Source organism: Ranitomeya imitator, chromosome 4, assembly GCF_032444005.1.
Source record: "Ranitomeya imitator isolate aRanImi1 chromosome 4, aRanImi1.pri, whole genome shotgun sequence".
NCBI classification, from domain to species: domain Eukaryota; kingdom Metazoa; phylum Chordata; class Amphibia; order Anura; family Dendrobatidae; genus Ranitomeya; species Ranitomeya imitator.
In genome coordinates, this window is record NC_091285.1 from 324,315,162 (window position 1) to 324,459,340 (window position 144,179).

Sequence of the window (144,179 nt, forward strand, 5' to 3'; positions counted from 1 at the left end):
CGTGTCTGTGCTATACACTACGTGTCTGGGCAATATACTACGTGGCTGCTATATCTACGGTGTTGGCTGTGCTATATACTATGTGGGCTGTGTTATAAACTACGTGGCTGTGCTATCTACTGCGTGGGCTGTGTTATATACTACGTGGGCTGTGTTATATAATACATCGCTGTGCTATATACTACGTGGCTGCTATATACTACGTGGCTGTGCTATCTACTGCGTGGGCTGTGCTATATACTACGTGGGCTGTGCTATATACTACCTCGCTGTGCTATATACTATGTGGCTGTGCTATATACTATGCGGCCGGCCGCGACCAATCAGCGATATTGCAGCGGGATTTAAACACCACTTCGTAAATAAAGTACTTACATATTCTAGAATACCCGATGCATTAGAATCGGGCCACCATCTAGGAGATATATAATAGCAAGACCGATGTTTATGAATGAACGTTTAATTTAATAATAAAAAAAAAAGGATTAGAAAATCGGATGATAAACAATGGTTAAACATAGAAGAAGCAATGTCTCCTCTCCCTTTGCGTTCCATTCTACTTGGACAAAACAAAGATCTGTCCTCATACAAAATAACAAATGTACACACAATAGCCACAGTTAAAATTTGGGAGAAACTAGGCATGTCCTTAGCCCCACCCCTATCTCCACTGACTAAAATCTCAGATCTCTTAGACTCACTTCCCAGTACCGCTATGCACATACCAATAGAACAGTTGTTTAACCCCTTCCCGACCTGTGACACAGCGTATGCGTCATGAAAGTCGGTGCCAATCCGACCTGTGACGCATATGCTGTGTCACAGAAAGATCGCGTCCCTGCAGATCCGGTGAAAGGGTTAACTCCCATTTCACCCGATCTGCAGGGACAGGGGGAGTGGTAGTTTAGCCCAGGGGGGGTGGCTTCACCCCCCCGTGGCTACGATCGCTCTGATTGCCTGTTGAAAGTGAAACTGCCAATCAGAGCGATTTGTAATATTTCACCTAAAAAACTGAAATATCATGGCTGCAATATCATCGGCCATGGCTGGAAACACTAATGTGCCCCCACCCCACCGATCGCCCCCCCAGCCCCCCGATCTGTGGTCCGCTCCCCTCCGTCCTGTGCTCCGCTCCCCCGTCCTCCTGTGTGCTCCCCCCGTGCTCCAATCACACCCCCGTGCTCCAATCAAACCCCCCCGCACTCCGATCACCCCCCCGCACAGCGATCCCCCCCCGTGCTCCGATCCACCCCCCCCGCACAGCGATCCCCCCCGTGCTGCAATCCACCCCCCGCGTGTTCCGATTCACCCCCCACCCCTGTGCTCCGATCCACCCCCCCCCATGCTCCGACGCCCCCCCCTCGCGCCCTGATCTCCCCCCCCCCACCCCTTATACTTACCCGGCCTCCCGGGGTCCGTCCGTCTTCTCCCCGGGCGCCGCCATCTTCCAAAATGGCGGGCGCATGTGCAGTGCGCCCGCCGAATCTGCCGGCCGGCAGATTCGTTCCAAAGTGAGTTTTGATCACTGAGATATAACCTGTCTCAGTGATCAAAATAAAAAAAAATAGTAAATGACCCCCCCCCCCCCTTTGTCACCCCCATAGGTAGGGACAATAAAAAAAAATAAAGAATTTTTTTTTTTCACTAATGTTGGGGTAAGAACTAGGGTTAGGGGTAGGGTTAGTTAGGGTTAGGGTTAGGGTTCGGGATGTGCACACGTATTCTGGTCCTCTGCGGATTTTTCCGCAGAGGATTTGATAAATCCGCAGGGCTAAACCGCTGTGGATTTATCGCGGATTTACCGCGGTTTTTCTGCGCATTTCACTGCAGTTTTACAACTGCGATTTTCTATTGGAGCAGTTGTAAAACCGCTGCGGAATCCGCAGAAAGAAGTGACATGCTGCGGAATGTAAACCGCTGCGTTTCCGTGCAGTTTTTCTGCAGCAAGTGTACAGCGATTTTTGTTTTCCATAGGTTTACATTCAACTGTAAACTCATGGGAAACTGCTGCGGATCCGCAGCGTTTTCCGCAGCGTGTGCACATACCTTTAGAATTAGGCTATGTGCACACGGTGCGGATTTGGCTGCGGATCCGCAGCAGTGTTCCATCAGGTTTACAGTACCATGTAAACATATGGAAAACCAAATCCGCTGTGCCCATGGTGCGGGAAACGCTGCGTTGTATTTTCCGCAGCATGTCAATTCTTTGTGCGGATTCCGCAGCGTTTTACACCTGTTCCTCAATAGGAATCCACAGGTGAAATCCGCACAAAAAACACTGGCAATCCGCGGTAAATCCGCAGGTAAAACGCAGTGCCTTTTACCCGCGGATTTTTCAAAAATGGTGCTGAAAAATCTCATACGAATCCGCAACGTTGGCACATAGCCTTAGGGTTAGGGTTGGGTTGAATTAGGGTTGTGGTTAGGGTTAGGGGTGTGTTGGGGTTAGGGTTGTGGTTAGGGGTGTGTTGGGGTTAGGGTTGTGATTAGGGTTATGGCTTCAGTTGGGATTAGAGTTAGGGGTGTGTTGGGGTTAGTGTTGGAGTTAGAATTGAGGGGTTTCCACTGTTTAGGCACATCAGGGGGTCTCCAAACGCAACATGGCGCCACCATTGATTCCAGCCAATCTTGTATTCAAAAAGTCAAATGGTGCTCCCTCACTTCCGAGCCCCGACGTGTGCCCAAACAGTGGTTTACCCCCACATATGGGGTACCAGCACACTCAGGACAAACTGCGCAACAATTACTGGGGTCCAATTTCTCCTGTTACCCTTGTGAAAATAAAAAAATGCTTGCTAAAACATCATTTTTGAGGAAAGAAAAATGATTTTTTATTTTCACGGCTCTGCGTTGTAAACGTCTGTGAAGCACTTGGGGGTTCAAAGTGCTCACCACATATCTAGATAAGTTCCTTTGGGGGTCTAGTTTCCAAAATGGGGTCACTTGTGGGGGGTTTCTACTGTTTAGCCACATCAGGGGCTCTGCAAACGCAATGTGACGCCCGCAGAGCATTCCATCAAAGTCTGCATTCCAAAACGTCACTACTTCACTTCCGAGCCCCAGCATGTGCCTAAACAGTGGTTTACCCCCACATATGGGGTATCAGCGTACTCAGGAGAAACTGGACAACAACTATTGGGGTTAAATTTCTCCTGTTACCCTTGGGAAAATAAAAAATTGCGGGCTAAAAAATCATTTTTGAGAAAAGAAATTTTTATTTTTATTTTCATGGCTCTGCGTTATAAACTTCTGTGAAGCACTTGAGGATTCAAAGTGCTCACCACACATCTAGATTAGTTCCTTTGGGGGTCTAGTTTCCAAAATGGGGTCATTTGTGGGGGATCTCCAATGTTTAGGCACACAGGGGTTCTCCAAACGTGACATGGTGTCCGCTAATGATTGGAGCTAATTTTCCATTTAAAAAGCCAAATGGCGTGCCTTCCCTTCTGAGCCCTGCCGTGCGCCCAAACAGTGGTTTACCCCCACATATGGGGTATCTGCGTACTCAGGACAAACTGGACAACAACATTTGTGGTCCAATTTCTCCTATTACCATTGGCAAAATAGGAAATTTCAGGCTAAAAAATTATTTTTGAGAAAAGAAAAATTATTTTTTATTTTCATGGCTCTGCATTATAAACTTCTGTGAAGCACCTGGGGGTTTAAAGTGCTCAGTATGCATCTAGATAAGTTCCTTGGGGGGTCTAGTTTCCAAAATGGGGTCACTTGTGGGGGAGCTCCAATGCATAGGCACACAGGGCTCTCCAAACGCGACATGGTGTCCGCTAACGATGGAGATAATTTTTCATTCAAAAAGTCAAATGGCGCTCCTTCCCTTCCGAGCCTTACCATGTGCCCAAACAGTGGTTTACCCCCACATGTGAGGTATCGGTGTACTCAGGAGAAATTGCCCAACAAATTTTAGGATCCATTTTATCCTTTTGTCCATGTGAAAATGAAAAAATTGAGGCTAAAAGACTTTTTTTGTGAAAAAAAAAGTACTTTTTCATTTTTACGGATCAATTTGTGAAGCACCTGGGGGTTTAAAGGGCTCACTATGCATCTAGATAAGTTCCTTGGGGCGTCTAGTTTCCAAAATGGGGTCACTTATGGGGGAGCTCCAATTTTTAGGCACACGGGTGCTCTCCAAACGTGACATGGTGTCCGCTAAAGAGTGCAGCCAATTATTCACTCAAAAAGTCAAATGGCGCTCCTTCCCTTCCAAGCCCTGCCGTGCGCCCAAACAGTGGTTTACCCCCACATATGAGGTATCAGCGTACTCAGGACAAATTGGACAACAACTTTCGTTGTTCAGTTTCTCCTTTTACCATTGGGAAAATAAAAAAATTGTTGCTGAAAAATCATTTTTGTGACTAAAAAGTTAAATGTTCATTTTTTCCTTCCATGTTGCTTCTGCTGCTGTGAAGCACCTGAAGGGTTAATAAACTTCTTGAATGTGGTTTTGTGCACCTTGAGGGGTGCAGTTTTTAGAATGGTGTCACTTTTGGGTATTTTCAGCCATATAGACCCCTCAAACGGACTTCAAATGTGAGGTGGTCCCTAAAAAAAATGGTTTTGTAAATTTCGTTGTAAAAATGAGAAATCGCTGGTCAAATTTTAACCCTTATAACTTCCTAGCAAAAAAAAATTTTGTTTCCAAAATTGTGCTGATGTAAAGTAGACATGTGGGAAACGTTATTTATTAACTATTTTGTGTCACATAACTCTCTGGTTTAACAGAATAAAAATTCAAAATGTGAAAATTGCGAAATTTTCAAAATTTTCGCCAAATTTCCGTTTTTATCACAAATAAACACAGAATTTATTGACCTAAATTTACCACTAACACGAAGCCCAATATGTCACGAAAAAACAATCTCAGAACCGCTAGGATCCATTGAAGCGTTCCTGAGTTATTACCTCATAAAGGGACACTGGTCAGAATTGCAAAAAACGGCAAGGTCTTTAAGGTCAAAATAGGCTGGGTCATGAAGGGGTTAAGGATGGAGTACTACTATGCTTACAAGATTTAAACAAAATACCTGGACTCTCGGGTCTAACGTTCTTGCAACATGGCAAACTCTCCTATCTTTTTCACCAAAAGTACCGGTTGATTGACACTAATAGATCTCTAACCCCCTTTGAAATCTTATGTGCAAGAGCGAAAACCCCTACCCGAACCCTTTCAATAATATATCAATCATTAATTAGTATTGATACACCATTGAAACGTGCTTATTTGGCTTGTTGGGAAAAAGACATAGGTACCTCCTTCTCTGAAACACAAACTAAATATATATATATAGAAACTCGCATGGTCCATCTACATGTGTGCGGATTCAGGAAAATTCGTATAAAATTATCTCCAGATGGTATATAACACCCAAACTCACCCAGAGATGGCACTGCAATATAAATACCAACTGTTGGAGATGTGAAGTAGCGGATGGTTCCTACATACACGTGGTGGTCCTGCTCGCAACTTACTCCAATTTGGAGTGAGATTAACTCTATTATATATAAGGTTTTGGGAAAACAGACAACTCTGAAACCGGAAAATGTCCTTTTAAATCTTCCTCTTTGGCCAAATGAAAAGAACGTCTCCAAAATGGCTCAATTCATTATAGCGGCTGGGAAATCTTTAATTCCGTCATATTGGAATACTAAGAACATACCCACCTCCAGCCAGCTTTACTCCAAAATTGAGCAATTGTTCCACATAGAAGAATTAGCTGCAAGAGTGAATCATACCACTGATAAGTTCTATAACACTTGGATTTCATGGATCCAATTCAGAACCCAAAATACTTTTTACTTTGCAATAGCATAATAAACCATTCAATCCTCAAGGTGTCATCCTAATCCACCCCCCACCTCCTCCCCCCCCCTTTCTTACCTCTATCTCTCTCTGTTCCCCCCTATACCTTCTCATCTCTCTAAATCTATAAAGTTACTCCCGTATTAACAATTTTGAACGAGTTGTTAGACTCATTTTCTTTAAAAGTATATGGACTTATTAGTGTCAGTTGGCCTGAGTTTATATCGCTAACTTGTCACATGTTCTTTTGCACTTTGATATGCTCATTCGTAGTTCTTGATGCTCCACTTTTCTGTAATTATTAAAACTTCAATAAAAAGAAAATTGAAAGAAATAATAAAAAAAAAAAAAAAAAAATGGGGAAAATAATGGCTTTGGCTACCGCGCAATTTCTCTACCAGAGGGGGAAAGCCGACAGCTGGGGGCCAATATTTGTAGCCTGGCAAGGGGGTAATACCCATGGCCCCGCCCAGGCTATGAATATCAGCTCGCAGCTGTCTGCGTAGCCTTTACTGGCTATTAAAATAGGGGGACCCACCAAAAAAATGACGTGGGGCCCTCCTATAATTTATAGCCAGAAAGGCTATGCAGACAGCTGTGGGCTGATATTCATAGCCTAGAGAGGGGCCATGGATATTGCCCCCCCCTACAAATACCAGCCCACAGCCGCCCGAGAAATGGTGCATCTGTAAGATGCGCCAATTCCAGCACTTAGCCCCTCTCTTCCCACTCCCGTGTAGCGGTGGGATATGGGGTAATAAGGGGTTAATGTCACCTTGCTATTGTAAGGTGACATTAAGCCTGGTTAATAATGCAGAGGCGTTAATAATGCAGAGGCGTCAATAAGACGCCTATCCATTATTAATCCTAAAATAGTGAAAGAGTTAAAAAAGAAATAAAGACACAGCCAGAAAAGAAATATTGTATTATTCTTAATTTCACCATACTTACCATACTCGATTGCCTACAAAAAACGTAAAATAATAAACCGTATACTCCCTGTCCGATGCAGTCCAATTAATAACGAGTGTCCCACGACGATCTCCCCTATAGAACAGTGACATCGGGTGATGTCACTGCTCTATAGGACCTCCAGTGACACACTGACAGGAGAAAATGGCTCCTGCAGTGCATCACTGAAAGGTTACTGTAGTTCACTGGTCTCACTTTATGGCAATTGCTGCGTGGGAACTTTCTCACACAGCAATGCCAAAAGTGAGACTAGGGACTATTTTCTCACAGGGGCGTAGGAATACATTGTGAGGAATACATTGTGGAAGGATACCATCCATCATTGTATTCCTGGAGCCCCTGGAGAGCGTTCGCATCAGCTGATGCTTCTGCTCTCCACAGGAGATCGTCATGGGACACTCGTTTTAATTGGATTTCTGCGGATCAGGGAGTATAGTGTTTTTTTATTATTTTAATATTTTTTTACAGGTGACACTGGCTACGGGAATCAAAGTGACAAGTGATGGTATGTACTCTATTTTTAATGTACTGTATGTCTATATGTATGTTGTATGTGCTGTATGGATATGTTGCATGTTGTATGGTGCATGTTGCATGGTGCATGTCGTATGGTGCATGTTGCCGCATGTCGTCGCATGTTGCATGCCACCTGTCACCACATGTCGCATGTTGTTGCATGTCACCTGTTGTTGTATGTCGCATGTTGGATGTCACATGTTGCATGTTGTCGCATGTTGTATGTGCACACAGTGTAGACGAGTTCAGCTCTGCTACATCTGGATGCCTGACATCTAGATGTAGCAGAGCCGGTAGATGATCGCCAGAAATAACTCTCCAACGATCACCTACACTACAGCGTTCTCACGAACAGCTGATCAGCTGTTTGCGAGAACCAGACTAGTGACTGGAGATAAGTCCCGGTCACGTGCATGGCAGTTCTCGCAATAACATAAGTTATCGCGAGAACTGCAGTGGACGAGGGACTTCCGACGGCGGGACAGGAGAGCCGGCAGACATGCGTAGTAAGCTGCTTGTACGCAGTTTCTACGCATGTGACTAATCATTAGATGCGATTTTATCGCATCTAATGATAGTCTATGGTAAATATACGGCGCAGCGAGGGAGCATCGCCGCTTTGTAAACAAACATCCTGAGTTCTGAAAAGACATGCCGCATGTCCGTTTACGCTGGTTTTTGCAGTGCAGAAACGCTGCAGATCCGCAATTGATTTACAGTTCAATGTAAATCAATGAGAAAAAAAAAATGCTGTGCACACTTTACGGAAAATCCGCTGCGGAAACGCTGCGGTTTAAAAGAAGTAGCATGTCACTTCTTTTTTGTGAATCTGCAGCGTTTTTATACCCATTCCATTATAGAAAACCGCAGGGGTAAAAAACGCAGCAAATCCTCAAGAAAACCGCAGCAAAAAAGCACAAAAAACGCTGCGGAACCGCACAAAAAACGCGACAAATCCGCATGTGCATTTTCTGCCAGGAGAGGCAGAATCCGCACCAGAAATTCCTAAGCCTAATCCGCAAAGTGTGCACATATTTTTACACCAAAAAAAAATAGAGTACATATATCACCAGTTTAAAAAATATATAAATTTTATTAAACATATATTCTAATGACATATAACGCAAGAGTACATGAAGGAACAACAACTGAGCACTCAAAGGGAGGAGCACTGCCCCATTAGTCAGACTTGGCATAGCATATATCCATGTATATTAAGCAGCTCCATTGCTGCGGTGCCTACACATTCATATGAGGAAAAATCAGACTTGCATCAAAGGTACACGTGTTAAGAGCACCACCCAGTTCTAAAGCGCATATATGTCACATCCCCTTTGAGAAAGCCATCAAAACGCGAAACGCGCGTCAGGGGTCATAGGGCGGACCACTGTACCTCCTCGACTTACAATGGGTAAGCATGAATGCCAGTGACATATATGAGCTTTAGAACTGGGTGGTGCTCTTAACACATGTGTACCTTTGATGCAAGTCTGATTTTTCCTCATATGAATGTGTAGGCACCAGCAGCAATGGAGCTGCTTTATATACATGGATATATGCTATGCCAAGTCTGACTAATGGGGCAGTGCTCCTCCCTTTGAGTGCTCAGTTGTTGTTCCTTCATGTACTCTTGCGTTATACGTCATTAGAATATATGTTTAATAAAATTTATATATTTTTTAAACTGGTGATATATGTACTCTATTTTTTTGGTGTAAAAATAGCTGTTTGGAGTATTTCACCTGGCGATATGCCAATTGAATATAAGGGAAAGGTCCTTATAACAATATACCTTTGGCCCTAATGAATATGAAGTGCTGGATTATTTTTGTGTGTATAAAGTGTGCACATAGCCTAACACTGGCATACAGGAAGAAAGCAGCTTCACTACTACCTGGGAGTCAAGAGACATACTTACACAAAAGGGGGAAGATATGGGACATTTAATAAACACATGAACGTGTTTAATTGAACATACATACACTGAAGATGGTATTAAATACAAACGTATCCATAAAACAGATACTTAGATGTATACCGATAGCATGTTAGCGGGATCTCCATTATTAAAGGGTTTATCAGGTTCCTGGTGTTTTTACAAAGCAAGAGTAGTGCTGCAGACTATACTTTTCTTCCATAAAAACATAGGTATGAGTTATGCAGCAGCATGAGCAGCGCATAGAGAAAGTATTCTCAACTTACTGCATCTACCTTACTTTATACTGATCTGGCCAGATTTGGTTCTGAAAGCAAAGTGTCGAAAATTTCGTAACAGGTTTGTTCTCTGCCTCCATTACAAGAATGGTATGATTTTATGCAGCAGTCCATCCAGGGATGTTCACCTAAAATCAAAAAGGTATAAATAAGACATCATATATTACCAACAGCAACCTTAGAAGCAAACACAACAACAGGCAAATTTCTGACAAGTACATCAAGGTAAACATTTTACATTTTCAAAGCAACTGAGTAATGAAGGTAAAAGGACAATATGCATCTTATGTTTTGCCACTATGCACATCTGAACTAAACCTGCAATATCAGCATGTGATATTTGTTGAATAAAATACTTACTAATTTGTTGTGTTGATGGACACAATTCACTCATGATGTTGTGAAGTTTTTCTTGAAGATCTCCATCCAAAAGTATCTCAGAGGGAGAGATCTGAAAGAATTGTTCCTATGATTGCACAAGAAAGATAAAAACAAATATTTAGTAGCTAAAAACACAAGACCAATACCATCTTCATGCTAGATCACATTTAAAGGGAACCGGTCAGGCTCCTAAAGCCTCAGAAACTGCCCAAGTACTATTTAGAATATGAATATTGCTTTCTAAAAAATGCGTGATAACAAGGCAATAACACTAAGTACAAGTTTTATTAGAATTGGGGGGTTTCCAAACGCGACATGGTGCCCGCCATAGATTCAAGACAATTTTGCGTTCAAAAAGTCAATCAGCGCTCCCTTCCTTCTGAGCCCTGCCATGTGAGAGTGACTTTCCCCCACATATGGGGTACTGGCATACTCAGAAGAAATTGCACAGCAAATTTTGTGGTCCATTTTCTCCTGATATCTTTGTGAAAATAAAAGTTTGATTCCAAATTAAATTATTGTGAAAAAAGTAAAAATGTAATTTTTTTCCTTCCACATTGCTTTCATTCTTGTGAAGCACCTGAAGGGTTAATAAACTTCTTGAATGTGGTTTTGTGCACCTTGAGGGGTGCAGTTTTTAGAATGGTGTCACTTTGGGGCATTTTCTGTTATATTAACCCCCAAACTCACTTCAAATGTGAGGTGGTCCCTAAAAAATAAATAATGGTTTTGTAAAGTTTGTTGGGAAAATGAGAAATCGCTTGTCAACTTTTAACCCTTATAAGTTCTAACAAAATAAAATAATGTTTGCAAAATTGTGAATTAGACAAGTCGGAAATGTTATTTATTAACTATTTTGTGTGATATGACTGATTTAGGGGCACAAGAATTAAAAGTTTGATAATTGCAAAATTTTCAAAATTTTTGCCAAATTTCCATTTTTTTTTTCCATAAATAAACGCAAGTCTTATTGAAGAAATTTTACCACTATCATAAAGTACAATATGTAACGAAAAAATCAGTGGGATCCGTTGAAGCATTCCAGAGTTATAACCTCATAAAGTGACAGTGGTCAGAATTGGAAAAATTGTCACAAAAGAGGAATAGGGTACACCTCCATTAAGTAATATACATGTCAATATATGTACCAGGGTGACACACCGTGCCTGGAAATACAACATGAACAAAAAGCAAGAAAGACCAGACACATGAGGGGTGTGCACACCTGTTTCAATACTCAGGCCGAGAAAACAATGAAAAAATACATGGCTTTATTTGAACACTAGGACACACAAATCCATAAACAACAAAAAAGGGTGACTATCAGATTTTAGAACCGTGTATTGAACCAACAGTAGGCAAATAACAGTTAATAGTAAGCTATGACAGGATCACAAAATAGCATCTAGCAATCACCATGAGGATAGATAATAACAGATAATACATAGCAACTATAATCAAATGTCAAGCTGCCCTGTTCATGTAGACAATATGCAATATGTCCCAGTCAACCCCTATAGCAATTGAAACAGGTGTGCACAAACCTCATGTGTCTGGTCTTTCTAGAAATGTAAAAATTGGCTGGGTCATCAAGTACCAAATTGGCTCTGTCACTAAGGGGTTAAAAAATAAAGAAAGTCATACTCACGGCATGCCGCCACAAATAAGCATTTAGAGATCCAGTTTCATCTTCAAGAGTGAGCGTCATAACAAAAAGATGTGAAAAGACTTCAATGCCCAAAGCTAAATCCAACGCAGGAGAATGCATGAGAAAAAATAAAGCCGAAATATAGGGTATTTAAGCCAATATACCATGCCACATTAAGTAAACACCTATTAAATAAATACAACTGTGTAATTTTTCTTTATTAAAAGGGACAGACCATTTTTAAATGCAATAGGCCCCCTTGTAAAATTAAAAAAAATGTTATACTCCCCTCCCGCACAGGCGCCGTTTCAACGATGTCGGTACTGGGTGATCGTATGATTGATATGACATGTGACTGTTGCAGCTGATCATCAGGTGACGAAAGGCTGTAGTGCTCACATAGCACTACCATGTCATCTGGAGCAGCCATAGCTGGAATGGTGCTGGAGTGGGAGATATAATATACTCCGGATTATAGGATGCACCCCAAATTTTGAGGAGAAAAATAGGATTTTTTTTTTCTTTTAATAAAATGGTTGTGCTTCTTATAATCCATCTTATTGCTTACTGGGGTGGTGGCTGCGGTGACGCAGGGTCCCAAGGTCACTGGTGGAGGAGGCAAGAGTGGGGTAATGCTGCAGGCCGCAGGCTGGGATGAGGGAGTGTTCAGATGTGCAGAGTGGCGCAGCGGGTGTCCGGTGCTGCTTCATGTGTCCAATGCTGCTGGCCATTTTCCCGGAGCCCACAGCATAACAAAACCATGAAACTGCGAGGCTCTGGCCTTTCACAAAATGTCAGCAGGGCCCCAGCACCAACGGAGACCCCTGCAGCAGCACCGGAGAAACCCGCAGCGCCAGACTCCCGAAGCAGCACCGGACACCCCCTCATCCCAGCCTGCAGTAACGGTACCGGTAAGGTATATCTGCATTATAAGATGCACCCCCATTTTCCCCCAAATTTGGGGGGGGAAAGTGTGTCTTATAATCCGAAAACGGATATATATAGATAGATATATATTATTATTTTTATTTTACATGGGGGCGAAGGTTGGGCTGCAGCATTTAAAAAGGAGTTATGCAAGTAGTGGTTGCGGACTTATGGAGTTGGCAGAAGGAGCTAAAAATCTAAGATGACAATAATGAAAATATATAGTCCCAAAAGTTGCCATTATGGGTTCAGATCAACCGCACCTTGCAACACAATCGCACTGTACAAATGGGTTGCTTTTGCAACTGGAGCAAGCACCATCCATCTTGCCATTGATTCTGACAATTTTCAGTCTCTGTTGTCGAAAAACATCCCCACAGCACGATACTGCCACCACGTTTCACTGCGGGGATGGTGTTCTTGGTGTGATGAGCTGTGCTGGTTTGACGACAGACATAGCCTTTACCTTGGTGGCCAAAAAGTTACATTTTGGTCTCAACTAACCACATCACCTTCCTCCAAACATTTGGGGGGGGGGGGCTCCCACATGTCTTTTGAAAAACTCAAAACGAGCTTTACAATTTTTGTATGTAAGTAACGACTGTGTTCTGTGCACTCTTTCGTAAAGGCTACCCTTATGGAGTGTACAGCTTATTGAGGTCTTATGGACAGATACTCCAGTCTCTGCTTGGGAACTCTGCAGCTCCTTCAGCATTACCTTTGGTCTCTGTGCTGCCTCTTTGATTAGTGTCCTCCTTGCCCTGGTTGAAAGTTTTGGTGGGTGGCACTCTCTTGGTAGGTTTGTTTTGGTACAATATCCTTTGCGTTTGATGATAATGGATTTGATGGTGCCCCAGGTGATCATCAGTGATTGTAATATTTATTTATTTATTTTAATCCAACCCTGACTTGTACTTCTCAACAACTTTGTCCCTGACTTGTTTGAAGAACTCTTTGGTCTTCATGGTGTTGTTTGCTTAGTGGTGCCTCTTGCTTTTTGGTGTTTCAGCCTCTGTGGCCTTTCAGAAAGGTTGTGTATATATAGTAACAGACCATGTGAGAATTAGATTGCACATAGGTGGACTTCCTTTCCTTTTATGTGGTTAAGTGCTTGCACCAGAAATTTTTAAGGGCTTCATAGGAAAAGAGGTTAATACTTATGCACATGCCAAATTTTTAGCCATTTGATCCCATAAATTGAATTTTTGCCTATATTTTTCTCACTTCACTTCGTCAACTTAGACTATTTGGTGCTGATGAATGACACATGATTCGACATACAAAAATATATACGGTAAACACATGTGGTAATGTAACAAAATAGGTAAAAAGCAAAAGGGGGAATGTTAGCACTAAATAGATTTAATGAAGAAGTGCAATCGTAACCCGGGATGCACAGTGAAGAGATGTAAAACTGCAGCTAATGTGAACAATGGCGGAGAATGCAGTGAACGATTGCTAGCTCGCACTGAGTTACTAGTCACTCAGTGAGCAGCACATGAAGTAGTGTCACTCGCACACAGTAATGAAGCGGATGCTCTGCTATAGAGCTGTGTCAGTCGCACACAGTAACGAAAGATATGACGCTAGACACGATCCCTGTTAACTTCACAGAGGATCGATGCCCACTAACGGAGCAGGTAGCAGCAGTGGTCAGACAGTCAGTAACTGCACTCAAACAACTCCTCCTATGCCAGCCCTGAATCCATACAAAAAACTTCTCTCTGGAGGTGCCGGAATTCTAACGGCTAACAGCTGACCCTGAGCACATGCGGACACAGACCACACTGTTGCAAAGTACATTCACACATGAAATTAGATTGATACTAATGCACCGGTGTGCGCCTCCGAGAACCTTTTATACGTACAGCTTAAAGGCCAGTTGACCTTGCCCATGGACCAATCCGGAGCTGCCACATCACTAGAGCAGCTGACGAGTATGCTCAGTGGGGTGATTTGTGGACTTAGTCTCCAGAGTGTTAGCTCGTCGCTGACTACCACTGGTTACATAAGCTTGGCTGAAGAGCCAGCAATAACCAAACGAATAGCACGAGCCTGAACAAGACCAACGCATATGCTCAGCAGCACCTGCAGCGGTCAAAGCAGAATGGGAGACCGCAGATGCAGGCAAGGCTTGGGATCTACCATGTGCAGTGGTAGAATCCCGGCACCTAACATTACTCCCCCAGCTAGCATCCCCCCCGGCATGTTCACCAAGCTCGAATGGAGCAATAAGCTGGAGAGCACGAATGTGCTCCAAAGATTCCCAGGTCCTATCCTCTGGCCCATGACCCTTCCAGTCCACCCCAAAAAAATTTTTTACCACGCACCTTGGACACGACAATGGCATTAACTTCAAAGTCATCAGAGGATGTGCCCAAACTCCTAGCAGGAGTCCCATAAGACTGAGACATATATACGGGCTTTAACAAAGACATGGAAGATGTATGTAATGTTCATATGTGGTGGAAGGCTGAGACGATATACTACAGGATTCACCAGATTGGGGGGAGCAAATTTAGTGGACTCTACTCTCAGCTTAATGTTCCAAGCTGACAGCCACAATAAATCGCCAGGGGCAAAGCCCGGAGAAGGACAACGACATGTGTCGGCGGAGACCCTCATTCTCTCTTTGGAAACCTTTATGGCTTCCTGCGTGTGATCCCAGATGTCACAAGCCTCCACTGCCCATTCCACCACCCTATGGTCCGAAGATGAGCTGGGCATGGGCACGGGTACACGCGGATGCTGACCGAAGTTTAATAGAAATGGCGTCTGACCCGTAGAGTCAGAGACGGCATTATTAAGAGCAAACTCTGTCCAAGGCAGCAAAGACGACCAGTCGTCATGCCTGGCAGACACAAAATGTCGTAAGAATGTGATCAGAGCCTGGTTGGCCCTCTCCACCAGCTCATTCGTCTCGGAATGGTATGCAGAGAAGAGATTACGCTCAATACTAAGCAGCTAACAAAGCTCTCTCCAGAACCGAGACGCGAACTGGGGACCACAGTCACTGACAATCTTGTCAGGCATCCATTGAAGGCGGAAAATATGTTTCATAAATAATACCGCCAAGGCCCGCGCAGATGGCACGTGCGGAAGAGGGACCAGATGAACCATCTTGGAGAAATGGTCGGTGACCACCCAAATATTCCTGTTGCAGGAGTTAGGTAGATCCACAATAAAATCCATTCCAACCATCTCCCAGTGCCTATCTGTAATGGGAAGGAGATGCAGCAAGCCTGTGGGGGTCTCTGCCTAGAAGGCCAATTTCTGGCACACGAGACACAAGCTTGAACTTAGTCCATTACATCACGCGCCATCCGAGGCCACCAATAAGACCTCACCAGAAGCGCAGAGGTCCTCTTTGCGCCAAAATGCCCACCCAGCTTGGAAGTGTGTGACCAAAAGAGTACCTCTGGCTGCAAGTTAGATGGTACATAGGATTTGCCCGGAGGCACCACCGTTCAGAGACTCTCCGTACGGACAATTAGCCGAGGCTCATCTCCCTCTTCGGATGACACTACAGAGCGTGACAGGGCATCAGCAAGTAAATTCTTCTCCCCAGAGAAAAAATGGATAGTGAAGTTAAATCTGGAGAAGAATAAGGACCACCTGGCCTAGCAAGAATATAGAGCAGATTCTTGTGATCTGTGAAGATCAAGAAGGTGTCTCCATTCCGAGAAGGCCAATTTTATGGCCAATAATTCCCTGTCCCTGTGAGAAGGTCTTATATAAAAAGAAAGAGCGATGTTTCCAACCTTGCGTATCCTTTTGGTACAGGACTGCTCCTGCACCGACGGAAGTGGCATCCACTTCTGGGATAAAGGGCTTATCCACAGCGGGCCGATGTAGCACTGGCGCCCTACCTAAGTGGGACTTTAATGGAAGTGCAGGCCTTAGAAACCTCCTCGGACTACTACTTAGGGTTAGCTCCCTTCTCGGTGAGGGCTACCAATGGAGCTGCTAGGGTAGAAAAGTGGGGAATGAACTGGCGGTAATAGTTGATAAATTCCATGAAGCACTGCACTGTTTTAAGGGAATATGGTTCCTGCCAATTCATCACCGATTCTAGCTCGGCAGAGTCCACTGCCAAGCCCTGGGTGGAAATAATATACCCTAGAAACAGTAGGGACTCCTGCTCAAACGCACACTTTTTTAATTTGGCGTAAAGGGAATTGGCACGTAAGAGCTCGAAGACCCTACAGACATCTTTTCGGTGAGTGCCAGGGGAATGGATAAGGATGTCATCCAGATACACCACTACAGAAGTGGATAACAGCTCCCAAAAGATGTCGTTAACGAAATACTGGAAGACTGCGGGAGCATTACAGAGACCAAACGGCATCACTAAGTACCCATAATGACCATCCCGAGTATTAAATGCAGTCTTACATTCGTCCCCTTCTCGTATGCAAATTAAATTATAGGCCTCACGTAGATCTAATTTAGTGAAAATCCTAGCACCCCTTAGCCTATCGAAGAGCTCAGAGATGAGTGGCAAAGGGTATTTATTTTTGATGGTAATGGCATTCAAACCCCTATAGTCTATGCAAGGACGAAGTTCTCCGCTCTTCTTCTGGACAAAGAACCCAGCCCCCGCAGGAGACACTGACTTCCTAATAAACCCTCTCACCAGGTTCTCCCTGATATATTTCAATATAGCCTCAGTCTCCGGGAGAGACAACGGGTAAGCACGCCCTCGAAGAGGCTCTGCCCCCGGAATGAGGTCAATATGGAAATCATAGAGACAATGGGGTGGAAGAGTCTCCGCAGCCTTTTTCAACAAGACGTCTGCATATTGCCAATAGTGCTTAGGAAGAGCAGTTATGTCTGAAGGGATCTCAGACAACCCAAGCTCTACAAGCAGCCTAAGGCACTGTGCCTCGCATGACCTACTCCATCCCAATATGCTCCCACTTGTCCAATCTATATGAGGTGAATGACGGCGCAACCAGGGTATGCCCAACAGTACCTCATCTATGCCCTCAGAAAGCACCATAAACGAGATCTTCTCCTGATGCTCAGGGGGCACCTTAAGGGTAAGGGGTATCGGCTGATGTGTTATTTGATTGGGGAGTGCGGACCCATTAACTACGCGAACGGTGACAGGGCTATAGAGCCGGACCAAAGTAATGGTGTGCCGCAAAACAAAGGCAGAAGACACAAAATGGCCCTCAGCTCCAGAATCCACAGAGGCCTCTGCAGAGAGGGTAGTTAGCCCATAGGATAAGGATACCTTAAAGGTTATCTTAGAGGACATATCTGCCGTTTCTAAAGAACCTCCCCTGACAGCCACCGGACGTGGTTGTCTCTCAGAACGTCTGGGACACTTATTAATGTAGTGTCCAGCCTGCCTGCAAACAAAACAGGTCGGTTGGACGCGCACTGGACATGATTTAGATTTCGGCCCAGATACCCCCATGGACTCCACAGGCTCGCTAGTATAAGCCGGAGATTCCAAAGGATTGGAAAAATTAGGAGCTAACCGAGTCCTTTGCCTACACTTAGCTCGCTCCTATCTTCATTTGGCATGCCGAAGATCAATGTGAGTGGACACCATAATTAAGTTCTCCAGTTTGATAAGTATCTCCCTAGTGGCCAGTGCATCTTTTACATGGTCAGCTAGGCCCCTCCAAATTACGGGGGATAAGGACCTTATCCGACCACTCCAGCTCGGTTGGTAAGGTCCGACACTGGATGGCGAACTGGCTGACCAAGGAAGAGCCTTGAGTCAACCCCAAGAGTTGGAGCGTGGTGTCAGGAGTCACTAGGGGACCCAGAAAGACCTGTTTCAGAGCGACCAGAGAACGAGAACCCCATGAATCAGCTGGCCATTATGCTCCCACAGCGGCATATCCCACTCCAATCGCCCTGCCCGTCAATAGTGATATTACAAATCCCACTTTGGCCCCTTCAGATGGGAAATGTGAGGCACACTGGTTCACGAATCCACTGCAAGCCTATCATCCGAGAACTTATCGGGGGGGGGGGGGGGGCACGTGAGAAAGACGGGAAAGGTGTTGTTGCAGTGACCCTGGTAGCAGCCTCACTGGCTGCTCGTGCCGCAATCAAAGTCAAATCTACTGCTGAAGTTGTCCGCTCAAGAACGAACCTGCCCTCCAGCTGCTGGATGTACCGCTGTAGTTGCTGCTCATCCGCCATTGCAAGCCAGACCCTGGCGCTAGTATACTGTTAGGGTTGGTGGACTGCACTAAATAGATTTAATGAGGAAGTGCAATCGCAACCCGGAGTTCACCGTGCAGAGACGTAAAACTGCAGCTAATGTGAACAATGGCTGAGAATGCAGTGAACGATTGCTAGCTCGCACTGAGTTACAAGTCACTCAGTGATCAGCACGCGTGGTGTCACTCGCACACAGTAACAAAGCTGATGCTCAGCAGTAGAGCTGTGTCACTTGCACACAGTAACGAAAAATGACGCTAGACACGATCCCTGTTAACTTCACAGAGGATCGAAGCCCACCAACGAGCAGGTAACAGCAGTGGTCAGACAATCAGTAACTGCACTCAAACAACTCTCTAGAGGTACCAGAATTTTAGTGGCTGTACGCCAGCCCTGAATCCATACGAACAAACTCCTCTCTGGAGGTGTCGGAATTCTATCGGCTAACAGCTGACCCTGAGCACATGTGGACACAGACCACACCGTTGCAAAGTACATGCACACATGAAACTAGATTGATACTAGCGCAATGGCGTGCGCCTCTGAGAACCTTTTATACAGTATGTACAGCTTAAGTCCAGTCAGATTGGACCTTGGCCGTGGACCAATCCGGAGCTGCCACATCACTAGAGCAGCTGAAGAGCGACCATCAATGAGACATCGCCACATGACAAGCATGCTCAGTGGGGTGATTTGTGGATTTAGTCTCCAGAGTGTTCGCTCGTCGCTGACTAAAGCTGGTTACCATATGCTTGGCTGAAGAGCCAGCAGTAACCAGACGAATAGCACGAGTCTGAGCAAGACGCTGGGACCGACGTTTATGCTCAGCAGCACCAGCAGCGGTCAAAGCAGAATTGGAGACCACAGATGCAGGCAAGGCTTGGGATCTACCCTGTGCAGCGGGAGAATTCCAGAGCCTAACAGGGGGTGAATGCTTTTGTAAGCCACTGTATATTGTAGTTGAATCCACAGGCCATACGTACCCATTGACAAAGCAAGTTTATTTTTTTGCAGAACAATTGGAGATATAAATGAAATATTCATTTTGCCATATAATTTACAGAAAAATTGGAAATAAAAGCACCTTCCAGTGTGTGCGCACAACCGCTAAGGAGTTAAGTGCATCTTTTGAAATCATTTCTTCAAGAAGGTTCATAACAATAGACCATTGGCTGAACAATGTGTATTGGTTTCTACAAGTAGGCCTCTATTTAGACACATATGGACTGTGATTTCTGGACTGACTGTGGGTTTCCTGACTAAACTAGGAGGATCATAGACCTGCGGACAGTGTGGGAACTGCGATTAACACACAGACCATGAAACTCGAGCACCTGAATTCCACATGTGTCAAGATAAATAGGGTACTGCAGCTAGACTGGCTCAGTGGCCAAAAAATAAACTCTATATCCGCAGGGGTCTGATGGGGAATAGGAGGCGTAAAATATTCAAGAGCATTAGCGGTAGAACAAAATCCTTGTAAAACTTTTATTGGTCAGAAAGTAAACAACTGAGAAGTGCATTTAGTGTAAGAGAATATGTGATGAGAGTGCCAGCGACATCCAGCCAACGCTGTGTTTTATGCATTATTAAATGGGTTCTCTGGGATTTAACAAGCAACCTTAGTAGAATTGAGGACAGGATGTACGGTTTGTAAGGCGTGTTGTGCAGTCCCCAAGAGCAGAGTTGAGGGGGCCCTGGCTGCAGACTATGCTGCTTGGTTACTTACATGGCATCAGGACAGGTGATGCAGATTGGAATAAATAAACTTGGTGATACCCGGGGAAGCAGCCCCTAAAAGTGTTACACTTCGTATTATACTAAGTGCTACAAGCTTCTTTCACATAAATGAGAGTTTCTCTGGTCACTAGATTAAATAATTTGTGGTTGGCTATGCAGTAGACAGTAATACATTAATGGTAAACTGAATTTTTTATCTGCATTTTCCTATTTTGAATTTCATCATGACTCAAATAAAAATAATTTCTGACTTGTTTACCTTTGGCTATTTCTTTAGCATCCCATCCTCCTTCTGGCGATAGGGATTTTAGCTCCTCTAAAGACCTGATGTTAGAACACGTGATGCACCTATAAGGGGAAAAGACGCACTTGGCAAAGACTGACAAAGTAATATTACAACACAATTCTTTCTTCAACGATCAGTAATAGACTGAGTGCAAATTAATATATACACAAACAAGCAGTTTTCATCATCAAGATCAACCTACCCATACAGCCACTTGTTTCCTTGAATAATAAATGGAGCCGTGAGATCTACTTCCAAGTGCTCTTCCTTTGATTTCACAGGTATTATAGTGTTAAAATGCCTTGACAGTTTACAGAGCTCCTTGTAAGATCCACCTAGAACAAGCACAAGGATAGTCTGTATGTAAATGCCAGATGTATATAGTTCCTAAAGAGAACCTGTCACTTTCCGTTTTTTTCTTCGAAATATAGCCATGGCGGTCACAAATAGACAATTGATCCTGTCATTCTGAGCTGTCCAGATTCGGCTAGCAAACTCCAACGTTAGTACAGGAAAAAAAATAACGTGCTAAAAATGTTTAGATTAAAGCAATTAGTTTGCTGTGTCTTAAAGGAAATGTGAACTACTGGACAAGCCGAACTTAATTAATTTAGGACCCTAATTAAACTAAAAACAGTGTGAAAAACAAGCCCTCATACGGCTATGTGGAAGCTATGGCTCTTGAAAGAAGGGATGCAGAAAACGCAAAACCAGAAAAGCGCTAGGAGGGGATGGGGTTAAAAAGTAACTAAACTTTTTATTTATTTTTTTTTGTGAATTATTTGTCAGCTTTTGCAAAGTTCAATCTTTGTAATGTACCCCACTACCTTATCTGTCAAACTGAATGGTGAAAAGGCTGTTTCGCCTGCCTAGTTCATGCCCTTGTGGTAGCTGTTTTGAACTACAGGTTGAGCAAATATCCATAACCCAATGTCCTCTTCCCCCATGCTCAAACAGGGAGAGCATTTGTATACAAAGCCTGTGCATGGGGAGCAAGGAACTATAGATATCGGATAGATCTGCAGTTCAAAACAGCTTCTCCAATTGCATAATGATTGCAGGACTAATGGCCTAAAAGCCGTGCTGCTGGATAAAAATTAAGGATGAAGAAAGCTAAGGACCCAGGAGAAAAGAGGTTTTATTTGTCTATGCGTTTCGAAGTAGGACTCTGATATGGCGCTCCTTCCCTTCTGAGCTTTGCACTGTACCTGAAAAGAATTTTTTGACCACATATGGGGTGTTGTGCTCAGGAGTAATTGCGTTAGCAAATTGTGTGGTCCATTTTCTCCAATTAGCCCTCTTGAAAATTAAAATTGGGGCTAAAACAACAATTTAGTGGAAAAAAGCCCAATATTATACAATTCTATAATGCTCACTAAACCCCTATACAAATTCTTCAAGAAATGTAGCTTCCAAAATGGGGACACTTGTGGAGATTTCTGCCGTTTTGAAACCTTGGCGGCTCTCCAAAATCTACATGGTGTCCACAATCTATTCCAGACAACTTTGCACTCCTAAAAATCAAATAGCGCTCCTTCCCTGCGTCCAAACATGACTTTCTGAGCACATATACAGTATTGGCGTACACAGAAAAAATTGCACAAGAAAAACTACGTGGTCCATTTTGTTCTGTTACTGTTGTGAAAATGAAAAATGTGGGGCTAAAATGACATTTTGGGGAATTTTTTTATTTTTACGGTCCAATGTTTTCAAATTCTGTATTGCACCTGGAAATTCCTTGAGGGATGTAGTGTCCAAAATTGAGTCACTTGTAGAGGGTCTCCCCTGTTTAGGCCAAGGATATGAAACTCAAATACACAGAAGTCCACGATCGAAAGCTTTTACAAAGTTGCGTTCCAACCTTGATGTTTAGTAAAAATAACGTCTACGATTGATAATATTTTTCCTTATCATCAAATATAACGATTAACTTTGTTAAATGGAAACAGACTTAAAAAGGTTGTCTTATGAACAAAGTACATTTTAATTATTCAAGAAAAGAGGAGGGGGGAGAGGGAAGGTTAGGAGCTTGACACGCTGAGACATGCATCTGTAAACCGTTGCAAATAAATATAGCTGGTGGGTGCAGTACCTGCTGGTGATTTCAGCTGAAGTAGAAGAAAGGAAAGGGGAATATCCAGCACGTCCATCCAGTGTAAGTAAAATATCCAAGATTTATTGAAACATTTTAAAAAACAATATTAAAAAAAGAGAGAGACTCTCTCTCTTTTTTAATATTGTTTTTTAAAATGTTTCAATAAATTTGGGATATTTTACTTACACTGGATGGACGTGCTGGATATTCCCTTTTTCTTTCTTCTACATTTTAAGTAATAGATCTTTGAATAAAATATTGGAATAATGACCCCAAGAAATTAGGACTATTCACAACTTGAACAGTTTTAGGCGCTCCCTCAAAACACATCTGTTCAAAATGGCCTATCACGTTCCCTAATCAAAGTCATTTTATGTGGGTGTATGTGTAGCCCATTCACCATCTAAGGCTAGGGTCACATTGCGTTAGTGCAATCCGTTTAGCGCTAGCGCTAGCGGATTGCGCTAACGCAGTGTTTTCTATGGGGCTGCGGTCGGGGTCACGGTAACGTCCCCGCTCTCGCAGATCCCCGATCTGCGAGAGCGGGGAACGGACCGCGGGCGCGCCTCGGACGCTGCAAGCAGCGTCCGCGGCGCGCCAGGAATCACCGGCGCGTCGCTAGCGCGTGCCGAACATGGCACGCGCTAGTGAAGCGCGTTCCCATTAGCGTGAATGGGCGCGTTAACGGCCGCGTTGCACGGCGTTAATTTCGCCGTGCAACGCTGTCCGTTTAACGCGGTCCCATAACGCAATGGGAACCCAGCCTAAGAATAACCCTCCATCAAACTTCACCGCACCCAACAGCACCACAAATACTGGCTGGTGACCAGCTCATACGGCCTTTATCCCCCACTCCCTGAAGATGGCTGGACCATCACTGTAAATACACACCTGTACTTGTATCTCCCTCAACTCCTGCGCACTGCAGTACTTTGCTCTGCCCTCAACAGTGCAGATAAAGTACTCCTGCGCCGGAGACGCAGCGTGAAGACAAGAAGAGGACGTCATCGTAAGAAGATAAGAGGTGCTGGACCCGTATCGCGACGCCCATCGGACCAGAACCACAGTGGGACCGCCCCTGGGTGAGTATAATTTAACCTGTTTTTCTTACCTTTCAGGTTACATCGGGGGCTTATCTACAGTTGAGTGCCAAGTTTGTTTCTTATATAACTTCTTTTTTATGTATTTTTTTTATATGGTGAAAAAAAATCCAAAGTTTGTTAAATAAAAAAAGCATAATTTTCCCAAGACCCGTAGCCTCTCCGTTTTTCGTGATCTGGGGCTGGGTTAGGACTTCTTTTTTGCGTACAGAGCTGTCGTTTTTAATTATACCATTTTGGTGTAGATACGATCTTTTGATCGTCTGTTAATGCATTTTAACCCCTTTCTGCCATTGGATGGAATAGTATGTCCGATGGCAGAATCCCCCCTGCTTTTATGTGAGCTTCGGTGGTGAGCCCGCATCAAAGCCGGGACATGTCAGCTGTTTTGACAACTCTGACAGCGGCATTTAACAAGCGCTCACGGCCATCCGGCCAGAAATGAGCGCACTGTTGACCCCTGTCACATGATGGGGGGGTCATCGGTGCATCGGCATAACAACCAGAGGTCTCCTGCAGACATCTATGGTTGTCGATGCCGGATTAATATGAACGCCACCCTGTGGTCGGTGCTCATAGCAATGCTGTACTTCTACTACATAGGAGCGATCTGAGCATCACCTCTATGTAGCAGAGGCAATAGAGTTGTGGCAGCTTCTAGCCTTGGAGGCTATTGAAGGATGCCAAAATAAAAAAAAAATGTTTTTAAAAATATGAAAAAAATAAAAAAACAAATATAAAAAGAATTAATCACCCCCCTTTCACCCCATCTACTATATAATTGTCTAAGGGTCACTTCCGTCTGTCTGTCTGTCTTTCTTTCTGTCACGGATATTCATTGGTCGCGGCCTCTGTCTGTCATGGAATCCAAGTCACTGATTGGTCGTGGGCGTTTTGCCACGACCAATCAGCGACAGGCGCAGTCCGGCGGCAACATGTCCTCTCCTTCCTCCGCGCAGTCAGTGCCCGCTCCGTACTCCCCTCCAGTCAGCGCTCACACAGGGTTAATGGCAGCGCTAATGGACCGCGTTATACCGTGGTGTAACGCACTCCATTAATGCTGCTATTAACCCTGTGTGACCAACTTTTTTACTATTGATGCTGCATATGCAACATCAATAGTAAAAATATCTAATGTTAAAAATAATAAAAAAAAATATATATATATCATATACTCACCTTCCGGCGCCTTGTCTGCTCCTCGCGACGCTCCGGTAACCGGTCCATGCATTGCGATCTCGCGAGATGATGACGTAGCGGTCTCGTGAGACCACTACGTCATCATCTCGCGAGACCGCAATGCGCTCTTGAGACCGGAGCACGCAAGGAGCGTCGGTAAACGCTTCCTGGATCCAGGGGCCAAAGGAGGGTGAGTATATAACTATTTTTTATTTTAATTCTTTTTTATTTTTTAAAAGGGATATGATGCCCACATTGCTATATACTACGCGGGCTGGGCAATGTACTACGCGCGCTGGGCAATGTACTACGCGCGCTGGGCAATGTACTACGCGGGCTGGGCAATGTACTACGCGGGCTGGGCAATGTACTACGCGGGCTGGGCAATGTACTACGCGGGCTGGGCAATGTACTACGCGGGCTGGGCAATGTACTACGCGGGCTGGGCAATGTACTACGTGGCTGGGCAATATACTACGTGGCTGGGCAATATACTACGTGGCTGGGCAATATACTACGTGGCTGGGCAATATACTACCTGGCTGGGCAATATACTACCTGACTGGGCAATATACTACGTGGCTGTGCAATATACTACGTGGCTGGGCTATATACTACGTGGTTGGGCAATATACTACGTGGCTGGGCTATATACTACGTGGTTGGGCAATATACTACATGACTGGGCAATATACTACGTGGCTGGGCAATATACTACGTGGCTGGTCAATATACTACGTGACTGGGCAATATACTACGTGGCTGGGCAATATACTACGTGGCTGGGCAATATACTACGTGGCTGGGCAATATACTACGTGGCTGGGCAATATACTACGTGGTTGGGCAATATACTACATGAGATGTGCAATATACTACGTGGCTGGGCAATATACTACGTGACTGGGCAATATACTACGTGGTTGGGCAATATACTACGTGGCTGGGCAATATACTACGTGACTGGGCAATATACTACGTGGCTGGGCAATATACTACGTGGTTGGGCAATATACTACGTGGCTGGGCAATATACTTCGTGGCTGGGCAATATACTACGTGACTGGGCAATATACTACGTGGTTGGGCAATATACTACGTGGCTGGGCAATATACTACATGGGCTGTGCAATATACTACGTGGACATGCATATTCTAGAATGCGTTAGAATCAGGCCACCATCTAGTTCAAAATAAAACAATAATGAAAAAAAAAAAAAAAAAAATCAAACCTACACATTTTTGGTATCGCCGTGTTCAGAATCACGTAATCTATCAATAAAAAAAGGATTAACCTGATTGCTAAAGGGTGTAGTGAGAAAAAAAAAGTCAAAACGCCAATTACGTTTTTTTGGTCGCCGAGACATTGAATTAAAATGCAATAACGGGCGATCAAAAGAACGTATCTGTACCAAAATGGTCCCCACAGATCCATTGCTGCGATGCAGTGGCCTCTGGAAAAATGGCCGCCGGGGGCGGCACATGCTCAGATTCAGATCTTGGCAACAAGATCTTGGAACGAGATCTGAATCTGAGCATGCGCCTCCCCGGTGGCCATTTTCCCGGAGACACCGCATCGCAGCAATGGATCTGTGGGGGCCTCCGGACTTTCAGAAAATGCCGGCAGATCACCCCCGCACCACCAAGCGCCACAGAGCGCGACCGCCGCACCAGCCTGGGAAGGGAGGCTGCATCGCCCTGCAGCGTCGGACCGGGACCACCGCCACAGTATTTTGTAAGTATGTTGCGACTATAAGACGCACCCCCTATTTTCCCAAAAAAAATTTGGGGAAAAAAGTTTGTCTTAAAGTCCGGAAAATAAGGTATATGATATAATCCCAGTTATGCAAAGAATGCGCAAAGCTGATTTAGAGAATAATATAACAAAATATTGGCAGTGGCACTATACAGAATATACAACAATCTATTAAAGGCTTATACAATATACGTATGAAACATATAATATCCACAAATGTATACGCCTTATAAACAGCCAGCCAAAGCGAAAATCTGTATAGTGTGTTCATTCAGCATTAAATAAATAATGGTCCACAGTCATAGTAGAGGGGGCTAAATAAAATAAAGAATGTATGCTATAGCTCTACTCATAGTATTGAACCATCCATCCGATCATATCCAATCTGAAGCAGGAAATACTGCTAGGAGAAAGGAAATTCACCAAATACAGGCCATGGTACAGGTTATCCCAAACACCCCAGCTTCATCAGGGAAAAGCTGCGGCGGCGATACGCGTGGGGCCTTCTTCCCACACCCTCTCCTTGCCATTTGCCGTCCATTCATGTGATACGGATCTGCAGCATTACTCTAGCCTTTTTTTGGCCTCTTGGCTCCCAGGAATTATACCTCAGATTCAGCTGAGTATCCTTTTGGCACATGCCACCTTTATTTCCTGCAGGGGAGCTTCGATAGGGTCTCTCTAGGCTTCTTTCTGGACATTTTATATGTTACCAACTGAGAGATAGGTTCTTTCTTCATACCACACTCTGGGGTAGTTGATTACTTATAGGGGGTGTAGGGCTTTCATGCATGCCTCCCCCGGTTTTGAGCATTACTTTGATCTCCCAGCGATTTGTGGTGTTGATATCATTGTAATTATTATGTTTATTTAGGCCTGTCTATATATATATATGTATATTTGCTGCAGTTCTATCAGGATGTATTAGGGTGTTATACACAGTTTGTATTTTTAAGTGTTTTTATGTGCTTTTTTGTGGTGTTTAATAAAATGTGTTGTTAATTTTCTACATCCTACGGTTGTGCAGGCCTCGTTTAGTCCATTCTTTTCTCTTCTTTTTGGTTATATATATTAGTGGACTTGGCACTGCACCCGTCTTATTTCATAACATACAGCAGGAGTGCACCCTTAATTTATAATTTAGACAGGCGTAGGGAATCAAAAAAAATTAATGGGAGTACTTCTTTAAGCGTTAAAATATGATTTTTCAGGTAAGCCAAAAAAAATGGTATCCCTCCTATATACTTTGGTCTTTTTTGACAGACAAGAATGTACTAGCAGTGAATAGGGAATATTACTACTTTCTAACATAACTTTCAGTTCTATTTCACAATTTCTGCTCCTAGTGAATACAGTAATTATTCAATGTAACCTACTTAACTGGTTATCATTATCATTTCATATAGTACAGTCAAACAAATCGTTAATTCCAGTAATTCTATAAACTAAAAGAAGGCTCTGTTCAGTAAAGTTACCGGAATTTAAGACTGGTAATTTATGCTCAAGAAAACTGAATAAAAAGTTCCAAAAAGAAAAATAAATGAAATCAGTTAATTATCCTTTTGTAGGAATCAACACTTTTGTAAAGCCAACTAACAGAATAGAATTTTTACATGTGATTATGCTGCCACCCAGTGGCTACTATTGTGAACTACAGGCTACGCTTTCAATACTTGATTCTTACCTTCGACCATGATTAGAGAATCTTCTGGACTTTGTAGAATATCACATTTCTTTACAAAATGAATAGCTACAGCCCGGTCATCAAGATTTCCCATTTTCCATGATGCTGACTGATACCAAGGCGTACTTGGAGTATTTGTGTTTGGACTTCCATTAAAGCGATCTTCAAAAATGTTGTTTAGGCTGTGTTCATCAGGAGCATCCAGCCTAAAAATGAGGAGATGCAATAGAGGGAACTTATGCTAACAAACAGCAAAAAATAATAATCAGAAAATGAACAGAATTAATGTGGAGTTTCACAATAACTAAAACAGAGAATGAACTATACATGTTCATTTTGTTTTGTTTTTTCTTAAAGTTCCTCTAACCAATTAAGTATATTTTTCTATTTCTTCTATTTTACTATGCACATTGTATAATTATTATATTTTAGTACTTAAAGAGGTTTTTCAGGACTTTTTTTTCTGATGGGGCGTGACTGCTGCAGTTAGCCATTGGCTATCAATCAGCATGACAATGGCAGTCACAACCTATCAACAGAGCAGAGCGGAAGAGAAGGCGCTGCTCTGACGTGATATCAATGCAATAAAAGACAAATATGGTATAGTATATTGCCCAGCCACATAGTATATTGCCCAGTCACGTAGTATATTGTCCAGCACAGAGCCACGTAGTATAGAGACTTAAAAAAAAAAATAAACCTATAGCCCGTTAAAGTCCTGCTATACTACTCACCGTCCGCCACCTTTCCCGCTCCTTGCCACGTTCCTGGGACCACTCCATTGCAAGTGGCAGCTTGCAGTCCCAGGGCTGGTGTGAGCAGGACCTATGATGACGTCGCAGTCACATGACCGTGACGTCACGGCAGGTCCTTGTCGCACACCAGCCCTGGGACGGGACCGGAAGCTGCCGCTTGCAATGGAGCGGTCCCGGGAGCGTGGAGAGGAACGAGAAAGGCGACGGAGGGTGAGTATAGCAGGTTTTTTGTTTTGTTTTTTCATTATTTTTAACATGACCTATTTTTACTATTGATGCTGCATAGGCAGCATCAATAGTAAATAGTTGGGGACACACAGGGTTAATAGCAGCGGTAACGGAACGCGTTACACCGCGGGCCGTTACCGCTGCCATTAACCCTGTGTGAGCGGTGGGGATTACGGAGCGGGCGCCGGGCAGTGAGTGCAGGGGAGTAGGGGAGGGACTAATCGGACTGTGCCCATCGCTGATTGGTCGTGGCAGCCATCACAGGAAGCTGCCGAGACCAATCAGCAAACGAATAACCGTGACAGAAGGACAGACAGACAGACGGAAGTACCCCTTAGACAATTATGTATATAGATAAAAGAAATCCAAACCTACATGGCCGTGTGTGCAAAAACAGATTGCCGCCCCCTCCCCCCCATAAAACATAAACTAACTGTGGTTTATCACATCTTTGGGAAGTAGAATTCAAATTCCCTAGCCACACCAAGGCCTCATTACTGACACATCTGTTCTCAATCTAGAAATCACTTAAATAGGACCTGCCTGACAAAGTGAAGTAAACAAAAAGATTTAAGCTAGACATCATGTTGAAATCTAAAGAAATTCAGGAACAAATGAGAAACAAAGTAATTGAGATCTATCAGTCTGGAAAAGGTAATAAAGCCATATCTCAAGCTTTGGGACGCCAGCAAACTACAGTGAGAACCATTATCCACAAATGGCAAAAACATGGAACAGAGATAAACCTTCCCAGGAGTGGTCGGCCGACCAAACTTACCCAAAGAGCATCACAAAAGACCTCACAATATCATCCAATTAACTGCAGGTCTCACTTGCCTCAGTTAAGGTCAGAGTTCATGACTCCACTGTAAGAAAGTCTGGGCAAAAATGGCCTTCATGGTAGAGTTCCAAGATGAAAACTACTGCTGAGGAATAAGAACAAAGGCTTATTTCAGTTTTGTCAGAAAAGATCTTGATGATCCACAATACTTTTGGGAGAATAGTCTGTGGACTAATGAGACAAAAGTTGAACTTTTTGAAAAGTGTATGTCCCATAACATCTGGCGCAGAAATAACACAGCATTTCAGAAAAGGATCATCATACCAACAGTAAGATATGGTGGTGGTAGTGTGATGTTGTGAGGCTTTTTTGCAGGCTCAGGACCTGAAAAATCCTGAAGAAAAATGTCCAGCCATCTGTTCATGACCTCAACCTGAAATGCAGCAGGACAATGAGCCGAAACACACCAGCAAGCCCAACTCTGAATGGCTTAATAAAAACAAGTGGAGTGGCCTATTTAAAGTCCTCGGGTTTCTGAGACGGTTCATACTTGAAAACCCTCCAATGTGGCTGAATTACAATTCTGCAAAGATGAGTGGACCCAAATTCCTCCAGAGCATTGTAAAAAAAAAAAACCTCATTGCGATAATTGGCAAACACTCGATTGCAGCTGTTGCTGCTAAGGGCGGCCCAACCAGTCATTAGGTTTAGGGGGCAATCACTTTTTCACACAGGGCCATGTAGGTTTGGATTTCTTTTCCCCTTAATAATAAAGAACCTTCATTTAAAACTGCATTTTGTGTGTACTTGTTATATCCTTATCTAATAATTAATTTTGTTTGTTGATCAGAAACATTTAAGGGTGACAAACATACAAAAGAATAGGAAATCAGGAAGGGGCAAACACTTTTTCACACAACTGTAAATCCAAGGGGGTGAGCAATAACTTTACCTGTATACTGATAAGCACTTATCTCCCCAACCTCAAAGTATAGGTAGATTAAGGGTATGTGCACACGTCAGGATTTCTTGCAGAAATTTTCCTGACAAAAACCGGAGATTTCTGCCAGAAATCCGCATGCGTTTTTACCGCGATTTTGACGCGTTTTTGGTGCATTTTTTCCCAAATGCATAGAATTGCGGGAAAAACGCAGAAAATCCGCAAAAATAATGAACATGCTCATTTTTTTACCGCGATGCGTTTTTTTCGCGGAAAAAAACGCATCCATGTGCACAAAACATGCAGAATGCATTCTAAATGATAGAATGCATAATGTATGCGTTTTTAATGAGTTTTTATAGTGTTTTTAGCGCGAAAAAACGCGGAAAAAAACGCGAAAAAAACCTGTACGTGTGCACATAGCTTTACTGCCATACCACTTTTTAACTAGGTACAATAGCTTAAGAAGGCTATTCTTAATTATTCAATTATTCAATTAATTATTATTCAATATCATTAACACTAGCTTCTGCAGTCTGTCTCCTGATGTTAGCAGAAACAAGAATCTGACAGGTAGTATTTTGACCAGCTACGTTCTACCGGAGGTCCAGAAGTGAGTCATCTCTACTGTACCAGTAAGCATGGATACTGTTGTGAATTCTGTGGTCAAGCTCCCTCCTGTGGTCATAAGTGGTACTTCGGCTGGTTCTGTCTATGAGCTTCCTCTGGTGGATGTGAGTGGGGCTGCGGCTTCTGAGTTTCCTTCCTCAGGTGACGGGGTTAAGTCGTTAGGTGCTGCTCTATTTAACTCCACCTAGTTCTTTGTTCCTGGCCTCCAGTCAATGTTCCAGTGTTGGTCTTGCTTTCTCCTGGATCGTTCTTGTGGCCTGTCTGCCCTGCATAAGCTAAGTTCTGCTTGTGTTATTTTTGTTTGCTATTTTTTCTGTCCAGCTTGCTATATTGGTTTGTCTTGCTGGCTGGAAGCTCTGGGACGCAGAGGAAGCACCTCCGTACCGTTAGTCGGTGCGGAGGGCCAAGACTGGGCATATTGCGGTCAGCAGAGTTCCCACGTCTCAGAGCTCGTCCTATGTGATTAGCAACTATCAGGTCATTTTCTGTGCTCGTAACCACCAGGTCCATTGTGGTTCTGAATCACCTGTTCACAACAGGATACTTGGCTAATATAAGAATACTAGATGGTGGCCCGATTCTAACGCATCGGGTATTCTAGAATATGCATGTCCACGTAGTATATTTCACAGCCCAGGTAGTATATTGCCCAACCATGAGGTATATTGCCCAGCCACATAGTATATTGCCCAGTCACGTACTATATTGCCCAGCTACGTAGTATATTGCCCAGTTACGTAGTATATTGGCCAGCCATGTAGTATATTGCCCAGCCACGTAGTATATTGCCCAGCCACGTAGTATATTGCCCAGCCACGTAGTATACAGCACAGAGCCACGTAGTATATTGCCCAGCCACGTAGTATATTGGCCAGCCACGTAGTATATTGCCCAGTCATGTAGTATATTGCCCAGCCACGTAGTATATTGCCCAGCTACGTAGTATATTGCCCAGTCACATAGTATATTGCCCAGCCACATAGTATATTGCTCAACCACGTAGTATATTGCCGAACGACGTAGTATATTGCCCAGCTACGTAGTATACAGCACAGAGCCACGTAGTATATTGCCCAGTCACGTAGTATATTGCCCAGCTATGTAGTATACAGCATAGAGCCACAAAGTATATTGCCCAGCCACGTAGTATATTGCCCAGCCACGTAGTATATTGCCCAACCACAAAGTATATTGCCCAGCCCACGTAGTATATTGCCCAGCCACGTAGTATATTGCCCAGCCACGTAGCATATTGCTCAGTCACGTAGTATATTGCCCAGTCACGTAGTATATTGCCCAGTCACGTGGTATATTGCCCAGTCACGTAGTATGTTGCCCAGCTACATAGTATATTGCCCAGTCACGTAGTATATTGCCCAGCCACGTAGTATATTGCCCAGTCACGTAGAATATTGCCCAGTCACGTAGAATATTGCCCAGTCACGTAGAATATTGCCCAGTCACGTAGTATATTGCCCAGTCACATAGTATATTGCCCAGTCATGTAGTATATTGCCCAGCTACATAGTATATTGCCCAGTCACGTAGTATATTGCCCAGTCACGTAGTATATTGCCCAGCCACGTAGTATATTGCCCAGCCACATAGTATATTGCCCAATCACGTAGTATATTGCCCAGCCACGTAGTATATTGCCCAGCCACGTAGTATATTGCCCAGCCACATAGTATACAGCAGAGCCACGTAGTATACAGCACAGACACGTAGTATACTGCCCAGTCACGTAGTATATTGCCCAGTCACGTAGTATATTGTCCAGCTACGTAGTATATTGCCCAGCCACGTAGTATATTGGCCAGCCACGTAGTATATTGCCCAGCCACATAGTATATTGCCCAGCCACGTAGTATATTGCACAGCCACGTAGTATATTGCACAGCCACGTAGTATACAGCACAGAGCCACGTAGTATATTGCCCAGTCACGTAGTATATTGCCCAGCTATGTAGTATACAGCATAGAACCACAAAGTACAGTGGGGCAAAAAAGTATTTAGTCAGTCAGCAATAGTGCAAGTTTCACCACTTAAAAAGATGAGAGGCGTCTGTAATTTACATCATAGGTAGACCTCAACTATGGGAGACAAACTGAGAAAAAAAAATCCAGAAAATCACATTGTCTGTTTTTTTAACATTTAATTTGCATATTATGGTGGAAAATAAGTATTTGGTCAGAAACAAAATTTCATCTCAATACTTTGTAATATAGCCTTTGTTGGCAATGACAGAGGTCAAACGTCTTCTGTAAGTCTTCACAAGGTTGCCACACACTGTTGTTGGTATGTTGGCCCATTCCTCCATGCAGATCTCCTCTAGAGCAGTGATGTTTTTGGCTTTTCGCTTGGCAACACGGACTTTCAACTCCCTCCAAAGGTTTTCTATAGGGTTGAGATCTGGAGACTGGCTAGGCCACTCCAGGACCTTGAAATGCTTCTTACGAAGCCACTCCTTCGTTGCCCTGGCGGTGTGCTTTGGATCATTGTCATGTTGAAAGACCCAGCCACGTTTCATCTTCAATGCCCTTGCTGATGGAAGGAGGTTTGCACTCAAAATCTCACGATACATGGCCCCATTCATTCTTTCATGTACCCGGATCAGTCGTCCTGGCCCCTTTGCAGAGAAACAGCCCCAAAGCATGATGTTTCCACCACCATGCTTTACAGTAGGTATGGTGTTTGATGGATGCAACTCAGTATTCTTTTTCCTCCAAACACGACAAGTTGTGTTTCTACCAAACAGTTCCAGTTTGGTTTCATCAGACCATAGGACATTCTCCCAAAACTCCTCTGGATCATCCAAATGCTCTCTAGCAAACTTCAGACGGGCCCGGACATGTACTGGCTTAAGCAGTGGGACACGTCTGGCACTGCAGGATCTGAGTCCATGGTGGCGTAGTGTGTTACTTATGGTAGGCCTTGTTACATTGGTCCCAGCTCTCTGCAGTTCATTCACTAGGTCCCCCCGCTTGGTTCTGGGATTTTTGCTCACCGTTCTTGTGATCATTTTGACCCCACGGGGTGGGATTTTGCGTGGAGCCCCAGATCGAGGGAGATTATCAGTGGTCTTGTATGTCTTCCATTTTCTAATTATTGCTCCCACTGTTGATTTCTTCAATCCAAGCGGGTTGGCTATTGCAGATTCAGTCTTCCCAGCCTGGTGCAGGGCTACAATTTTGTTTCTGGTGTCCTTTGACAGCTCTTTGGTCTTCACCATAGTGGAGTTTGGAGTCAGACTGTTTGAGGGTGTGCACAGGTGTCTTTTTATACTGATAACAAGTTTAAACAGGTGCCATTAATACAGGTAATGAGTGGAGGAAAGAGGAGACTCTTACAGAAGAAGTTACAGGTCAGTGAGAGCCAGAAATCTTGATTGTTTGTTTCTGACCAAATACTTATTTTCCACCATAATATGCAAATAAAATGATAAAAAAAACAGACAATGTGATTTTCTGGATTTTTTTTTCTCAGTTTGTCTCCCATAGTTGAGGTCTACCTATGATGTAAATTACAGACGCCTCTCATCTTTTTAAGTGGTGGAACTTGCACTATTGCTAACTGACTAAATACTTTTTTGCCCCACTGTATATTGCCCAGCCACGTAGTATATTGCCCAGCCACGTAGTATATTGCCCAGCCACGTAGTATATTGCCCAGCCACGTAGTATATTGCACAGCCACGTAGTATATTGCACAGCCACGTAGTATATTGCACAGCCACGTAGTATACAGCACAGAGCCACGTAGTATACAGCAGAGCCACGTAGTATACAGCACAGAGCCACGTAGTATACAGCACAGACACGTGGTATACTACCCAGCCACGTAGTATATTGCCCAGCCACGTAGTATATTGCCCAGCCACGTAGTATATTGCCCAGTCACGTAGTATATTGCCCAGTCACGTAGTATATCGTCCAGCTACGTAGTATATTGCCCAGCCATGTATGTAACAGGTTAAAAAATAAACATATACTCATCTTCCGAGGGCCCCTTGTAGTCCTGTAGCCTGTGTGCGGTGCACGCGGCAGCTTCCGGTCCCAGGGTTGGTATGAGCGCAGGACCTGTGATGACGTCGCGGTCACATGACCGTGACATCATGGCAGGTCGTTCTTGCATAGCATCCTTAGCACCGGAACCTGCCGCTTGCACTGCTGAGGAGAGGACGCAACGTCGGAGAGTGAGAATAACCTTTTTTTTTATTATTCTTATTTGTAACATTAGATCTTTTTACTATTGATGCTGCATACGCATCATCAATAGTAAACAGTTGGTCAGACAGGGTTAATAGCTGCGTAACCGGAGTGCGTTACACCACGCTCCGGTAACGCTGGCATTAACCCTGTGTGAGGGCTGACTGGATGACTGGAGGGGAGTATGGAGCAGGCACTGACTGCGGGGAGGAAAGAGCGGCCATATTGCCGCCGGACTGTGGCCGTCGCTGATTGGTCGTGGCAATGGGCGTTTTGCCACGACCAATCAGTGACTTGGATTCCATGACAGACAGAGGCCGCGACCAATGAATATCCGTGACAGACAGACAGAAAGACGGAAGTGACCCCTAGACAATTATATAGTAGATGTGTTTTATGGGGGTATAGAGGATTAGAAGTGGACCACATAGGTATTATTTCAACAATTATGCTAAGTCAGCTTTCCTCTTTCCATTTGCCCCCTACTTCCTCCTTAACTTGTTTGCATACTTACAAATACAATACTTACAATGAATTACATGTAGAGCAGTGAAGCTTCAGGGACTGATACAGGTGCTGGGGTAGAAAACTTCTTAGTCTTGCTCTGATCCGAAATTTCTGAGGAGCCTTGCTTTTAATGATACTGGCAAGAGAGGTTATCCGCCATTGTTGATAAGCAGGAAGTACTACAAAAAAAAAATGACATTGCAAACCCAAAAATTGAATGGTAGAAATCATACTTAATTTCCTGCAGTAGTTCACATCTATACTCCTCTCCTGATTGGAGTTAAGACAGCATTATTCTATCACTTCTAAGGCTACAATGTGCATCTTTTACCAAGCCAAATCCTTTATGGCAAAATATGCATGATGTGTAGCAGACTGAATGATCGGTCCCAGCAGAGAAAGAAGCTGATCTCTCTGCTAAGATTTATTACAAAGTTGCTTATTTGAAAGTGTATTATTGGATTATGAAATAAAAACTAAGACGATGGTTACTTTAAATGTGATACAGTATCTTAAATGGGAAGTGTACTTTCACCAACTTTGCAAATATCAATAGTACCAGCGAATCTATTTGTACTATATCTTATTGAAGTAATCTAATTCTTTCTCCTCTTATGAGCCACTTCTCCCACTCCCGTGTCTTCTGACCTCACCATTCACTCCGAAATCTGAATTGCTCCAAACAAAAAGACTGCCAGCACAGTATGGATTCAGGTTACACAGCCTATTAAACTAGATGTATGGGGGAGCAGAGAGGAAGAGAGAAAAGCGGAGTGAGAAGCAAAATAGATGGTGCAGATTTTAGCTAGCGGATGCCAGAGATGGATTCCCAGTTACACTTCTCACTACTGCAGAATGGTTTCCTCCATGCTGCTACTTCTGCCTATGTGCTATCAAAGATAAAAAGTAGGAATACATGTGTGTTTTTAATGAATGAGATAAATTACAACAGGAAGTCTCCACCCACTAGCTCAGTGTCAACTGCAAATTAGATAGAGCCTGCATAGAGGAACGCTGATGAAAAATGCTGAATAAAAGTCATATAAATGGACAGAAATAGGGTTCCTCATGTTCATATCTTATTCTGAAAATGTACTTGAAATTATAGTTCCCTTTTAAAGGATGTTTGATATCAAGCAATGTGTAGGAGCGTATTTTCAGGCTCGTAGAAACAGTGACCATGACTTAGCGACAGCATCACTATGACAAATGACATGGCAGACAATGAAAACTTCCAGCTAGCAAATTAAAAAGCTGAGGTTTGCAGAATAAACGGGCTTCATAAATGAAGGAACTGCATAAGAGGATCTAACTTTTGTTTGTTTCTTTAACTTTAAGATTGAATACGTTTCTTTTACACCGTTCGTGACCACTATATAAAAAAAGAAACATTCTATGACAAAATAACATGTTCTAAGTCAAGATAGATCTATGAAAAAGGAGTCTTATTTGTTTTCACACTCTCCGAATATTCCTTTCCTTCATCTACAGTCTATGGTTGTTTGATATGAGCCCTACAACGGGAGAACAGCTCATTTCAGATAACTACACAACCCGCAGTGCAGGAAGCTTTCCTCACTGTGATCTTCAGATCCATTAATGGTTTTCTACCTGTCACAGAAAGCTGCTGGCATCTCTCCAGAGCATCAAAGGGCGCCGACATCTGACCTGCATGTAAGATAAAAGAACGGGAATGACTGCCTCTGGACCATCAGTCCTCCATACTGCTCAATATTTCCAGTTGACACACACAACCCACATTATTCCTGGATAAAACAAACCATTTCTCCATTCGGCACCCCTTCTTGGCCAATAACCTCAGGCCAATTTTACATGGCAAGCACCCCTGTGCTATGTGGGGGAACGGGAGGCAACAAAAGGCAATGGATAGGATTTTGTGGAGTCATAAACTTTAATTTTTTCAAACTATATTCTGGCACGGTCATAATAGTATTCAGTATAACTTGTAATTTATGCGATGAAATCCCTATTCATTCTGGAGTTATCGGCCAAGTGGGCGGGCCTACAGGCTATGCTGTATAAGTGTGCATGCAGAGCTAGCTGGCGATCATGGATTAGAGTCTCCCATATGACTGCTGAGTCAACAAAAAGCAGGAATTTACCAAAGTAAAATAGTTTTACTTTATAGGTTTTTTTCCAGAAAACTTTACATCGATCTGTCCATCTAGTCCCCTGCTGTAACATGCTGCCCAGAGATTGCACAGCATTTCCAAGTGGACAGGCTCCATTTAACCCCTTAAAGCATTGCATTGTCAGGAGTACACTTTCCCAGCTTTCTGCTTCTTGCTTGCGGAGGGTCCTGACTGATTGACAATTCAGATCAGCGGCATTCTTGTTCCCCTAGTCTCAAGAGCATGCCCTCCGATGCTGCGCCAAAGCTCCTCTTATTAAAAGTAAGCATTGGAGAAAGATTCTTGAGATCTGTGCCCGACCCATAGATCTTAAAGGCTCATTTACATAGAAAAACATGGATTTCTATGGAATAAGATATCTGACCACAGATATCAAAGTATCATTGCATTCAGCTTTCTACGATCTACATGCTCATACAGATGGCATGTAGAAGAAGCAGTGGCCGCACAACCACTGCCGGAATGTAAAAAGTGTCTTGTGGCATATCGATGTACCACTAAGGCTACGTTCACATTTGCGTTGTGCGCCGCTGCGTCGGCGACGCAACGCACAACGCAAATAAAAATGCACTAAAACGCACGCAAAAACGCTGCGTTTTGCGACGCATGCGTCCTTTTTTGCCGAAATTTGGATGCAAGAAAAATGCAACTTGTTGCGTTTTCTGCGCCCGACGCTTGCGGCAGAAAAAACGCATGCGTCGCACAACGCAGCACAACGCATGTCCATGCGTCCCCCATGTTAAATATAGGGGCGCATGACGCTTGCGTCGCCGCTGCGTCGCCCGACGCAAACTTGCAAAACGCTAATGTGAACGTAGCCTAAGGCCAGTGACTGGCTGCAGTGATCCCGTGTGGTCGAACCATGTCACCGCAGTTATCAGTGACTAGCTTAACCTTTCAAATTAAATCAGTAATTGCAAAAAAAAAATCTGACATACCTAATTGGCTATCTGATGTGCTTGCTTCAAACAGAGGTTGGGTCTCTTTCAGATCCACAGCATCCAGGACCCTTGCATGAAACAAACAAAATAAAAGATCAACAATGGATACACATTTATCATAACATAACAGCAGAACTGCTCAGAAGCAATGGAAATATGGGCGTTACGTCAGGACCTTCCAAGATACAAAGACACAATAAAGGAGTGGTCTACCTTTGAGAGAGTTTTTTGCATACATGCATTTTGGGCTAAAAATCCACTTTGCAGTTGGATTTCATTGAAAATTTTGCACCGTTTGCCTTCCATAGCCTTTTTATTGCACTCTATTGCAGGCTGCAGAATGGGTTAACAGAGAATCGATCAGAGAGCTCTTTCTGATAAGAGAGTTTGTAACTTCTAGTCAAAGGGAGCAAAACTTTTATTTAAAACCAATTACAAAAATTATTTTAAAGAAAGAAAAATCAGCTTATGCTCCCCTCAGAAATGATGGAGGTAGTACTAGAGTCAGATACATCGATTGCTGTCCTGTAATACTAAAGTTTATTTGTGCAGCCAGTTTCATACCCCTGGCTATCTCTGGCAGCACTGGAATCCTTTCCATTATGTGTGCACTGCTGAGACTGATATTCATGCGCTCTGGCTCCCCCTGCTGATTGACGGGTAATATGGGACTCACCGGAATCAGGGTCTCAGTCACCACGTTTTTCCTAAACTCAAATGGACAACATAAACGATAGAAAATTGATAAATTCTTGCACCTTCCAGTAAAAAATAAAAGTACTTTAAAACAAACACATTTTTCTCATCATGGGAGCCTAAGGGTGGAATTCAGCTGACAGCGGAGGCACTAGTCAGTCATCCGTTAATACAAAATGGACCCCCTATGGGTAAAGGATGGCATTAGTGATGAGCGAATATACTCGTTACTCGAGATTTCACGAGCACACCGGGGGTCCTCAGAGTATTTTTTAGTGCTCGGAGTTTTAGTTTTTATTGCCGCAGCTGAATGATTTACAGCTACTAGCCAGCATAAGTACATGTGGGGGTTGCCTGGATGCTAGGGAATCCCCACATGGACTTATGCTGGCTAACAGATGTAAATCATTCAGCTGCGGCGAAGAAAACTAAATCTCCGAGCACTAAAAAACACTTTGAGGACACCCGAGAGTGCTCGAGAAATCTCGAGTAACGAGTATATTCGCTCATCACTAGATAGCATCCTTCAGATGTAAAATAATTTCAATAATCAGAAACAAGCTTGGACCTTATGTAACACAATCACATGGAAACACCACTGGAATATTGCAGTATGGTAGGTAAGGCGTATTCGCACACATAGCAGTACTTTAATAGCTTTTTTACTAGATGGAATTAGAAATAGAATGGCTTGGTGAACTAGCCAAATAAAAGATAGCAATTATTTTGGACTCACTTTTGTAGTTCTTTAACATCTGAATCATCTTCTGGGGGCACTGAAATTCCTCGTCCATAACCTGTTCCCCCATGAAGGTGAAATTCCACATATGTATCATGTCCTTGGATTACATTAGCTGCACTGTGTAATTTGGCATGTATATTGTGAATAACAACGTAACTTCTAATCTGAAATATGAAAAGTTGCAATACTGCACATTGGTTTAGGATAAATACCATGTAAAAATGTTATATGGTAAACAATGGTCACAGTCAACAAACAAAATGATTTGAAGGGTTAAAGGGAATCTGTCAGCAGGTTGTTATGTAATCTGACAGCAGTATGATGCAGAGTCCCCAATTCCGGCAATGTATCACTTCCTTTACTGGGTGCAACAGTTATGATGGATCTAAAGTAGAAAAAACTAATTCTGCCTGAGATCTTAATGCTGTAACCCCATCCCCACCAATGATTAGCAGCTTTCTATGTACACGGTATATTGACAGACAGCTTATAGGTGGACCTGAAGGAATGATGTCACTTTCAGGGGCGGTGCTGGTCTCTGCACGCAGGATATTCTTCATACAAAGCTCACTGACAGTGCGCTCTATTGCGGAGTCATTGCTTCTAATGCGAGCCAACAAGAGAGCGCACTGTCACTGTGTATATTGCACAGTGACAAGAATCTACTGAGCACATGTTGGAATTGACAAGCGATGCATGCTCAGTAGAGCAAAGACTAGCCCAGCACCATCATAGTCACGGATGATGCTTCCTTTCAGGAACTGGGATGACACTGCGGCAGTGGTCCCAGTCTCTGATGGTTCTTTGAGTATCCCAGCATGCACTGGGATTATTAAACAAAGTATCACCAAAAAGCAAATTCCGGTGCTAAAAAATAAACAAATAAGTTAGATTGCTAGTGAGGGAATAGTAGGGACTTTTTTTTTTTTTTTTTTTTAATTAAAGTCTATTAGAAACGCGTTTAAAATTCTGTCTAGGTGGTACCGGACCCCAGAAAGGTTGATTCATTTGGGATTAGCAGACTCCCCGCTATGTTGGAGATGTTCTCGCTCCGTGGGTTCCTTAGCACATATTTTCTGGTTTTGCCCGGGAATTAGTGCAATTTTGGTCAGATATAAACAAATCTCTCCACAGTATGAACCTAATGGATCGAGACCTTGCTCCCCAGGATGTTCTGCTTTCCCTCCCTTCTTCCTCCTTTAACCCAAGGAGACACGACTTACTACCTATTTTACTAGCAGCTGCAAAACACCTGATTTCAATGCATTGGATGAAAATAACCTCCCCAACGCTAAAAGAATGGACTCTTAAGGTCCAAGACCTGTATCGCTTAGAGGAACTGTCTAGCTGGGGAACACGCACCCACGAGAAATTCTGTGCTTCCGTGGCTTCCTTGGGTTGAATTTTTATCTCCTCCCTCTAGCTCTGGAACAGGAGTTCTCTCCATTCCCCCTAACTCAAATTTTCCAAGTAGACATGACGACCGACCCCACCTCCACATCTATACCCAATACTAGCCTATTCCAGTCACTTTTTATGCCATCCATTCCTCCTCAATCATCAATAAATTAACTTGCTGTATCATAGTCCTTCCTGTCTCATCTTCTAGCCTTATAATTTTCTTTATAGTTCATAATGGTATCTAAGGCTATCCACTCTGGACCTGAAACATTGTTTTATGTTTAATGCTCAATTGTCCTATTCTCCTAATAAGTATATATTGATAATATAGATCTCCTGATTATTTTGAGACTTGTTGTCTAAAAACTATCTGAGTTTGACATGCGAGCTTATGTTTATTATAACCTGTTTTCTGTTTATTGAAAAACTTAAATAAAGAATTTAAAAAAAATAAAAAATTATAGTCTATTAGAAAATTGATTAAATAGATAGACATTTAGGATGAAAACTTACCGTATTTTCCGGCGTATAAGACGACTGGGCGTATAAGACGACCCCCAACTTTTCCAGTTAAAATATAAAATCTTCTCAAAAGTCGGGGGTTGTCTTATAGGGTGGGTGTGGAGCAATCTGCGGTCGAAGTATATAGTGGGGGGGAGTGGTCCCGATGACGAGGTGAGGGAGCGCCTCACCAGGAAGGTGTAGGTGAAGCAAACTGTCAGCGTCTGGGATGCCAGGGTTATGCAAAAAAGAGAGAGAGAGCGGTGCTGTGCCTAGAAAAACACTCCTCTTTCACTAATCTGGCTCGCCCTTGTATCCTATTATTTCCTTCTCTGCCTCTGCTTCACTTACACCTTCCCAGTGAGGTGCCCCCTCACCTCGTCATTGGGGTCGCTCCCCCCACAATATGCGGCGACCGCAGATTACTCCGCACCTGTCCTATAAGACGACACCTGGCTTATAAGACGATACCTGACTTTTGAGAAGATTTTCAGGGGTTAAAAAGTAGTCTTATACGCCAGAAAATACAGTATTTGTGTTTCGGATCACCCCTTAAAGCGGCTAGAATGTAACCATGAGGTGTAAGTCTTTTCCTGTTACTCGCCTGAAAAAAATTGCTTTAAATTAAAAAGAAAAAGAGCAAAAGCTCTTTTTTGTTTCGATCACTAAGTTTAACCAATCTTTTACCTTCTACGCAGCTTCCATAAATCACATAGGTCTCAAAGTTGAAAGTAGAGATATTAATTGATGCGCAGCAGAAGCTGTATAGAAGCAGATAGATGACTGCACGGCAATAACACAGCTTACGTATTCGTGGCAAAAGCTGATCATACAGGATGATGAAAGTCTGCTGTTGTCACCAATTGTCGTCATGCATCCAGCCCAGGGAAATTCAGCTTTCATTTTCCCAGTGTTTTCTTCCATAGTGCTCCTTCTGCAGCTTATGTGGGATATAACAAATTCTCTCCTGCTTTGGTCCCGATATTGTAATCACCATCAGAATTATCAGCTTATTAGCAGGTACAGGCTGAGAACTTCTACATATACATTGGCAGCATAGGAGCACACCGAGCACAAAATAGGTTTGCGATTATCTAAACAAAAAGATGACTTCAGTTTCCTGAGCTGCAGCCGGTTAACAATTTTCCAAGATTGAATGTAATCATTTGCAGTTAACAGTATAAGACGACATGCGCCATTGCACTTTACATCTTATCGCCACTTTACCGAAGGACCAGAGTTGAGACAGAGAACATTGCTCTTAAAGGGAACCGGTCACGTTAGAAAAAAACGCTCGTATTAACCTACAGACATAGGGTTAATCTGCAGGCTAATAGCGTTCTGAACCTGATCGATGCCCGCACTTTGAGCCCCACTGACGGGAGGAAAGAATCTTTATTCCTCCTGGACGACTTTGGATTTCAGTCACCGGGGAGGCGCCAGCGCGGGTTCACCGACTGATAGCAGGATAAGCATTAGGGTCGGGTGTCAGTGTCAGGGGCGCAGTTACTCCCGCCACTCTGTACACACAGAGCGCTGACTGAACCTGTGCCACCGCCGCCCCGGTGATTGACACCCAAACACTGCTGGGGGAAATTGTTGTGAATTCTGTGGCAGAGCTCCCTCCTGTGGTCACAAGTGGTACTTCGGCTGGTTCTCTCTGTGAGCTTCCGTTGGTGGAGGAAAGTGGTACTGCGGCTTCTGAGTTTCCTTCCTCAGGTGATGTGGTGAAGTCGTTAGGTGCTGCTCTATTTAACTCCACCTAGTGCTTTGATCCTGGCCTCCAGTCAATGTTCTAGTATTGGACCTGTTTCCTCCTGGATCGTTCCTGTGGCCTGCTGCTCTGCATAGCTAAGTTCCTCTTTGTTATTTGTTTGCTGTTTTTTTCTGTCCAGCTTGTCAATTTGTTTTTTACTGCTTGCTGGAAGCTCTGGGACGCAGAGGGTGTACCTCCGTGCCGTTAGTTCGGTACGGAGGGTCTTTTTGCCCCCTTTGCGTGGTTTTTGTAGGGTTTTGTGTTGACCGCAAAGTTACCTTTCCTATCCTCGCTCTGTTCAGAAAGTTGGGCCTCACTTTGCTAAATCTATTTCATCTCTACGTTTGTCTTTTCATCTTAACTCACAGTCATTATATGTGGGGGCTGCCTTTTCCTTTGGGGTATTTCTCTGAGGCAAGGTAGGCTTATTTTCTATCTTCAGGCTAGCTAGTTTCTCAGGCCGTGCCGAGTTGCATAGGGAGCGTTAGGCGCAATCCACGGCTACCTTTAGTGTGGTTTGAGAAGATTAGGGATTGCGGTCAACAGAGTTCCCACGTCTCAGAGCTCGTTCTTGTTTTTTGGGTTATTGCCAGGTCACTGTATGTGCGCTGACCTCTATGTCCATTGTGGTACTGAATTACCTTTCATAACAGGAAATATAGTTACATTCCTATCGGCAGCGAGACTCAAAGTGTGGGAACCGGGAAGGATCAGAACGCTATTAACCTGCAGATTAACCCAATTCCAGCAGGTTCATAGAGTTTTTCACATGACAAGAAGAAACTTTTATATAGAAAAGAAATATATAACAGACTTTAGGAGTTAGACACATTTGCATCTGGTTGCTAAACAGTTATTTGTGTATTTATTAACATTTTGGAAAACCAAATGTGATGGTTTTAAAATGTGTGCCTAACAGTTCTAAAGGCCAGAAAGTCTATCATGGTTCATGTTCAACCAAACACGATAAGCCACAGAGGGGCAGCATGGTCTCACGTGACTTCGGAAAATGGTTACAAGTCAACATGAGTTACAAAAATGCTGGCAAATACATGCAGAAAGCATCCAAATTCTGGATACTTCACATAAAGCACACTGTAATAGTGCACATGCAAACTAAAATGCCAGAATCAGGAAAAAGACAATTGTCCGAGCATAATATAACATAGAAACGCTTCTAGATTAAAGCTCTTTTCCACCAGGAAAGCTATCAATGCAAATATGAAACCTGTGTATATCGCTCCTGTAGACTAATACATCCCATTGAGGCCAGTCAAAAAGTTTATATTAAATGTATACAATAATTTACTTCTTTTTTAACTATGGAAACCTATGGGTATAGAAGTCCCTGTATAGTATTTGTCATAAGTATTGTATGTGTTAAATGGATATGTCAAGATGAACTAAAAACATAACATCCTAGCATATGGGCGTTGGATGCCACTGTTAGGCATCAGTCACAGCTTACACTTAGTATATACATTTCCAGGTTTGAGTCGACCTGGAGTGCAGTCAACTCTTTGCAAAGAATTCTGAAAATAACCTGCAGCAGTAAGGTTTGCCCACAAGTGTACATGGCAGATCTCCTCACATTATAAGTATAGAACTCAAGCAGTGGAAGATCTGCAGTATATACATCACATAGGAGACACAGAGACTGCTCTATTTACATTACATAAGAGAGGGGCTGGGGGCACATGTATCACAGGAGGGGCTGGGGGCACATGCATCACAGAAGGGGCAGATGCATCACAGGAGGAGCTGGGGGCACATACATCACATAGGAGACACAGAGACTGCTCTATTTACATTACATAAGAGAGAAGCTGGGGGCACATGAATCACAAAAGGGGCTGGGGACACATGCATCACCGGAGGCGTTGGGGGCACATGCATCACAGGAGGGGCTGGGGGCACATACATCACATAGGAGACACAGAGACTGCTCTATTTACATTACATAAGAGAGAAGCTGGGGGCACATGCATCACAAAAGGGGCTGGGGGCACATGCATCACCGGAGGCGCTGGGGGCACATGCATCACAAAAGGGGCTGGGGGCACATGCATCACCGGAGGCGCTGGGGGCACATGCATCACAGGAGGGGCTGGGGGCACATACATCACACATAGGAGACACAGAGACTGCTCTATTTAGATTACATAAGAGAGAAGCTGGGGGCACATGCATCACAAAAGGGGCTGGGGGCACATGCATCACCGGAGGCGCTGGGGGCACATGCATCACAGGAGGGGCTGGGGGCACATGAATTACAGAAGGGGCTGAGGGCACATGCATCACAGAAGGGGCTGAGGGCACATGCATCACAGAAGGGGCAGGGGCACATGAATTACAAGAGGGACTAGGGGCACATGAATTACAAGAGGGACTAGGGGCACATACGTCATAGGGGGTGGGAGCACATACATTACAGGAGGGACTGGGGTTGCCGCTACCGTCGTTGGTAGGAAAGGAGAGCAGAGCGTGCCGACTCCCGTCCACGTAGTACGTCCTGACTCTGGCATGTACTATGTGGACGTGCCAGGCACAACAGGCAGGAAGGTCGCAAACTTCTGCTTGTTAGTACTTTGGTAGATATTTTTTCTTTTTCAAAGTCCAGGATATATTCTCAGAAGATCATGCCATGGTTACTGTATGGGGGCTTGTGATACTAAAATGCTGGGGCTTATTATAAGACCGAAGGTGTAAATATAATAATACTCCTATCTCCACCCTCCCCAGAGAGCAACTATGACATGAGAAAGCATGTAACCTAGGAACACAAGGCCCCCAACGCTACCCCCACTATCCCAATTCCCCCTCATATTTACCCCACTCCCACAGTTATAGGATATGCCTGATTTATATTTTAATTAATATAATATGATCCAGCAGCCCTTACAGATGAAGTGAGGATGATTTGTCTGGGCCAGGCAGTGTCTTAGCACAAAGTAAGAGTGTTATTAGGATCCAGAGCCCAGCGTGGACCAATCAGAGAGCACATGGGGTGGAGCTAACTGCGGCGCTACCAGCCTGTAAGAAGATAATCAGATTAGCTCCAGCCCGTACAATACACGGCACTGAGACTCTGCGATTGGCCGCTGGACAGCATGCATCGTGGGTCACACCCTGTCCATGACACACCAGAGTGCCGCCGCCATGTCCTCCTGCCTAATGACAGAAGCAGCTGTGGATCCGGGTGGGCCTGTTCATGTAACAGGGCCTGAGGTGATGGCCCTCCTCCCCCCCCAGTAGCTACACGACTGTAATGGAAGCCATCGATGTCCCAAGCCCCTTTTTTAGGATGATGAAAACAAATGACAGAAGGGGCAGTTATTTGGAACTTTACATTCAGCTGATGTGGAGAATGTTCTTCACAATGGGAAAATGAGGGTAGAAAAAGGGGAGAACAGAATTCTTAGAAAGGCGCGTGACAAGATACAGTTGTCAGTTTGGACACTCTTCAAATAGATAATACCCCACAAAAAACCTTACAGGAAAGAAGGTGAAGGGGGAATCGCAGTGAGGTTAAAAGAGGAATTATTTCACAGCATTAAGTTTAGGGCTCAAGAGAACATTTAGCTTTTTGGTAGGGAGTAGCTGCATTGACAACCCTTCAGAAAGTTAACCACATGTCTAGTATGAATGCTAAAGGTTTTTAAAACAGGCCAGAGAGGAAAAACCTGACACTTAAGTGAACTCAAGCCTATCTCTAAGCAACCCTGAATGAGAAAAGAGAAAAAAAGAGGGAAAAAGGAGGTCTACATTTCTATGGGTGGTAGACCTTAACCCCTTTACCACCTTGGGTTTTTCAGTTTTGTTTTTTTGCTCCCCTTCTTCCCAAGACCTGTAGAATCTCTATTTTCCGTGATTTGTGTCTGGGCTGGTGAGGGGTTATTTATTGCGTGCCAAGCTGACATTTTTATTGATACCTTTTGAGGGAAGATATGCTGTTTTGATCGCCTATTATTGCATTTTAATGCAATGTTACAGTGACCAAAAAATTTAATTCTGGCGGTTTGATTATTTTTCTCATTACTCAGTTTAGAGATCGGATTATTTTAATATATTGATAGATCGGGCGATTCTCAAAGCGGCGATACCAAATTATGTGTATTGTTTATATGGCTTTATTTTGAATGGGGCAAAAGGGGGCCGATTAGAGTAATTTAGAGGAGTACTATGAACCGTGTAAAATCAAAATGGTTTACCTTTAAAGATTTTGCGAGTTCCACATGATTATCATAAACCAAAATGTCTATAGAAATGTTTTGTAGTCGACTGATAAAATCTCTGTCTCCGATAAGTGCGCCATCTTCTACAAGTACCTTCCACGATCGGGAAACACATTTAGTACCATCCCAAACCTGAAATGAGAAGAGACCATCCATACTTTCAAACGCATTTCAAATATAAGGAAAATCTACAAAAGAGAACTACTGATTAGAAACGAGTGGCTTAAAGAGGGGAATGATTGTAGTATGAAAGGCTTGTGTGCCACTCTGTTTATAATAAATAGACAATGCACAACTGGATTTGCATCCAAATACGCAACATTGACTACAACAGCTAGGTAACAAAGTGAAAATATACTTAAAATAGTAGTCACAAAAGGAGAAAACAAATCAGCACTAGAGAGGGGCGGACCCCTGGATGTTCAGGTAAAGGCTGAACAGTTGAAAAAAAAAATTCAGGTTCGGGTGCGAGAACAGTACCCGAAACCCATTCACTTGAATGGATGGCCCAAATATCCAGTGTTTGCCACAAGGTCATGTGCATGACCACGCGGCAAACACCGCTTATGATGGACAGTAAAATCATTACCGCCGGTCAGACAGCTGCGGTTCCCATACTGTCAAATGACAGCCTGAACACTCAACTGTGATCAGAGGTATATACCTCCGGTCACTGGTGTCAGCTGATAAGACTACTGCTCCTATCAGCCTCCATTTGCTGCCGCTAAGAACAGCGAAAGCAGGAGCAGCTGATGGGAGTATTGATGGTTATTAAAAACAGAGGGGCCTACAAGCTTTTTTTTTTTTTTTTTAAATAAATAAATAAATAATAAACAACAATGTGGGGTCCCCCCTTCATTATTGACAACCAGCCTTGCTAAAGCAGAAATTTGGGGGCAGGTATTTTCAGGCTGGTAACGGGCCCATTGATATTGCCCCGCCAGTCTAAAAACAACAGCCCATAGCCGCCCAGGAAAGGTACATCTATTAAATGCGCCAATTCTAGCGCTTTGCTCAGATCTTCCAACTTACCCTGTAGCGGTGGCAAGTGGGGTTCATACTTGTGGGGTTGATGTCACCTTTGTATTGTTCGGTGACATCAAGTCCACGGCTTGGTAATGGAGAGGCATCAATAAGACACCTCTCCATTACTAATCCTATAGCTATAATGTAAATAAACACACTGGCAGAATAAAGTCCTTTAACCCCATAAGGACCAAGCCACTTTGTAAGTTAATGACCAGGCCTTAATTTTGAAATCTGACCACTATCACTTTATGTGGTTATAATTTTTCCATATTTCGTCCCACAGAGACATGTGAGGGCTTGTTTTTTGAGGGACAAGCTAACGTTTTTATTGGTAACATTTACGGGCACATGACATTTTTTGATCGCAATTCAGGAATTGTTTTTTTTTTCCTCCTCCACTCTGCGTGTTGTAAAATTAATAAGGCAGCTTTATTCTTCGGGTCAGTACGATTACAGTGATGCCACATTAATATAATTTTTTTATGTTTTGGCTCTTTAACACAATAACATTTTTTATAGAAAGAATAATTATCTTTGGATCGCTTTTTACAGCGTACACTGAAGGGGTTAACTAACATGACCATTTTATAGATCGGATTGTTCCGGACACAGCAATACCAAACGTGTACTTGCATATTAGTGGATTTTCTTTTATTATTATGTCATTTTTTTTTTTTTGCGTTTCTTTTTTTTACCTAGTCTCTTTATGGGACTTTCACTTTTTTCACCTTGATTGAAGTTATAATGCATTGCAGTGCACTTGCATTGCAGTGCATTATACCTATACTGAAAGCTTTTGACACCACGCTGTGACATGGTGTCAGAGGCTTTGTGTAGCTTGGTAGCGATCGGGCCCCGTGATGACGTCGCGGGCACGCGGATCTGAAGGCAGAGGGAGCTCCCATTCCTCTGCCTCCCTCCTGAATGTCGTGATCGTGCTCCTGGCTGTTTGTGCAGAAGCTCAGCCACTGACAGAGCTGAGCTCAGGGTGGATAAAAATCAATGTTTTTTTTTAAAAAAAAAACAAAAAAAATCGGATTTTTTTTATTTAAATCGGATTTTTTTCAATAAACTGCTTTTTGAGGAAAATATTTTACCATCCAAAGGTTCTTCCATCATGAGATAAAGCTGAGTTGTTTAACTCAGTAGAATAAAGGCTGTATATGTGTAACATTCACAATGCCATGCTCTTCCAGAGGTTTCTGTAGGATTAGTGGGCAGTTTCTCTCCTATATTATCACAGACGCTTGCTTTACTTACGCAGTTCTCAAAACTGAATTTGACTCCGCAGAGGTCCCAGCCTCTTCTTCACGGCAAAAATGTTACAACATGAACAGAGTTCATGCTGCAGTATTGTGCTCAAAGTTTCACTTTCATTTTCTTGTCTGCTTGCCCTTCCTCCTCCTCACACTTAGATTCACATTCTTCTTGTGTTGTGCAGATCTACTCCACTCCATACAATCAGAAACATATTGTCTAACTTCTTGGACTTGGCACTGAAGGGGTTGATTCTGTATTCATAGGTTTGTAGAACAATAGGATAAAGGTCTTTTTCTCAACTCTGTTCATGTTGTAACATTTTTGCCGTGAAGAGGAGGCTGGGACCTCTGCAGAGTCAAATTCAGTTAGGTAGAAACTTTGATTTAACCCCTTCCCGACCTGTGACACAGCGTATGCGTCATGAAAGTCGGTGCCAATCCGACCTGTGACGCATATGCTGTGTCACAGAAAGATCGCGTCCCTGCAGGCCGGGTGAAAGGGTTAACTCCAATTTCACCCGGCCTGCAGGGACAGGGGGAGTGGTAGTTTAGCCCAGGCGGGGTGGCTTCACCCCCCCCCCCCCCCCCCCGTGGCTACGATCGCTCTGATTGGCTGTTGAAAGTGAAACTGCCAATCAGAGCGATTTGTAATATTTCACCTAAAAAAACTGGTGAAATATTACAATCCAGCCATGGCCGATGCTGCAATATCATCGGCCATGGCTGGAAACACTTATGTGCCCCCACCCCACCCCACCGATCGCCCCCCCAGCCCCCCGATCTGTGGTCCGCTCTCCTCCGTCCTGTGCTCCGCTCCCCCGTGCTCCTGTCCGCTCCCCCCGTGCTCCAATCACACCCCCCGTGCTCTAGTCAAACCCCCCCGCACTCCGATCCCCCCCCGCACAGCGATCCCCCCCCCCCCCCGTGCTCCAATCCACCCCCCTGCACAGCGATCCCCCACCCCGTGCTCCAATCCACCCCCCCCCCCGTGTTCCGATCCACCCCCCCATGCTCCGATCCACCCCCCGTGCCTTGATCTCCCCCCCCCCTTATACTTGCCTGGCCTCCCGGGATCCGTCCGTCTTCTTTCCTGGGCGCCGCCATCTTCCAAAATGGCGGGCGCATGTGCAGTGCGCCCGCCGAATCTGCCGGCCGGCAGATTCGTTCCAGAGTGAGTTTTGATTACTGAGATATAACCTATCTCAGTGATCAAAATAAAAAAAATAGTAAATGCCCCCCCCCCTTTGTCACCCCCATAGGTAGGGACAATAAAAAAAAAATAATATTTTTTTTTTCCACTAAGGTTGGGGTAAGAGTTAGGGTTAAGGGTAGGGTTAGGGTTAGGGGTAGGTTTAGGGGTAGGGGTAGGGGTAGGGTTAGGGGTAGGGTTAGGGTTTCGGTATGTGCACACGTATTCTGTTCCTCTGCGGATTTTTCCGCTGCGGATTTGATAAATCCGCAGTGCTAAACCGCTGTGGATTTATCACGGATTTACCGCGGTTTTTCTGCGCATTTCACTGCGGTTTTACAACTGCAGTTTACTATTGGAGCAGTTGTAAAACCGCTGCAGAATCCGCAGAAAGAAGTGACATGCTGCGGAATGTAAACCGCTGCGTTTCCGTGCAGTTTTTCCGCAGCATGTGTACAGCGATTTTTGTTTCCCATACGTTTACATTGAACTGTAAACTCATGGGAAACTGCTGCGGATCCGCAGCATTTTCCGCAGCGTGTGCACATACCTTTAGAATTAGGCTATGTGCACACGGTGCGGATTTGGTTGCGGATCCGCAGCGGATTGGCCGTTGCGGATCCGCAGCAGTGTTCCATCAGGTTTACAGTACCATGTAAACCTATGGAAAACCAAATCCGCTGTGCCCATGGTGCGGAAAATACCACGCGGAAATGCTGCGTTGTATTTTCTGCAGCATGTCAATTCTTTGTGCGGATTCCGCAGCGTTTTACACCTGTTCCTCAATAGGAATCCACAGGTGAAATCCGCACAAAAAACACTGGAAATCCACGGTAAATCCGCAGGTAAAACGCAGTGCCTTTTACCCGCGGATTTTTTAAAAATGATGCTGAAAAATCTCACACGAATTCGCAACGTGGGCACATAGCCTTAGGGTTAGGGTTGGAATTAGGGTTGTGATTAGGGTTATGGCTACAGTTGGGATTAGGGTTAGGGGTGTGGGGGATTAGTGTTGGAGTTAGAATTGAGGGGTTACCACTGTTTAGGCACATCAGGGGTCTCCAAACGCAACATGGCGCCACCATTGATTCCAGCCAATCTCGTATTCAAAAAGTCAAATGGTGCTCCCTCACTTCCGAGCCCCGACGTGTGCCCAAACAGTGGTTTACCCCCACATATGGGGTACCAGCATACTCAGTACAAACTGCGCAACAATTACTGGGGTCCAATTTCTCCTGTTACCCTTGTGAAAATAAAAAAATGCTTGCTAAAACATCATTTTTGAGGAAAGAAAAATTATTTTTTATTTTCACGGCTCTGCGTTGTAAACGTCTGTGAAGCACTTGGGGGTTCAAAGTGCTCACCACACATCTAGATAAGTTCCTTGGGGGGTCTAGTTTCTAAAATGGGGTCACTTGTGGGGGGTTTCTACTGTTTAGGCACACCAGGGGCTCTGCAAACGCAACGTGACGTCCGCAGACCATTCCATCAAAGTCTGCATTTCAAAAGTCACTACTTCCCTTCTGAGCCCCGACGTGTGCCCAAACAGTGGTTTACCCCAACACATGGGGTATCAGCGTACTCAGGAGAAACTGGACAACAACTTTTGGGGTCCAATTTCTTCTGTAACCCTTGGGAAAATAAAAAATTCTGGGCTAAAAAATTATTTTTGAGGAAAGAAAACGTATTTATTATTTTCACGGCTCTGTGTTATAAACTTCTGTAAAGCACTTGGGGGTTGAAAGTGCTCACCACACATCTAGATAAGTTCCTTTCGGGGTCTAGTTTCCAAAATGGGATCACTTGTGGGAGGTTTCTACTGTTTAGCCACATCAGGGGCTCTGCAAACGCAACGTGACGCCCGCAGAGCATTCCATCAAAGTCTGCATTTCAAAACGTCACTACTTCACTTCCGAGCCCCGGCATGTGCCCAAACAGTAGTTTACCCCCACATATGGGGTATCAGCGTACTCAGGAGAAACTGGACAACAACTTTTGGGGTGAAATTTCTCCTGTTACCCTTGGGAAAATAAAAAATTGCAGGCTAAAAGATCATTTTTGAGAAAATAATTTTTTAATTTTATTTTCATGGCTCTGCGTTATAAACTTCTGTGAAGCACTTGGGGGTTCAAAGTCCTCACCACACATCTAGATAAGTTCCTTTGGGGGTCTAGTTTCCAAAATGGGGTCATTTGTGGGGGACCTCCAATGTTTAGGCATACAGGGGCTCTCCAAACGTGACATGGTGTCCGCTAATGATTGGAGCTAATTTTCCATTTAAAAAGCCAAATGGCGTGCCTTCCCTTCCGAGCCCTGCCGTGCGCCCAAACAGTGGTTTACCCCCACATAAGGGGTATCAGCATACTTAGGACAAACTGGACTGCAACATTTGGGGTCCAATTTCTCCTATTACCCTTGGCAAAATAGGAAATTCCAGGCTAAAAAATCATTTTTGAGGAAAGAAAAATTATTTTTTATTTTCATGGCTCTGCGTTATAAACTTCTGTGAAGCACTTGGGGGTTCAAAGTCCTCACCACACATATAGATTAGTTCCTTTGGGGGTCTAGTTTCCAAAATGGGGTCACTTGTGGGGGAGCTCCAATGTTTAGGCACACAGGGGCTCTCCAAACGCGACATGGCGCCACCATTGATTCCAGCCAATCTCGTATTCAAAAAGTCAAATGGTGCTCCCTCACTTCCGAGCCCCGACGTGTGCCCAAACAGTGGTTTACCCCCACATATGGGGTACCAGCATACTCAGTACAAACTGCGCAACAATTACTGGGGTCCAATTTCTCCTGTTACCCTTGTGAAAATAAAAAAATGCTTGCTAAAACATCATTTTTGAGGAAAGAAAAATTATTTTTTATTTTCACGGCTCTGCGTTGTAAACGTCTGTGAAGCACTTGGGGGTTCAAAGTGCTCACCACACATCTAGATAAGTTCCTTGGGGGGTCTAGTTTCTAAAATGGGGTCACTTGTGGGGGGTTTCTACTGTTTAGGCACACCAGGGGCTCTGCAAACGCAACGTGACGTCCGCAGACCATTCCATCAAAGTCTGCATTTCAAAAGTCACTACTTCCCTTCTGAGCCCCGACGTGTGCCCAAACAGTGGTTTACCCCAACACATGGGGTATCAGCGTACTCAGGAGAAACTGGACAACAACTTTTGTGGTCCAATTTCTTCTGTAACCCTTGGGAAAATAAAAAATTCTGGGCTAAAAAATTATTTTTGAGGAAAGAAAACGTATTTATTATTTTCACGGCTCTGTGTTATAAACTTCTGTAAAGCACTTGGGGGTTGAAAGTGCTCACCACACATCTAGATAAGTTCCATTCGGGGTCTAGTTTCCAAAATGGGATCACTTGTGGGAGGTTTCTACTGTTTAGCCACATCAGGGGCTCTGCAAACGCAACGTGACGCCCGCAGAGCATTCCATCAAAGTCTGCATTTCAAAACGTCACTACTTCACTTCCGAGCCCCGGCATGTGCCCAAACAGTAGTTTACCCCCACATATGGGGTATCAGCGTACTCAGGAGAAACTGGACAACAACTTTTGGGGTGAAATTTCTCCTGTTACCCTTGGGAAAATAAAAAATTGCAGGCTAAAAGATCATTTTTGAGAAAATAATTTTTTAATTTTATTTTCATGGCTCTGCGTTATAAACTTCTGTGAAGCACTTGGGGGTTCAAAGTCCTCACCACACATCTAGATAAGTTCCTTTGGGGGTCTAGTTTCCAAAATGGGGTCATTTGTGGGGGACCTCCAATGTTTAGGCATACAGGGGCTCTCCAAACGTGACATGGTGTCCGCTAATGATTGGAGCTAATTTTCCATTTAAAAAGCCAAATGGCGTGCCTTCCCTTCCGAGCCCTGCCGTGCGCCCAAACAGTGGTTTACCCCCACATAAGGGGTATCAGCATACTTAGGACAAACTGGACTGCAACATTTGGGGTCCAATTTCTCCTATTACCCTTGGCAAAATAGGAAATTCCAGGCTAAAAAATCATTTTTGAGGAAAGAAAAATTATTTTTTATTTTCATGGCTCTGCGTTATAAACTTCTGTGAAGCACTTGGGGGTTCAAAGTCCTCACCACACATATAGATTAGTTCCTTTGGGGGTCTAGTTTCCAAAATGGGGTCACTTGTGGGGGAGCTCCAATGTTTAGGCACACAGGGGCTCTCCAAACGCGACATGGTGTCCACTAACAATTGGAGCTAATTTTCCATTCAAAAAGTCAAATGGCGCGCCTTCCCTTCCGAGCCCTGCCGTGTGCCCAAACAGTGGTTTACCCCCACATATGAGGTATCGGCGTACTCGGGAGAAATTACCCAACAAATTTTATGATCCATTTTATCCTATTGCCCATGTGAAAATGAAAAAATTGAGGCTAAAAGAATTTTTTTGTGAAAAAAAAGTACTTTTTCATTTTTACAGATCAATTTGTGAAGCACCTGGGGGTTCAAAGTGCTCACTATGCATCTAGATACGTTCCTTGGGGCGTCTAGTTTCCAAAATGCGGTCACTTGTGGGGAAGCTCCAATTTTTAGGCACACGGGGGCTCTCCAAACGTGACATGGTGTCCGCTAAAGAGTAGAGCCAATTTTTCATTCAAAAAGTCAAATGGCGCTCCTTCCCTTCCAAGCCCTGCCGTGCGCCCAAACAGTGGTTTACCCCCACATATGAGGTATCAGTGTACTCAGGACAAATTGGACAACAAATTTCGTTGTTCAGTTTCTCCTTTTACCATTGGGAAAATAAAAAAATTGTTGCTAAAAGATAATTTTTGTGACTAAAAAGTTAAATGTTCATTTTTTCCTTCCATGTTGCTTCTGCTGCTGTGAAGTACCTGAAGGGTTAATAAACTTCTTGAATGTGGTTTTGAGTACCTTGAGGGGTGCAGTTTTTAGAATGGTGTCACTTTTGGGTATTTTCAGCCATATAGACCCCTCAAACTGACTTCAAATGTGAGGTGGTCCCTAAAAAAAATGGTTTTGTAAATTTCGTTGTAAAAATGAGAAATCGCTGGTCAAATTTTAACCCTTATAACTTCCTAGCAAAAAAAATTTTTGTTTCCAAAATTGTTCTGATGTAAAGTATACATGTGGGAAATGTTATTTATTAACTATTTTGTGTCACATAACTCTCTGGTTTAACAGAATAAAAATTCAAAATGTGAAAATTGCGAAATTTTCAACATTTTCGCCAAATTTTTGTTTTTATCACAAATAAACGCAGAATTTATTGACCTAAATTTACCACTAACATGAAGCCCAATATGTCACGAAAAAACAATCTCAGAACCGCTAGGATCCGTTGAAGCGTTCCTGAGTTATTACCTCATAAAGGGACACTGGTCAGAATTGCAAAAAACGGCAAGGTCTTTAAGGTCAAAATAGGCTGGGTCATGAAGGGGTTAAATCACTGATTTAAATCAAGCATTACTGACTAGTGATTTAAATCGTGATTTAAATCAGTTAGATTTAAATCAAATCCACCCTGGCTGAGCTGCTGCACTGATCGGGCAGGAAGTGCTGACATTTCAGCATCTCCTGCGTGATCAGGCTGTGATCGGTCAGTCAGATTGACTAACCGATCACAGCGATCTGTGTGCGGGAACCGACAGCAGGGGGTCCCTGCACCTCTTCCCGTGCCACTCAGCTGTCACAGACAGCTATCGGCACTGAACTATCACTGCGTGTTTACGCACAATGATAGTTTAAATCCATGACGGGCATAGCCTGTCCTGGTGCAGGAACGGACATCCAGCCATGACGGACTAGGCCCCTCATTGGACGTTAAGGGGTAATTGAAAGAATGACACAGACTCCTTTAATGATTCTAAATTAAACCATACTCACGTCATTACCCATTCCATTGAAGTCATCGTCTTCTATAATAAAAAGAAAAACAATCATATCCCTCACCTGTGTGTCACTCTGTCCCACGCTGTAATCCATGTCTGGGGATAAACAGTTTTCAACCTGGACGGTGCCAAGATGCGACCATCCAGGCTGAGAACTTATACCTCTGATCACAGCTGTGGGCTCACGCTGTCATTTGATTTTACCGCTGATCAGAAGCAGTGTTTTTGGCGCTGTCATGCACATAACAGCATGTAAAACACCCAGCGTTCGGGGGCCGAACCTGAACAATAAGGGTATGTTTTCATGATCAGTAAACGCTGCAGGTTGGACGCTGTGTACACCTGCAGCATACAGATGTTACAGCATAGTGGAGGGGATTTAATGAAATCCCATCTCCACTATGCATGCACGAACGCCCCGGCAACCCTGCGTAAACAGATATACGGGCGCGTCTTTCCAGACCGCAGCATGTCAATTTATCTTGCAGAGACGCTTCGTCTCTGCAAGATAAATATCACCGTCCAAAGTATAGGACGCGGTGATACCGCATGTTTCAATAAACACACGCGGAATCACCTGCGTTCAAAAGCCGGCAGCGCTTTAAAGTTTGGATTCCCTCATCTCTAGTCAGCACACATACGTATTACTCCAGTCACATGGCACTTACTGATCAGCTTGCCGTAATGAGGGCTAAGCTGCAGTATATAAGAACAGCCACTACGCCGAGTAAGGAGCTGTAATGTTAAACCTCGGTACATAACTTCCGATGGCCAGGGGCATCAGCTGACCAGCCAGGGTGCCGGGTGTCAGACCCCATATTATCTCATAATAAGGTCACCAATATCAGAGACCCAAAACACTTCTTTTAAGGACCACTCCAACGTTTTTTAGGTGTGCATTATGAAACCCTGGAGAAAATGCTTGTGTAATATGCTTCTGGTTTTCTTGAGTGACAAATATTGTACGGAACCTGTGACAAGTCTCCTACTACTTTCGAAAAAATTTTGTATTTAGGTTTCCTAATCTTAATGAGTTTATCTTGTAAATATTTGCATAGAATGTAACTTAAAAGAAAAAAAAAGTATAATAGCATAAAACAAAGCAAAAAGCCATGCTTGCGGGCCATTTTGTTTTATGATTTTCATCAGCACTGCAGCACATATGGCTTCAAAGATCACCCACTGAGATCACATCTTACAGGAGAAAATCCCAAAGACAGTGCAACAGCGTGCGCCCTGCAGAATTGTGTGAGACTCGAAAGGAGTGGGAAATCAAAGTTGGTATTAAAACCTTTCAACTTTGTAAGCACACAATTTTAGAAAAAAAAAACACCTCTTCCAACTCACACAGCTTGAACATCAAAACAGAATGTAAAGGAACACGCTCGTGTCTAAAAGCTAAACATGTTTTGACAATTTACTGTACATACTCATTTAATACATTTATCGTACATATTATAAGAGGAAGTAACATGGTCGAACGGTGCCCATTACAAAATTATGAACGTACCAATGTCAGGATTATTTTTACTGCTCACCAACATGTTAACCCCTGTTTTTACGTGACATATTATACTTTATATTATTAGTAAATTTAGGCTGATAATGTTTTTAGTTTATTTATGAAAATATCAAAAATTTGACACAAATTTAAATAGACTAGCAATTTTCAAACTTGGAATGTTTATTCTTTTACTCCAGATAGTCATACCACACAAAATAGCTGAATAACATTTCTCTCATGTTTACGTTACAGCATCACTTTGTCAAATGTCCTTTATTTTGTTAATGCTGTTAAAAGGTTGTAACATTTAGCAGCTATTTTTCATTTTTTAAATTTGTTACTATTGTATTTTGAATGTCTTTAGATGACCTATATGTTAAAACCTCAAAGGCGATATTTTAAAAATAGCACCTGTAATCCTACTCAAAACTGATGTCAGGTAGTTAACCCCTGCTTTTCAGGAGTTAATGCAACGTGGAATTCACAGGAATGAAAAATTATGTTTTTACCACCAAAAAAGGTTGTTAACATCTGAACATGCTACTATAGCTGGCAGTATATAAGGCCATTGACTGGCGTTGGCAACCACCAGGACCACAAAACTGTGCTATCATGCTGCCAATGGGGATAAAAAGTAAGCCCCCATGCTATGTTAACCATCTAGCTGCTGTTCTAACTATAGAAAGGAGCATCTAAGGGTTAAACAGCCATGATTGGTGCAAACACCATTTGTATCTGATGCAGCAGGGTGATGGCTATAGTGTATAACTGACAGCTAATGCATTGTCACCTGTCAGGGTATGCTAGGAATATTGGCGGTTACCTTATATACTCGAGTATAAGCCGAGGCACCTACTTTTGCCACGGAAAACTGGGTAAGCTTATTGACTCGAGTATAAGCTGGGTATGCATTGTCCCCTCATCCCTGTATTGCTATGTGTGGCTCCCATGGTCTCCTAGTTGTATGCATGGCTAAGTGTTCTCCCCCTTGTGTATGCATGGCTCCGCCTCCTCCCCCGTCTCCCTCCTCGCGCGGTCCTGCATTTCCGTTGCCCTGGCAGCTCTGCTCAGCGGTCACATGTACCGCTCATTAAGGTAATGAATATGCGCTCCACGCCTATGGGAGTGGAGACTTGTACGCATTCATTACCTTAATGAGCGGTACCACGTGACCGCTGAGCAGAGGAGAGCTGCCGGCGCAACGGAGCTGCAGGACCGCGTGAGGAGTGTGAGTATGATGTCACAGTCACCGGCTCCTGCCGCTGCTCCCCCTTCCCGGCCGGCTTTCTGGCAATGACTCGTGAATAAGCCGAGGGGGGGCGTTTTTAGCACAAAAAAATGTGCTGAAAATCTTGGCTTATACACGAGTATATATGGTATTTATTTTACCATTGTCCTCCCAAAAGCAAAGAAGAATTCTAATGGGAGGCTGCAAGGTTGATATCTGGTCCAAATAGCAGTCTGTTATAGAGCAGAACGAGTTGAGTAGATTAATAGTTTCACTAGAAAAGTTTCAATATAACTTGTTTGGGTTTGGGGTAGTAGTTCTTCCTAGTATTAATGCTTTGGCTAATTTAAAAGCCTTGCTTTAATAGGAGAATATTCACATTTAATCTTATAACAATCCTGCGCTGATGAATGTTTTCATAGCGCAAGATACCTTTTTTACAACTCTGTCAAAGTCATTGGCAAAGTACTGGAAGGGAGATATGTATCACTTAGCTTCAGTGATATGAGGATGGCAAAATGTTCCAGCACATTAAGTGGTTAGATTGGGTTAATTGGCCATGTTTAGGGCTAGGTTTAGTAAACAGCTTGAAGCGTGGGTGGGAGGCTGTTCCCAACATGTCCCAGGGTGGAGTCCAGAGAATAAATACACAGCCTTCTGGCTCATTCAGTGTTGGGTGTGACTGGAGATGGGAGCTCCAGAGCTGTGTTTGAGACGAAGTTGATCCTTTTTTTAATGTTTGTTTCCTGATCGGGCAGATCCCCCTAGCAACACGGACTCTGTCATCTGTTTCTGTTTTCCTGTTAGGCCAGAAATGCGGTGTTTATGTTATACCTTAGCAAACCAGTGGAAATGTTAACGAGACAGTGTTTCTGTGCCTACCTCTATGAGCAGCTGAGTTAGCATCTACCACACACCTCAATTGCCAGCATTATCTAAACCTGGGTGTGAGATATGTTAGCCCCAAGTATTACATTTTCACACTGAGAAATGGGTAAGAATGGCACCAAAATTTGTCCCACAATTTCTGCTGAATGTAGAAATATCCCATACGTGGCTGTACAGTACTACTTTGCCATATGGAGAGACTTGGGAGGGACACAGCGCTTTTTGCCTCTTGGAGCGCAGATTTTCCTAGACTAGTTTTCGGATTCCATATAAGGAGCCCCTAAGTGCTAGAAAAGCAGAATCCCCCTCAAGTGACCACATTTTGGAAATTATAACCCTTTGGGAATTTATCTACAGGTGTAGTGACTATTTTGATTTCCAGAAAGAGGCAACTGTGGATGTTGCGGACTGAAAATTGCAAACTTCCGTTGTAGTGACCAGTACATTATGCCCAGCCCGTGCTTCTGGAGACACGCACCTGATTAGGCAGGCTCTCATCACTACAGAAATGCCAAACATGTGGGCGCAAAATGTGGTTTAGGAACACTGGAGCTCAGAAGGGAGGGGGCATTTGGATTTGGGAGCGGAGAATTTGCTGAATTTCTTTTGGCGGGTGAGGAGCCATTTCGCTTTTCCAGAGCCTTTGTGCAACCAGTAACATGGAAGCCCCCTATATTTCTGTTAACAGATGACAGACCTGAGAGAGGACTTGCTTTTTTTGTGGATTGAGTTGAAGCTTTTATTGGGAACATTTTACATAAAGTTTGGGATCACAGTTATCCGGCGCTCTACGCTGGCCACTTACTTATGGTTTCCATCTAAAACTCTGAGTAACTTGATTCAGATGAAACCCCCGGTGGATCCATTCACTATAATGAGGTAGCAGAGTTAGTCTGGACTTCATCTGGCCTCTGTTCCACGGTGTCCTTTTTTTCAGAAGTGCACAAAACTGTGGCCGACAGCACTTTTATGCAATCCTAAACAGACGGACACCGCCAGATCACAGGTCAGACAATGTCCACAGTGTCTCCATCTGCCTCATTATAGGGAATCTTCTGCCAGGGGTTCTGTCTGAATCACATATTTCAGAGATTTACATGGAAACCCCAATGCAAGCACTCAGCGCAGAATAAATGTGTGTGCCGAGCCATTACTGCGAGCTTTGGGAGGCAGAATGAAAAAAAAAAAAAATCAACAGCATGTGAAGAATTGTTTTTTATTTTTACGCCGTTCCTGTGCGGTATAAGTGATTAGGCGACTTTATTCTTCTGGTCGGTGCGATTACAGCGATACCAGATTTATATCGGGTTTTTATGTTTGGCTTTTGTCACACACTAAAAGACGCTTTTTATTGCGAAAACAAGTTTTTGCACCATATTTTGAGAGCTACAATATTTTTATATTTGACAGTCATGTGAGGGATTGTTTTTTGAGGGACGAGCTGACATTTTCATTGGTACCATTTTCGGGCACATGATCACTTTCTATTCTGATTTTTGGGAGATAAAATGAAAAAACAGCAATTCAGGAATTGCTTTTTGTGGTTTCTTTTTATACCATTTCGCCTGTGGTAAAATTGGTAATATAGCTTTTCTGAGCCTCAATGTGCCTAAAACCACATTTAGCGTCCATGTTTGTCAGTACTGTAGCCATGCGAGCCCACTTTATTTAGGGAGTTCGCTTCTCCAGAAGCATGAGCTGGGCATACTGTATGGGAACTACATTGTATTGGGCACTACCACGGCAGATTTGCAATTTTCACTCAGCAACATCCATTGCTATTTGTTTCTGAAAAACACTCGTAGTCAAAATCGTCACTACACCTGTAGATTTCCAGAGGAGTTGGGGTCACTTGAGGGGGGGATTCTGTTATTCTAGGACTTAGGGGCTCTCTATATGGAGCCCAAACTATTCTAGAAATCTGTGCTCTAAGAGACAAATAGCACTCCTTCTTTCCGGAGTCTTGCTGTGTGTCTCCATAGGCGTGGAGTGCATATTCCTTACCTTAATGAGCAGTACCACGTGACCGCTGAGCATAGGAAAGGAGAGCTGCTGGCGCCAGACATCGGAGATGCAGGGACGTGCAAGACCACGCGAGGAGGGTGAGTATGACGGGGGAGAAAGGGGAGGATGCTAAGCCATGCATAGAAGGGGGAGGAGGGGGAGGAAGATGAGCCATGCATTGGAGGGGGAAGATGGGGAGGACGCTGAGCAATGCATAGGGGGAGGACGCTGAGCCATGCATAGGAGGAGGACGGGGAGGACGCTGAGCAATGCATAGGGGGAGGACGCTGAGCAATGCATAGGAAGAGGACGGGGAGGACGCTGAGCCATGCATAGGGGCAGGACGGTGAGGACGCTGAGCCATGCATAGGGGCAGGACGGGGAGGACGCTGAGCCATGCATAGGGGCAGGACGGGGAGGACGCTGAGCCATGCATAGGAGGAGGACAGGGAGGACGCTGAGCCATGCATAGGAGGAGGATGAGGAGGACGCTGAGCAATGCATAGGGGGAGGACGCTGAGCAATGCATAGGAAGAGGACGGGGAGGACGTGGAGGACGCTGAGCCATGCATAGGGGCAGGACGGGGAGGACGCTGAGCCATGCATAGGAGGAGGACGTGGAGGACGCTGAGCAATGCATAGGGGGAGGACGCTGAGCAATGCATAGGAAGAGGACGGGGAGGACGCTGAGCCATGCATAGGGGCAGGACAGGGAGGACGCTGAGCCATGCATAGGAGGAGGACGGGGAGGACGTGGAGGACGCTGAGCCATGCATAGGGGCAGGACGGGGAGGACGCTGAGCCATGCATAGGAGGAGGACGTGGAGGACGCTGAGCAATGCATAGGGGGAGGACGCTGAGCAATGCATAGGAAGAGGACGGGGAGGACGCTGAGCCATGCATAGGGGCAGGACAGGGAGGACGCTGAGCCATGCATAGGAGGAGGACGGGGAGGACGCTGAGCCATGCATAGGAGGAGGATGAGGAGGACGCGGAGCCATGCATAGAAGGGGGAAGATGGGGAGGACGCTGAGCAATTTATAGGGGGAGGACGCTGAGCAATGCATAGGAGGAGGACGGGGAGGACGCTGAGCCATGCATAGAAGGGGGAGGACGCTGAGCCATGCATAGGAGGGCGGGGAGGACGCTGAGCCATGCATAGAAGGGGAGGAGGGGGAGGAAGCTGAGCCATGCATTGGAGGGGGAAGATGGGGAGGACGCTGAGCAATGCATAGGGGGAGGACGCTGAGCCATGCATAGGAGGAGGACGGGGAGAACGCTGAGCAATGCATAGGAAGAGGACGGGGAGGACGCTGAGCCATGCATAGGGGCAGGACGGGGAGGACGCTGAGCCATGCATAGGGGCAGGACGGGGAGGACGCTGAGCCATGCATAGGAGGAGGACAAGGAGGACGCTGAGCCATGCATATGAGGAGGACGCTGAGCAATGCATAGGGGGAGGACGCTGAGCAATGCATAGGAAGAGGACGGGGAGGACTAGGAGGACGCTGAGCCATGCATAGGGGCAGGACGGGGAGGACGCTGAGCCATGCATAGGAGGAGGACGTGGAGGACGCTGAGCAATGCATAGGGGGAGGACGCTGAGCAATGCATAGGAAGAGGACGGAGAGGACGCTGAGCCATGCATAGGGGCAGGACAGGTAGGACGCTGAGCCATGCATGGGAGGACGCTGAGCCATGCATAGGGGCAGGACGGGGAGGACGCTGAGCCATGCATAGGGGCAGGACGGGGAGGACGCTGAGCCATGCATAGGAGGAGGACAAGGAGGACGCTGAGCCATGCATATGAGGAGGACGCTGAGCAATGCATAGGGGGAGGACGCTGAGCAATGCATAGGAAGAGGACGGGGAGGACTAGGAGGACGCTGAGCCATGCATAGGGGCAGGACGGGGAGGACGCTGAGCCATGCATAGGAGGAGGACGTGGAGGACGCTGAGCAATGCATAGGGGGAGGACGCTGAGCAATGCATAGGAAGAGGACGGAGAGGACGCTGAGCCATGCATAGGGGCAGGACAGGTAGGACGCTGAGCCATGCATGGGAGGACGCTGAGCCATGCATAGGGGCAGGACGGGGAGGACGCTGAGCCATGCATAGGGGCAGGACGGGGAGGACGCTGAGCCATGCATAGGAGGAGGACAAGGAGGACGCTGAGCCATGCATATGAGGAGGACGCTGAGCAATGCATAGGGGGAGGACGCTGAGCAATGCATAGGAAGAGGACGGGGAGGACTAGGAGGACGCTGAGCCATGCATAGGGGCAGGACGGGGAGGACGCTGAGCCATGCATAGGAGGAGGACGTGGAGGACGCTGAGCAATGCATAGGGGGAGGACGCTGAGCAATGCATAGGAAGAGGACGGAGAGGACGCTGAGCCATGCATAGGGGCAGGACAGGTAGGACGCTGAGCCATGCATGGGAGGACGCTGAGCCATGCATAGGAGGAGGATGAGGAGGACGCGGAGCCATGCATAGAAGGGGGAAGATGGGGAGGACGCTGAGCCATGCATAGGAGTAGGGAGGGGAGGACGCTGAGCCATGCATAGAAGGGGAGGAGGGGGAGGAAGCTGAGCCATGCATTGGAGGGGGAAGATGGGGAGGACGCTGAGCAATGCATAGGGGGAGGACGCTGAGCCATGCATAGGAGTAGGACGGGGAGGACGCTGAGCAATGCATAGGAGGAGGACGGGGAGGACGCTGAGCCATGCATAGAAGGGGGAGGACGCTGAGCCATGCATAAAAGGGGAGGAGGGGAAGCTGAGCCATGCATTGGAGGGGGAAGATGGGGAGGACACTGAGCAATGCATAGGGGGAGGACGCTGAGCAATGCATAGGAGGACGGGGAGGACGCTGAGCAATGCATAGGGGGAGGACGGTGAGCCATGCATAGGAAAAGGACGGAGAGGACGCTGAGCCATGCATAGGAGGACGGGGAGGAGGCTGAGCCATGCATAGAAGGGGGAGGAAGCTGAGCCATGCATTGGAGGGGGAAGATGGGGAGGACGCTGATCAATGCATAGGAGGAGGACGGGGAAAATGCTGAGCAATGCAAAGGAGGAGGACGGGGAGGACGCTGGGCAATGCATTGGAGGAGGACAGGGAGGACGCTGAGCCATGCATAGGAGGAAGGGGAGGAGGCTGAGCCATGCATAGAAGGGGGAGGACGCTGAGCCATGCATAGAAGGGGGAGGAGGGGGAGGAAGCTGAGCCATGCATTGGAGGGGGAAGATGGGGAGGACGCTGAGCAATGCATTGGAGGAGGACAGGGAGGACGCTGAGCCATGCATAGGAGGAAGGGGAGGAGGCTGAGCCATGCATAGAAGGGGGAGGATGCTAAGCCATGCATAGAAGGGGGAGGAGGGGGAGGAAGCTGAGCCATGCATTGGAGGGGGAAGATGGGGAGGACGCCGAGCAATGCATAGGAGGAGGACAGGGAGGACACTGAGCCATGCATAGGAGGAGGACGGGGAGGACACTGAGCCATGCATAGAAGGGGGAGGACGCCCAGCCATGCATACAACTAGGAGACCGGGGGAGCCACACATAGCAGGACAGAGTTGAGGGGACAATGCATACTCAGCTTCTCGTGTCAATAAGCTTATCCAGTTTTTCGTTGCAAAATTAGGTGCCTCGGCTTATACTCGGGTTGGCTTATACTCGAGTATATACGGTATCTGGTTTCATGGAATAAAAACATCAGAAGTTTGAAAATTGCGAAATTATCTAAATTTTCGCCACATTTCCGATATCCTCATAAATAAAACACAAAAATAATCGACCTAAGTTTACCACTACCACAAACTACAATGTCACAAGAAAACATTCTCAGAATCACTGGGAGACATTGAAGCGTTCCAGAGTTATTACCACATGAAGTGATGCTGAACTGGAAAATTTAGTCTGGTCAGGAAGGTGAAAACAGACTTTGAGGGGAAGGGGTTAAGGAGACAAACATTATGTCCCCAGGAAGACTTAGACACAGTTTATTTTTTAATCTTTAGGTTGTAAACACAACAAAATACTATTATATGTATAATGCTATACACATGTTAGGGAAAGATAACCAAGCTGCAGATTGTAGAGACAATAAAATATGGAGAAAAAAAAGTACAGAAACATTCATTACCTTAAGGAGATACGAGGCTTTATCAACCTCAGCTTTTGCAACAACCTGACAGATCAAATCGAAATATTGGCCAGGCTGAACATCTGATAATTTCCGTCTTGAGGTAGAAAACTGCTGCAGCCCCATCTGCCAATGGCGTAATATTTCTACGGTTTTCTGGTCTTCTGTAGTAAAGCTATAACGCTCACTAGAAGTCCTTGGAACGAGTGGAGCGTCAACCGTACCTTCAAATACTAACGCTGAGAAACCACTACTACTAATACCTTGAAATTCATTGTTAAACTTCTGGATCTAAGAGGAAAAAAAAAAATAAGATCACAAACACATCCTAATATACATGATGAATGTGTAAACGTGAGCGGCCAAAATGAAACTAGTCACAAAATTGTAGTTATTTGGCCAAGGAGACAGATCATACCATCTATATCAATGTTAGGTAACAACAATACTGTGGGTCCAGGACCACCACCAATAAATATTAATATTGCAAATTTACAATAAAGGGAAGATTTTTTTTTGCCCTACTTTCTTACCATAACAATTCTGGCCATGACAGAAGAAGAAATTGCCTAGACGAGACTATGCGAAGCTCCACTGTTGGATATCCCCTTAAAATGGGTTTTCTCAAGAACAAAGTGAATTTTAAATCAACATTTTAATCAATAGTAAGAGCTGTGGTATGATCAGACCATGTCCCTGCACGGTCAGACACAGCCATTACACAGTGTATGGCAGGGTCACATTTATAGGATTATCTCGGCACAGGAACATTTTATTTTTTGACACATCCAATTGTGGAACTTATTTTTATTCCAAGACCTATTCAACCAGAAATGTATTATGGGTATTATGGTGCTACGCTGACTTACACTAAATCCAATTTGCCATTTTACTGATGTTTAGCTAACGAATAACAAGTCATCAGAAACTTTTGGATAGTGCAGGGAATAAGACACAACTGCCTACTATATACCTGATTTATATTCTGCAAAGTCGGGCACATTTACCCTGCGGGAATTATTCTTGGACATAAGTGTGCACTGTGCGCAAGAACTACTCCTGAGAACATGCCAAAACATTAAAGGGAACCGGTCACCCCGTTTTTTGAGATTGAGCTATAAATACTGTTAAATAGGGCCTGCGCTGTGTGTTCCTATAGTGTATGTAGTGTACCCCGATTCCCCATGTATGCTGAGAAATAACTTACCAAAGTCGCCGTTTTCGCCTGTCAATCAGGCTGGTCAGGTCGGGAGGGCGTGGTGACATCGCTGGTTCTTCCTCAGCTTTACGTTGGTGGCGTAGTGGTGAAGACACAGCGCGCGATCTGCGCTGTCATCCCTTTCGTCGGTGGGGGCGGCCATCTTCCTGGGGCCGCGCGTGCGCAGATCGAGTGCTCTGCTGCACGGGGCTTCAGGAAAATGGCCGCGGGATGCCGCGCGTGCGCATTAGAGATCGCGGCGGCCATTTTCCCAAAGCCGAGATGCAAACTCGGCTTTGGGAAAATGGCCGCCGCGATCTCTAATGCGCACGCGCGGCATCCCGCGGCCATTTTCCTGAAGCCCCGTGCAGCAGAGTACTCGATCTGCGCACGCGCGGCCCCAGGAAGATGGCCGCCCCCACCGACGAAAGGGATGACAGCGCAGATCGCGCGCTGTGTCTTCACCACTACGCCACTACGCCACCAACGTAAAGCTGAGGAAGAACCACCGATGTCACCACGCCCTCCCGACCTGACCAGCCTGATTGACAGGCGAAAACGGCGACTTTGGTAAGTTATTTCTCAGCATACATAGGGAATCGGGGTACACTACATACACTATAGGAACACACAGCGCAGGCCCTATTTAACAGTATTTATAGCTCAATCTCAAAAAACGGGGTGACAGGTTTCCTTTAACCCCTTCCCGACCCATGACGCCACGTAGGCGTCATGAAAGTCGGTGCCATTCCGACCCATGACGCCTATGCGGCGTCATGGAAAGATCGCGTCCCTGCAGACCGGGTGAAAGGGTTAACTCCCATTTCACCCGATCTGCAGGGACAGGGGGAGTGGTAGTTTAGCCCAGGGGGGGTGGCTTCACCCCCTCGTGGCTACGATCGCTCTGATTGGCTGTTGAAAGTGAAACTGCCAATCAGAGCGATTTGTAATATTTCACCCATTATAACGGGTGAAATATTACAATCCAGCCATGGCCGATGCTGAAATATCATCGGCCATGGCTGGAAATACTAGTGTGCCCCCACCCCACCCCTCCGATCGCCCCCCCACCCCCCCGATCTGGCCGGTACACTGCTCCGGCTCCCCTCCGTCCAGTGCTCCGCTCCCCCCCGTGCTCGTGCCCGCTCCCCCCGTGCTCCAATCACCCCCCCGTGCTCCAATCACCCCCCCTGCACTCCGATCCACCCCCCCCCGTGCTCCGTTCCACCCCCCCGTGCTCCGTTCCAGCCCCCCCGTGCTCCGTTCCACGCCCCCCGCGCTCCGTTCCACCCCTCCCGCGCTCCGATTCCCCCCCCCCGTGCTCCGATCCCCCCCCCCCGTGGTCCCCCCCCACCCTATCATACTTACCGATCCAGCCGTGGTCCCGTCCGTCTTCTCCCGGGCGCCGCCATCTTCCAAAATGGCGGGCGCATGCGCAGTGCGCCCGCCGAATCTGCCGGCCGGCAGATTCGTTCCAAAGTGCATTTTGATCACTGAGATATAATCTATCTCAGTGATCAAAATAAAAAAAATAATAAATGACCCCCCCCCCCTTTGTCACCCCCATAGGTAGGGACAATAAAAAAATAAAGAATTTTTTTTTTTTCCACTGTTAGAATAGGGTTAGGGTTAGGGGTAGGGTTAGGGTTAGGGGTAGGGTTAGGGTTAGGGGTAGGGTTAGGGGTAGGGTTAGGGGTAGGGGTAGGGTTAGGGGTAGGGTTAGGGGTAGGGCTAGGGGTAGGGTTAGGGCTAGGGTTAGGGCTAGGGTTAGGAATGTGCACACGTATTCTGGTCCTCTGCGGATTTTTCCGCTGCGGATTTGATAAATCCGCAGTGCTAAACCGCTGCGGATTTATGGCGGATTTACCGCGTTTTTTTCTGCGCATTTCACTGCGGTTTTACAATTGCGATTTTCTATTGGAGCAGTTGTAAAACCGCTGCGGAATCCGCACAAAGAAGTGACATGCTGCGGAATGTAAACCGCTGCGTTTCCGTGCAGTTTTTCCGCAGCATGTGTACAGCGATTTTTGTTTCCCATAGGTTTACATTGAACTGTACACTCATGGGAAACTGCTGCGGATCCGCAGCGTTTTCCGCAGCGTGTGCACATACCTTTAGAATTAGGCTATGTGCACACGGTGCGGATTTGGCTGCGGATCCGCAGCAGTATTCCATCAGGTTTACAGTACCATGTAAACATATGAAAAACCAAATCCGCTGTGCCCATGGTGCAGAAAATACCACGCGGAAACGCTGCGTTGTATTTTCCGCAGCATGTCAATTCTTTGTGCGGATTCCGCAGCGTTTTACACCTGTTCCTCAATAGGAATCCGCAGGTGAAATCCGCACAAAAAACACTGGAAATCCGCGGAAAATCCGCAGGTAAAACACAGTGCCTTTTACCCGCAGATTTTTCAAAAATGGTGCGGAAATATCTCACACGAATCCGCAACGTGGGCACATAGCCTTAGGGTTAGGGTTGGAATTAGGGTTGTGGTTAGGGTTAGGGGTGTGTTGGGGTTAGTGTTGTGGTTAGGGGTGTGTTGGGGTTAGGGTTGTGATTAGGATTATGGCTACAGTTGGGATTAGGGTTAGGGGTGTGTTGGGGTTAGTGTTGGAGGTAGAATTGAGGGGTTACCACTGTTTAGGCACATCAGGGGTCTCCAAACGCAACATGGCGCCACCATTGATTCCAGCCAATCTCGTATTCAAAAAGTCAAATGGTGCTCCCTCACTTCCGAGCCCTGACGTGTGCCCAAACAGTGGTTTACCCCCACATATGGGGTACCAGCATACTCAGGACAAACTGCGCAACAATTACTGGGGTCCAATTTCTCCTGTTACCCTTGTGAATCTAAAAAAATGCTTGCTAAAACATAATTTTTGAGGAAAGAAAAATGATTTTTTATTTTCACGGCTCTGCGTTGTAAACGTCTGTGAAGCACTTGGGGGTTCAAAGTGCTCACCACATATCTAGATAAGTTCCTTGGGGGGTCTAGTTTCTAAAATGGGGTCACTTGTGGGGGGTTTCTACTGTTTAGGCACACCAGGGGCTCTGCAAACGCAACGTGACACCCGCAGACCATTCCATCAAAGTCTGCATTTCAAAAGTCACTACTTCCCTTCTGAGCCCCGACGTGTGCCCAAACAGTGGTTTACCCCCACATATGGGGTATCAGCGTACTCAGGAGAAACTGGACAACAACTTTTGGGGTCCAATTTCTCCTGTAACCCTTGGGAAAATAAAAAATTCTGGGCTAAATAATTATTTTTGAGGAAAGAAAACGTATTTATTATTTTCACGGCTCTGCATTATAAACTTCTATGAAGCACTTGGGGGTTCAAAGTGCTCACCACACATCTAGATAAGTTCCTTTCAGGGTCTAGTTTCCAAAATGGGGTCACTTGTGGGGGGTTTCTACTGTTTAGGCACATCAGGGGCTCTGCAAACGCAACGTGACGCCCGCAGAGCATTCCATCAAAGTCTGCATTTCAAAACGTCACTACTTCAATTCCAAGCCCCGGCATGTGCCCAAACAGTAGTTTACCCCCACATATGGGGTATCACCGTACTCAGGAGAAACTGGACAACAAATATTGGGGTCAAATTTCTCCTGTTACCCTTGGGAAAATTAAAAAATTCTGGGCTAAATAATTATTTTTGAGGAAAGAAAACGTATTTATTATTTTCACGGCTCTGCATTATAAACTTCTATGAAGCACTTGGGGGTTCAAAGTGCTCACTACACATCTAGATAAGTTCCTTTGGGGGTCTAGTTTCCAAAATGGGGTCACTTGTGGGGGGTTTCTACTGTTAAGCCACATCAGGGGCTCTGCAAACGCAACGTGACGCCCACAGAGCATTCCATCAAAGTCTGCATTTCAAAACGTCACTACTTCACTTCCGAGCCCCGGCATGTGCCCAAACAGTGATTTACCCCCACATATGGGGTATCAGCGTACTCAGGAGAAACTGGACAACAACTTTTGGGGTCAAATTTCTCCTGTTACCCTTGGGAAAATAAAAAATTGCAGGCTAAAAGATCATTTTTGAGAAAATAATTTTTTTTTTTATTTTCATGGCTCTGCGTTATAAACTTCTGTGAAGCACTTGGGGGTTCAAAGTCCTCACCACACATCTAGATTAGTTCCTTTGGGGGTCTAGTTTCTAAAATGGTGTCATTTCTGGGGGATCTCCAATGTTTAGGCACACAGGGGCTCTCCAAACGTGACATGGTGTCCGCTAATGATTGGAGCTAATTTTCCATTTAAAAAGCCAAATGGCGTGCCATCCCTTCCGAGCCCTGCCGTGCGCCCAAACAGTGGTTTACCCCCACATATGGGGTATCAGCGTACTCAGGACAAACTGGACAACAATATTTGGGGTCCAATTTCTCCTATTATCCTTGGCAAAATAGGAAATTCCAGGCTAAAAAATCATTTTTGAGGAAAGAAAAATTATTTTTTATTTTCATGGCTCTGCGTTATAAACTTCTGTGAAGCACCTGGGGGTTTAAAGTGCTCAATATGCATCTAGATAAGTTCCTTGGGGGGTCTAGTTTCCAAAATGGGGTCACTTGTGGGGGAGCTCCAATGTTTAGGCACACAGGGGCTCTCCAAACGCGACATGGTGTCCGCTAACAATTGGAGCTAATTTTCCATTCAAAAAGTCAAATGGCACGCCTTCTCTTCCGAGCCCTGCCGAGTGCCCAAACAGTGGTTTACCCCCACATATGAGGTATCGGCGTACTCGGGAGAAATTGCCCAACAAATTTTATGATCCATTTTATCCTACTGCCCATGTGAAAATGAGAAAATTGAGGCGAAAAGAATTTTTTTGTGAAAAAAAATTACTTTTTCATTTTTACAGATCAATTTGTGAAGCACCTGAGGGTTTAAAGTGCTCACTAGGCATCTAAATTAGTTCCTTGGGGGGTCTAGTTTCCAAAATGGGGTCACTTGTGGGGGAGCGCCAATGTTTAGGCACACAGGAGCTATCCAAACGCGACATGGTGTCCGCTAACGATGGAAATAATTTTTCATTCAAAAAGTCAAATGGCGCTCCTTCCCTTCCGAGCCTTACCATGTGCCCAAACAGTGGTTTACCTCCACATGTGAGGTATTGGTGTACTCAGGAGAAATTGCCCAACACATTTTAGGATCCATTTTATCCTATTGCCCATGTGAAAATTAAAAAATTGAGGCTAAAAGAATTTTTTTGTGAAAAAAAAGTACTTTTTCATTTTTACGGATCAATTTGTGAAGCACCTGGGGGTTCAAAGTGCTCACTATGCATCTAGATAAGTTCCTTGGGGCGTCTAGTTTCCAAAATGGGGTCACTTGTGGGGGAGCTCCAATTTTTAGGCACACGGGGGCTCTCCAAACGTGACATGGTGTCCGCTAAAGAGTGGAGCCAATTTTTGATTCAAAAAGTCAAATGGCGCTCCTTCCCTTCCAAGCCCTGCCGTGCGCCAAAACAGTGGTTTACCCCCACATATGAGGTATCAGCGTACTCAGGACAAATTGGACAACAACGTTCGTGGTTCAGTTTCTCCTTTTACCATTGGGAAAATAAAAAAATTGTTGCTAAAAGATAATTTTTGTGACTAAAAAGTTAAATGTTCATTTTTTCCTTCCATGTTGCTTCTGCTGCTGTGAAGCACCTGAAGGGTTAATAAACTTCTTGAATGTGGTTTTGAGTACCTTGAGGGGTGCAGTTTTTAGAATGGTGTCACTTTTGGGTATTTTCAGCCATATAGACCCCTCAAACTGACTTCAAATGTGAGGTGGTCCCTAAAAAAAATGGTTTTGTAAATTTCGTTGTAAAAATGACAAATCGCTGGTCGAATTTTAACCCTTATAACTTCCTAACAAAAAAAAATTTTGTTTCCAAAATTGTGCTGATGTAAAGTAAACATGTGGGAAATGTTATTTATTAACTATTTTGTGTCACATATCTCTCTGGTTTAACAGAATAAAAATTCAAAATGTGAAAATTGCGAAATTTTCAAAATTTTCGCCAAATTTCCGTGTTTATCACAAATAAATGCAGAATTTATTGACCTAAATTTACCACTAACATGAAGCCCAATATGTCACGAAAAAACAATCTCAGAACCGCTAGGATCCGTTGAAGCGTTCCTGAGTTATTACCTCATAAAGGGACACTGGTCAGAATTGCAAAAAACGGCAAGGTCTTTAAGGTCAAAATAGGCTGGGTCTTGAAGGGGTTAACCAAAGGATTCCTCCCAAATTTACTTGTTGCACTGTATTTATAGTATACAGATATAAAAGACTTTTACATGGACTCAATAGCGTACCTTTATTCTATGAAATCGAACAATATCACCAATCTTATAAATTTTTGGAAGCGAATCTTGATTTCCACTGAAAAATGTGCACTTCAGCTTCACATTGGATTGGTCCTCAATTGTAATAATAGAACAATAGTCTGTAATAAAAAAAAAAGAATGCCAAGTCCCCTTGCTATGCAGCTATGCTCTAATCAGAACATTCAGAGTCTGGACAGATATATTCCAAAGATTCCATTTCTGTAAATACTCGTGCAGACAACTGTATTTTCCATCCGATCACATTCAAACCAATATTATTCAATAAGGACATGCAAATATTATATATTTTTTTCTGACAGATACTGTCTGAGGGGGAGAAAAAATAAAATAAAAATCACAGCATGTACATTTGCATTTGATTGTTAAATAGCACTCGGCCATGCAAGGGAATGGGGGAAAAAATCTGACCACACTGGGAGGACATTTAAATGGACTGACAAAATGCAGATTTTTTTCCCCATTGTATCCTCACCCAAAAAATATCAGATCACACTTAACACTTGGATTAGCATAATCTGACAGATTTTCTCGTATGAGAAAAAACATGGTCGTGTGACTCTAGCCTAAGACCTATTAATAAAGCGCACTTCTACTGGAGCTGTTCCACTGGGCACTGAACCAAATGGTAACTACATGATGGGATATACTGTATAGCAAGAAAACAATATCATGTCCAATAAATATTGTGGGTAGGTCCAATTCTCATTAATTTATGGTACGCCACACGGCTGTGTTGGCTTTACTGACCAGCATACAGCCGGATTTCAGATGGTACACTTTACAAGACACAGATGGGAGCATGACAGAGTTTTAAAGGATAAAATGGTGTAGTTACTCTGCCCACCAAGAGCAACAGAAACGGGATATCAACTAATGATATCTGCCATGCAAATAATAATGGAAATATTTACAGAGAACCTGTCACCATGAAAATACCATCCAATCTGAAGGCACCATGTTATAGAGACGGGGGAGATGAGCAGATTGATATAGTTTTATGAATGAAGCTTCAGTAGAACCAATATTTTAATCATTTAATCATCAGCTCTTTCTAGGATTATTGGTCCTGTGTGCAGTCCTATCAGTGACTGACAGCTTTCCTTGTACAACCCCTGGCAAAAATTATGCAATCACCGACCTTGCAGGATTGTTCAGTCAGTTGTTTAATTATGTAGAAAAAAAGCAGATCACAGACATGGCACAAAACTAAAGTCATTTCAAATGGCAACTTTCTGGCTTTAAGAAACACTAAAAGAAATCAAGAACAAAAAAATGTGGTAGTCAGTAATGGTTACTTTTTGTAACCAAGCATAGGGGGAAAATTATGGAATCACTCAATTGTGAGGAAAAAATAATGGAATCACCCTGTAAATTTTCTAACACCTGCATCAAATTAGATCTGCTCGATAGTCTGCATCTAAAAAGGAGTGGTCACACCTTGGGGAGCTGTTGCACCAAGTGGACTGACATGAATCATGGCTCCAACACAAGAGATGTCAATTGAAACAAAGGAGAGGATTATCAAACTCTTAAAAGAGGGTAAATCATCACTCAATGTTGCAAAAGATGTTGATTGTTCACAGTCAGCTGTGTCTAAAATCTGGACCAAATACAAACAACATGGGAAGGTTGTGACAATATGGTATGAAATATCATATAAGTTTAGTTGCTCTTCAGCTCATGAGGTGGGCTAAACCCCCCCTTCACTAGCTGACTCTCCCTGTTTCTCTCTGGGCTACAGACTGTATGCTAGAAGGGGGTTTTATTGCCCTGGGGTCATAAATTCCAGGCTCGAGGAAAGTCCCTCGCCCCCTCCCACCTGCACTAGCTGGAACTGGAAAAATGGCTCCAAAATTCATGAAAGATTCTTTGTTTGGTTTTTGTACGATATTATGCACCATGTTTACGTTAAGAACACGAAAATACCGTATATACTCGAGTATAAGCCGACCCGAGTATAAGCCGACCCCCCTAATTTTGCCACAAAAAACTGGGAAAACTTATTGACTCGAGTATAAGCCTAGGGTAGAAAATGCAGCATTTACCGGTGAATTTCAAAAATAAAAATAGATGCTCCATACCGTTCATTATTGCCCCATAGATGCTCCATATACAACTGTGCTATATAGAATGCTCTGCACCTTTGATTATGGCCCCATAGATGCTCCTTATAATGCTGTGCCATATATGCTCTGCACCTTTGATTATGGCCCCATAGATGCTCCTTATAATGCTGTGACCCATATATGCTCTGCACCTTTATGGCCCCATAGGTGCTCCTTATAATGCTGTGCCCCATATATGCTCTGCACCTTTATGGCCCCATAGGTGCTCCTTATAATGCTGTGCCCCATATATGCTCTGCACCTTTATGGCCACATAGGTGCTCCTTATAATGCTGTGCCCCATATATGCTCTGCACCTTTATGGCCCCATAGGTGCTCCTTAGAATGCTGTGCCCCATATATGCTCTGCACCTTTATGGCCCCATAGGTGCTCCTTAGAATGCTGCTGGTGCTGCCATAAAAAAAAAAAAAAATCACATACTCGCCTCTCTTCTCAGGACGCCGGCGCTTTCAATAATTACCTGCTCCTCTGCGGCTCCGTCTCCAGCACTGACGCTCAGCAGAGGGCGCGCACTGACTACGTCACAGCGCCCTCTAACCTGAGCGTCATTGCTAGAGGACGCTGCAGACGGAGCCGGAGCGAGGAGCAGGTAATTATAGCGCTGCGCTCCCCTTACCTGCTGCGGCGCGGTCCCTGCAGTCCCTGGCTTCTCCGGCGCTGCAGCTTCTTCCTGTAATTGAGCGGTCACATGGCACCGATCATTTACAGCAATGAATATGCGGCTCCTCCCCTATGGGGGTGGAGCTGCCTATTCATTTCTGTAATGAGCGGTGCCATGTGACCGCTCAGTGCAGGAAGAATCTGCAGCGCCGGAGAAGCCAGGGACTGCAGGGACCGCGCTGGGAGCAGGTAAGTATAACTACACAGCCCCCGCTCCCCCTCCCCTGCTGACACCCGGGTATATGACTCGAGTATAAGCCGAGAGGGGGACTTTCAGCCCAAAAAAATGGGCTGAAAATCTCGGCTTATACTCGAGTATATACGGTATATATTCGTATTCTCACTCTGTGTATCTACCCATCCCGCGAAACACGGGCTTCTAACTCCATCTGGTAAAGAAGTAGTGATTTCTCTGTAAATATGTATCCCAGATAGGACATATTTGATCTCATTAGAATGCTCACGTTAATCCGAGATGAATGATGGGTTTGTTATGACTCTGACATGTTTTGTAGTGAAGTTATAGAAATCAGAGAAAATAGTTTAAAGTTTACTCAGAATGTAGAGAGGAGGGTCTGGATAAGCCAGCCTTTCTGTGATGTCACAGCCTTAAGGTTTTAAGTGTGTGGCAGGCTTCCCCAGCTCAGACTTCTTCTTGACTTCTTGTCTTCTCCTGAAGCCAGCAGCACGTCCAATGAGCTGGGACGTATGGAAAAAACTCCACTAGCCTGGTTGCCTGCCATGCTTTGAACATGTGAGTGTTACTTTTTCTCATTTAATCCCTGTTTACTTCATAATTACCCTTGTACATATTTGCAATTGTCTCATTTGTAACATCTTTATAAAATATTTTTGATAAAGCACTGCCTAATTTTTTATGGGATATAATATTATGTTAGTTCATTCTCCATGCTCTAAACGTACCCTAAGTCTCCTTAAGAGAATTACGCTACTGTGTTGGGTTAGCTTCGGACCCGTTTAATCAAAGCTGGTGGCAGCGATAGTGTGCAGACTGTTGAGTGATGCTGTAGCGACTGCGGCGTTGATAATTATTGTTCCTGCCTGGGTGGGAGTAGTTATCGCGTCGCTGCAGCGTGCCCAATAGCCAGTACATAGCAGGCAGCCTTTCTGGCGACTAATTACCCAGGGTGCAGTACCTAATCTGACCTGAGAGTAAGGGGGGCGCCAGAGAGCTGCAAGTGTTAAGTGGAACTGTAAGCGGGATATACATAAATCCCTGCAGTTTGTGGTATATTGAAAGCAGTGGGATACCTAGAATAAGCCCCTGCTGTAAACTAAGAGGTCAATAGCCTTGTGTGTTTTCTCGTCACATTGTTAGCAGTGGAGGGATAACTAAGATAAGCCCCCCTGCACATGTGATAGCCGTCTGTTGGCCTAAAGTCACCCCAACCCGTGACGCAGGGGTGACGGTCACGGTGTGAATCGTGACAAATTGGTGGCAGCGGTCAGGGGATTCCTGACAAAGGTTGTTAAAGGCAAACATACTGGCAGACCAAGGAAGACATCAAAGCGTCAAAACTGGAAACTTAAAGCAATATGTCTCCAAAACCGGAAATGCACAACAAAACAAATGAGGAACGAATGGGTGGAAACTGGAGTCAACGTCTGCGATCGAACTGTAAGAAACCGCCTAAAAGAAATGGGATTTACATACAGAAAAGATAAAACGAAAGCCATCATTAACACCTAAACAGAAAAAAACAAGGTTACAATGGGCTAAGGAAAAGCAATAGTGGACTGTGGATGACTGGATGAAAGTCATATTCAGTGATGAATCACGAATCTGCATTGGGCAAGGTGATGATGCTGGAACTTTTGCCGTTCCAATCTAATATATAAAGCTGAGTGTGTGTGTGTGTGTGTGTGTGTGTGTGTGTGTGTGTGTGTGTGTGTGTGTGTGTGTGTGTCCGGGATTGGCATCTGCACCGTCGCAGCTACAGCCATAAAATTTTGCACAGTCACACGTCTGGACCGAGAGCGTCATAGGCTATGTTGTGAGGCGAAATTTTAACCCCACGCGTTTCAATTCACCAATTTTGCCCCTATCTACATAATGGGGAAAAAGTGAAAGGAAAAGTGTTGGAGGCAAATTGACAGCTTCCAGTTGTGAACAAGGGGGACTTAGCGTGAGAGCGATGGCGCCAAAGAATATATACCGTACAGTTGCTAAGGTGGGGCCCCGACATGGGATACTCACCACACACGGGGATATGAACACACACAAAATGCGCCACACTCTACCACGTGCTTGAACACATATACCACCCTCAGCACACATTTCACCACACATACACCAACCTCGCCACATAAAAGTCGAAACACAAAGGTCGTTGCTCAAAACTCGCCACGCGCAAAACTCGCCACATGCAAAACTAGGCTCACGCAAAACTCACCTCATGGAAAACTTGCCACACGCAAAACTTGCACACGCGGAAAAATTGCCACATGCACAAAAGTTGCAACACATGCAAAATTTGCCTCACACAAAACTTGCACATATTCAAAACGCACCACACATAAAACTCGCCAAGCGTAAAACTCGCCATGCGCAAAACTCGCTGCACACAACTTGCTACACTAACCTGTCACATGCAACTCGACACACAAAAATTTGCTACACGCATGTTGCCACACAAAACTCATCTCACAAAAGTCGCTACATGCATGTCGCCACATGCAACTCAACACACACAACTTGACACATGAAACTCGCCCTAAAACACACACAAGTCTGGTATTATCCATCAAAAATAAAAATCTGATTAATAAGCAGACAAACTACAAGAGCAACAAATGTACCATATAGGAAGTATGGCAGCTGTCAGTCACATGACCTGTCTATTATGTGTATGTGTGAGCTAATATATACTGCCAGGGGGAGGGCTTCTTGTTGGCTGGGGATTTATCAGGCTGCCAATTTAGCTTACAAATACTGAGGTAAAAATACTGAGCAAATAACGTGCGAACGAGGTCTAATACAGGAGGAGATGACACACAGATATATACTATATACAGGAGATTACACACAGGTATATACTATATACAGGAGAGATGACACACAGGTATATACTATATACAGGGGAGATGACACACAGATATATACTATATACTGGAGATGACATACAGGTATATACTATATATAGGAGGAGATGACATACAGGTATATAGTATATACAGAAGAGATGACATACAGGTATATACAATATACAGGAGGAGATGACACAGCAGGTATACACTATTTACAGGGGAGATGACACACAGGTATATACTATATACAGGGGAGATGACATACAGGTACATACAATATACAGGAGGACATGACACAGGTATATACTATATACAGGAGGAGATGACATACAGCAGGTATATATTACTTACAGGGGAGATGACATAAAGGTATATACTATATACAGGAGCTGATATACAGGTGTATATTATATACTGAGGTGAAAATGAGGGGTGTGAGGTGAAAATGAAAAGGTGTGAGTGCAGAATGAGAGGAGGGAAAATAGTGGAGTGATCGGAAAATGACAGATGTGAGGTCAAAATGACAAGTGTTAGGGGGGAATGAGAGGAGTGAGGGGGAAAATAAGAGTGAGGGGGAAAATGAGAGATGTGAGGGGGAAAAATGAGAGGCGTGATGGGAAAATAAGAAAAGTGTGGTGCTATAACTAACCACAGATATTTACTATGCCCAGGCAACGCCGGGCTCTTCAGCTAGTGAGATTTATAAAGATGACTGCCTGAAGAGAACATGCAAATTCCCATAGTCATTGATGATATGGGGCTGCATGTCAGGTAAAGGCACTGGGGAGATGGCTGTCATTACATCTTCAATAAATGCACAAGTTTATGTTGATATTTTGGACACTTCTTATCCCATCAATAGAAAGGATGTTTGGGGATGATGAAATCATTTTTCAAGATGATAATGCATCCTGCCATAGAGCAAAAACTGTGAAAACATTCCTTGAAAAAAGACACACAAGGTCAATGTCATGGCTGGCAAATAGTCCAGATCTCAATCCAATTGAAAATCTTTGGTGGAAGTTGAAGAAAATGGTCCATGACAAGGCTCCAACCTGCAAAGCTGATCTGGCAACAGCAATCAGAGAAAGTTGGAGCCGGATTGATGAAGAGTACTGTCTGACACTCATTAAGTCCATGCCTCAGAGACTGCAAGCTGTTATAAAAGCCAGAGGTGGTGCAACAAAATACTAGTGATGTTCTGGAGTCTTTTTGTGTTTGTTTATTTTTCATAATTCTATAAATTTTCCCTCAGAATTGAGTGAAAATAATAATAATAATTTTTCCCTATGCTTGGTTACAAAAAGTAACCATTACTGACTATCACATTTTTTGTTCTTGATTTCTTTTACTGTTTCTTAAAGCCAGAAAGTTGCCAATTGAAATGACTTTAGTTTTGTGCCATGTCTGTGATCTGCATTTGTTCTACAAAATTAAACAACTGAATGAACATCCTCCAAGACCGGTGATTATATAATTTTTGCCATGGGTTGTATAACAGCGCATAAATAAATAGCTGTCAGTTACTGATAGGACAGCTCACAGGGCCGAAAAACCTCTGCTCTTTCTGGGATTTAAGGGAAATCAGTCACACAAAATGACTGCTCAAATAAAGTACAGGCGCTTGGTGCATCATGATGTAGTCAGTGATTTAAAGTGTTACTGTCGTTTTAATTTTTAATAATAATAATGTAAAACAAGTGATTTTAATAATCTCTAAGTTCCCATTACTACCTGCCTGTTTTTCCTCAATATCCACCCTTCCCTCTTGTTTGATTAACATCTCTGGTTTCATAGAGAAGGCGAGTGATAGAAAACAAGCAGGCGTGTAGTTAAATAATGGCCCCGCTTTGATGCACCGAGCATCTGTACTTGAAAAGTCATTCTGTGCTGACAAAGTCAAAGTGAACCTATCATGTCCACTTACGCCATTAAACTGCAGAACGATACTGCATTTTCAGCACTGATGCACTACTGAGCGAGCTGTCAGTCCGTGCCAGGGCGTGCATACAGCTACCGCTTTCAGTACTGTGACCAATGACTGTAATTGCTTTGGGCACACTGGCATGACTGAAAGCTACGGTAGCAGCCCCATGAGAAAAGAAGTTCATTTTGTCCCAGGTGCCACACTTAGTTCTGCAGCCTGGCATCATAAAGCTATTAACCTGCAAATTAACCCCTTATCTGGAGGCTAATAGTGTTACTGGATCCAACAGGTTCCCTTTCAAGTATTAATACACAGCTTATGCTAAATCTTTTCTCAGAAAACTATCTCAATCTGCTCAGCTGCCCCTGCTCTATAAGGCCGGTTTCACACATCCCGATATTTCCGGTATCAGTAATATCCGTGTCCGTGTGTGTCCTACATGGGGCACAAGTGTGGCAACCGTGTGTCGCATCAGTACCACACGGACGGGGAAGCAGCGCTACAGTAAGCACTGTTCCCCTTCATTTGGTGCTGAAGCCAGCTGTCATCCGTTCTCCCCGCTCAGCCGGCGAGCAGGTAAGAATGAAAAAAAATAAATAAAAATAACACGACGTGGGGTCCTCCCTATATTTTTCAACCAACCTGGCAAAACTCACAGGTGTGAGCTGCTATTCTTACGCTATAAGAAGCCATGGATATAGGCCCCCCAGCCTAAAAAAAGCAGCCCGCAGCTGCCCAGAAAAGGCGCATCTATTAGATGCGCCAATTCTGGAGCTTTGCCCGATTCTTCCCACATGCCCTGTAGTGGTGGCAGGTGGGGTAATGAGGGGTTAATATCACCTTCCTATTGTAAGGTAACATTAAGCTGGCTTCATAATGGAGAGGTGTCAATAAGACACCTATCAATTACTATTCCTATAGTAGTTAAAGGGATAATCAAACACCACACAGTAAGTCTTTTAATGGAATAAAAGAATATACAGTTTTTCCATCTTTATTAGTCTGCCATTCCAAGCAAAGCCCTCAATCTCCTGTAAAAAATGTCAAAATAATAAACCAACAATATACCCATACCTGTCCGGCGTACAGTCACTCCCATGCAGTAAACCATATCTAGGGGAATGTACAGTTTACAACTGGGAGCGGTGCTAATGCGATCTCTCCCAGCTGTAAACTATTGGGGAAAGAATGAAATGCTGTGGGAGCTGAACCTCAGTGACTAGCGGTGACGTCACTGAAGCTGCGCTCTCTGCCGGCCTGAACTATAATGAACTCTTCAGCATGGGAAAATGCCACCGCTACAGGGCAAGTGGGAAGAACAGGGCAAAGCTCCAGAACTAGATGCGCCTTTTCTGGGCAGTTGCGGGCTGCTTTTTTAAGTCTGGGAGGGCCCATATCCATGGCCCCTTACCAGCCTGAGAATAGCAGCCCGCACGTATGAGTTTGCCGGGATGGTTGAAAAATATATCGGGGGACCCCATGTCGTTTTTTTTTTCCATTCATTCTCCCCTGCTCGCTCGGCCAAACAGGGAAGAACGGATGACAGCCAGCTTCAGCATCATACGCAGGGGAACAGCGCTTACTGTAGCGCTGCTTCCCCTGGCGCCATCCAAGTGGTACTGATGCGGCACACGGTTGCCACACGTGTGCTGCATGTAGGACACACACAGAGACGGATATCTCCGGTACCGGAAATATTAGGACGTGTGAAACCGGCCTAATATGGTGCTTGCATTGTGGATGGCGTTTTCATGGTGACAGGTTCCCTTTACCTGTAAACTGAACAGGTGCTTTAATCCAGGTTTGGAAAGTATTTAATAGGTTCATGCGTTACAGTTTATACGAATGAGGAAAGAATTTGCAATAATAGTCAACCATTTTTCACTGTATGAGACGAAAGCAGTTCTGTGTGTTGGAATGCTCACATGCTGCCCGATAAGCAATGCAAGCTCTTTTCCCTTTAGAAAAGCACTCCTGCTAATTTTATTCCTTATACCTGTGTAACCACTAGTGTAATGTATTATGTGTGAATATACTCACCAATCGCCATCTTCTCTGGCATCCAGCACTGTTCCACTCCACACTCCAATCTATGGCCCCAATTTATCAAGACCAACGATGCTCACACCAGTCTTGATGAGGAGTCGTGCAGGAGTCAGACGCTCCCAGTTCATTTAGGGGTGCTTCGCCACAAAATGTATTCCAGTTGGGGCCTGGAGTAAGATTTGTGGCATAATGAATGCTTCCGCTTGTCATGAATTTTCCAAGCGGGGTTTGCCATGCCTCATCACATACCATCCCCTATACTCAGTTTACCAGGTATGGGCAAAATGTCGTGAGAATGCCAAAACTATGTGACTGGAGACATTTGAATTTTCACAGCGCGCACACTGTACACTATCAGGATTCTCCCATACATATTTCAGACCACATTCCAACTAGACGTGTGCCTCACTCAATACGAACGAATTGCCCAAAGCTGTTTACATCTAGATGGCATGTGACCGCATTTATGCAAATCGCATACTTGCAGTCATGTGACCACCCTCTTTTGCCGCTGGCATTGGAAAGTCGTGACAGCATGCATTGCACATTTTCTAAGGATACAAAAGACCATCGCATAGAGTAATCCTGGAGAACCCCTTTAATGTAATGTAAAAGAGGGTAAGACTTGCCTGTTTTATATACTCAAATTTTCATCCCCACTATAAATTCTGTACGAGCAAAAGAAAAAATAATCTTTAAAGATTATTCCATTATGCCACTGCTTTCTACAATGCCACTCTTGCATCAGCTATTGAACACGGTCGCCCCTGTTATGCATAGCAGAGTGCGACGAACCAATAGACAACCCTGGCACAATAACATCACTAAAAAGCTTCGGCAAGTATCCAGAATTGCAGAACGGCGTTGGAAGAAAACATATTCACAAGATGATTTCACTGCACTCAAACAAGCAACACTGGCATTCAAATCAGCTCTCACCTCTGCTAAACAGGCCTACTTCACAACCCTCGTATCTTCCTTATCCCACAACCCCAAACAGTCGTTCAACACTTAACTCCCTCCTCCACCCACCACTGCTCCCTCCAAGTTCCCTAATCGTTGCCGAGGACTTTGCCACGCACTTCAAAAATAAGATAGACCAAACAAGGCAAGTCTTTGTTGTCCAACCACCACAACCCCTTTGTATGAGAGACCAATGCCCGAACCCCATAACTTCACTCTCCAAAATCTCTGAAGGGGAGCTTGCTCATCTTCTCTCCAAATCACACCTCACCACTTCTGCACTTGACCCCATCCCATCCCACCTCCTCCCCAACCTCACCACCACACTAATCCCATCCCTAACCCAGCTCTTCAACTTTTCACTAACTTCTGGTACCTTCCCCTCTGCCTTCAAACATGCCACAATCACATCTATCCTCAAAAAGCCATCCCTTGACCCAAGCGGTATGTCCAGCTATCGCCCCATATCTTTGCTCCCATTTGCTTCCAAATTCCTTGCGCAGCATGTCCATGCTGAACTTTCCTCTCACTTTGCATCTAACTCTCTCTTCAACAACCTACAATCTGGCTTCTGTCCTCACCATTCCACTGGGACTGCCCTGACCAAAATTACTAATGACTAACTTACAGCCAAAGCTAACAGACAATTCTCTATACTCCTCCTTCTAGACCGGTCCTCTGCCTTCGACAGTTGACCCCTGCCTCCTACTACAGATCCTCTCTTCCTTTGGGGTCAAAGACCTTGCCCTATTTTGGATCTCCTCATACCTTGCCAACCGCACATTTAGCGTTTCCTACTTCCATACTACCTCTTCATCTAACCCCCTCTCTGTTGGAGTCCCCCAAGGCTCTGTCCTAGGACCCTTACTCCTCTCAATCTATACACTCGGCCTGGGACAACTCATAAGGTCCTATGTCTTCCAGTACCATCTATATGCCGATGACACTCAGATCTACCTCTCTGGCCCAGATGTCACCTCTCTGCTCTCCAGAATCCCAGAGTGTCTATCAGCCATATCCTCCTTCTTCTCCTCTCGCTTCCTCAAGCTCAATGTGGACAAATCTGAACTCATTATCTTTAATCCATCACGCATATCTTCCCTACCTGATCTATCTATCAAAATAAATGAAATCACACTTTCCCCTGTCCCCGAAATCCGCTGCCTCGGAGTAACCCTGGATTCTGCCCTGTCCTTCAAACCGCACATCCAAGCTCTCGCCACCTGTCGCCTCCAGCTCAAAAATATTTCCAGAATCCGTCCTTTCCTCAACCCACACTCTACCAAAATGCTCGTGCATGCTCTAATCATCTCCCGCCTCAACGACTGCAACATACTCCTCTGTGGCCTACCTTCTAACAATCTTGCACCCCTCCAGTCCGTCCTTAACTCTGCTGCCCGACTAATTCATCTCTCTCCTCGCTACACTCCTGCGTCACCTCTGTGCAAATCCCTTCACTGGCTCCCAATTTCCCAGCGTATCCAGTTTAAATTACCAACACTGACCTACAAAGCCATCCATAACCTTTCTCCTCCGTATATTTCCATTCTAATCTCTCAATATCTTCCCTCACGTAATCTCCGGTCCTCCCAAGACCTCCTCCTCTCCTCCACGCTTATTCGCTTCTCACTCAATCGCCTCCAAGACTTCTCCCGAATATCACCCATCCTCTGGAATTCAGTGCCCCAACACATCCGGTTATCCACTACTTTTGGATCCTTCAAAAGAAACCTGAAAACCCACCTCTTCAAGAAAGCTTACAGCCTGTAAAGACCACACGGCCACCTCTACACCATTGGAGCTACTGCAACCCTCGACCTACTGTCTCCTTCCCCATAATCCTGTAGAATGTAAGCCCGCAAGGGCCAGGGCCCTCTTCCCTCTGTACCAGTCTGTCATTGTTAGTTTTGTTTACTGTAAGTGATATTTGTGTTTTGATGTAACTCATTCTCATGTACAGCACCATGTAATTAATGGTGCTATATAAATAATAATAATTATGTTTTTTTCTTCTTTTAATCTGAAATGGCTTGTGGAGATCCAGCATTCTCATTAGTTAGAAAAGATGGAACTGCATTTTTCCCCATTTACGAAGAAAGGGCAGGAGGGCATGACCCAGTAATGGAAGGTACATCATCTTCAGACCAGGATGAAAGATATGACCAAACATAAGTTCAGAGAAAAGAAGATTCACTAACTGGCTTACATCTCAATAAATGGAGAATTTCCTACAGACACATAAATGGAGCACCTAACAGAATATGAAGCTTTTCATTCTATAGTCTATCCGGTCCACACAAATTCCTACTGCTCGCAGTATACTAAAATGTACTTATAAGGATAATTTATTTATGTTCTTGCAAAGCTCTCATTATTTTGTAGCTTCAAGGGAAAGCTAGGTAATTTGGAATATTTAATTAGTTTTGCATTATTACTGGGTCCTTTATTGAAAATGTATTATTAAGCAAAATTCTGGCTAACAAGACTCTTGGAAGCAAAAATTATCTAATATGGAGCAGAGCTGGTTCTGTATTCTCACTGGAAGGCAAATTTAGAATTTGTGGCGAATGGCAGAGTCCAAAATAAGTACGCTAACTTTACGCGTAAAAAGTATTGAATTAAAAAAAAAAAAAAATCAATTAATGCAATGACATAAAAAACAGCTGAAAATGTCTACAGAAAGCATGCTGATAAAACCAGATGGACTGGTAAGAAAGTGCTAACAATGGCCCAATACGGAAAAAAGTAGCAACCTTATCACTCATTCCTGACTGCTGGGTAGAACTAAGATGTCTACAAATAAACAGCAAAGCTACATTAAGCGATAAAGTAGCAATGTAATATTAACCCCTTAGTGACCTGTCCAAATTTTTCAAATCTGACGTGTCACTTTATGAGATAATAACTGTGGAATGTTTCAACATATCCTAGCGATTCTGCAGCTGTTTTTCAGTGACACATTGTGCTTTAGGTTTAACCCTTCACACCGCAGCCAGTTTCCATTTTTTCAACCCCTTCTTGAAAGACCCAGAACTAAACGCTTGCTTCGCAGGAGTATCGTAATGACAGACACGAAGGCCGATGGGAACACCTTGCTGGTGTGTAGGTCACAAAGGGGTTAATGGTAAATGTAGGATGGTATTTTTATAAATAAACACGAAACATTAAAAAAAAAAAAAAAAACTATGTTCAAACTTTTAACCCTTTTCTGACATCAGATGTACTATTCCTGCTGACACCCGACACTAGGTGCCAGGAGCAGTCACAGACCGCTCCTGGCACTTTAAACCCCCGAAATTCTGCGATCGAACACCCCCCTCTGCGGCTTGACGCGGGGTCCCGATTGAAGCCATGGTGAGCCGATGTCATCATGACGACATTCAGGTCACCAGAGCTAGGAAACCTGGTGATCATGGGCAGTGCATGATCACCAAGTCTCCCTGTCAGTGCAGTGCTGACAGCTGCTTCATCTGCAAACTATAGAAGCTGCTGTATCAGCCTGCAAAAAATCATTGTTGACAAAGTAAAAAAGCTAGAAAAAAGTTAAAAAAAAAAAAAAAAAATTCAAATAATTGTAAGAATATTTAAAACAAAATAATAGTAATAAAAATCAATACATATATTCTATCTCTAAATAAATATTTGAATGAAGAAAAAAAAATCTAAACAATAAGAGTACACATATTTGGCATCGCCACGTCCGCAACGAACCAACCTATGAAACTTATAACAAGAAAAAAAGAAAAGAAAAATTTTGTGAAGCTCACCGTCCTCCTCTCACTCTGGGAATTCATCCGTCAGCCAGGGTCGCAGCAACGAAATTGAGACAAAATATGTGACCCGGCAAAACCTTAGATCATGACTAAGGCCTCGCTATAGGCAGAAACATGTTGCTCTAGATGTCCATTGGTTTGATCTGACTGCAAATAACTGTGCTTTTTTACATTTTTTAAAGATTTCTCAATAAGGGTGGAGCGCGGTAATTTGCTTTTTTGCACTGCATGCTGTGGCGGCACTGTCGGTCGAAGAGAGGGGAGAGTGGGTGTGGCTTACAGTGGCTGATGGGAGATTTGTATTCCTCTGCCTTTCAGTTGCCATCATGCAGTGGACACGTGAGGAGAGGTCATTTTGTGTTGAAGCGTATTTTTCAAATGCCCACTCGATCATTGCAGTGCAGCGTGCTTTTCGTTTACAATTCGCTGTTCCTCCACGCGGACGTGTTCCTGGACGGCAATCAATTGTAAATTGGGTGAATGCATTCAGAACAGCAGGGAATGTGTCATGTGTACGAAGGGGACCTGAGAGAAGGATTACAACACCACAAAACATCGAGAGAGTTAGAGCAGCAGTACTGCAATCTCCGAAACGCTCTGCTCGGAAGCAATCATTTGCTCTTGGCATTTCAAGACGTTCTCTCCACCGGATTCTTCATGATGAACTGAATTTTCACCTGTATAAAATGTGCGTGGTCCAACATTTGTCAGCATGGGACTATTTGACACGGCGGACCTCTTGTGAAGACATGTTAGCAACGATACCCCGTGACGCAATTGTGTTTTTTTCTGATGAGGCACATTTTCACCTCAGTGGGTGTGTAAACAAACAAAATATGCGTTACTGGAGTGAAACAAACCCCAGAGAAGTTCACGAGAGACCTCTGCATTCGGACCGCGTCACTGTGTGGTGCGCCATATCACGAGTAGGCATCATTGGTCCTTACTTTTTTCAGGATAATGGTCGTGCCATAACTGTGAACTCCGAACGGTACTTGTCTATGATACAGGATTATTTTCAGCCGGCTCTTGAGGCAATGGAACTAGAGGATACATGGTTCCAACAGGATGGTGCCACTGCACACACAGCGAGGGTTACCATGAATTGTTTGAGGCAAATGTTTCCTGGACAGCTTATCTCTTTGAGGGGAGATGTGAACTGGCCAGCACGCTCACCAGATTTAGCCCCATGCGATTTTTTCCTTTGGGGTTACCTGAAGTCTAAGGTGTATATCAACCGTCCCAACACCTTGGAAGACCTAAGGAACAATATTGAAGCTGAAATTGGCAGAATACCAGTGGACATGCTTGTTAGAGTTCATGAAAACTTCAGAAAACGTATGCAGCAGTGTGTGGATAGCGAAGGTCGACATTTGCCAGATACACTATTTAAAACCATGTAATTTAAAAATTCCATTACTGTTCAGTATAATTAAAATATAAAATAAATTTTTCTAATGATTATAATTTTTTTATTTCATTCCCAAATCAGCAAATTACCGCGCTCCACCCTATACAAATAAGGCTTCTTTCACACTTGCGTCGGTACGCGGCCGTCGCTAAGCGTCGGCGAGACGTACCGACGTACGTTGTGAAAATTCGGCACAACGTGGGCAGCGGATGCAGTTTTTCAACGCATCTGCTGCCCATTCTAAAGTCCCGGGGAGGAGGAGGCGGAGTTCCTGTCGTGCATGCGCGGTAGGAAATGGCGGATGCAACGTACAATAAAACGTTCCCTTGAATGTTTTTTTCATGACTACGGTCCGCCAAAACATGACGCATCCAGTGCACGACGGACGTGACGTATGGCCATACATCGCGATCCATCGGCAATACAAGTCTATGGGAAAAAAACGCATCCTGCGGGCAACATTGCAGGATGCGTTTTTCCCAAAACGACGCATTGCGACGGAGGCCAAACGACGCAAGTGTGAAAATAGCCTAAGACCTCTGAGGGCACAGTGGATTCTACATCGCTGGGTCACATATCTTTTGTCTGAACTGTCGCACTAGTTAACCCCTTTAGTGAAAACCACAAACAAAAAGGCAAAACACAATGCTTTATCATACCACCGACCAAAAAGTGGAGTAAGACGTGATCAAAAAGATGGATATAAATAAACAGGATACCGCTGAAAACGTCATCTTGTCCCGCAAAAAGCGAGCCCCCATACAGCTCTGTCAGCAGAAAAATTAAAAAATTATAGCCCTCAGAATAAAGGGATGGAAAAATAATTATAGTTTTTATTGCATAAAAGCGCCAAAACATAAAAAATGATATAAATGAGGTATTGCTGTAATCATACTGACCCGAAGAATAAAACTGCCTTATCAATTTTACCACACACGGAACAGTATAAACGCCCCCTCAAAAGAAATTCATGAATTGCTGGCATTTGTTCATTGAAACGCCTTTTAGGGGCCATCATATGTACTTGCCCTCGTGTTTATGTAGGCCAGACCTCACAGGAACTGCGCCGGAGGATTCAGGGACATTTTTCTACGATTAATACAGCAGCGGCTGACAGACGCAAAGGTAAGACCCTTACTACGGTGCCGGCTCATTACTTGATTCACCATGCTGGGAGTTATGCTAATACAAGAGTTATTGGTTTGGAACATCTGAGGACCTCTGACAGGGGTGGCACACTGTATAGGAAATTGCTACAGGTAGAATCCCGTTGGATCTACCTGCTTCATTCTACGGCACCCCATGGAATTAATGAGGATCTCCTCTTTACAGGTTTTCTGGGATAACTCGATTTTGCTTCATCAGGACTCCTGTGGTGGTGGTTGGCGTTTGTGGTGGAATCATGCATTTCCCGATATCATATTGACTGGAACTAATCTTCTCTGGTTGAGATTTGGAGAAAAATAGATGTACTACAGAGCTTCGGAGAAGAGGAAGGACTTTGGACCTAAACGGAACATTATATGGGTTGAGCTTTTCCCCATTGGACTATATGATACATGACGGGACATCGGAAATATATGTGTGCAGAGCTTGAATTGTGAATCCTATGTAATACCATACTATGGAAATTTTCTTAATATACATTGTTGGGATGTTATGTATACATTTGTGAATAACTTGATGGAGCATGGTTTGGTAGCATTAATTTAATTTTATTTCTGTCATCCATGCATGTAATACTGCATGATATAGTAAACTTTGCATACTGGACTATATTTATATTATGTTATAACACCATGATTTTTGTATGCCCTAACATATATGTATGTATATATATATATATATATATATATATATATATATATATATATATTTCTTTTTCAGGACTTAATCTTCCGGCTTTATATTAACTCTATAGGGTCAGCTCTGCTTCTCTTCCCTTTGTGTGCACCTATTGCCTCTCTCTATGGACGGTATAATTATACTCTCTCCTTTGTGCCCATGGATATGCTGACAGTTATGCATCGCAGAACTGTCACCATATCTGCTCCCGGGAGCCGCGCTGTTGTAATACTTATGTTTCTTCAAGCTCTTTGCCTGTATTCATTTGCGATGTTTTGACCTTCTATCGGCGCATGCGCAGTGTTCTATTCAGGACACTTTCATTTTCCCTTCTTCCCGACGTCATTTCCGGTTTTCCGGCCCCTGTGTTCTGCCAGCCACACACCGGACCTGACCACACAGCTGATTATAAGGTATTTAAGGCGTTATTGGGGGTATTTGCACTACTTCCCCTGACGAAGCTGTCTTTGAACAGCGATACGCGTTGGGCTTTTCCTCCAGCCGCATTTGCCCTGTGATTATCCAGCCTCACAGCTTCCTGTAGCAGGATTTGTCCTATGGTTCTTTTTCTAGCATTGTGTTCATCTTTATTCCACCCTGGGGGCTTGACCATGCAGGGTATGTTTGTCTAAATATTTAGACATCTTCCCCCTTTTTCCCTTCTTCTTGGGTGTTTAGGGCATTTCTTATTGTTATTTGCTCATTTGAATCCATAGGGATCTTGCTGGAAGCTGCATACCATGGTGGGGCGGTGTATGCTATTAGGCCTGTACTATCTTTGACTGTGTGCATATTTGCTATCATATGGTTGTATATAGCGTGTTTTTTCTAATTTGGACTATATAGAGCTACATTGACAATATTAAGTGCAGAGGATAGGGACACGTTTGTAATATTCAATGCATGTTTCAATATTATATGTACTATTTGGCACACAGTGTTCACAGGTGCATCTGCACGGAGGTCGTTATGCGTGGTTTTAAATGTTTTTAATTATGTTCCCAATAAAGCTTATGTTATTTTTACTATAATTTTGGTGGTGTGAGGATATTTTGGTGGCTCTTGTCTCTTGTGCTTTTGTCGGTATATATTATTAGCCATCAGTCTTGCACCCCCTCCGTGTATTTGCATATTGTTGTGGTGCGACAGCTATTTCATATGTTACAGCCTTTTAGAGTGTGACAGCAGCCAAACACACACTAGCGAGGATCTCACCGGATCTCATCGCAGCTCAGCCCGACTGGGAACGAAGCTCAGTGCCCGGAGGTTACCTCTATGATGTCACCGCCGGTCACTGACGCCGCATTCCCAGCAGCTCATTCACCAGTGGTTTTCAGCCGGGACGGTCACATCTTTGCACCATCCAGATTGAAAACCAATTATCCCCTAGACATGGATTACGGCGTGGGACACAATGACAGACAGGAATGGTATACTGTTGTTTTTTTTATTTTACTTTTATTACAGGAGATCGAGGGCTTCGCAGGAATTAGGTGTAATAATAAAAATGGCAAACTGTGTTTAGTGTTATTTCAAATAAAATACACTATTCTTGCTGTGTCTTTATTTACCATACAACTATAGGATTAGTAATGGAGAGGTGTCTTATAGACGCTTCTCAATTACTAATCCGTGGGCTTAATGTCACCTGACAATATAAAGGTGACATCAATCCCACAACTATTACCCCAATTGCCGCTCCTGAAACGCATTGGTTTTTTCCATATGTGTGGAATATCTGGTATTTGATAGTATCATGATTGGAAATGATCAAAAATCTCTTCAGATACTCTTTGGGTATGTTCACAAAAAAGGAATCCGCTTGGGCCACGTTCCCACATAGTGTATACGCTAGTGCTAGTTCTTCTACAGGTATTCACATCAAAATATTAATTACCGTTTATTGCATTTTTTTTACTGATTAACTTTTTGTGAAGAAAGTTCAAGAAACGCAACCATTTAGATGCTAAAAAGGCAATTACACTTTTTCGTATATTTTTTCAAGCTCTCCATAGAAGTCTATAGGGGAATAACACCAGAAATGCCCAGAACCACAGCATATTTAAACACACTCTCGGTATGAGTGGTCATGAAATAACATCCACTTTCCTTGAATGTTTAAAGTTAATCTGTCAGCAGGTTTTTGCTATGTAATCTGCAGACAGCAGGAGATAGAGGCTGAAACACAGAATTACTCATGTAATAATAATCTTTATGTAACGCTTATTCCGCAGCGCTTTACAGTTTGCACACATTATCATCGCTGTCCCCGATGGGGCTCACAATCTAAATTCCCTATCAGTATGTCTTTGGAATGTGGGAGGAAACTGGAGTATCAGGAGGAAACCCACACAAACAATGAGAGAACATACAAACTCCTTGCAGATGTTGTCCGTGGTGGGATTTGAACCCAGGACTCTAGTGCTGCAAGTACTGTTGTTTACTAACTGTGAAGGATTTATTACTAAGATTAAAGTTTCTGGACTAGTCCAGCAACTAAACACCTCACTGTCTATGGACTTTGTACACAGAAAGACTGGTGGGGGCGGGGTTAGCTTTCTCAGCTCTGGCGGGGGTGGGGCTAGCTTTCTCAGCTCTGGCGGGGGTGGGGCTAGCTTTCTCAGCTCTGCTTCACTCTAAAGCTAAAAGCTCTGTGTCAAATCGGCTGCACCCAGTAATCTAAGTGATACATTGCTGGATTCAGGGTCTCTCTGCCTACATTACACTGCTCTCAGATGAGGTAGCAAAAACCTGCTGACAGATTCCCTTTAAATGCAGATTTTCTGTATGAAAAAAAAAAACAAAGTGCTTATATTACTTGAGAACATGGCCTCAAAATCCACATTAACCCCTTTCTGACATGGGACGTACTATCCCGTCGAGGTGGGGTGGGCCCCCATGACCACGGACGGGATAGTACGTCCAGCGCGATCGGCGGCGCTCACGGGGGGAGCGCGGCCGGGTGTCAGCTGCCTATCGCAGCTGACATCCGGCACTATGTGCCAGGAGCGGTCACGGACCGCCCCCGGCACATTAACCCCTGGCACACCGCGATCAAAGATGATTGCGATGTGCCGGCGGTGCAGGGAAGCATCGCGCAGGGAGGGGGCTCCCTGCGGGCTTCCCTGAGCCCCCCGCAGCAACGCGATGTGATCGCGTTGCTGCGAGGGTCTTACCTCCCTCCCTGCTTGTTCCAGGCCCGGATCCAAGATGGCCACGGATCCGGGTCCTGCAGGGAGGGAGGTGGCTTCACAGAGCCTGCTCAGAGCAGGCACTGTGAAGCAGCCTGCACTGCTATCAGATCAGTGATCTGACAGAGTGCTCTGCAAACTGTCAGATCACCGATCTGTGATGTCCCCCCATGGGATAGAGTAAAAAAGTTAAAAAAAATTTTTCCAAATGTGTAAAAAAAAATATTCCTAAATAATGAAAAAAAAATATATATTATTCCCATAAATACATTTCTTTATCTAAATAAATAAAAAAAAACAATAAAAGTACATATATTTAGTATCGCCGCGTCCGTAACGGCCCGACCTATAAAACTGGCCCACTAGTTAACCCCTTCAGTAAACACCGTAAGAAAAGAAAAAAAAAAACGAGGCAAAAAACGACGCTTTATTATCATACCGCCGAACATAAAGTGGAATAACACGCGATCAAAAGGACAGATATAAATAACCATGGTACCGCTGAAAGCGTCATGTTGTCCCGCAAAAAACGAGCCGCCATACAGCATCATCAGCAAAAAAATAAAAAAGTTATAGTCCTGAGAAAGCGATGCAAAAATAATTATTTTTTCTATAAAATAGTTTTTATCGTATAAAAGCGCCAAAACATAAAAAAATGATATGAATGAGGTGTCGCTGTAATCGTACTGACCCGAAGAATAAAACTGATTTATCAATTTTACCAAACGCGGAACGGTATAAACGCCTCCCCCAAAAGAAATTCATGAATAGCTGGTTTTTGGTCATTCTGTCTCACAAAAATCGGAATAAAAAGCGATCAAAAAATATCACGTGCCCGAAAATGTTACCAATAAAAACGTCAACTCGTCCCGCAAAAAACAAGACCTCACATGACTCTGTGGACCAAAATATGGAAAAATTATAGCTCTCAAAATGTGGTAACGCAAAAAATATTTTTTGCAATAAAAAGCGTCTTTCAGTGTGTGACGGCTGCCAATCATAAAAATCCGCTAAAAAACCCGCTATAAAAGTAAATCAAACCCCCCTTCATCACCCCCTTAGTTAGGGTAAAATTAAAAAATGTATTTATTTCCATTTTCCCATTAGGGTTAGGGCTAGGGTTAGGGCTAGGTTTAGGGTTAGGGCTAGGGCTAAGGTTAGGGCAAGGGTTAGGGCTAGGGTTAGGGTTAGGGCTAGGGTTAGGGCTACAGTTTGGGTTGGGGCTAAAGTTACAGTTAGGGTTTAGATTACATTTACAGTTGGGATTAGGGTTGGGATTAGGGTTAGGGGTGTGTCTGGGTTAGAGGTGTGGTTAGGGTTACCGTTGGGATTAGGGTTAGGAGTGTGTTTGGATTAGGGTTTCAGTTATAATTGGGGGGTTTCCACTGTTTAGGCACATCAGGGGCTCTCCAAAAGCGACATGGCGTCCGATCTCAATTCCAGCCAATTCTGCGTTGAAAAAGTAAAACAGTGCTTCTTCCCTTCGGAGCTCGGCCGTGTGCCCAAACAGGGGTATCCAATATGGGGTCACTTGTGGGGGGTTTCTACTGTTTAGGTACATTAGGGGTTCTGAAAACGCAATGTGACGCCTGCAGACCATTCCATCTAAGTCTGCATTCCAAATGGCACTCCTTCCCTTCCGAGCCCTCCCATGCGCCCAAACGGTGGTTCCCCCCAACATATGGGGTATCAGCGTACTCAGGACAAATTGGACAACAACTTTTGGGGTCGAATTTCTCCTCTTACCCTCGGGAAAATACAAAACTGGGGGCTGAAAAATAATTTTGGGGGGAAAGATTTTTTTTAATTTTCACGGCTCTGCGTTACAAACTGTAGTGAAACACTTGGGGGTTCAAAGCTCTCACAACACATCTAGATGAGTTCCTTAGGGGGTCTAGTTTCCAAAATGGTGTCAATTGTGGGGGGTTTCTACTGTTTAGGTACATTAGAGGCTCTGCAAATGCAATGTGACACCTGCAGACCATTCCATCTAAGTCTGCATTCCAAATGGAGCTCCTTCCTTTCCGAGCCCTCCCATGCGCCCAAACAGTGGTTCCCCCCGTCATATGGGGTATCAGCGCACTCAGGACAAATTGGACAACAAATTTTGGGATCCAATTTCTCCTGTTACCCTCGGGAAAATACAAAACTGGGGGCTAAAAAATAATTTTTGTGGGAAAAAATTTTTGTTTTATTTTTACGGCTCTCCATTTTAAACTTCTGTGAAGCCCTTGGTGGGTCAAAGCGCTCACCACACATCTAGATAAGTTCCTTAGGGGGTCTAGTTTCCAAAATGGTGTCACTTGTGAGGGGTTTCTACTATTTAGGTACATTAGGGGCTCTGCAAATGCAACATGGCGTCACATCTCAATTCCTGTCAATTTTGCATTGAAAAGTCAAACGGCGCTCCTTCCTTTCCGAGCTCTCCCATCCGCCCAAACAGTGGTTTACCCCCACATACGGGTATCAGCGTACTCAGGACAAATTGTACAACAACTTTTGGGGTCCAATTTCTTCTCTTACCCTTGGAAAAATAAAAAATTGTGGGCGAAAAGATAATTTTTGTGAAAAAATATGATTTTTTATTTTTACGGTTCTGCATTATAAACTTCTGTGAAGCTCTTGGTGGGTCAAAGTGCTCACCACACCTCTAGATAAGTTCCTTAGGGGGTCTACTTTCCAAAATGTTGTCACTTGTGGGGGGTTTCAATGTTTAGGCACATCAGGGGCTCTCCAAACGAAACATGGCGTCCCATCTCAATTCCAGTCAATTTTGCATTAAAAAGTCAAATGGCGCTCCTTTGCTTCCCAGCTGTGCCATGTGCCCAAACAGTGGTTTACCCCCACATATGGGGTATCGGTGTTAGTGATGTGACGTTCATGAACGAGCCGACTCAAAGAGCCGGCTCTTCACTGTGAACGATATGAGCCAGCACCTATCAGTGAGCCGCTTGTTATCTAGTGGCTCTCTGCTCTCCTCCCTTCCCTCAGCCTGGTGGTGGAGGAGGAGGGGAGGAGCCAGGAGAGACTGTGTGCTGGAGGGGGAGAGAGGAAAGCTGCTGCTGAAAGTCCTGTAGGTGAGGAGTCGGCAGCAGCGCTCAGTGTTATCTCATTCACCCGGCCAATACAGAAGCAGGATGTAAATGAAGGCAGAACATGTGACCACAGAGCAGCCAGTCACAGCTCAAGTTTCACTTGTCCTCATGCACTGTCTTCTTACATCTTTGGCTACTTTCACACTAGCGTTAACTGCAATCCATCACAATGCGTCATTTTGCAGAAAAAACGCATCCTGCAAAAGTGTTTGCAGGATGCGTTTTTTCTCCATTGATTAACATTACGCGACGGATTGCCACACGTCGCAACCGTCGCGCGACGGTTTCGCCGTGTTGTGGCGGACCGTCGGCCGCAAAAAAACGTTCCATGTAACGTTTTTTGCAGCCGACGGATCGTCTTCCCGACCGCGCATGCGCGGCCAGAACTCCGCCCCCACCTCCCCGCACCTCACAATGGGGCAGCGGATGCGCTGAAAAGCAGCATCCGCTGCACCCGTTGTGCGGCGGAGACAACGCTAGCGTCGGTAACCTCGGCCCGACGCACTGCGACGGGCCAAGCCCGACGCTAGTGTGAAAGAAGCCTTTATTGGCATCCTGCCCTGTGTTCAGTAGCAACATCAGTCCCTTCAGAGAGAATTTTCTCCAAAACAGGGCAGATAACCACAGAGAGAAGAAACCGGATCAGCCCGTCCAAACTGAGGCACTTAGTGTTTCTTAATGCCAATTTGTCCTAATGACCTTCTAAAAATGTTTCACTGTTAAGTTATACTGCTGTTTTGCACATTTTTTGCATTTGTTTGATGTTCTTATAATGAAAAATAATATAAACAATGTTAATCTGTTAACTAGAAGGTTTTGTGTCATTATATTGGTGAGATTACTGAAGAGCCGATTCAAGAGCCGAAAGAGCCGATTCCCAAAAAAAACCCCGAAGTCCCATCACTAATCGGTGTACTCAGGACAAATTGTACAACAACGTTTGGGGTCCATTTTCTCCTGTTACCCTTGGTAAAATAAAACAAATTGGAGCTGAATTAAATTTTTTGTGAAAAAAAGTTAAATGTTCATTTTTATTTAAACATTGAAAAAATTCCTGTGAAGCACCAGAAGGGTTAATAAACTTCTTGAATGTGGTTTTGAGCACCTTGAGGGGTGTAGTTTTTAGACTGGTGTCACACTTGGGTATTTTCTATCATATAGACCCCTCAAAATGACTTCAAATGAGATGTGGTCCCTAAAAAAAAAAAAAATGGTGTTGTAGAAATGAGAAATTGCTGGTCAACTTTTCACCCTTATAACTCCCTAACAAAAAAAAAATGTTGGTTCTAAAATTATGCTGATGTAAAGTAGACATGTGGGAAATGTTACTTATTAAGCATTTTGTGTGACATATCTCTGTGATTTAATTGCATAAAAATTCAAAGTTGGAAAATTGTGAAATTTTCATAATTTTCGCCAAATTTCCGTTTTTTTCACAAATAAACGCAGGTACTATCAAATAATTTTTAGCATTGTCATGAAGTACAATATGTCGAGAGAAAACAATGTCAGAGTCACTGGGATCCGTTGAAGCGTTCCAGAGTTATAACCTCATAAAGGGACAGTGGTCAGAATTGTAAAAATTGGCCCGGTCATTAACGTGCAAACCACCCTTGGGGGTAAAGGGGTTAAAAACTTCTTCAAACTCTGGAAGAAAAAACAACTTGAACATACCCTAAAGGCAGCAGCTAACACTTCCACATGCAAGTACGCTGGCTCCCTAGAATGGTGTGGTCATCTACACAAATGGCATGACAACGTCAAGAGTCTAGTAACAAAGACAGACGAGCTGATCGATGAACAAGCATCCAGAAGAACATTTATTCCCAACCATCAGCCCTTGCAGACATACTGTACCTTCAATTGCCTGACAAATGAACAAAACGCTTGTTTGGCAGGTGCGCAGACTGCTTACACATTACCTCAAATATACAAGTGAGGAGCTGCTGGGAAAAGGATGCAGGGCGAGGTCAGAACCATATTATCATGTTTAATGTAATTGTCTATATTTGCCCCGTATTCACATGTAAAGCGCCATGGAATAAATGGCGCTATAAAAATGTATAATAATAATAATAATAATATTACTAACTGCTCTGTTCCCATTGACGTTCGACAGCCAATGTAAACAGGGCAGCAAATATGCGCCGATTGGCTTATACTGTACATAGCTGATGGGTGTTTATTGAAGGGGTTGTCTACAGATGCCAGGCAGGATTTTCAAACCATGTTCCCTCTGAAAAAGCCGGAGAATTCCAGAGGAAAACCTTCCTGGCTGCAATCACTCGCCCTGGGTCTGATGGCAGGTTCCCTATAGACTATAGCCAGGTGAGCAGGTAGATCGCCATCTTGGAGGTGGCACGCTCCCTTCCATTGCCGCCGCCCTCAGCAGCATACACGGCGTCTGACAGGACTTTATGGGCGTGGACAAGGTGTGTGGGCGGGGTTTCGCTCGGCGCTGATCTCCGACTCCCAGGCTCACTACCACACAGCAGCATTGTACATACCTGTCCCTTTACTACGGTATGGAAGTTTAAAAAACGTCACAACACCGTACACATTGGCCACCGTGCTCTCCACCAGCTGGTCCAGCGGCGTGTACGTGTACCTGTGTGCAGGAGCCTAAAACATGAACACAGGGACATCATGTGACCACGTCCAGACAAGTACACACGTGCGGTCTACAGCGCAGACACATACATTCATCCTCTTGGGGCCTCACCACGGCAACAAAGGCCACGTGATCAGGAGGTGACGCCGCGCGGTTTTTCTCCAAAGCGACCTCGCCGCTCACGTGACCTGAGAGGCACGGGATGGGCGGGGCTTGTGCTCGGGAGGGCGGGAGAACGTGCTGGGTAATCATCACAGTGCTGCACGCACGGAGCTTGTGTCAGTGCCGCCGGGCGCTCAGTACTGGCGGCTTGATCTACTGCACATGCGCCTATTGCCGCTCCTGTCACACACAGTCACTTCCTCTATACTTATTACTACACACTCGGACTATTTTATGTGAAGCTCTTAGCGCCAAGTATGTTCATACACTGTACAATTCGGATACCTATGTATCACATGGAAACCTATGGAAAACAAAATCCGCAGTGCACATGCTGCGGAAAAAAACTCGCGGAAACGTAGCGTTGTTTATTCCGCAGCATGTCACTTGTTTGTGCGGATTCCGCAGCAGTTTACACCTGCTCCATAATAGGAATCCGCAGGTGTAAAACTGCAGGTGGGGTCCACACAAAATCCGCAAAAAAATTGCCGTAAATCCACGGGTAATACGCAGTGCGGTTTACCTGCGAATTTACCAAAATCAGTCCGGAAAAATCCGCAGGACTTTCTGCAATGTATGCACATACCCTAAAGGAGTGCTTAACAGATTTATTCCTAAATGTCTATTTAATGTAATCCAATTACTTTTCAAATACACTTCAAAGGGAATCTGTCACCCGAAAATTTGCCTATAAGCTTCAGCCACCGGCATCTGGGGCTTATCTACAGCATTCTGTAATGCATTCTGTAATGCTGTAGATAAGCCCCAGATGTATCCTGAAAGAGGAGAAAAAGAGGCTAGATTATACTCACCCAGGGGCGGTCCGGGACCTCCCATCTTCTTACGATGACGTCCTCTTCTTGTCTTCACGCCGTGGCTCCAGCGCAGGCGTACTTTAATTACCCTGTTCAGGGCAGAACAAAGTACTGCAGTGCGCAGGCGCTGGGAAAGGTCAGAGAGGCCCTGCGCCTGCGCACTTCAGTACTTTGCTCTGCCCTCAACAGGATAATTAACCCCTTTCTGCCAATGGACGTACTATTCCGTTCATGTGGGGTGGGCCCTACTTCCCAAGGACGGAATAGTACGTCCAGCGCGATCGGCCGCGCTCACGGGGGGAGCGCGGCCGGGTGTCAGCTGCGACATCCGACACTATGTGCCAGGAGCGGTCACGGACCGCCCCCGGCACATTAACCCCCGACACACCGCGATCAAACACGATCGCGGTGTACCGGCGGTGCAGGGAAGCATCGTGCAGGGAGTGGGCTCCCTGCCTGCTTCCCTGAGACCCCCGCAGCAACGCGATGTGATCGCGTTGCTGCGAGGGTCTCCCTACCTCCCTCCCTGCTCCAGGCCCGGATCCAAGATGGCCGCGGCATCCGGGTCCTGCAGGGAGGGAGGTGGCTTCACAGAGCCTGCTCAGAGCAGGCGCTTGGTAACCCTGCACTGCTCTCAGACAGATCGGTGATCTGACAGAGTGCTGTGCAAACTGTCAGATCACCGATCTGTGATGTCCCCCCCCGGGACACAGTAAAAAAGTTAAAAAAAAAATTTCCACACGTGTAAAAAAAAATTTAAAAAAAATCCTAAATAATAAAAAAAATATATATATTATTCCCATAAATTCATTTCTTTATCTAAATAAAAACAAACAAACAATAGAAGTACATATATTTAGTATCGCCGTGTCCGTAACGACCCAACCTATAAAACTGTCCCACTAGTTAACCCCTTCAGTAAACACCGTAAAAAAAAAAGAGGCAAAAAACATCGCTTTATTATCATACCGCCGAACAAAAAGTGGAATAACACGCGATCAAAAAGACAGATATAAATGAAAGCGTCATCTTGTCCCGCAAAAAATGAGCCGCAATACAGCATCATCAGCAAAAAAATAAAAAAAGTTATAGTCCTCAGAATAAAGCGATGCAAAAATAATTATTTTTTCTATAAAATAGTTTTTATCGTATAAAAGCGCCAAAACATAAAAAAATGATATAAATGAGGTATCGCTGTAATCGTACTGACCCGAAGAATAAAACTGCTTTATCAATTTTACCAAACACGGAACGGTATAAACGCCTCCCCCAAAAGAAATTCATGAATAGCTGGTTTTTGGTCATTCGGCCTCACAAAAATCAGAATAAAAAGCGATCAAAAAATGTCACGTGCCCGAAAATGTTACCAATAAAAACGTCAACTCGTCCTGCAAAAAACAAGACCTCACATGACTCTGTGGACCAAAATATGGAAAAATTATAGCTCTCAAAATGTGGTAACACAAAAAATATTTTTTGCAATAAAAAGCGTCTTTTAGTGTGTGACGGCTGCCAATCATAAAAACCCGCTAGAAAAGTAAATCAAACCCCCCTTCATCACCCCCTTAGTTAGAGAAAAATTAAAAAATTTAAAAAATGTATTTATTTCCATTTTCCCATTAGGGCTAGGGTTAGGGCTAGGGTTAGGGTTAGGGTTGGGGCTAGGGTTGGGGTTGGGGCTAGGGTTAGGGCTAGGGTTAGGGCTAGGGTTGGGGCTAGGGTTGGGGCTAGGGTTAAGGCTACAGTTAGGGTTGGGGCTAAAGTTAGGGTTGGGGCTAGGGTTAGGGTTTGGATTACATTTACGGTTGGGAATAGGGTGTGGATTAGGGTTAGAGGTGTGGTTAGGGTTACCGTTGGGATTACGGTTAGGGGTGTGTTTGGATTAGGGTTTCAGTTATAATTGGGGGGTTTCCACTGTTTAGGCACATCAGGGGCTCTCCAAACGCGACATGGTGTCCGATCTCAATTCCAGCCAATTCTGCGTTGAAAAAGTAAAACAGTGCTCCTTCCCTTCCCAGCTCTCCCGTGTGCCCAAACAGGAGTTTACCCCAACATATAGGGTATCTGCGTACTCAGGACAACAACTTTCGGGGTCCAATTTCTCCTGTTACCCTCGGGAAAATACAAAACTAGGAGCTAAAAAATAATTTTGGGGGGAAAATTTTTTTTTTATTTTCATGGCTCTGCGTTATAAACTGTAGTGAAACACTTGGGGGTTCAAAGTTCTCACAACACATCTAGATAAGTTCCTTGGGGGGTCTAGTTTCCAATATGGGGTCACTTGTGGGGGGTTTCTACTGTTTAGGTACATATGGGGCTCTGCAAACGCAATGTGACGCCTGCAGACCAATCCATCTAAGTCTGCATTCCAAATGATGATCCTTCCCTTCCGAGCTCTACCATGCACTCAAACGGTGGTTCCCCCCCACATATGGGGTATCAGCGTACTCAGGACAAATTGGACAACAATATTTAGGGTCCAATTTCTCCTGTTACCCTTGGAAAAACACAAAACTGGGGGCTAAAAAATAATTTTTGTGGAAAAAAAATATTTTTTATTTGCGCGGCTCTGCGTTATAAACTGTAGTGAAACACTTGGTGGTTCAAAGCTCTCACATCACATCTAGATGAGTTCCTTAGGGGGTCTACTTTCCAAAATGGTGTCACTTGTGCGGGGTTTCTACTGTTTAGGTACATTAGGGGCTCTGCAAACGCATTGTGAGGCCTGCAGACTATTCCATCTAAGTCTGCATTCCAAATGGCGCTCCTTCCCTTCCGAGCCCTCCCATGTGCCCAAACGGTGGTTCCCCCCCACATATGGGGTATCAGCGCACTCAGGACAAATTGGACAACAACTTTTGGGGTCCAATTTCTCCTGTTACCCTCGGAAAAATACAAAACTGTGGACTAAAAAATAATTTTTGTGGGAAAAAATTTTTGTTTTATTTTTACGGCTCTGCATTATAAACTTCTGTGAAGACCTTGGTAAATCAAAGTGCTCACCACACATCTAGATAAGTTCCTTAGGGTGTCTACTTTCCAAAATGGTGTCACTTGTGGGGGGTTTCAATGTTTAGGCACATCAGTGGCTCTCCAACCGCAACATGGTGTCCCATCTCAATTCCTGTCAATTTTGCATTGAAAAGTCAAACGGCGCTCCTTCCCTTCCGAGCTCTCCCATGCACCCAAACAGTGGTTTACTCCCACATATGGGGTATCAGCGTACTCAGGACAAATTGTACAACAACTTTTGCGGTCCAATTTCTTCTCTTACCCTTGGGAAAATAAAAAATTGGGGGCGAAAAGATAATTTTTGTGAAAAAAACGATTTTTTTATTTTTACGGTTCTGCATTATAAACTTATGTGAAGCACTTAGTGGGTCAAAGTGCTCACCACACCTCTGGATAAGTTCCTTAGGAGGTCTACTTTCCAAAATTGTGTCACTTGTGGGAGGTTTCAATGTTTAGGCACATCAGTGGCTCTCCAAACGCAACATGGCGTCCCATCTCATTTCCAGTCAATTTTGCATTGAAAAGTCAAATGGCGTTCCTTCGCTTCCGAGCTCTGTCATGCGCCCGAACAGTGGTTTACCCCCACATTTTGGGTATCGGCGTACTCAGGACAAATTGTTCAACAATGTTTGGGGTCCATTTTCTCCTGTTACCCTTGGTAAAATAAAACAAATTGAAGCTGAAATAATTTTTTTGTGAAAAAAAAGTTAAATGTTCATTTTTATTTAAACATTCCAAAAATTCCTGTGAAACACCTTAAGGGTTAATAAACTTCTTGAATGTGGTTTTGAGCACCTTGAGGGGTGCAGTTTTTAGAATGGTGTCACACTTGGGTATTTTCTATCATATAGACCCCTCAAAATGACTTCAAATGAGATGTGGTCCCTAAAAAAAATGGTGTTGTAAAAATGAGAAATTGCTGGTCAACTTTTAACCCTTATAACTCCCTAACAAAAAAAAATTGGGGTTCCAAAATTGTGCTGATGTAAAGTAGACATGTGGAAAATGTTACTTATTAAGTATTTTGTGTGACATATCTCTGTGATTTAATTGCATCAAAATTCTAATTTGGAAAATTGCGAAATTTTCAAAATTTTTGCCAAATTTCCGTTTTTTTTCACAAATAAACGCAGGTAATATCAAAGAATTTTTACCACGAACATGAAGTACAATATATCACGAGAAAACAATGTCAGAATTACTGGGATCCGTTGAAGCCTTCCAGAGTTATAACCTCATAAAGGGACAGTGGTCAGAATTGTAAAAATTGGCCCGGTCCATAATGTGCAAACCACCCTTGGGGGTAAAGGGGTTAAAGTACGCCTGCGCCAGAGCCGTAGCAGGAAGACAAAAGAGGACGTCATCGTATGAAAACCCGGACCGCGACACCCATCGGACCGCAGTAGAACCGCCCCCAGGTGAGTATAATCTAACCTCTTTTTCTCACCTTTCAGGTTACATCGAGGGCTTATCTACAGCATTACAGAATGCTGTCGATAAGCCCCTGATGCCGGTGGCCTTAGCTTATAAGCAAATTTTGCGGTGACAGGTTCCCTTTAATACAAACGTTCTCTCACTACACTAACAGCTTTATTTTACCTGCTTCCTGTTTGATGAGATTTCGTTTGAGAGTCCCTAGTGCATACTGGGATACTAAAATGAGACGTCATCAGGAGGCAGAGGCTACGGTCACTAATGACAACTCTGCCCCACCGTGAACCAAATCGTCATCAGTGACGTCCGTTTCAGGCGCTGGCTGGTACCTGCTCTACTGAACATGTGTTGGTTGTCAATTTCAATATTTGCTTTGTAGGATCATGTTACTGTGCAATATTCTTTGCATTGCAAAGTAAGGCTGCCGTCACACTATCAGTATTTGGTCAGTATCTTACATGAGTATTTGTAAGCCAAAACCAGGAGTGGGTGATAAATGCAGACGTGGTGCATATGTTTCTATTATACTTTTCCTCTGATTGTTCCACTCCTGGTTTTGGCTTACAAATACTGATGTAAAATACTGACCAAATCCTGCTAGTGTGACGGCAGCCTAACAGTGCGCTCCCTCATCAGCTCTGATGAGCCGTAACAGCAAGAGAGTGCACTGTCAGGGAGCATTGTAAGGAGAGGCCAACTCCACCCCAGAAACAGATATCACTCTCGGAGACAGGGCTGGTCTCTGCTTTTCCTGCCGGCGGGATATCTTCTTGCAATGCATTCTGACAGTGCGCTCTCTTGCTGGCTTCTCACTTCTCATCAGAGTCGGCGAGGGAGCGCGCGGTCACTGAGCATTGAAAGTAATATTGCACAATGACAAGATTCTGCTGGGCATAAGCTGGAACTGGCAACTAGCCGGATACTAGCCCAGCACCTTAAACTGACATCAATGATGGTGCTTGGTTTCAGGGTGGGAATGGAGATTGCGGCACTGACTGCAGCCTCTGCCCTCTGATTACGTCTAATCTGAGTATCCCAGCATGCAGTGGAGGTCAAATGTCATCAATCAGGAGGTACCTTCACACTCAGCAACTTTGCAACGAGAACGACAACGATCCGTGACGTTGCAGCGTCCTGGATAGCGATCTCGTTGTGTTTGACACGCAGCAGCGATCTGGATCCCGCTGTGCCATCGCTGGTCGGAACTAGAAGTCCAGAACTTTATTTCGTCGTCAGGTCGGCGTGTATCGTCATGTTTGACCGCAAAAGCAACGATGCCAGCAACGTTTTACATGGAGCTAACAACCTGCGAGAACGATAAGTGAGTCGCCGTTACGTAACAGGATCGCTCCTGCATCGTTCTGGAGCTGCTGTGTTTGACGTCTCTACAGCGACCTAAACAGTGACGCTCCAGCGATCGGCTCGTTGTCTATGTCGCTGCAGCGTCGCTGAGTGTGACGGTACCTTTAGGAAAAAAGAAAGCAGCTAGATAGAAGAGGGAACATTAGGGACGTTTTCATTAAAGCATCTTAGAAAAAACAATTAGATTATTGCATTAAATCGACATATAGGATTAAATCCGTGTTAGGCCGGAGTCACACTACCGTATAACATGGCCGAGTACTAGGCGATAAAACGTCATATTCCACTCGACCCAGTGTTATAGGGCAGCTCAGATCGACGATTCAGCTTGGGAGCATTGCATTCTGTGGTTGGCATGAAGACTCGGATCAGACTCACTCATACAAGACATCATCCCAGTGCAGTGCGATGTACGCAGAGTCAGGCATTGGAGAAGATGGAGAAAGCACTTTCTCCATCTCCTTCGGACCTGTGCTGAAATTCTGTCATGCAAGAGGAACGGAGCACAGTAGCATAAGGGTACCGTCACACAGTGGCATTTTGATCGCTACGACGGCACGATTCGTGACGCTCCAGCGTCGTAACAATATCGCTCCAGCGTCGTAGACTGCTGTCACACTTTGCAATGTACGACGCTGGAGCGATAATTTCATGACGTATGTGCGATGTAGAAGCCGTTGGTTACTATGCGCACATTGTATACAATATCGTGCACACCTTTGTTACACCATGCGATCATGCCGCCACAGCGGGACACTAGACGACGAAAGAAAGTTTCAAACGATCTGCTACGACGTACGATTCTCAGCGGGGTCCCTGATCGCAGGAGCGTGTCAGACACAGCGAGATCGCTGGAACGTCACAGATATATCGCTCGAACGTCACGAATCGTGCCGTCGTAGCGATCAAAATGCCACTGTGTGACGGTACCCTTACACTCGGCTCACACTTGCAGCACAGCAGGAGCCGAGGGTCATTAGCCTATCGCACCAGATGCCATACACTGATGTGTTTCCAGCCTTAGTTTCAGACCACCCTAGGCATATAAACTCACTATGAATTGTAAATCAGGGCCATGGAAAAGAAGATCTGACACTCTTTTCCTCCCAATTGTTCTACGACCCTGTGAGGAAAATGTATATCATAAGTTACTTCTCTTGCTAGCCTGCGTGGGCTAAGCCCCCTTCTTGGAGTGATGCTGCAACAGTTTGTAGCTTCAAATTCCTGACTTTCAACTCCCAAATCCCCCATCACCTCTCGCCAAAGGTATTTACGACCGGCACTTCCTGCCGTGCAAGCTCTTGTCCAGCTATAAGTGAACTAGAAACTTCTAGGATCCATGAAAGATTCTTTGTTTGGTTTTTGTAAGATATTATGCACAATGTTTACGTTAAGAACACGAAAATATATACAGTGGGGCAAAAAAGTATTTAGTCAGTCAGCAATAGTGCAAGTTCCACCACTTAAAAAGATGAGAGGCGTCTGTAATTTACATCATAGGTAGACCTCAACTATGGGAGACAAACTGAGAAAAAAAAATCCAGAAAATCACATTGTCTGTTTTTTTATCATTTTTTTTGCATATTATGGTGGAAAATAAGTATTTGGTCAGAAACAAACAATCAAGATTTCTGGCTCTCACAGACCTGTAACTTCTTCTTTAAGAGTCTCCTCTTTCCTCCACTCATTACCTGTAGTAATGGCACCTGTTTAAACTTGTTATCAGTATAAAAAGACACCTGTGCACACCCTCAAACAGTCTGACTCCAAACTCCACTATGGTGAAGACCAAAGAGCTGTCAAAGGACACCAGAAACAAAATTGTAGCCCTGCACCAGGCTGGGAAGACTGAATCTGCAATAGCCAACCAGCTTGGAGTGAAGAAATCAATAGTGGGAGCAATAATTAGAAAATGGAAGACATACAAGACCACTGATAATCTCCCTCGATCTGGGGCTCCACGCAAAATCCCACCCCGTGGGGTCAGAATGATCACAAGAACGGTGAGCAAAAATCCCAGAACTACGCGGGGGGACCTAGTGAATGAACTGCAGAGAGCCGGGACCAATGTAACAAGGCCTACCATAAGTAACACACTACGCCACCATGGACTCAGATCCTGCAGTGCCAGACGTGTCCCACTGCTTAAGCCAGTACATGTCCGGGCCCGTCTGAAGTTTGCTAGAGAGCATTTGGATGATCCAGAGGAGTTTTGGGAGAATGTCCTATGGTCTGATGAAACCAAACTGGAACTGTTTGGTAGAAACACAACTTGTCGTGTTTGGAGGAAAAAGAATACTGAGTTGCATCCATCAAACACCATACCTACTGTATAGCATGGTGGTGGAAACATCATGCTTTGGGGCTGTTTCTCTGCAAAGGGGCCAGGACGACTGATCCGGGTACATGAAAGAATGAATGGGGCCATGTATCGTGAGATTTTGAGTGCAAACCTCCTTCCATCAGCAAGGGCATTGAAGATGAAACGTGGCTGGGTCTTTCAACATGACAATGATCCAAAGCTCACCGCCAGGGCAACGAAGGAGTGGCTTCGTAAGAAGCATTTCAAGGTCCTGGAGTGGCCTAGCCAGTCTCCAGATCTCAACCCTATAGAAAAACTTTGGAGGGAGTTGAAAGTCCGTGTTGCCAAGCGAAAAGCCAAAAACATCACTGCTCTAGAGGAGATCTGCATGGAGGAATGGGCCAACATACCAACAACAGTGTGTGGCAACCTTGTGAAGACTTACAGAAAACGTTTGACCTCTGTCATTGCCAACAAAGGATATATTACAAAGTATGGAGATGAAATTTTGTTTCTGACCAAATACTTATTTTCCACCATAATATGCAAATAAAATGTTAAAAAAACAGACAATGTGATTTTCTGGATTTTTTTTTCTCAGTTTGTCTCCCATAGTTGAGGTCTACCTATGATGTAAATTACAGACGCCTCTCATCTTTTTAAGTGGTGGAACTTGCACTATTGCTGACTGACTAAATACTTTTTTGCCCCACTGTATTCGTATTCTCACTCGGTGTATCTACTCATCCCGCGAAACACAGGCTTCTAACTCCATCTGTTAAAGAAGTAGGGATTTCTCTGTAAATATGTATCCCAGATAGGACATATTTGATCTCATTAGAATGCCCACATTAAGCCGAGATGAATGATGGGTTTGTTATGACTATGACATGTTTTGTAGCGAAGTTATAGAAATTAGAGAGAATAGTTTAAAGTTTAGTCAGAATGTAGAGAGAGGAGGGTCTGGATAAGCCAGCCTTTCTGTGATGTCACTAGCTGCAGGTCTTAAGTTTGTGGCAGGCTCTCAGCTCAGTCGTCTTCTTCATGCTTGCTTGCTTGCTTCTCCTGGAAGAGCCCTGCGCACGTCCAATGACCTGGGACGTATGGTTGCCTGCCATGCTTTGAACAGGTGAGTGTTACCTTTTCTCATTTAATCCCTGTTTATTTCATAATTACCCTTGTACATATTTGCAATTGTCTCATTTGTAGCATCTTTATAAAATATTTTTGATAAAGCACTGCCTAATTTTTATGGGATATAATATTATATGTTAGTTCATTCTCCATGCTCTAAAAACCGTACCCTAAGTCTTCTGAAGGGAAATACGCTACTGTTGTGTTGGGTTAGCTTCGGACCCGTTTAATCGAAGCTGGTGGCAGCGATAGTGTGCTGACTTTTGGATTATGTTGTAGCGACTGCGGCGTTGATAATTATTGTTCCTGCCTGAGTGGGAGTAGTTTATCGCGTCGCTGCATCGTGCCCAATAGCCAGTACATAGCAGGCAGCCTGTCGGGCGACCAATTACCCAGGGTGCAGTACCTAATCTGACCTGAGATTAAGGGGGGCGCCAGAGAGCTACAAGTGTTAAGTGGAACTGTAAGCGGGATATACATAAATCCCTGCAGTTTGTGGTATATTGAAAAGCAGTGGCATACCTAAAATAAGCCCCTGCTGGAAACTAAGAGGTCAATAGCCTTGTGGGTGTTTTTTCATCACATTGTTAGCAGTGGAGGGATAACTAAGATAAGCCCCCCTGCACATGTGATAGCCGTCTGTTGGCCTAAAGTCACCCCGACCCGTCACGTAGGGGTGACGGTCACGGTGTGAATCGTGACAAATTGGCGGCAGCGGTCAGGGGAATCCTGACAGACCCCCTCTGTGATGCAGCCACATCCTGTGAAGTGGTCAGTATGAACAGTAACCAACGGGCTGGAATGGTGACACTGTGCAATTACCATAAGTTCTTCCTGACTTCAAAGAGACTCACAGAGCAATGACTCAGATGCATCAGAACCATGTACCAGATATGAATATTAGATTTATTGTGATATTTGGAGGTTCTAGAGATATGGGAGATATGTTTTCAGCTGTGCAGAATGCAATACATTTATGTGCATTGACATGCGGCCTACCTGCTAGTTCTGAATTAATACCAGCCAGATGGATACATTTGTATATGCCATGTCTCATATGTATAGAAGGCAAAAATCATAAAAATCATGCTAAGAAATATATTATAAATATCTCTAGCCTGGGACCTCAATGGGGGCAGATATTCTTAAGATTAAGGATCATTTTTGGTACCTGAGCAGGGGGCTGGCTGGCAGTTTTCAGCCTGGGGGGGGCAATCACAAGGCAGTGGGCCTCGAGTTGCGGAGGCCCTCCTTTTCCTGGTTATCTGTGGCCATTGCATTAAGGCTATGTGCACACGTAGAATGGTCCACTGCTGATTTTTCCGCTGCGGATCTGATAAATCTGCAGGGCAAAAACGCTGCGTTTTTACTGCAGATTTATCGCGGATTTACCGCGGTTTTTCTGCGGATTTCACTGCAGTTTTACAACTGTGGTTTTCTATAGGAGCAGCTGTAATACCGCTGTGGAATCCGCAGAAAGAAGTGACATGCTGTGGAATGTAAACCGCTGCGTTTCCGCATGTTTTTTTCCGCAGCATGTGCACAGCGTTTTTTGTTTCCCATAGGTTTACATTGTAATGTAAACTCATGGGAAACTGCTGCGGATCCGCAGCGTTTTCTGCATCGTGTGCGCATATCCTAAAGCAGCAGAGATAACAGGTTTTAAAAACAGTCTAGTACATATATAGGCATACCTCCCAACTTTTGAAGAAGGCAAAGAGGGACAAAGGTATCGGCGCACGCAGCGGGACACAGCAAATTTTAGGCCACACCCCTGACCGTACCCATTTCACAACTAGTCACATCCATATATACGCCCCAGCCACACCCATTTAGCACTAATGATCACACTGTTTCATAAACAAAAATTATAAACAGAAAAAAGTATGGCCACACAGTGCTCCATACTGTATAATGGCCACACAGTGCTCCACACTGTATAATGGCCCCACATGATGCTCAATACCGTATAATGGCCTCACATGATGCTGCATACTGTATAATGGCCACACAGTGCTCCATACTGTATAATGACCACACAGTGCTCCATGCTGTATAATGGCCCCACATGATGCTCAATACTGTATAATGGCCTCACATGATGCTCCATACTGTATAATGGCCACACAGTTCTCCATACTGTATAATGGCCACACAGTGCTCCATGCTGTATAATGGCCCCACATGATGCTCAATACTGTATAATGGCTTCACATGATGCTCCATATTGTATAAAGGCCCCACATGATGCTGCATACAGTATAATGGCCCCACATGATGCTCCATACTGTATAATGGCCAGACATGATGCTCCATACTGTATAATGGCCCCACATGATGCTGCGTACAGTATAATGGCCCCACATAATGCTCCATACTCTGTAATGCCCTCACATGATGCTCCATACTGTAAAATGGCCCCACATGATGCTCCATACTGTATAATGGCCCCACATGATGCTCCATTCTGTATAATGGCCCCACATGATGATGCCAGTGTACAATCGGGGCTGTAGATGCGTCCCAGCAGCTCTGCTTACAATGCAGGCAAAGATTTCACCACCTGTCGCTGTCCACACTGCTGCCCCACAGATCCTGCACATTGCAATGTACAGCAGCCCAGCTCTGCAAACTCTGCATGCACTCAGGCAACACCATTATTTACTGGCTCCACTCATAACTGTTGTAGTATATAAAGGATATATATATATATATATATATATATATATATATATATATATATATATATACTGTGCCTATGACTAAAAGGCTGCACTGGATTGCTCTAACTGCTGCCACTACTCCTGGTTATAATGCCTTGTACTGTAAGCACAGCAGGGCCAGCTACATGTATGTGTGCAACACACACACACGTACCTCAGAATGTCCTCTCTTCCTTTCTAAACCACAGCACGGGGATACAGAGGGAGCGTGGCCTAATGCAAGGGGGTGTGTTGGTTGCTTCTCCTGCTGGCTGTGCTGGAGAAGTGGAGTCCCGTGCGGGACTGCTGGCACAGCCTCAAATCGGGACAGTTCCGCAGTATGAGGGACGGTTGGGAGCTATGTAGATATGGGATATACAGTTAGGTCCATATATATTTGGACAGAGACAACATTTTTCTAATTTTGGTCATAGACATTACCACAATGAATTTTAAACAAAACAATTCAGATACAGTTGAAGTTCAGACTTTTAGCTTTCATTTGTGAGTATCCACATTAAAATTGGATGAAGGGTTTAGGAGTTTCAGCTCCTTAACATGTGCCACCCTGTTTTTAAAGGGACCAAAAGTAATTGGACAATTGACTCCAAGGCTATTTCACGGACAGGTGTGGGCAATACCTTCGTTATGTCATTCTCAATTAAGCAGATAAAAGGCCTGGAGTTGATTTGAGGTGTGGTGCTTGCATTTGGAAGGTTTTGCTGTGAAGTAAACATGCGGTCAAAGGAGCTCTCCATGCAGGTGAAACAAGCCATCCTTAAGCTGCGAAAACAGAAAAAACCCATCCGAGAAATTGCTACAATATTAGGAGTGGCAAAAATCTACAGTTTGGTACATCCTGAGAAAGAAAAAAAGAAAGAAAGAAAGAAAGCACTGGTGAATTCATCAATGCAAAAAGACCTGGGCGCCCACGGAAGACAACAGTGGTGGATGATCGCAGAATAATCTCCATGGTGAAGAGAAACCCCTTCACAACAGCCAACCAAGTGAACAACACTCTCCAGGAGGTAGGTGAATCAATATCCAAATCTACCATAAAGAGAAGACAGCATGAAAGTAAATACAGAGGGTTCACTGCATGGTGCAAGCCACTCATAAGCATCAAGAATAAAAAGGCTAGACTAAACGTTGCTAAAAAACATCTAAAAAAGCCAGCAAAGTTCTGGAAGAACATTCTTTGGACAGATGAAACCAAGATCAACCTCTACCAGAATGATGGAAAGTGAAAATTATGGCAAAGGTGTGGTACAGCTCATGATCCAAAGCATACCACATCATCTGTAAAACATGGCGGAGGCAGTGTGATGGCTTGGGCATGCATGGCTGCCAGTGGCACTGGGTCACTAGTGTTTATTGATGATGTGACACAGGACAGAAGCAGCCGAATGAATTCTGAGGTATTCAGAGACATACTGAGGGCTCAGATCCAGCCAAATGTAGCCAAACTGATTGGTCGTCGTTTCATACTACAGATGGACCATGACCCAAAACATAAAGCCAAAGCAACCCAGGAGTTTATTAAAGCAAAGAAGTGGAATATTCTTGAATGGCCAAGTCAGTCACCTGATCTCAACCCAATTTAGCATGTATTTCACTTGTTAAAGACTAAATTTCAGACAGAAAGGCCACAAACAAACAGCAACTGAAAACCACCGCAGTGAAGGCCTGGCAGAGCATCAAAAAGGAGGAAACACAGCGTCTGGTGATGTCCATGAGTTCAAGACTTCAGGCAGTCATTGCCCACAAAGGGTTTTCAACCAAGTACTAAAAATGAACGTTTTATTTAAAATTATTGAATCTGTCCAATTACTTTTGGTCCCTTTAAAAACAGGGTGGCACATGTTAAGGAGCTGCAACTCCTAAACCCTTCATCCAATTTTAATGTGGATACCCACAAATGAAAGCTGAAAGTCTGAACTTCAACTCCATCTGAATTGCTTTGTTTAAAATTCATTGTGGTATTGTCTATAACAAAAATTAGAAAAATGTTGTCTCTGTCCAAATATATATGGACCTAACTGTACAATGTGATGTCCCCACTGCCTGCTATATATAGTATGATGCTTTACAGTTTTCTATATATTGTATACTATAGCTCCCCACAAATGGTATGTCTCAAAAAAACCCTATATATAGTATGATGGTCCCCTACAGCTCTCTAATTGTGATATTATGTACCTCACAGCTTCCCAGAGGCATAGCTAGGGTTTCAACTTAGGGGGGCGAAACATCTGAGTGGGCCCCTAACCAGCTAACCCTGATTACAGTTACGGTTGCGCACTCTAATTCTGAATATAGTGGAACCTCAGAATATGACTGCTCTGTTATTGAAATAAATCTATATACAAAAACGAACATTGATTTTACCGCCATAATGTGATGATATACAACTTTGATGGTCGCAATACTCTGAGTGCCCCTATAACAATAAAGTAATGCTTAAGTGCCCACTTTACATTTAATAATGTCCCCTAAGTTCCCTCATGTACTGCTCCATTATACACAGTATGGTGAACTCAAAGCTTCCATATACACAGTCTAAGGCCCCCACAGCTCCTCTATACACAGTATGATGATTCTATAACTCCCCGATACACCGTATGATGTTCTCACTGCTCCCCTTTACACAGTATAATGCTGACAGAGCTCCACTATAGAAAGTATAATGCCCCCCCAGAGCTCCCCTATATACAGTGTAATGGGCCAACAGCTCCCGTATGCACAATATGCCTTCACAGTTCCCTATACACAATATGATGGGGCCACAGCTTCCTTATACACAGTATGATGGACCCGCAGCTTCCTTATACATAGTATGATGGACCCGCAGCTCCCTTATACATAGTATGATGGACCCGCAGCTCCCTTATACACAATATGATGGACCTGCAGCTCCCTTATATACAGTATGATGAGCCCGCAGCTCCCTTATACACAGTATGATGGACCCGCAGCTCCCTTATACACAGTATGATGGACCCGCAGCTCCCTTATACATAGTATAATGGATCCACAGCTCCCTTATACACAGTATGATGGACCCGCAGCTCCCTTATACACAGTATGATGTTCCCGCAGCTCCCTTATATACAGTATGATGAGCCCGCAGCTCCCTTATACACAGTATGATGGACCCGCAGCTCCCTTATACACAGTATGATGGACCCGCAGCTCCCTTATATACATTATGATGAGCCCGCAGCTCCCTTATACACAATATGATGGACCCGCAGCTTCCTTATACACAGTATGATGGACCCGCAGCTTCCTTATACACAGTATGATGGACCCGCAGCTCCCTTATATACAGTATGATGAGCCCGCAGCTCCCTTATACACAGTATGATGGACCCGCAGCTTCCTTATACACAGTATGATGGACCCGCAGCTTCCTTATACACAGTATGATGGGCCCACAGCTCCCTTATACATAGTATGATGGACCCGCAGCTCCCTTATACATAGTATAATGAACCCGCAGCTCCCTTATGCACAGTATGATGGACCCGCAGCTCCCTTATATACAGTATGATGAGCCCGCAGCTCCCTTATACACAGTATGATGGACCCGCAGCTCCTTTATACACAGTATGATGGGCCCGCAGCTCCCTTATCACAGTATGATGGGCCTGCAGCTCCTTTATACACAGTATGATGAGCCCGCAGCTCCCTTATACACAGTATGATGGACCCGCAGCTCCCTTATACATCGTATGATGGACCCGCAGCTCCCTTATATACAGTATGATGAGCCCGCAGCTCCCTTATACACAGTATGATGGACCCGCCGCTCCCTTATATACAGTATGATGAGCCCGCAGCTCCCTTATACACAGTATGATGGGCCCGCAGCTCCCTTATCACAGTTTGATGGGCAAGCAGCTCCCTTATACATAGTATGATGGACCCGCAGCTCCCTTATACACAGTATGATGGGCCCGCAGCTCCCTTATCACAGTATGATGGGCCCGCAGCTCCCTTATACATAGTATGATGGACCCGCAGCTCCTTTATACACAGTATGATGGAACCTCAGCTCCCTTATACACAGTATGATTGGCCCACAGCTCCCTTATACACAGTATGATGGAACCGCAGCTCCCTTATATACAGTATGATGAGCCCGCAGCTCCCTTATATACAGTATGATAGACCCGCAGCTCCCTTATACACAGTATGATGGACCCGCAGCTCCCTTATCACAGTATGATGGGCCCGCAGCTCCCTTATACACAGTATGATGAGCCCGCAGCTCCCTTATATACAGTATAATGAGCCCGCAGCTTCCTTATACACAGTATGATGAGCCCCCAGCTCCCTTAAACACAGTATGATGGGCCCGCAGCTCCCTTATACACAGAATGATGGGCCTGCAGCTCCCTGTCATGATTTGGCAGATGTGACATCATTTGAAGTGACATAATTAAAGTGTCATCAGAAATAGAGCAGAAAGATAACCCATGTTATATTCTCCTTCATGCTGTCACTCCCTGATCCATCTCCTTTCATTCACAGGTATGTGCGAACTGTCTCCTAATGTGATCTAGCCACTGCACCCTCTGAATCCCTTGTACTTTTATCCCTCTATTAACTGCTGGTATGTTGCTGCTTTTTCCCTAACTTTAATTCCATGTATCATACTTCAAGCTTGCTGAATGCATATTGATATGCACATTTTCCTCACACATACCTCTATCCTCCCATCTTATTGTTTCCTTCAGCAACCTTGATGCTAGCCAAATGTACTATTAACTGCAACCTGTGAATTACTCCCTGCTGTGAACTCCTCCCTCTTCCTCTCTCACCTGGCTTCATTTTATTGGCTCTTCAAATGGTATAAGTTGCATGCTGTGGGTCAGATATGGCCTTGGTCAGATGTGACATCATTTGAAGTGACATATTTAAAGTGTCATCAGAAATATAGCAGAAAGAGTCCAGAAATCGGCCAAACGGTAAGACTAATCACTATCTTCACAATTTACTTGCCTTTCTTTCCCTTCCCTGCTCTTTAACCATGCTCACATTTCCCCCACCATTTTTGCTCCACTAATCATCACTTTCCTTCACCCACCTGGTTCACTTTCTCTGCTTATTCTCACTGTTGGTGAGACATCCCCCAATCCTGCCCCCCTCCCCACTTCCTACATTACTAACCCTCACCCTACCCTTCTCACACTATGAGAAACTTTTGCAACCCCTCACACTTAAAACCTGTGCCACTGACCCCCACCCCTCTGCTTCCTCTCTCTGGGGCACTTTGGAATGCCCGCTCTGTCTGCAACAAGCTCCACATGGTCTATGATCTCTTCACTTCCCGCAACCTTTCCTTCCTGGCCCTCACTGAGACTTGGCTGACGCCCCCTGACACGGCCTCGCCTGCAGCACTGAGTTACGGTGGCCTCCAATTTACCCACACTCCTCGCTCTGGCAACAGACATGGTGGAGGAGTGGGTATCCTTCTTTCTAAAAACTGCTCCTTCAACCCTATCCAACCCCCACCTTCCCTTATCCTCCCTTCTTTCGAGGTCCACTCTGTCCGTATTTACGCTCCCTCCAATCTTCAAATGGCTGTCATATACCGACCACCTGGCTCAGCCACTGCCTTCATCGACCAATTCTCCACCTGGCTCCTTCACTTCCTCTCCGCTGACATCCCCACCATCATCATGGGTGACTTTAATATCCCTACTGACACCCACCAGCCAGCAGCCTCCAAACTACTGTCCCTTACTTCATCCTTTGGACTCACCCAGTGGTCCTCTACAGCCACCCACACAGAGGGACATACGCTAGACCTCATCTTCACCCACCTCTGTTCCTTATCTAATCTCACAACCTCTCCCTTCCCCTTATCTGACCACCATCTACTCACCTTCTCATCCTTGTCCTCCTCACCTGCCCCCCAAGTCCAACCACTACCACATCCTCGCAGAAACCTCGCAAACCTAGACATTCACAGACTCTCATACTCTCTTCTACTCCTGTCCTCCATATCTTCACTCCACGACACACACAGTGCCACCGCTTTCTATAACTCAACCCTCACATCAGCCATAGACTCAGTCGCCCCTCTCATGCATGGCAGAGTACGACGAACTAATAGGCAACCTTGGCATAACAATCTCACAAAAAAACTTCGACAAGCATCCAGGGTCGCGGAGCGGCGTTGGAAGAAAACACGCCTGCCAGACGACTTCACTGCTTTCAAACAAGCTACACTTGACTTCAAATCAGCCCTCACCTCTGCTAAGCAGACCTATTTCACCAACCTTGTATCTTCACTATCCTACAACCCAAAACAACTGTTCAGCACATTTAACTCTCTCCTCTGTCCACCACTGCCACCTCCAACTCTCCTCATCTCTTCCGAGGATTTTGCCACCTACTTCAAAAACAAGATCGACCAAACAAGGCAAACCTTTACTGTTCCATCACTCCAACCACTCCATATACCAGACCTCTGCCCCTCCCTAATAACCTCCCTCTCCAACATCACTGAAGGAGAGCTTACTCGCCTCTTTTCCAAATCACACCTCACCACCTGTGCACTTGACCCCATCCCTTCCCACCTGCTTCCCAACCTCACTAACACACTCATTCCAGCTCTAACCCATCTCTTCAACCTATCGCTCTCTTCTGGTACCTACCCCTCTGCCTTCAAACATGCCACCATCACACCCATCCTCAAAAAAACTAACCTTGACCCAACTGCTATGCCCAGCTATTGCCCCATATCACTGCTCCCGCTTGCTTCAAAACTCCTTGAGCAGCATGTCCATGCTCAACTTTCCTCTCACCTCTCATCTAACTCTCTTCTTGACAACCTCCAATCTGGCTTCCGCCCCCACCACTCCACCGAAACTGCCCTGACCAAAATTACTAATGACTTAGTCACAGCCAAAGCTAACAGACAGTTCTCCATCCTCCTCCTTCTTGACCTGTCCTCTGCTTTCGACACAGTCGATCACTGCCTACTGCTACAGATTCTCTCTTCCCTTGGCATCAAAGACCTTGCCCTATCCTGGATTGCCTCATACCTATCTAACCACACATTTAGCGTTTCCCACTCCCACACTACCTCCTCATCCCACCCTCTCTCTGTTGGAGTCCCTCAAGGCTCTGTCCTAGGGCCCCTACTTTTTTCCATCTATACCCTTGGCCTAGGACAACTCATAAAGTCCCATGGCTTCCAGTACCACCTGTATGCGGACGACACTCAGATCTACCTCTCTGGCCCAGATGTCACCTCTCTGCTGTCCAGAATCCCGAAGTGTCTGTCAGCCATATCCTCCTTCTTCACCTCTCGCTTCCTTAAACTCAATGTAAACAAAACCGAATTAATCATCTTTCCCCCACTTCACGTATCCCCCCTACCTGATCAATCTATTATGGTAAAAGGCATCACGCTCTCTCCCGCACCTGAAATCCGCTGCCTCGGGGTAACTCTCGACTCTGCCCTGTCCTTCAAACCTCACGTCCAAGCTCTTTCCACCTCCTGTCGCCTCCAACTCAAAAATATTGCCAGAATCCGTTCCTTCCTCAGCCCACAATCTACCAAAACTCTTGTGCATGCTCTCATCATCTCCCGCCTCGATTACTGCAACACCCTCCTCTGTGGCCTCCCAGCTAACTCTCTTGCACCACTCCAGTCTATCCTCAACTCTGCTGCCCGGCTAGTCCACCTCTCTCCCCGCTACTCCCCTGTTCCTCCCCTCTGCAAATCCCTCCACTGGCTCCCAATTCCCCAACAAATCCAGTTCAAACTACTAACACTGATCTACAAAGCCATTCACAACCTGTCCCCTCCATATATCTCTGAACTAATCTCCCAATATCTTCCCTCACATAATCTTCGATCTCCCAAGACCTCCTACTCTCCTCCACACTTATTCGTTCCTCATACAACCGCCTCCAAGATTTCTCCCGAATATCCCCCATCCTCTGGAATTCCACGCCTCAACACGTCCGACTATCCACCACCCTCGCATCCTTCAGACGGAACCTGAAAACCCATCTCTTCCAAGAAAGCCTACAGCCTGCAATAACCATTCTGCCGCCTCGCCATCGCCAGAGCCGCCGCCCTGCCATAGACAGAGCCGCCGCCTCACCCCTACCTTCTGTATCTTCCCCACTATCCCATCGAATGTAAGTCCGCAAGGACAGGGTCCTCTCCCCTCTGTCCCAGTCTGTCACTGTAAACCTGTTTACTGTAAATGATATCTATAACCCTGTATGTAACCCCTTTCTCATGTACAGCACCATGGAATTGATGGTGCTATATAAATAAATAATAAAAATTATAATAATTTGGCAGTCTGCAGTCACATAAAGTGACTGCAGACATTTATTCTAAGCCGTTATCATATCAACTTTATAGTAATAAATTGCTTATTATTAAATTACTAAAGCACCACTCTAGCAGGGTTTTTTTTCCACCACTGGAGTGCAAGTCCCCTGCCCTGATCATTTACTCATCCTCCGGTGTATTCACTATTTTGTGGCACTGCTGCAGTCCCACAACTCAAACTTGTGAGTGCAGCTTCTGACTGGCCAGAAGCTATGTCACAAGCGATCAATGTAAGACTATGAGGCTATGTGCACACGTTGTGGATTTGTATGCGGATTTTTCCGCACCGTTTTTGCAAAATCCACAGGTAAAACATGCTGCGTTTTACCTGTGGATTTACCATGGACTTCCTGCGTTTTTTTGTGAGGATTTCGCCTGCATTTTTACACCTGCAGATTCCTAAAAAGGAATAGGTGTAAAACGCTGCGGAATCCGCACAAAGAATTGAAATGCTGCAGAAAATACAACGCAGCGTTTCCACGCAGTATTTTCCGCACTATGTGGACTGCGGATTTGGTTTTCCATAGGTTTACGTGGTACTGTACACCGCATGGAAAACTGCTGTGAATCCGCAGCGACCAATCCGCACCGTGTGCACATAGCCTGAGAGTGAGAAAGAGGCCAGAAAGAGGCTCCCATAGACTCACATTGATTAGTGACCTCTGCGCTGCTCCATGAAACAATGGAGCAGCGGACAGGTAAAAAAAAAAACTGAAGGAGACGGAGCAGAACAGAGACAAAAACAGATGAAGACGCCAGAAGGTGAGTATCAGACAGAGGGCAGGGGACTTGGATTTTCAGCACCGCTCCAGCAGTGAAATAAAAAAAAATGCTGGAGTGGTGCTGTAAATGTGATGCAGCTCTTGGTTACTATATGGGGGCTTCATATACTAATACTCATAAAAGACCCAGGTGGTACGTATCAAAAGCCCCCTGACCCCCCCACCCCCAATCTCCAGCCTCCCCAGACAGCAAATATTACATGTGATGAAGTACATACAGTGGGGCAAAAAAGTATTTAGTCAGTCAGCAATAGTGCAAGTTCCACCACTTAAAAAGATGAGAGGCGTCTGTAATTTACATCATAGGTAGACCTCAACTATGGGAGACAAACTGAGAAAAAAAAATCCAGAAAATCACATTGTCTGTTTTTTTATCATTTTTTTTGCATATTATGGTGGAAAATAAGTATTTGGTCAGAAACAAACAATCAAGATTTCTGGCTCTCACAGACCTGTAACTTCTTCTTTAAGAGTCTCCTCTTTCCTCCACTCATTACCTGTAGTAATGGCACCTGTTTAAACTTGTTATCAGTATAAAAAGACACCTGTGCACACCCTCAAACAGTCTGACTCCAAACTCCACTATGGTGAAGACCAAAGAGCTGTCAAAGGACACCAGAAACAAAATTGTAGCCCTGCACCAGGCTGGGAAGACTGAATCTGCAATAGCCAACCAGCTTGGAGTGAAGAAATCAACAGTGGGAGCAATAATTAGAAAATGGAAGACATACAAGACCACTGATAATCTCCCTCGACCTGGGGCTCCACGCAAAATCCCACCCCGTGGGGTCAGAATGATCACAAGGACGGTGAGCAAAAATCCCAGAACCACGCGGGGGGACCTAGTGAATGAACTGCAGAGAGCTGGGACCAATGTAACAAGGAATACCATAAGTAACACACTGTGCCACCATGGACTCAGATCCTGCAGTGCCAGATGTGTCCCACTGTTTAAGCCAGTACATGTCCAGGCCCGTCTGAAGTTTGCTAGAGAGCATTTGGATGATCCAGAGGAGTTTTGGGAGAATGTCCTATGGTCTGATGAAACCAAACTGGAACTGTTTGGTAGAAACACAACTTGTCGTGTTTGGAGGAAAAAGAATACTGAGTTTGCATCCATCAAACACCATACCTACTGTAAAGCATGGTGGTGGAAACATCATGCTTTGGGGCTGTTTCTCTGCAAAGGGGCCAGGACGACTGATCCGGGTACATGAAAGAATGAATGGGGCCATGTATCATGAGATTTTGAGTGCAAACCTCCTTCCATCAGCAAGGGCATTGAAGATGAAACGTAGCTGGGTCTTTCAACATGACAATGATCCAAAGCACACCGCCAGGGCAACGAAGGAGTGGCTTCGTAAGAACCATTTCAAGGTCCTGGAGTGGCCTAGCCAGTCTCCAGATCTCAACCCTATAGAAAACCTTTGGAGGGAGTTGAAAGTCCGTGTTGCCAAGCGAAAAGCCAAAAACATCACTGCTCTAGAGGAGATCTGCATGGAGGAATGGGCCAACATACCAACAACAGTGTGTGGCAACCTTGTGAAGACTTACAGAAAACGTTTAACCTCTGTCATTGCCAACAAAGGATATATTACAAAGTATTGAGATGAAATTTTGTTTCTGACCAAATACTTATTTTCCACCATAATATGCAAATAAAATGTTAAAAAAACAGACAATGTGATTTTCTGGATTTTTTTTTCTCAGTTTGTCTCCCATAGTTGAGGTCTACCTATGATGTAAATTACAGACGCCTCTCATCTTTTTAAGTGGTGGAACTTGCACTATTGCTGACTGACTAAATACTTTTTTGCCCCACTGTATAATATAACAAAACATTATAATATTCAGCCCCCAGTGACTTGCCCCCCCTCCCCCACTTCAGCCCCAATGCCCCCATCAACTCACATCCACCCCCCTTCAGCCCCCACAACACCCCATGGTCTCACATTTACCCCCAGTGCCCTGTCTCCCCTCACCCACTTTCAGCGCCCACAATACCCCCATGGTCTCACATTTACCTCCCAGTGCCCAGTCCCCCCTCCCCCACAATACCCCCATGGTCTCACATCCACCCCCTCAGTACCCTGTCCCCCTTCACCCACTTTCAGCCCCCACAATACCCCAATGGTCTCACATTCACATCACAGTGACATACCTGAATTTAATAAACCTAAAAAGTTCAATCCCCACTTACTGATAAAGTTTGCAGGCAGGACCAGGAAGTGTCTAGGTGAAATGCAAGTGGTGGGCACTAGGACCCAGCGTGCCTGAGCAATCCCAGCGTGCACAAAGTGAAGGAAACTGCAGCCAGGAAAAAGCTTCATGATCAGGTCAGGCAAGCGAAACCATTCACTGCAGGAGGGGAGACTGCAGCCAACCACTGTGCTAGTAGCCAGCCTGCAGAGTCTCCGTCAGATAGAAGCAGACATTATAGCGCTCTGCTTCTATGCTGTGTTCTGCCTCTTCACAGAAATGGCCCTGGCTCCCGGTAGGCCCCTTCATGTGACAGGGCCCGGGGCGATGGCCCCTTCTGGCCCCCCACTAGCTACGCTACTGCAGCTTCCTATATATAGTATGATTATCCCGTATCCCCACTATATATAGTATGATTTCCCTACAGCCCCCTATATGGAATATGGTGGCCCCACAGCCCCCATATGATGGTCCCCACAATTTCTTTTATTTCTATATACACTGCTCAAAAAAACAAAAGCAACACTTAAATCCCACATCCTAGATACCACTGAATGAAATATTCCAGTTGTAAATCTTTATTCATTACATAGTGGAATGTGTTGAGAATAATAAAACCTAAAAATGATCAATGTAAATCACAACTAATATCCCACGGAGGTCTGGAGTTGGAATGATGCTCAAAATCAAAGTGGAAAAAGAAGTTACAGGCTGATCCAACTTCAGTGGAAATGCCTCAAGACAAGGAAATGATGTTCAGTAGTGTGTGTGGCCTTCAAGTGCCTGTATGACCTCCCTACAATGCCTGGGCATGCTCCTGATGAGGCGGCGGATGGTCTCCTGAGGGATCTCCTCCCAGACTTGTACTGAAGGATCCGCCAACTCCTGGACAGCCTGTGGTGCAACGTGACGTTGGTGGATGGTGCAAGACATTATGTCCCAGATGTGTTCAATCGTATTCAGGTCTGGGGAACGGGCGGGCCAGTCCATAGCTTCAATGCCTTCATCTTGCAGGAACTGCTGACACACTCCAGCCACATGAGGTCTGGCATTGTCCTGCATTAGGAGGAACCCAGGGCCAACTGCACCAGCATATGGTCTCACAAGGGGCCTGAAGATCTCATCTCGGTACCTAATGGCAGTCAGGCTACCTCTGGTGAGCACAAGGAGGGCTGTGCAGCCCTCCAAAGAAATGCCACCCCACACCATTACTGACCCACTGCCAAACCGGTCATGCTGAAGGATGTTGCAGGCAGCAGATCGCTCTCCACAGCGTCTCCAGACTCTGTCACGTCTGTCACATTTGTTCATTGTGAACCTGCTTTCATCTGTGAAGAGCTCAGGGCACCAGTGGCGAATTTGCCCATCCTGGTGTTCTGTGGCAAATGCCAAGCCTCCTGCACAGTGTTGGGCTGTGAGCACAACCCCCATCTGTGGACGTCGAGCACTCAGACCATCCTCATGGAGTCGGTTTCTAACCATTTGTGCAGACACATGCACATTTGTGGCCTGCTAGAGGTCATTTTGCAGGGCTCTGGCAGTGCTCCTCCTGTTCTTCCTTGCACAAAGGCTGAGGTAGCGGTCCTGCTGCTGAGTTGTTGCCCTTCTATAGCCCCCTCCAAGTCTCCTGTTGTACTGGCCTGTCTCCTGGTAGCGCCTCCAGCCTCTGGACACTACGCTGACAGACACAGCAAACCTTCTTGCCACAGCTCGCATTGATGTGCCATCCTGGATGAACTGCACTACCTGAGCCACTTGTGTGGGTTGTAGAGTCCACCTCATGCTACCACGAGTGTGAAAGCACAACCAACATTCAAAAGGGACCAAAACATAAGCCAGAAAACCTTGGTAGTGAGATCTTGTCTGTGGTCCCCACCTGCAGAACCACTCCTTTATTGAGTGTGTCTTGATGAGTGCCAATAATTTCCATCTGTTGTCTATTCCATTTGCACAACAGCATGTGAAATTGATTGTCAATCAGTGTTGCTTCCTAAGTGGACAGTTTGATTTCACAGAAGTTTGATTTACTTGGAGTTATATTCTGTTAAGTGTTCCCTTTATTTTTTGAGCAGTGTATATTATATATAGTATGAAGGTATCCCACTGCCCCACATATATAGTATGATGGTCCCTACAGCCCCACATATATAGTATTTATAGTGTGATGGCCCCAGTTCCCACCATAAATATAGTACGATGGCACCAGTTGCCCATATATATAGTATGATGGCCCCAGTTCTCCCCACATATGTAGTATGATGGCCCCAGTTATTTCCATATACAGTGGGGCAAAAAAGTATTTAGTCAGTCAGCAATAGTGCAAGTTCCACCACTTAAAAAGATGAGAGGCGTCTGTAATTTACATCATAGGTAGACCTCAACTATGGGAGACAAACTGAGAAAAAAAAATCCAGAAAATCACATTGTCTGTTTTTTTAACATTTTATTTGCATATTATGGTGGAAAATAAGTATTTGGTCAGAAACAAAATTTCATCTCAATACTTTGTAATATATCCTTTGTTGGCAATGACAGAGGTTAAACGTTTTCTGTAAGTCTTCACAAGGTTGCCACACACTGTTGTTGGTATGTTGGCCCATTCCTCCATGCAGATCTCCTCTAGAGCAGTGATGTTTTTGGCTTTTCGCTTGGCAACACGGACTTTCAACTCCCTCCAAAGGTTTTCTATAGGGTTGAGATCTGGAGACTGGCTAGGCCACTCCAGGACCTTGAAATGGTTCTTACGAAGCCACTCCTTCGTTGCCCTGGCGGTGTGCTTTGGATCATTGTCATGTTGAAAGACCCAGCTACGTTTCATCTTCAATGCCCTTGCTGATGGAAGGAGGTTTGCACTCAAAATCTCATGATACATGGCCCCATTCATTCTTTCATGTACCCGGATCAGTCGTCCTGGCCCCTTTGCAGAGAAACAGCCCCAAAGCATGATGTTTCCACCACCATGCTTTACAGTAGGTATGGTGTTTGATGGATGCAAACTCAGTATTCTTTTTCCTCCAAACACGACAAGTTGTGTTTCTACCAAACAGTTCCAGTTTGGTTTCATCAGACCATAGGACATTCTCCCAAAACTCCTCTGGATCATCCAAATGCTCTCTAGCAAACTTCAGACGGGCCTGGACATGTACTGGCTTAAACAGTGGGACACATCTGGCACTGCAGGATCTGAGTCCATGGTGGCACAGTGTGTTACTTATGGTATTCCTTGTTACATTGGTCCCAGCTCTCTGCAGTTCATTCACTAGGTCCCCCCGCGTGGTTCTGGGATTTTTGCTCACCGTCCTTGTGATCATTCTGACCCCACGGGGTGGGATTTTGCGTGGAGCCCCAGGTCGAGGGAGATTATCAGTGGTCTTGTATGTCTTCCATTTTCTAATTATTGCTCCCACTGTTGATTTCTTCACTCCAAGCTGGTTGGCTATTGCAGATTCAGTCTTCCCAGCCTGGTGCAGGGCTACAATTTTGTTTCTGGTGTCCTTTGACAGCTCTTTGGTCTTCACCATAGTGGAGTTTGGAGTCAGACTGTTTGAGGGTGTGCACAGGTGTCTTTTTATACTGATAACAAGTTTAAACAGGTGCCATTACTACAGGTAATGAGTGGAGGAAAGAGGAGACTCTTAAAGAAGAAGTTACAGGTCTGTGAGAGCCAGAAATCTTGATTGTTTGTTTCTGACCAAATACTTATTTTCCACCATAATATGCAAAAAAAATGATAAAAAAACAGACAATGTGATTTTCTGGATTTTTTTTTCTCAGTTTGTCTCCCATAGTTGAGGTCTACCTATGATGTAAATTACAGACGCCTCTCATCTTTTTAAGTGGTGGAACTTGCACTATTGCTGACTGACTAAATACTTTTTTGCCCCACTGTATATATAGTATGATGGCCCCAGTTCTCCATATTAAAAATAATGAAGTTTATACTTACCTCATCCTGATTCCCGACACTGCAGCCCCCGTTTTCTTTTCCGGTCTGCAGAGGGGCATGAGGCAATAATGTCATCACGCCGCCTGCGTGAGCACACTGAAGTCTCAGGAAGCTGTGGTCTCAGCTTATGAGACAGACCAGGGCTTCCACTAGGAATTTTGGTGCCCCATACTGGCAAAATTTTCGGGTTTCCTTGAGACTCCGCCCAGGCTCCACAGCAGCTCCGTCTCCACCGTCCCACCGACCAATCTTGGAAAAACTCAACTTCACCACCACATCCTCACTGATCAGATATTAACAGTTCCTATCAAACACCAGATCACATTCATTACCAGCAGCTTTTGTTCTGGCCAAAAGAATTTTTAAGCTGACACCACGACACGGTAGACTCTTTTGGCCGGGACCTACTCTCCTCTAAACTATTGAAAATAAATATATTTGTATGTATTTTTCTTTAACCCCTTTCTGCCATTAGACGTACTATTCCGTCCATGTGGGGTGGGCCTTAATTCCCATGGACGGAATAGTACGTCATATGCGATCGGCAGCGCTCACGGGGGGAGCGCCGCCGATCACGACCGGGTGTCAGCTGCTTATTGCAGCTGACATCCAACACTATGTGTCAGGAGCGGTCACCGGCACATTAACCCCCGGCACACCGCGATCAAAGATGATTGCGATGTGCCGGCGGTACAGGGAAGCATCGCGCAGGGAGGGGGCTTCCCTGAGCCCCCCGCAGCAACGCGATGTGATCGCGTTGCTGCGAGGGTCTTACCTCCCTCCCTGCCTGCTCCAGGTCCGGATCCAAGATGGCCGCGGATCCGGGTCCTGCAGGGAGGGAGGTGGCACTGTGAAGCCTGCAGCACTGTAAGTCAGATCAGTGATCTGACAGAGTGCTATGCAAACTGTCAGATCATTGATCTGTGATGTCCTCCCCCTGGGACAAAATAAAAAAGTTAAAAAAATTTTTTTCCAAATGTGTAAAAAAAAATAAATAATAATAATTCCTAAATAATGAAAAAAAAAAATATTATTCCCATAAATACATTTCTTCATCTAAATAAAAAAAAACAATAAAAGTGCACATATTTAGTATCGCCGCGTCCGTAACGACCCGACCTATAAAAGTGGCCCACTAGTTAACCCCTTCAGTAAACACCGTAAGAAAAGAAAAAAAAAGAGGCAAAAAAACGCTTTATTATCATACCGCCGAACAAAAAGTGGAATAACACGCGATCAAAAAGACAGATATAAATAACCATGGTATCGCTGAAAATGTCATCTTGTCCCGCAAAAAACGAGCCACCATACAGCATCATGAGCAAAAAAATAAAAAAGTTATAGTCCTGAGAATAAAGCGATGCAAAAATAATTATTTTTTCTGTAAAATAGTTTTTATCGTATAAAAGCGCCAAAACATAAAAAAATATAAATGAGGTGTCGCTGTAATCGTACTGACCCGAAGAATAAAACTGATTTATCAATTTTACCAAACGCGGAACAGTATAAACGCCTCCCCCAAAAGAAATTCATGAATAGCTGGTTTTTGGTCATTCTTCCTCACAAAAATCGGAATAAAAAGCGATCAATAAATGTCACGTGCCCGAAAATGTTACCAATAAAAATGTCAACTCGTCCTGCAAAAAACAAGACCTCACATGACTCTGTGGACCCAAATATGGAAAAATTATAGCTCTCAAAATGTGGTAATGCAAAAAAAATTTTTTGCAATAAAAAGCGTCTTTCAGTGTGTGACGGCTGCCAATCATAACAATCCGCTAAAAAACTCGCTATAAAAGTAAATCAAACCCCCCTTCATCACCCCCTTAGTTAGGGAAAAATTAAAAAATTGTATTTATTTTCATTTTCCCATTAGGGCTAGGGTTAGGGCTAGGGTTAGGGCTAGGGTTAGGGCTAGGGTTAGGGCTAGGGTTAGGGTTGGGGCTACAGTTAGGGTTGGGGCTAAAGTTAGGGTCAGGGTTTAGATTACATTTACAGTTGGGAATAGGGTTGGGATTAGGGTTAGGGGTGTGTCAGGGTTAGAGGTGTGGTTAGGGTTACCGTTGGAATTAGGGTTAGGGGTGTGTTTGGATTAGGGTTTCAGTTATAATTGGGGGGTTTACACTGTTTAGGCACATCAGGGGCTCTCCAAACACGACATGGCGTCCGATCTCAATTCCAGCCAATTCTGTGTTGAAAAAGTAAAACAATGCTCCTTGCCTTCCGAGCTCTCCCGTGTGCCCAAACAGGGGTTACCCCAACATATGGGGTATCAGCGTACTCAGGACAAATAGGACAACAACTTTTGGGGTCCAATTTCTCCTGTTTCCCTTGGGAAAATACAAAACTGGGGGCTAAAAAATAATTTTTTGGGGAAAGTTTTTATTTTTTATTTTCACAGCTCTGCGTTACAAACTGTAGTGAAACACTTGGGGGTTCTTAGCTCTAAGAACACATCTAGATGAGTTCCCTGGGGGGTCTAGTTTCCAATATGGGGTCACTTGTGGGGGGTTTCTACTGTTTAGGTACATTAGGGGCTCTGCAAACGCAATGTGACGCCTGCAGACTATTCCTTCTAAGTCTGCATTCCAAATGGCACTCCTTCCCTTCCGAGCCCTCCCATGCGCCCAAACGGTGGTTCCCCCCACATATGGGGTATCAGCGTACTCAGGACAAATTGGACAACAACTTTTGGGGTCGAATTTCTCCTCTTACCCTCGGGAAAATACAAAACTGGGGGCTAAAAAATAATTTTTTGGGGAAAGTTTTTTTTTTTATTTTCACGGCTCTGCGTTACAAACTGTAGTGAAACACTTAGGGGTTCAAAACTCTAACAACACATCTAGATGAGTTCCTTAGGGTGTCTAGTTTCCAAAATGGTGTCACTTGTGGGGGGTTTCTACTGTTTAGGTACATATGGGGCTCTGCAAACGCAATGTGACACCTGCAGACCATTCCATCTAAGTCTGCATTCCAAATGGAGCTCCTTCCCTTCCGAGCCCTCCCATGCACCCAAACAGTGGTTCCCCCCCACTTATGGGGTATCAGCGTACTCATGACAAATTGGACAACAAATTTTGGGGTCCAATTTCTCCTGTTACCCTCGGGAAAATACAAAACTGGGGGCTAAAAAATAATTTTTGTGGGAAAAAATTTTTGTTTTATTTTTACGGCTCTGCATTATAAACTTCTGTGAAGCCCTTGGTGGGTCAAAGCGCTCACCACATAACTAGATAAGTTCCTTAGGGGGTCTACTTTCCAAAATGGTGTCACTTGTGGGGGGTTTCTACTGTTTAGGTACATTAGGGGCTCTGCAAACGCAATGTGACACCTGCAGACCATTCCATCTAAGTCTGCATTCCAAATGGCGCTCCTTCCCTTCCGAGCCCTCCCATGGACCCAAACAGTGGTTCCCCCCCACTTATGGGGTATCAGCGTACTCATGACAAATTGGACAACAAATTTTGGGGTCCAATTTCTCCTGTTACCCTCGGGAAAATACAAAACTGGGGGCTAAAAAATAATTTTTGTGGGAAAAAATTTTTGTTTTATTTTTACGGCTCTGCATTATAAAGTTCTGTGAAGCCCTTGGTGGGTCAAAGCGCTCACCACACAACTAGATAAGTTCCTTAGGGGGTCTACTTTCCAAAATGGTGTCACTTGTGGGGGGTTTCTACTGTTTAGGTACATTAGGGGCTCTGCAAACGCAATGTGACACCTGCAGACCATTCCATCTAAGTCTGCATTCCAAATGGCGCTCCTTCCCTTCCGAGCCCTCACATGCGCCCCAAACAGTGGTTCCCCCCCACTTATGGGGTATCAGCGTACTCAGGACAAATTGGACAACAAATTTTGGGGTCCAATTTCTCCTGTTACCCTCGGGAAAATACAAAACTGGGGGCTAAAAATTTATTTTTGTGGGAAAAAATTTTTGTTTTATTTTTATGGCTCTGCATTATAAACTTCTGTGAAGCACTTGGTGGGTCAAAGTGCTCACCACACCACTAGATAAGTTCCTTAGGGGGTCTACTTTCCAAAATGGTGTCACTTGTGGGGGGTTTCAATGTTTAGGCACATCAGTGGCTCTCCAAACGCAACATGGCGTCCCATCTCAATTCCTGTCAATTTTGCATTGAAAAGTCAAACGGCGCTCCTCCCCTTCCGAGCTCTCCCATGCGCCCAAACAGTGGTTTATCCCCACATATAGGGTATCAGCGTACTCAGGACAAATTGTACAACAACTTTTGGTGTCCAATTTCTTCTCTTACCCTTGTGAAAATAAAAAATTGGGGGCGAAAAATAATTTTTGTGGGAAAAAATTTTTGTTTTATTTTTACGGCTCTGCATTATAAAGTTCTGTGAAGCCCTTGGTGGGTCAAAGCGCTCACCACACAACTAGATAAGTTCCTTAGGGGGTCTACTTTCCAAAATGGTGTCACTTGTGGGGGGTTTCTACTGTTTAGGTACATTAGGGGCTCTGCAAACGCAATGTGACACCTGCAGACCATTCCATCTAAGTCTGCATTCCAAATGGCGCTCCTTCCCTTCCGAGCCCTCACATGCGCCCCAAACAGTGGTTCCCCCCCACTTATGGGGTATCAGCGTACTCAGGACAAATTGGACAACAAATTTTGGGGTCCAATTTCTCCTGTTACCCTCGGGAAAATACAAAACTGGGGGCTAAAAATTTATTTTTGTGGGAAAAAATTTTTGTTTTATTTTTATGGCTCTGCATTATAAACTTCTGTGAAGCACTTGGTGGGTCAAAGTGCTCACCACACCTCTAGATAAGTTCCTTAGGGGGTCTACTTTCCAAAATGGTGTCACTTGTGGGGGGTTTCAATGTTTAGGCACATCAGTGGCTCTCCAAACGCAACATGGCGTCCCATCTCAATTCCTGTCAATTTTGCATTGAAAAGTCAAACGGCGCTCCTCCCCTTCCGAGCTCTCCCATGCGCCCAAACAGTGGTTTATCCCCACATATGGGGTATCAGCGTACTCAGGACAAATTGTACAACAACTTTTGGTGTCCAATTTCTTCTCTTACCCTTGTGAAAATAAAAAATTGGGGGCGAAAAATAATTTTTGTGGAAAAATATGATTTTTTATTTTTACGGTTCTGCATTATAAACTTGTGTGAAGCACTTGGTGGGTCAAAGTGCTCACCACACCTCTGGATACGTTCCTTAGGGGGTCTACTTTCCAAAATGGTGTCACTTGTGGGGGGTTTCAATGTTTAGGCACATCAGGGGCTCTCCAAACGCAACATGGTGTCCCATCTCGATTCCAGTCAATTTTGCATTGAAAAGTCAAATGGCGCTCCTTCGCTTCCGAGCTCTGTCATGCGCCCAAACAGTGGTTTACCCCCACATATGGGGTATCGGTGTACTCAGGACAAATTGTACAACAACTTTTGGAGTCCATTTTCTCCTATTACCCTTGGTAAAATAAAACAAATTGGAGCTGAAGTAAATTTTTTGTGAAAAAAAGTTAAATGTTCATTTTTATTTAAACATTCCAAAAATTCCTGTGAAGCACCAGAAGGGTTAATAAACTTCTTGAATATGGTTTTGAGCACCATGAGGGGTGAAGTTTTTAGAATGGTGTCACACTTGGGTATTTTCTATCATATAGACCCCTCAAAATGACTTCAAATGAGATGCGGTCCCTAAAAAAAAATGGTGTTGTAAAAATGAGAAATTGCTGGTCAACTTTTAACCCTTACCCCTAACAAAAAAAAATTTTGGTTCCAAAATTGTGCTGATGTAAAGTAGACATGTGGGAAAAGTTACTTATTAAGTATTGTGTGTGACATATCTCTGTGATTTAATTGCATAAAAATTCAAATTTGGAAAATTGCGAAATTTTCATAATTTTCGCCAAATTTCTGTTTTTTTTCACAAATAAACGCAGGTACTATCAAAGAATTTTTACCACTATCATGAAGTACAATATGTCACAAGAAAACAATGTCAGAATCACTGGGATCCATTGAAGATTCCAGAGTTATAACCTCATAAAGGGACAGTGGTCAGAATTGTAAAAATTGGCCCGGTCTATAACGTGCAAACCACCCTTGGGGGTAAAGGGGTTAAGGAAATAGGTGACTGACATACATTTACATTTTTTTTAACAACCATTAATACCACATACAAGGGACAAATATCGTCACACCATGACCAGACCACAAATTACCACCACATAGTGACCAAATAATACCACATACAAGGATCAAATACTGCCACACCATGGCCAGACCACATATTACCACCACATAGTGACGGAATAATACCACATACAAGGAACAAATACCGCCACACCATGACCAGACCACATATTACCACCACATAGTTAATGAATACTACAATACTGATCATTAATTTAAAAGAAACACAATACTAAGCGTCATTGTATACAAGATCTCTGTATTTACTGTCAGTGTACAGGTACTACAGTGATCACTGGTGACATTATACACAGAAGCTTTGTATATAGTGTCAGTGTACAGGTAATACCAGGATCACCAGTGACATTATACACAGGAGCTCTGTATTTACTGTCAGTGTACAGGTAATACAGTGATCACTGGTGACATTATACACAGGAGCTCTGTATATAGTGTCAGCAGGGCTGCCACTAGGAATTTCGGGGCCCCATACTGGCAAAATTTTGGGGGCCCCCCTGAGACTCCGCCCAGACTCCACCTTAGCCCTGCCTCCACCCCTCGAACTGTCCACAACCCCACCGCTCTCTCTTGGAAAAACTCCACTTCTCACCTATCACACATTAACAGTTCCCATCACCAGACCACACATATAACAGCAGCTTTTGTTTTGGCCAAAAGATTTTTCTAATCTGCCACCATGACACGGTAGACTCTTTTGGCCGGGCCCTACGCTACTGTACCCTATTAAAAATTTGTTAAAGTATGAAATACAATTTAGGTATATTTTTATTTATTTTTCAATTTTTAAAATGACCAATAATATCACATACAAGGGACAAATACCACCACAACATAACCAGACACCATATTACCACCACAGTGACCGAATAATACCACATACAAGGAACAAATATCTCCGCATCATGTCCAAATCACATATTACCACCACATGGTGGTCAATAAAACCACATACAGGGAACAAATGCCACCGCACCATGACCAGACCACATATTACCACCACAGTGACCAAATAATAGCACGTACAAGGGACAAATACCACCGCACCATGACCAGACCACATATTACCACCACATAGTGACTGAATACTGCAATACTGATCATTAATAAAAAAAAAAACCACAATACTAATATCACCATATGAGCCATTATACACAGGAGATCTGTACTTAGTATGCAGTGTCCGTGTACAGGTAACACACTGACTCACCAGCGACGTCTCTAGATGAAGTCCTTCAGCCTCGCTTTCCATCTTCATCCAGCACAGACCGCCATCATGTCTTCCAGCCAGGACTTGTCTCTGCAGGAAATAACACAGTTATCTAACAATTGCTTTAGTTATTCGGACCGGCCATAGTGTAAGGCTCGGGTGTTCATGTAAAGCTGCATGAACCAGTTAATTGCCTAAGTATGTAGCAGTAACGACACAGAGGGCATTAACTGCATAAAGTGAATGAGAACATAATGCGAGGAACCTGATTTTTTTTTAAATAGGCCACACAGGGATCGTTAGGTTAATGCATTGAGGCGGTAGGCCAGTCTGAACAAATGAGTTTTTAGGGTACGCTTAAAACTGTGGGGATTGGGGATTAATCGTATTAACCTAGGTAGTGCATTCCAAAGAATCGGCGCAGCACGTGTAAAGTCTTGGAGACGGGAGTGGGTGGTTCTGATTATTGAGGATGCTAACCTGAGGTCATTAGCGCAGCGGAGGGCACGGGTAGGGTGGGAGACTGAGACCAGAGAGGAGATGTAGGGTGGTGCTGAGCCATGGAGAGCTTTGTGGATGAGGGTAGTAGTTTTGTACTAGATTCTGGAGTGGATGGGTAGCCAGTATAATGACTTGCACAAGGTAGAGGCATCGGTGTAACGGTTGGTGAGGAATATGATCCTGGCAGCAGCATTCAGGACAGATTGGAGTGGGGAAAGTTTGGTAAGAGGGAGGCCGATTAGTAGAGAGTTACAATAGTCCAGACGAGAGTGAATAAGTGAAACAGTAAGAGTTTTTGCAGAGTCGATCTGTCCCATGATCCTGACCCATCTGTCCAATGATCCTGCCGCCCCATCTGTCTCCATCGTATCCATCCTGCCCCATCTGTCTCGATCCTGCCCCATCTGTCTCCATCCTGCCCCATATTCCTGCCCCATCTATCTCCATCCTGCCCCATCTGTCTCCATCCTGCCCTATATTCCTGCCCCATTTGTCTCCATCCTGCCCCATGTCTCCATCCTGTCTCATGTCTCCATCCTACCCCATATCCCTGCCCCATCTGTCTCCATCCTGCCCCATATTCCTGCCCCATGTCTCCATCCTGCCCCATCTGTCTCCATCTGTCTCCATCCTGCCCAATATGCCTCCATCCTGCCCCATTTGTCTCCATCCTGCACCATTTGTCTCCATCCTACCCCATTTGTCTCCTCATGCCCCGTGTCTCCATCCCGCCTTGTGTCTCCATCCTGCCCCATGTCTCCATCCTGCCCCATGTCTCCATCCTGCCCCATGTCTCCATCCTGCCCCATCTGTCTCCATCTGTCTCCATCCTGCCCAATATGTCTCCATCCTGCCCCATTTGTCTCCATCCTGCCCCATTTGTCTCCATCCTACCCCATTTGTCTCCATCATGCCCCGTGTCTCCATCCCGCCTTGTGTCTCCATCCTGCCCCATGTCTCCATCCTGCCCCATGTCTCCATCCTGCCCCATGTCTCCATCCTGCCCCATTAGTCTCTATCCTGCCCCCTTGTCACACATTCTACCCCTTGTGTCACACATTCTACCCCCTGTGTCACACATTCTACCCCGTGTCACACATTCTGCCCCGTGTTTGCATTCCTGCCCTGTGTCTCACATTCCTGCCCCCGTGTCTCACATTCCTGCCCCCTGTGTTTTAATTCCTGCCCCGTGTCTCACATTCCTGCCCCCGTGTCTCACATTCCTGCCCCCGTGTCTCCATCAAGCCCCTGTGTCTCCCATCCTGCCCTCTTATCTTTATCATGCCCCGGGCTTGACGCATTCAGTAAAAAAAAAAAAAAACCTTTCTCCTTACCTGGACGGGCTCCAGGGCCGACGTTCATCGCAGGCATTTCAGCATGGAGTCGCCGGCGAATGACGTCCGTGCACGCTGACGTCGCTGCCAGCCTCCGATTGGCTGGCAGCTTTAACTGTTGCCTTGCGGGCCCAGACGGGCCCGCAAGCAAAAGACAACACTGACGCAGGTTCAGTGTACTGTCTGAAGCCAGCTGCTGGGGCTGGGGCCCGATGGGCAGATGAGATGTTATGATCTGGTGGCCTAGGAGCAGCATGAGACGTACTCTGGAGAAGGTGGTACCTGTACTGACCGCAGACCCTGAACTTAGCACCGCAACTAGAAGTAGCCGTGGGATGTACCTAACACTCCCTAGACACCTCGACACAGCCTAAGGACTAACTTCCCCTAAAGATAGAAACGGGAAAACTATCTTGCCTCAGAGAAAATCCCCAAAGGATAGACAGCCCCCCACAAATATTGACTGTGAGAGGAGAGGGAAATGACATACGCAGACTGAAATCAGGATATAGCAAAGGAGGCCTTTCTAGCTAAAAAGAAAGAATAGGACAGAGTACTATGAGGTCAGTATTAAAACACTAGAAAATATCCACCACAGAAAATACAAATCTCCACATCTGACTAAAGACATGGAGGGTATATCTGCATCTCCAGAGATACAGCTTGGCTGCAAAAAATCCTTACACAGACAAGCTGGACAAGACAAAACATGAAAATGCACTGAACTATAAGGCCCACAGCATGTGGACAGCAAAAACAAAGCCAGAACTTATCTTTGTTGAAAAGAACAGCAAACAAGAGAGACCAGGTAGGGATGTGAATCCTCCAAAAACAATGGACAACTGGCACTGACTAAAGGATCAAGCAAGACTAAATAGCCCAGTCCAAATTGCAATAAGTGGGCACACCTGATAAATGCTGCGATCCAAAGACAGCAGCACTACCACTCATAACCACCGGAGGGAACCCAAGAGCAGAATTCACAACAGTACCCCCCCCCTTGAGGAGGGGTCACCGAACCCTCACCAGAGCCCCCAGGCCGATCAGGACGAGTCAAATGAAATGCACGAACCAAATCGTCAGCATGAACATCGGAGGCAACAACCCAAGAATTATCCTCCTGGCCATAACCCTTCTATTTGACAAGATACTGAAGCTTCCGCCTCGAAAAACGAGAATCCAAAATCTTCTCAACCACATACTCCAACTCCCCATCAATCAACACCGGGGCCGGAGGATCAACAGAGGGAACAACGGGCACCACATACTTCGGCATCAAAGATCTGTTGAAAACATTATGGATGGAAAAAGAGGCTGGAAGGGCCAAACCAAAAGACACTGGATTGATAATCTCAGAAATCCTATAAGGACCAATAAACCGAGGCTTGAATTTAGGGGAAGAAACCTTCATAGGAACATGACGGGAAGACAACCAGACCAAATCCCCAACCCGAAGCCGGGAACCAACATACCGACGATGGTTAGCAAAACGGTGAGCCTCCTCCTGAGACAACACCAAATTGTCCACCACATGAGCCCAAATTTGCTGCAGCCTGTCAACCACAGAATCCACACCAGGACAATCAGAAGGCTCAACCTGCCCTGAAGAAAAACGCGGATGAAATCCAAAATTACAAAAAAAAAGGCGAAACCAAGGTAGCAGTACTAGCCCGATTATTAAGGGCAAACTCGGCCAATGGCAAGAAAGCCACCCAATCATCCTGATCAGCAGCCATAAAGCATCTCAAATAAGTTTCCAAAGTCTGATTAGTTCGCTCGGTTTGGCCATTTGTCTGAGGATGAAATGCGGAAGAAAAAGACAAATCAATGCCCATCCTAGCACAAAAGGCCCGCCAAAACCTAGAAACAAACTGGGAACCTCTATCGGACACAATATTCCCCGGAATACCATGCAAACGGACCACATGCTGAAAAAACAACGGAACCAAATCAGAAGAAGAAGGTAATTTAGGCAAAGGTACCAAATTAACCATCTTAGAAAACCGATCACAAACCACCCAGATGACCGACATCCTCTGGGAAAACGGAAGATCTGAAATAAAATCCATAGAAATATGCATCCAAGGCCTCTCAGGGACCGGCAAAGGCAGAAGCAACCCACTAGCACGGGAACAACAAGGCTTGGCCCGCGCACAAGTCCCACAGGACTGCACAAAAGAACGCACATCCTGCGACAAAGAAGGCCACCAAAAGGACCTACCAACCAAATCTCTGGTACCAAAAATTCCAGGATGGCCAGCCAACACAGAACAATGAACCTCAGAAATCACTTTACTAGTCCATCTATCAGGAACAAACAGTTTCCCCACTGGACAGCGGTCAGGTTTATCAGCCTGAAATTCCTGAAGAACCCGTCGTAAATCAGGGGAGATGGCAGAAAGAATCACCCCTTCCTTCAGAATACCGACCGGCTCAAGGACCCCAGGAGAATCAGGCAAAAAACTCCTAGAGAGGGCATCAGCCTTAACATTCTTAGAACCCGGAAGATACGAGACAACAAAATCAAAACGGGAGAAAAACAGGGACCATCGAGCCTGTCTAGGGTTCAGTCGTTTGGCAGACTCGAGGTAAATCAGATTCTTATGATCGATCAGGACCACAATACGGTGCTTGGCCCCCTCAAGCCAATGTCGCCACTCCTCAAATGCCCACTTCATAGCCAACAACTCCCGATTGCTGACATCATAATTGCGTTCCGCAGGCGAAAACTTCCGAGAAAAGAAGGCACACAGTTTCATCAAGGAACCATCAGAATTCCTCTGAGACAAAACGGCCCCTGCCCCAATCTCAGACGCGTTAACCTCAACCTGAAATGGAAGAGAAACATCCGGCTGACGCAACACAGGGGCAGAAGTAAATCGGCGTTTAAGCTCCTGAAAGGCAGAAACAGCCACGGAGGACCAATTCGTCACATCAGCACCTTTCTTCGTCAAATCGGTCAGAGGTTTAACCACACTGGAGAAGTTGGCAATGAAACGACGGTAAAAATTAGTAAAGTCAAAGAATTTCTGAAGGCTCTTCACAGATGTGGGCTGAATCCAATCATGAATGGCCTGAACCTTAACTGGATCCATTTCTATAGATGAGGGAGAAAAAATGAAGCCCAAAAAAGAAACCTTCTGCACTCCAAAGAGGCACTTAGACCCCATAACAAATAAAGCATTATCACGGAGGATCTGAAATACCATCCTGACCTGTTTCACATGAGACTCCCAATCATCGGAAAAAATCAAAATATCATCCAAATATACAATCATGAATTTATCAAGATAACTCCGAAAGATATCATGCATGAAAGACTGGAACACAGATGGGGCATTAGAGAGTCCGAATGGCATCACAAGGTATTCAAAATCGCCTTCGGGCGTATTAAATGCAGTTTTCCATTCGTCACCCTGCTTAATACGAACAAGATTATATGCCCCTCGAAGGTCAATCTTAGTAAACCAAACCAAACAAATCAGTAAGCAAAGGCAAAGGGTATTGAAATTTGACCGTGATCTTATTCAAGAGGCGATAATCAATACAGGGTCTCAAGGAGCCATCCTTCTTGGCAACAAAAAAAAAACCTGCTCCCAATGGTGAAGAAGGCTGAATATGCCCCTTCTCCAAAGACTCCTTAATATAGCTCTGCATGGCGGCATGTTCTGGCACAGACAGGTTGAAAAGTCGGCCCTTAGGGAACTTACAACCTGGATTCAAGTCAATGGCACAATAACAGTCCCTATGCAGTGGAAGGGAACTGGATTTGGGCTCATCGAATACATCCTGGAAATCTGACAAAAACTCAGGAATTTAAGAAGAGGGGGAAGAGGAAATTGACATCAAAGGAACGTGACCATGAACCCCTGACAACCCAAACTAGTCACAGACATAGATTTCCAATCTAACACCGGATTATGTACCTGTAACCATGGAAAACCCAGCACAATAGCATCATGCAAATTATGCAACACCAGAAAATGACAATCTTCCTGATGGGCTGGCGCCATGCACATGGTCAGCTGTGTCCAAAACTGAGGTTGATTTTTAGCCAATGGTGTAGCATCAATGCCCCTTAAAGGAATAGGGTTTTGCAAAGGCTTCAAGGGGAAACCACAATGTCTGGCAAATTCTAAGTCCATTAAGTTCAGAGCGGCGCCTGAATCCACAAATGCCATGACAGAAAATGACAATAATGAGCAGATCAAGGTCACAGATAACAGAAATTTAGGTTGTACAGTACTGATGGTAACAGAACTAGCGATTCCCTTTGTACGCTTAGGGCAATCAGAAATAACATGAGCAGAATCGCCGCAGTAAAAACACAACCTATTCTGACGCCTGAATCTTTGTCGTTCAGCTGTAGACAAAATCCTATCACACT

The 144,179-nt window shown here is 44.7% G+C and overlaps 1 protein-coding gene across 3 annotated transcripts; it reads right to left on the reverse strand.

The window, feature by feature from the left end:
- Positions 1-9,234: 9,234 nt before the first annotated feature.
- POT1 (protection of telomeres 1) lies at positions 9,235-102,643 on the reverse strand. Of its 3 annotated transcripts, none has more exons than XR_011320740.1 (15): positions 102,457-102,612; positions 102,242-102,356; positions 75,616-75,746; positions 68,098-68,388; positions 48,954-49,109; positions 41,079-41,248; positions 39,644-39,714; positions 38,164-38,220; positions 36,575-36,731; positions 28,503-28,708; positions 20,891-21,023; positions 20,662-20,750; positions 11,550-11,992; positions 9,881-9,986; positions 9,235-9,648 (listed from the first exon to the last, which is right to left on the reverse strand). XR_011320740.1 is itself a non-coding variant. In XM_069764912.1 (15 exons), exons 1-15 carry the CDS (start codon positions 102,438-102,440, stop codon positions 9,524-9,526), a joined length of 1,908 nt encoding a protein of 635 aa, XP_069621013.1. In that variant the 5' UTR covers positions 102,441-102,643; the 3' UTR covers positions 9,235-9,523. The 3 variants fall into 3 exon arrangements, 2 of the variants coding, with proteins under 2 accessions (XP_069621013.1, XP_069621011.1); XM_069764912.1 differs by having other exon boundaries at positions 11,550-11,644; positions 102,435-102,643; XM_069764910.1 differs by having other exon boundaries at positions 11,550-11,644.
- Positions 102,644-144,179: the final 41,536 nt, after the last annotated feature.

Bases quoted from the DNA above. Each gene is read 5' to 3' on its own strand.
- POT1 (XM_069764910.1), bottom strand. From the start codon at position 102,597: ATGATTACCCAGCACGTTCTCCCGCCCTCCCGAGCACAAGCCCCGCCC. The intron at 41,249-48,953 runs GTAAACCATTTT...TTCATATTTCAG, and splicing joins AACTCGCAAAATCTTTAAAG to ATTAGAAGTTACGTTGTTAT. The intron at 20,751-20,890 runs GTAGGTTGATCT...TTCCCCTTATAG, and splicing joins GGAAACAAGTGGCTGTATGG to GTGCATCACGTGTTCTAACA.